Source organism: Danio rerio, chromosome 9 (assembly GCF_052040795.2).
Source record: "Danio rerio strain M-AB ecotype USA chromosome 9, GRCz13ab, whole genome shotgun sequence".
Classification (NCBI taxonomy): Eukaryota; Metazoa; Chordata; class Actinopteri; order Cypriniformes; family Danionidae; genus Danio; species Danio rerio.
Window position 1 is genome coordinate 25,020,016 of NC_141029.1, and position 121,896 is coordinate 25,141,911.

The 121,896-nt window shown below is 35.0% G+C and overlaps 3 protein-coding genes and 3 long non-coding RNA genes across 25 annotated transcripts in view; 2 read left to right on the top strand and 4 right to left on the bottom strand.

The window, feature by feature from the left end:
* lypd6 (LY6/PLAUR domain containing 6) overlaps positions 1 to 12,524 on the bottom strand; it is a 49,185-nt gene extending 36,661 nt beyond the window's left edge. For 3 of the 5 annotated variants that reach the window (XR_015498815.1, XR_015498814.1, XR_015498816.1), the window contains exon 1: positions 12,371 to 12,502. The gene's annotated coding sequence lies outside the window, so the exon portion shown is untranslated. 5 annotated transcript variants of the gene reach the window in all.
* A 12,945-nt stretch (positions 12,525 to 25,469) lies between these two features.
* LOC147842354 (uncharacterized) lies at positions 25,470 to 27,260 on the top strand. Its single transcript, XR_015499388.1, has 2 exons — positions 25,470 to 25,904; positions 25,949 to 27,260. It is a non-coding gene; the product is annotated as an uncharacterized LOC147842354 (long non-coding RNA).
* Positions 27,261 to 27,987: 727 nt separating this feature from the next.
* Positions 27,988 to 31,076, top strand: LOC147842355 (uncharacterized). Its single transcript, XR_015499387.1, has 2 exons — positions 27,988 to 30,576; positions 30,841 to 31,076. It is a non-coding gene; the product is annotated as an uncharacterized LOC147842355 (long non-coding RNA).
* A 705-nt stretch (positions 31,077 to 31,781) lies between these two features.
* On the bottom strand, positions 31,782 to 80,195 carry lypd6b (LY6/PLAUR domain containing 6B). Of its 12 annotated transcripts, XR_015498878.1 has the most exons (9): positions 80,087 to 80,195; positions 75,365 to 75,533; positions 52,405 to 52,486; positions 52,004 to 52,185; positions 47,760 to 47,882; positions 46,023 to 46,121; positions 45,768 to 45,895; positions 33,430 to 34,681; positions 31,782 to 33,302 (listed from the first exon to the last, which is right to left on the bottom strand). XR_015498878.1 is itself a non-coding variant. In XM_087266539.1 (8 exons), exons 5-8 carry the CDS (start codon positions 47,857 to 47,859, stop codon positions 34,511 to 34,513), a joined length of 498 nt encoding a protein of 165 aa, XP_087122665.1. In that variant the 5' UTR covers positions 47,860 to 47,882; positions 52,004 to 52,185; positions 52,405 to 52,486; positions 75,365 to 75,533; positions 80,087 to 80,195; the 3' UTR covers positions 31,782 to 34,510.
* Positions 80,196 to 80,750: 555 nt separating this feature from the next.
* Positions 80,751 to 116,660, bottom strand: kif5c (kinesin family member 5C). Of its 2 annotated transcripts, XM_087266818.1 has the most exons (26): positions 116,072 to 116,660; positions 105,309 to 105,396; positions 105,137 to 105,210; positions 103,681 to 103,785; positions 102,987 to 103,035; positions 102,813 to 102,868; positions 102,645 to 102,732; positions 102,411 to 102,535; positions 101,844 to 101,948; positions 101,550 to 101,698; positions 101,289 to 101,437; positions 97,279 to 97,445; positions 97,113 to 97,181; positions 93,850 to 94,056; positions 93,622 to 93,765; positions 89,211 to 89,399; positions 88,721 to 88,838; positions 88,167 to 88,243; positions 87,494 to 87,603; positions 87,247 to 87,348; positions 86,806 to 86,866; positions 86,603 to 86,674; positions 85,746 to 85,850; positions 85,381 to 85,597; positions 84,949 to 85,166; positions 80,751 to 83,030 (listed from the first exon to the last, which is right to left on the bottom strand). In XM_087266818.1, exons 1-25 carry the CDS (start codon positions 116,195 to 116,197, stop codon positions 84,961 to 84,963), a joined length of 2,958 nt encoding a protein of 985 aa, XP_087122944.1. In that variant the 5' UTR covers positions 116,198 to 116,660; the 3' UTR covers positions 80,751 to 83,030; positions 84,949 to 84,960.
* A 451-nt stretch (positions 116,661 to 117,111) lies between these two features.
* LOC147842356 (uncharacterized) lies at positions 117,112 to 120,614 on the bottom strand. 4 transcript variants are annotated; one of them, XR_015499384.1, is made up of 6 exons: positions 120,571 to 120,614; positions 119,336 to 119,424; positions 119,179 to 119,244; positions 118,628 to 118,882; positions 118,055 to 118,393; positions 117,112 to 117,218 (listed from the first exon to the last, which is right to left on the bottom strand). It is a non-coding gene; the product is annotated as an uncharacterized LOC147842356 (long non-coding RNA). The 4 variants fall into 4 exon arrangements; XR_015499383.1 differs by lacking the exon at positions 117,112 to 117,218 and having other exon boundaries at positions 117,819 to 118,393; positions 118,628 to 118,813; XR_015499382.1 differs by lacking the exon at positions 117,112 to 117,218 and having other exon boundaries at positions 117,819 to 118,393.
* Between the last annotated feature and the right edge of the window lie 1,282 nt (positions 120,615 to 121,896).

A 121,896-nucleotide genomic window follows, 5' to 3' on the forward strand; every position in this document is an offset into this window, starting at 1 on the left:
TTTTCTTGATTTTTCCTCTTTTTTAAATTTGTATTTAATATTTTTCTATAACATATATATTTGGGTGTACTAGTTTTTGGAGCGTTATTGTAAGTTATTTTGCTAGATAAGCTCCAGATTAGGCTTCAGTACTGACTAATTTAATGTATATGCACAAATATAATATTGTACAGCTTCCTTTTAAAAATATGAATATAAAAGAGGGATTTGTGAGGGGTGTACTTAAATATGGGCACTTAACATATAATGACACCATAACCATACCTGCATTAATACAGATATGCAAGGAAAATAATATGTAAAGTGGTAACTTTTTTTCTCTGAGCTGATAGCTGCAAAAGAGCTCAGAGGGTTTGCATAATCAGGCACAGAAGGAGAGCAGTGTGCAGTCTTTCTTATTTTTTCAAATGGCAAATTTTAATGGCTGTCTAGCTAGTGTGCTTCGATTACATTACCCATAATATTTCAAATTCAGGTCAGTAGGTGGAGAGTAGGTGTAAAGAAGTCCTTTAATGACTGTTTGAATGCATTTGATCACATGAAAGGGTATACTATGAAAGAAATCCAGTTAAATGCGTTCTTCCAAAATGGCCTTTGAAATATTTCAGAGCATCACACACGTGCACACACAGACACACACACACACAAACACACACACAATCTCAAGAAAAAAAAAAAGAGCAGGTTAAAGGCACAGGATACACTTGCAGGATGTGCTCTGTGCATTATCCAGAAGAATCCAGTCAGGAATTCTCATGGAGTAAAAGGAAAAAAAAACTTCAAAGGAAATGAAAAAGCTCTGGAGGCCTGCTGAGATACAGAATCTGCTGCTGATGCTAAGGAGAGACACACATAAAGCGCAGGACAACACTAAGATTGACTGCAAACATATGCGGTTCAAAGCAGAATGGCTAAAATAGCAGTCCAGACACGTGAATTTAATGGCTTTACCTTTTTTTTTAAATCTTCTAATCTAGAATATGGCAATCATTTTAACACATGAAGGGAAAAACAAAGCACTCTCTCAGAAATACCTTATGGAAAATACAATGTTTTTATTGTAAAATAATTTCTTTCTATGTGAAGTTCAATTTTTTTATTTTCTGGTTGTAGTCTAAAAGATTACATTTGCTTGAAATAAACTAAATATCATTATGAAGCCCTTAGTAATATAAAAAGAAACAGAAAGCCTTTAAACTAGGCATGGGCCGGTATAAGATTCTGATGGTATGATTGTCTTGGATAAAAGTATCACGGTTTTACGATTTCATGGTGTTGTGATTACTACTTTAAAATAGGGTTTTCCCCATTGAACACACTATATTTTAGTTTAGGAAACATTTAAAATATTTTGCCATTTGTTATTTTAAACATAACAATCTAAACAATTGAAATCAATCACTGACTATCTTCATTAGTCAAAAACACAGATTTATTAACAACTTGAAAAGGAGTCTTTAGGTATCTTTTTTTATTTTTTTTATTTGGATATAAAGTAAAGCCACTGCACTCGTCAGGTCTATAGCATGCTTGTATATGTTGGTGCATAAGTGACTTGTTTTACAAACAATGTCTGAAATTGTGGGCAGACCAGTAGCATTTGATTTGGAGGGTCATTTTACTGTAGGCAAGGCAAGGCAAATTTTATTTATTTATATAGAGCATATATATAGAGCACAATTTTAGATAATAAAAATATATTTTTATTAAATATATAGAGCAAAATTTTACACAACCGTAGTTGATCCAAAGTGCTTTACAATAAAATAGACCATAAAACAAAAACAAAACTGGTATTAAAAATACAAAGAAATATATTAAAAAGTAATACTAAAATACAAATAATAAAAAAAAAATAGATAGATATTGTTGCCCTAAATACCTAATGAAATGGTCATAAAACACATTAAAAAACAAAACAACTTACAAATACCTTAGGAATGTAAATTATATAATGTTCCTAAGGTACATATACTTAAACGTAAAACATAAACGTAAAAAAAATGTTTGTGGTTTTAAAACCTTGACTTTTCCAAACCGTGGTAAACCTTGAAACTGATTACTGTCCCATGCCCTTAAATCCAAAAAAGAAAGTTAAATGCTTAAAATAATAAAGAAAATTCTAATATTATCCAGATTTTTTCAAATATAACATTCACATTTTTAAATATGTTTTATGGTTAATGAAATAACCCTCACCAAGGCTACACTAACTAGATTAAACATTAAACTATAGAACCTTATATACATAAAAAGCTCTAAATAAATACTAAAAATAATATGTGAAAATAACACTTTGTTTAGTGGGTTTCATCACAAAAAATATTAGCTAACATGAACTAACAATGGAAAATACAGGGTTTATTAATTAAATAAAAAAGTAATACTTTACTAGACTCCAGAGATATATTATTAACATTAGTTAATTCACTGTGATCAAACCCAAAATCATTTTTACTAACATTAACAAAATAAATAAATTTATCAGCAAACATATATTGCACATTGTTCATTCATTCATTTTCGGCTTGGTCCCTTTATTAATCCGGGGTCACCACATCAAAATGAACCACCAACCTATCCAGCATATGTTTTATGCAGCGGATGCCCTTCCAGCTGTAACCCAGTACTGGAAAACACCTATACACACCCATTCACTCACATACACTACGGACAATTTAGTTTCCCCAATACCCCTAGAGTGCAGTTCTTTGGACTTGTGGGGGAAACCAGAGCACCTGGAGGAAACCCACACAAACATGGGGGAAACATGCAAACTCCACACAGAAATGCCAACTGACCCAGCTGAGGCTTAAACCAGTGACCTTCTCGCTGTGAGGCGATCTTGCTACTCACAGCGCCACCATAACGCCTTATTGCATATTGTTAATTAACAAAATTTAAACAACAGAACTTTATTGTGAAGTATTATCAATAGCTATTTTAATGTTAAAATCATTATTAAAGTTTTTTAATCAGGATTTATCATCTTCAATAACACAAAGTCCTTCAGAGATCTTCTTGATGTAAACAGCATCATTAACTCATCATTATTCAAAATGGTCACTTTTGATCAATTTAATGTGTCTGTGCAGAGAAATCAATAAATAAATGAAATGTTGGCATATCTCATAACCAGATAATGAACTACATAGTGACCAAAGTGAATAAACCTCATTCAAATCCTCTGCAACAATGCATATGAACACACGACATATAAATCTTCATACACCAACAAAAGACGGCAGCAGCTTCACTACAGGGTGCAAAAGGGCCCCAGTAAGACAAATCGGATACATCTGTTCAGCAAAGCATTCAAATGTGGAGCAAAAGTAGCTAATTAGCATCAAAATCTCCCAAAAGCTTCTTAACCCCAAACAGTTTTACAGGCCAATCCGATCAAAAGCTTCTCTACAACAACTCACGAATAAACAAAAATAAATATGCTATACAGCTACAAGACCTCCAACTGAAAGAATAATCTAATGGAGTTAATATGCAAAAATAAGAGAAGCGTTAACAGCGCTGGAAGCCTCAGGCGGACCAGCATTAACCCAGTGACAGTGATCTTTGCCTGGTCACTCATGCGCTTAACGCTAAACAAACTTTGCTAAATAATTCAAAAAGAGCATAAGTAATGCACAGCGTTGAGGGATTCCCTCGTACGCTCTGCTGCGCAGAGTTTGTTCCGTGCTCAGGCCAGAGAGAAGTGTCATTATCTGAAGACCATCAGCCTTTGTCGAGTTCCTGGTCCTGCTGTGGGGAAACAAAGGGGTGAGATGAAGCCATCGCTTCGTCTTCTGCCTCAGCGTCTCCATTGAGCGGCACACTGGGTAATGTAGAGTCTGATCAGCACATGGAGCGCTGAACCCCCTCCCCCATCACCATCAGCAGACCCAGAACGGTCACGCAAGCCTAGAACCATGAGGCTGTTTATTATACACGTTTATTATACGCAAACCATTATCAGCATTGGGGATATTTCAATAAAAAGGATCCTAACTCCAGAACGACTGTAAGCAAATAATATTAGCAAATGTGCAATAGAGTGATTTTTTTATCCAATTAATTGCAAGATATCAGTTTATTAATAACAAATTAATCCCTTTTGACACAAATTTGGTTGAGAAATTTCACCATCCTCCCCCAAAAATGCATAGAGGTTAAAAAATTGGCTTTAGGAAAAAGAAACAACAGCCATTCTACCTTTAAACTTTATTTGTCTTTATTTCTTTTTCTGTCATTTCTCTTGTCAGATAAAAACGTATGTGGTCCACATCACTATATCACTTTATAATATATTTTCTATTCTACCTTTGGTATATTAAAAAGTAGGGCTGCACAATTATCGTTTCAGCATCGATATCGCAATGTGATCATGCACAATAGTCACATTGTGAGTACATGCTATGTTAAGTTTGTATTATAATTTATAATTTGCAAGTGTTTTTGAAGCCTGTGATTGTATAATGATTTTAAAAGCATTCAGGTATAAGAACTTGTACTATTTGTGACCTTAGGTTAACTATGATTAGTTTTATTGAATTATTTATATTTATTTCATTCAGTTTCTATACTTGAATACTCTTAGACTCTGGAAATGACGAAGCACTTTATTTCAACTGTATCTTTTTTTTTTATTGTATTTATAGAATATGGATGAAAAAATGTACAAAAGCACGCACATCACTTTTAACTCGGCGCTCAGACAAACAGCAAATGTGCAAAATCAATATTCAAAAAGGCGGCAACACCAAAGCACCAAAAATGCCAATTTTTTTAATTAAAAGGGCTAATACAAGGCGTGTAATGTTTCAAGCTCACTGACTGATGAAGAGCCGTGTGCTCGAAACGTTACATGCCTTGTATAGGTTACAGCCTTTTTAATGTAATAAATTGCCATTTTTGAAGCTTTGGTGTTTGCCGCCTTTTTGAATATATAGATTGTTATGTATGGAAATACTCACAACATGTGAAAATGCAGAAATGCACTGCAAATAGCACAGATCCTAATTAAAATGTGTCGGAGGACCCCAAATATTTTATAGATTGTTTATTAGATTTTATTGAGATGCACTCTCACTACAGAATCATCCCAATCAAACATTAGAAACTCTTTCCAAATAAAGATATTAATTCATCTGGTGAAATTGTATTTATATCGCAATATATATCGCAAAATAAAAAATATCGAAATGTTAGTTTTTTTTTTCAAAATCGTGCAGCCCTTAATTAAAAATAACACTTTATAATTGCCATCGCTTTCAAATGTTTTTTTTTTTTACATAAAAATAACTTCTGTTCTATTTTCTCATGTTTTATTTCCCTTTTTTCTTAAAAACCCCTAACTATAAAATCTATATATTTACACTAACTAGGATTGTCGTATTGTTTCATATGCTTATTCTATCGTTGCTTTGCTTATTTCTGTTGTTCATTTGTAAGTCGCTGTGGATAAAATCATCAGGCAAATAATTATGAATTATTATTATTATGAAATCCATTATAAATTTGGATGCATTATTATTAGTTAAGGCAATATGTTCACAGCCCAAATATTTAAACCTCCTCCAAATGACCAAGATGTACAGTTGAAGTCAGAATTATTTTTTTTATATTTCCCAAATGATATTTAACAAAGCAAGGAAATTTTCACAGTATGTCTGATAATATCTTTTCTTCTGGAGAATTGTTTATTTGAATTGCTTATTTGTTTTTATTTTGGCTAGAATAAAACTGTTTAAAAAAAAGTTTCTATTTATTTATTTATTTTTAAACATTTTAAGATCAAAATTATTGGCCCCTTTAAGCAATTTTTTTTACGATAGTCGACTGCACAAACCACCGTAATACAATAACTTGCCTGATTACCCAGACTTGTTAACCTAATTAACCTAGTTAAGCCTTTAAATGACACTTTAAGCTGTATAGAAGTGTCTTGAAAAATATCTAGTCAAATATTATTTACTGTCATCATGGCAAAGATAAAATAAATCAGTTATTAGAAATCAGGTTTTACAACTATTATGTTCAGAAATGTGTTGAAAAAATCTCTCCGTTAAACAGAAATTGGGGGAACAAATAATCCGGAGGCTAATAATTCAGGGGCGCTAATAATTCTGACCTCAACTGTACATGAAACCATGAATCCATATAACACCAGTACAAGTAGCGTAATCCATCAATATAAACGAAAACACATCAGATAAAACTCTTCCAGTCTGCATTCCAGCGTCCGAAAACAACCCTCATACGTCAGTAATAGCGGCCCATATAAGTCTAATGCTTCCATGCCCCTGTCATTAAAAGATCTCAAATAACACCTTTCAGTTTCTTGTCTGGCCCATCTGGAGAAACACCTGTCCCGGCTCTAACATGTCATCCCAGAGGTGTTCAACTGCCTTTCGGGGTCAGAGGATCTGTAAATATGTGGGTTTTCCTGTTACATGTTTCTATAAGGGAAAGTCTTCTTCACTCAAGCAAAGAGGAATCCACAAATCAGGTCAAGCTAATCCATCAAGTGCTAATAGGACGTCAGATTCCTCTATCAGTCATCAAAGAACAGGTATTAGCAGAGCCCAACAGTGAAGATGGATCAATTTGACAATGAGAGACACGGATTAGACAATTAGTAAGGATAATGGTCGACCAAAAACATGCGAGGACTTCACATGCAAGTTTCAATATATATATATATTTTTTTTACAAAAACCTTAGCAGTTTTGCAATGCACGTTTAATAATCACACGGCTTTGTGTTGCAAAGTTGGAAGATGTATTTCTTTGAAAGTTGTTTTGAAATTAAAAAGTGCCATACACATGAATGTAAATTGAATATTAAAAGAAAATATATTATATTACTGAACAATTTTAGCATCATAATCAATCAAACAATGTTTAAATAAGAAAATCATTGTTTATAATCACATATTTATCTACATATATGTTAAAATTTATTCATATATGAATTTCAACTTTTTCAATTAAAATTATTTTATATTATATTATATTATATTATATTATATTATATTATATTATATTATATTATATTATATTATTTATTCATTCATTCATTTTCCTTTGACTTAGTCCCTTTATTCATCAGCAGTCAGCACAGCGGAATAAACCCCCAACTTATCAAGCATAAGTTTTACACAGCGCATGCCCTTTTAGCTGCAACCCATTACTGGGAAACACCCATACACTCTCAATTGCACACACATACAATACTACCAATTTAGTTCATCCAATTCATCTATAGCGCATGTCTTTGGACTATGGGGGAAACCCAAGCAAAATCTCCCCGAACATGCAAACTCCTTTGAAGAATTGCCAAGTGCCCCTACCGGGACTCGAACCAGCGACCAGGCGACAGCGCTAACCTGATTTATATTATATTATTTCAAACGGATTTCAAGCTCTCAAAATACACAGCTAAAATGCATAAAACATTAGTTGAGACTGATGTCGTGTAAACATACCTAAAAATAATACCAAAAAATTATTAATATAACAATTCAAATTCAATTCTATCCTAAAAAATATCAACTTTAAATATCTGCTTTAATATGCAAACTGCATCTACAATCTTTATATTTATCTCTTACTTTAACTAAGCTTTATTGCTTTGTATTATAAAAAACAATCAATAATACAAATCTCTCCAGTTTATAAGTACAGAAAATAACATATAAGCCCTAAAGTTGCTCTGCCTTCACCCAGATAAAGTGAACCCAGGAGAAGTAATGGACAGTAAATCTTATGCGTGGGCTCCGGGATTTGAAAAAACGAAGACAAATGCATTTTTCACGCTGGCAAAGACCTTTTCATCTCTTCAACATTTTTTTCCTCCAATTCATTGTTCTGACTGTGTCCCTTCAACCAAGACTGCAGAATCAGACCGTCTACAGATGGGCTTTAGACACACATCACTGTATAATGCCATTCTTCACATGCATGTTTGCAGGAGACAATGCATTTCCTTTGCCACTGACTAGACCAGACCACAGGCTTTAGTTTATTCGACATTGCCTTATAAATGTGTTACGCATTTGAACCAGAATTGACAACACTTTACAATAATGTTATATGTATGTTGAAATAATGCAGTTGTTACATGAACTAAGAAGGAGTTATATTTCACATAATATTATGTATATTACATACATAATTAATTAATCTTTTTTATGGTTAATGTTTACAGTTGAAGTCAGAACTATTAGCCTCCCTGAATTATTAGCCTCCTTGTTTATTTTCCCCCAATTTCTGTTTAACGGAGAGATTTTCTCAACACATTTCTAAACATAATAGTTTTAAGAAATCAATTCTACTAACTGATTTATTTTATCTTTACCATGATGACAGTAAATAATATTTTACTACATATTTTTCAAGACACTTCTACAGCTTAAAGTGGCATTAAAAGGCTTAACTAGGCAGGACAGGGTAATTAGGCAAGTTATTGTATAACAATGGTTTGTTCTGTAATAGACAATCAAAAATATATATAGACTAAAGGGGCTAATAATTTTGACCTTAAAATGGTTTTAAAAAAAGTACAAACTGCTTTTATTCAAGCCGAAATAAAACAAATGTAATGCATATTCAACTGTATATGGGTCAAAGAAATGTGTGTCTGTGTCAAATTAAATGAACAAAGAAAGCATATTAAATGCAAGTACAGCGTTCATATAACATTTGTAAAAATTATACAAAATATGGGTAAAATTATGTTCTATGGTCATTCAGACATATTTATTTAAAATAAAACAACAAACTAATTCTGACCTGTGTTTATTAATCACAACAAAACAGTCTATTTTTAAAACAATTAAAACATTTTATCTAACAAATGGGTAAAAGTTTGAGGTTTTAAGGATGTGCAAAGTATATGGATTAAATAAAAAACTGTTGTGGCTGCACATTTATCCTTCTTTTAATATATCATCAAACGGTTCTTGCTCTGAATAATATACCTGACAAAAGATTGCTAAACTGAATAACATTTTATTGGATGTCTTCTGTAAATCAACGTCAAAAAGTGTAAAAAAAAGAAACAGGACATATTCTAAAGATTGAAAAATGAACTGACTGCACTTTTAATGTTTTTTTGACCCACATACATATTTAATATTCATATTATATATATTACTTTAAGCTTTATGCATTATCATCTAATAATGAATATTAGTAAATCTAGTGTTGCATGATATTGGAAAAAACGGACACTGCAATATTTTGTTTTTGCAATATATACTGCATTGTGAATACTACTGATAAAAAATATTTATTTATTTATTTATTTATTTATTTATTTATTTATTTACTTACTTACTTACTTACTTACTTACTTACTTACTTACTTACTTACTTACTTACTTACTTACTTACTTACTTACTTACTTACTTACTTACTTATTTATACAGGTACAATGTACAACATGCAATCTATAGTCCCTGGGCAGGAAGTTGTAACAAATTTAGCAATAAAAAATAATACATTATACACTTACAATACAATAAATGCAATACATCATTATCAATAAAATGAAATTAAATCAGTGGCTGCATATTTGATTTTGTTTAAGCCAAATTTTAAGAACTGTTTTAAAATGAGTATCAGTATATAATTTTACATTGAATGGGATGAATTTGTAGCGGAGTGCACCTGCATAAAACATACAAAATATTATAAAGAAATTAAGGCACAGATGAAAACAACAGAACAAAGATAAAAATGAAATAAACAATGCTTAATGGTTTTTGATGGAGTTTAACAGTAATCAAGTACAGAGATTCAATAATTAAATGTAAAATAACAGTCTTTATCGTATAAATAATTACAAAATTAATCTTTAATTAATTTTGATGTCGCAAACTTGATCATTTCTAGTGCACAAATGGTTTAAATTCAGTTTAATCACTTACAGTTAAAGACCTGTTAGTTAAGAGTTTATCATTGCAATGACTCCACAAATCACATCTGAACCACGTTTTTTTGTTAACTATAATTCTAATTTTTATTTTTTTATCAGATACTGCGATGTGACTATTGCAGATTTGCACATTGCGATATCGATGCTAAAATGATATATCGTACAACTTTAAGAAGATCTATTCACTTTGCACTGTGTGCAATAGGACCATCAATTGCTGCGTTGTCATTTGGGCTTTCCGGCTCAGTGGAAATGTTTTCTCCTGTCTGATATCAAAAGAAGCTCATTTCCCAAGAAAGAACTTCCTCTCGCTGCATGTTAAGTAAGTGTGAATATTTCGCACTGTTCCTTCTCCTTACGTCCTTGGCTGCCTGTGTTGAGTCTGTACTCACACAACCCCTACACAGAATACAGATAAAACGCACTACAGACATTTTGCACTGAAAACAACAATGAAAAAATGCACACTGTGAAAATGAGCTGGTCATTTGTCATCTCCACCACACTCCAGGTGCATTACAGCTAAATGATATTAAGCATCGCCTGTAAAAAAAAAAAAATAAGGGAAAAAACATAAAAATAAATAAGAAGGAGAGACTCACATTCAACATTATCGATTGTGAGCCCCCAAAAACATTAAATGTTCTATTTTAATAAACAAGGATCGGTGACCTACATATTGCATATCCAATAAAATGCAGACAACAACTGAAAGGAACCAATGTATATGTGCAGACTGAATTAACCACTCCTACTGTACAAGCATGGTGAACACAAAGCAGCATGCAGACGCAAACAGCATCTAATCATATCAAATTCAAAAAGAATGCCCTGTTTCTGAAAAGAAAGTGCGTCTGCTGCTGGATATTTTAATATCGAATATTGCAGATCCATTATCCATTGTTGTGCAGGCATGCATACAAATGGATGTATAACTGCTTTAGTTTGCTGATTAGTTTCATATAATGCAACACAAATGTGACAACATTCCTTGCACAGAATCAGTTTGGGCAGCCAGGGAGGGTCACTCCTGACCTTTTATGAATGCAATGAATGACAGGTTGCAACTACTTTTTGACAGAATGTCAAAATACACCCATTTACCCAGCATGGAAGATAACATTTGTCCAGGACTGTTGAAAACATGCACCAATTTGTTTTTGCAGAAAGATGCATTTCAATGCCTTTGTATGTTTGATTTGCATCTATTAAAGTAAAACATCAGCAGTTATTTGAAAAGAAGATCTTTGAAAATTGCATCTATCATTTGCACACCTTACTAATTTAGCCTTGTTATAATAGCATATGTACATTGTTTGCGATACAGCAAATTACACTGCAATGGGTTTGATGAAAAACTAAAATTTTAGATGTGATATATTTCAATATGCCGCGGAAGCCTGAACTCAACTGTAAAAATAATTAAACAAATGAAAAATGAATAAAATACAGTCATGCATTCAATATTTGGGCAATTGTAATACGCTGATTATGTTTTTTATACTACACTGTAATTATACATATATATATATATATATATATATATATATATATATATATATATATATATATATAAGTTGCTGTATAATACAATACAAGTATACAAACTTTTGTCACTGTGAAAGGTACCAATAATAACACAGAAGGATAATAATACTACACAAGGCCACATAATAATTTACAGCTCAAGAAAATGTCTCTTCAGCATCAGTAATAATACATATATGTAGCCTACAGTGTCTCCCAGAATAATAAGACACAGGGGTATTATAAAATAATGCAAACAAACAAGAAACACAAAAGCTTTCATGTATAATTATTACACAAATAGGAAGACACTAGCATAAATGAAATATAAACAAAGATAAAATAAAATTATTGTCAAGCTAAAAAATTTGTAATTTCATACATTCTATGTATAATCATATAAAACAATATTACTTTCTCAGATTGCATAGGCTTCATTTTACTAATAATAGTTTACAATACAAATATTTTAAATAAAATACAATATTTTGGTGGTAATTTTTATATCAGATTTTAGTATTGTAGGGGGATTTACAGTTTAACTGTTTTTTAAATAGAATTTTCCAGTCTCTTCTGTTTAAAGTTCTAAAATGTAAGAATGCTTTATGGATATATAGCATCGGGTAGTTCGTGTGCTCGTCCCAGTCTAATTAATTATAATGTAAGCGTACTAGATTTAACGCAACGCTGTCAAACAATCTGCCGCTGTTGTTTACTCATGTTTACCATCATTCTACTCTGAGCTGTATAGGATGGATGCAGTTGAATAAAACACCTTTGCCACAGAAACAATTAAATGCACTCTTCTAGAGATGAAAACAAGAGATTTGTAGAGATTTTGCAGGGTGTGCTCTTGTCATGCATTAATCCAACCGCAGCAGGTCAAATAAAAGGGTTGCAGCTACTTACCGAAAATGATTCAAACGCCTGTAGTCAAACTTTTATCACGGCAAATTTATCCTTGAGAGGAAAGACAGAAAGAGAGTCGTGTATATCAGTAGTGTCCTTTCAGTTGTCTGTACTCCTGACACGTCCGAGCTCAATCTCTGTGAACTCAAAGGTTCCTAAAAGGCGGATGAGACGCTCGGCTGCGCCTATCAGAGGTCGAGAGGAGGCGCGTCCCGGTGGATACACACATACACACACACCCGCGAGCGCACACACACACTGTACTTTTATGTGTTTTATTCACAAACCTGTAGCCTTAGCCTAGATAACAGGTTCTGCAGATCTATTATAAACTCACTATGTCACGAATCTTTTTATACCTTTTCTACTTTAAGGGAAATCCACATTTAATCCGTGAGAAGTACTTTGAGTCAGCGGTTCGGTTTTAAAAAGGTGTTTTGTTCATAACAAGCGCAGGAATAAACTGAGGACACACGGTGAGTATAAACGTTTAACGCATTTATGACTGACAAAACCACAATCTTTTTCAAACCACAAAGGTTTCTGTTGGCCCTCTGCTGGTGAAGAAATCACCGTAAGTGTCTTTAAAATGTCAAATAAACACTTCCTCACATAGAACCGCAACTAAAAAGCTTAATTGTTGACAAAAAAAAAAAACAGACTCTAACATTCACACTTACTTTCGATTAATAACTACTAGACCTAATACAAAAGGCACTGCATCACAGTCTGAGTACAAATTACCCAAACAGCCTCAGACACAGTTCACCCAAAAATTTTATTTGCTGTTACTCATAGGTCATATTTTTTGTAGAAACAATGGATTTTAAGCTAAAACCATTAAAACAAACTTAATAAGCTCATCATGTTGCATGACGGATACATTTCTTTGGACAGACAAACTGCTTTGCTTGTTGGGAAAAAAAAGGTATTCATTTTGTTACACCTCTATGTTTTTTTTACTGCCACTGGTAGTCACTGGCTTCCATATATATAATTCTCCAAGCCAAGGGCTGCAAAGTATGCAGCGATTACACTTTTAAAGGAAATTTTGTAGTGGTCTAACAACAACAACAACAACAAAATTTGAATTCCTATGGTGATAGATAATTTGTGTGAAAATAAGAAAAAGAAGTGGGCGATGCAGTGACACAGTAGTGCTGTTGCCTCACAGCAAGAAGGTTGCTGGTTCGAGCCTCGGCTGGGTCAGTTGGCGTTTCTGTGTGGAGTTTGCATGTTCTCCCTGCATTTGTGTGGGTTTCCTGTGGGTGCTCCGGTTTCCCCCACAGTCCAAAGACATGCAGTACAGGTGAAATGGGTAGGCTAAATTGTCTGTAGTGTATGAGTGTAAATGAATGTGTATGGATGTTTCCCAGAGAAGGGTTGCAGCTGGAAGGGCATCTGCTGCGTAAAACATATGCTGGATAAGCTGGCGGTTTATTCCGCTGTGGTGACCCCAGATTAAAAAAAGGACTAAGCCAAAAAGAAAATGAATGAATGAATGAATTAATGAATGAGAAAGGAAATGCTAAAGTTTTAAAATGTGTGACACTTCTCAATGGCTATATACAGTTAAAGTCAGAATTATTAGCCCCCCTTTGAATTTTATTTCCCAAATGATGTTTAACAGAGCAAGGAAATTTTCACAGTATGTTCAATAATATTTTTTTCTTCTGGAGAAAGTCTTATTTGTTTTATTTCGGCTTAAGCAAAAGCAGTTTTTAATAATAATAAAACAAAAAATTATTTAATAATAATAAAAAAACATTTTAAGGTCAAAATTATTAGTTGCTTTAAATGTTTTTTCAAAAGACTACAGAACAAACCATCATTATACATAACTTGCCTAATTACCTTAACCTGCCAAGTTACCCTAATTAACCCAGTTAAGCTTTTAAATGTCACTTTAAGCTGTATAGAAGTGTCTTGAAAAATATCTAGTAAAATATTATTTACTGTCATCATGGCAAAGATAAAATAAATCAGTTATTAGAAATGAGTTATTAAAACTATTATGATTAGAAATGTGTTGAAACAATCTTCTCTCCGTTAAACAGAAATTGGAGGATAAATAAACAGGGAGCTAAAATTCTGACTTCAACTGTAAATCTGCAACATTTTTAAACCACTAAATATAAGATCAAATTCCATCAAAATCAACAAAATACACACAACGGTTTCCCGGATAAGCAGCACACCAAACAAGCCAGAAAATGCTTTGATGTTTTGTTGCTATTTGGTGTTTTGAGAGAAACAAAAATCAAGGCTGTTTACCCCTGAGGTGAAAGTACCCGAAATCTAGGAAGATAACAGATCTGTGAAACGATTTACATTTGCGTCAACAATTTATCAATGCTTCAAAGTAAAATGCAGATCAGACATACTTGCTTAACACTTTTAGTTAGCACTGACAAGATCAGATCTGAAGCACCTTAAGATGTTGTCTTTTTGTGCATCCAATTTGGTGTCTCCTGGGCAACGTAAAACTACAAGTTAACATTATTTGCGAGGACGAGTTAAAAGCTAAGCGGGGGGTGACCCATAAACCCAGGAGCACCAGAGACCCCCCTGTCACTGCTGTGCCTTTGAGCAAGACCCCAGCTATAGCTCCTGTCTCTGTAATTAATGCGCAGTGAATCACTCTGATTAAAAGCATCGACCTCACACATTACTATATCATGTATGCTCGCAATAAATATGCCAAGCTTAGCGTGTTATTAACTAATTGTGTGCTAAACCTCCAAGTAGTATACCCACTGATGTCATGAATGGGTTGTAAAATGCCCCATACCACAAAAATTCTAAATGTTTCTCCAAGGCAACTTAAAGTCAGAGAGCCTGACGAAATGTGACATGAGCAGGAGGAATGAACACGTGTGGCATGCAGAAGGTAATAAAAGAGTGAAATATGATGGTGACACTTTTAAATTCATTCATTCATTTTCTTTTTGGCTTAGTCCCTTTATTAATCAGGGATCGCCACAGTGGAATGAACCACCAACTTATCCAGCAAATGTTTTACGCAGCGGATGCCCTTACAGCCGTAACCCAACACTGGGAAACACTCATACACTGTTGTATTTATACATATACACTACGTCCAATTTTGCTTGTTCAATTCATCTGTACCACATTTCTTTAGATGTGGAGGAAACTGGAGCTCATAGAGGAAACCCAAGCAAATACGGAGAGAACATGCAAACTCCACACAGAAACGCCAGCTGACCCAGCTGAGACACGAACCAGCGACCTGCTTGCTGTGAAGCGATCGTGCTACCCACTGCACCACCGTGACGCACACACTTTTAAATGACAGTTTTAAAGCAAATTATTTACAAAATCTGAAAATCTAAATAAACATATGCAATGTATACAATATTTATTTTAATAATAATAAAAGTTTAAACCATTAAACAATGATAAACATGTTATACTGGAAGGAGGAAAATCAAAACCTGTGTCAGGTGGCCCTATTATGCATTATTGATTTACTGTGCTTTTGTTATAATGAATGAATCAATTTAAAAGCAGAAACACTTTACACTCTCCAAGCACATCAGTGCAATATCTTTAGAGGATTTCATTGTGCTGAAAGATATTTATGCAGCAGCTGTAATCCATTTATGGCTCTTTAACCACTTTTTGAGCACAGACCTGGAAATTAAATTTCCTGCTTTAGCAGCTGTAAATCTTGTTTTTCTTTTTTTGTTTTTTTAGGCACAGACTTATGTTTGGTCTCTTTCTAAAGAAGGAACAAGCCATAATAATTGACAAGGTACATTTTCAAAAATAAATAGAAGTTCTAACCTATTGTTATGAAAAAGAAAATGCAAAAATACAATTACATTTTTCCCAAAATCTTTTACCCAAGCCCTGTGAGAAAGCCAAAACCATGCATTGAAGATTTCACTTGACCTCACTTCACTTTACTTGACAAAAAAAAAAAAAAAAAAATCAATGCATGGGGGGGGGGGGGGGTATATATGTATAAATTTGTATATATCTCATTTGGTCTATGAACATGTAAAGCTTCGAGATCAGGTAATTCTCGAGAGCTCCCCTTGGTAAAGGAGGAAAAGGGGGAGATAGGGTGGATGGGGGGATTCTTCAAAAAAACGAAAACAAGGGAGTAATACTAGACAGTCTATTTATTGTGAGTTTGGAATAATCCCACTGGCTTATTAATAATTACAAATGAGAGCCCAGCCGAGATCAATCATATCACATGCTCCTCTTAAAATTAGTTTGTGAAACTTTCTGTTTGGTGTGTTCACACACAGATTTTAGTCAAGATGGGACAACCTGATCTCACAAGGAAATGTAAATACATTGTAAAAAAAATCCGGCTGGGGTCCCGAAAAAAAATAGTAAAACAACGTCCATTAAATTACAGAAATTTACCATAAAATAACAGACGTTAAAGGACAGAAATTTACTGAAAATTTAATTTAATGTCTGCTATTTTACGATAAATTTTTGTGACTTAACGGCCATTAAATGGTAAAATAACATATTTTTGGGAGGTGAATTTCTCAATTAAAAATAAAAAAATAAAAAAATTAATATATTAGCTACAACAACAATAATAAAAATGAAAATATAATTATGATAAGTAATGTTTTTGATAAGTTTTGGTGTACACTATACCTATATTTTTGCTGTACTTTTAAACCTTTTTGTTAAAGTTTTAAACTGTAAGTACCAAAACTTTTCCCAACTTTTTTTATCATGCTAATAAAGTAAAACATAAAGAAACATGGGTTTTTGCATGACAAAGAATAAAGCAAGAGGGTTAAAAAGAGGTAAATGCCTAAAATACCACTTTATGCCTTCCATTTAAAACACAGATATTTAAATATATACTTAAAGATCTGGCAACTTCCTCTGTAAAAGCTCTGAGCCCTAAAAACATTAACTTAAGTGTAAATAAATCCATCGTAGCTACTTAAAAGCCTGTGTCTAAAGATCAACTTCAAAGCAAGGAGCCTTTGCACAGGATGAGAGTTTGATTTGTGGTGAGTGGATTGAGGGAACCTCTGCCGTTTTAGGGAAGTGCAGAGAGATTGATGGCAGGAGCAGTTCATCAAGAGAGATCAGCCATGTAAATGCAGTGTTTTTTTTGTGCTTTACTTACTATACAGACCTCATCTCGTTTTAACCAAAGTGTTCAACAATATATCTATATAGATATTAATAAACAGACAGCTAAATTTAGGACAGATAGCTTAGATACTCAGATATTCAGAGATTGTTTTTTTCTCTTCCCTCAGACTTCAACAAAAGTATAAAATGCACATGTATTCACTGTCTGACAGGCTGAGATAGTGTCCACTCAGCATGCCAGATATCATTCGAAGAGCCTGACGGGATGAAGAAAAGAGCATCAGCACCATGTACAAATTTTGTGCATGACTAGATTCCACTTGAAGTTTAAATCTAAAATCAGCCGTTCAGCCATAATTACAACCTCCTCCTGCGGGCTCAGATTTCATGTAATGGAGGTGCAGAGTCTCGTTGGTATGCAGAGCCACGAGATAAGGATAATTTTACTACAGGTTGAAATGAACAGTGAATAGCAGAGAAAGACGAGTTCACAAAGACACACTGGAGAAAACAAGTGAATGTAAAATTGTATATAGTTCAGGCTCAATTATTTAAATGCTTTTAGCATAATAAAGTTTTGGGGAAAAAATATTTTTTTAAAAGTTATACAAAAGTGGTGCTCAGATGGTACATTTGCACAATATTGTTTTTTAATGAGTTTAAATAAAGCAGGCTAATGTGAATGCACTCAGATGTTTGTCGAAGCTGAATATTCATTCCAATTTCTTTTTTTCGGCTTAGTCCCATTATTAATTGTGGGTCGCCATATCATAATGAATTGCCAACTTATACAGCACATGTTTCACGCAGTGGATGCCCTTTCTGCTGCGACCCATCACTGGGAAACATCCATACACACTTATTCACTTGCATACACTACGAACAATTTAGCTTACCCAATTCACCTGTATTGCATGTCTTTGGACTTTGTGGGAAACCAGAGCACCCGAAGGAAACCCATGCACGCGAACACGGGGAGAACGTGCAAACTCCCCACAGAAATTCCAAGTGACCCAGCCGAGGCTCAAACCAGCAACCTTCTTGCTGTAAGGCGATCTTGCCCCCCACTGTGCCACTACTGTGACGCCCTAAGCTGTATATTAAAGGTATTAATGTTTTTCACAGACTGATTGTTTTGCCTCCTGATGGACACGACAAGGCAGGGTAGATTCCTTGGATTTACTAATATTTTTTTATGTTACCTGTAGGTGGTTGTAAACAATGTATTTAGGCTGAATTTAAACAAAAAAATAAGTTGAACATTACTAAATTTAATTTGTTTAAAATTAGCCCAGGTGAAGCGGTGGCGCAGTAGGTAGCACATTCGCTTTACAGCAAGAAGGTCGCTGGTTCAAGCCTCGGCTGGGTCAGTTGGCATTTCTGGGTCAGTTTCTTATTTCATTGCATTTTCTCCTCGTGTTGGCGTGGGTTTCCTCCGGGTGCTCTGGTTTCTCCCACAAGTCCAAAGACATGTGGTATAGGTGAATTGGGCATGCTAAAATTGACCGTAATGTATGAGTGTCTGTGAGTGAGTATAGATGTTTCCCAGTGATGGGTTGTGGCTGAAAGGGCACTGTTTAAAACATATGCTAAATAAGTTGGTGATTCATTCCTCTGTGGTGGCCCCAGATTAATAAAGGGACTAAGCCAAAAAGAAAATGAATGAATGAAATTCAGCCCATATAAATTGTTTGCAACGATTTTGCAGAAATATTTTTTATTCAGTTTATCGCTAAGCAATTGGCAGTCTAGTTTATTTGGTGTTCCAAATGTCGCTTTTCATTGGGTTTAAATCAGGGGGAGTCTGCCTGATTCAGCATGTAGAAAAGGTGTCAGCTGTCAGTGAAAAAGGGCCTTTTGATTGGCTCTTCAGCTACAAAACTGAGAACAAAAACTCAAGGGAAGAAGCTAAGCAAACGATGCAAATCATGAGAAGTGACAAAGAACAGGCAGTGATTTTAATCAGTCTTTTATCTAACATATTTGAACAAGCGAAAATTACTGTGGAAAGATTCAAAAACACTACTTTAAAGCACCAGTTCTAGTTTCCCTTTGTAGAATGAGAGTACAGATACTGTCACCGGTAGAAATCGAAAGATAAATCCTCTCACGCAGGCTCAGTATGTACATTCTAGTTGCAGTCAACTGTTTCAAAAGTTTGCACTTAGATATTGTTTGATAATATTAGCAGGTTTGGCATGCTGTTCAGGGAGAGAACCCTGAGCTCGGAGATAATCAAGTCCAGGGCTCCCATCTGGTCTAACATGTAGAGGGCTTCGAGATCAGGTAGTTCTGGAGAGCTCCCCCTGGTAAAGGAGGAAAAGGGGGAGATAGGGTGGATGGGGGGATTCTTCAAAAAACGAAGATAAGGGAGTAATACTAGAAAGGCTATTTATTGTGAGTTTGGAATAATCCCATTGGCTTACTAATAATTACAGATGAGAGACCAGCCGAGATCACATGCTCCTCTCCAAATTAGTTTGTGAAACTTTCTGTTTGGTGTGTTCACACATAGATTTTTAGTCTAGATGGGACAACCTGATCTCACAAAGAAATTTAAATACATTGTTAAAAAAATGTGTCTAGGGTGCCAAAAAAAAAAACTGTAAAATATCGGCTGTTAAATTACAAACATTTGCCGTAAAATAACAGACGATAAATTACAGAAAATTTACCTGAAACTTAAATTTAAGGAAATTTCTGTAATTTAACATCCGTTATTTTAAGGTAAAATGTCTGTAATTTAATGGCCGTTATTTAACTGTGTATTTTACATTTTGTCAGTTCAGTGGCTTATTCATAAAAATTTGTACGAGTTCAGTGGTACAAAAATGTACAATTTTAAACCCTACCCCACCCCCTAAACCCAGCCATCCCCAACCCACCCCACTCAAATGCATATGAATTAGCCACTAAATCAAAAAGTTACAAATTGCCCCCTGAGATTGTGTTGGATGGGACCAGACACACCAACAGGAGGCAACAACAAAGTTCATTATCACTGTTAATTCTTTCATTCCATTGATATTTCAAACGTAAGGCCTCAATCCGGATTTATAGGCATTCATTTTGCTGTATATGTATTTTTGACTCTCAAAGTGCCAAAGTAGCCATTGACCTGCATTACATAAATCACCAAGGAGGAACACAGTTTCAGCTAAAAATATTCCTTTAAAGAAAAAGGTATCGTCTTGAATGCCCCAAGGGTAAATACATTTTCATTTTTTAGGTTTTACTATCCCTTTAATGTGAGGCTCTGCTCTAGGGGAAAGATTTTGAGACTGTATTATGTTAATACTTTCTTTATAAGACCACATAAATAGGTCTAGGTTTTCTGCGTTCCTGAAGCCTGTCTGAAAATAGAGCTGCTGTAAACACAGAGTTAAAGTGAACAAACAGATCAGACTGTCATTGTCATTTCTGCCTCAGGCTGTACAGCTGCAAACCCACACCAGCACTCAGTACAGCCTGGCACACTCACGCATGTTTTTAAGAAAACACTGAAATCAGTTGTTGAGATGATTTGTGTTGAGGTTTCTCAAATGATCCCGATTCAGGATTTATTCTGTCTGCAAACCTACTTCCTGCTATCAAGGACTAAATCCCTCAACATTTTCTCTTGTGCCAAGTCAAAACTGTGTTGATGAGTTGACAGTCATTACTATTACTCATCACAGCCATGTTATGCTCTCCACTTCCAGAGGGAATAACACACCTGTTATGTCCTCTTACCTGTCACCAGGCATCTAGTTGAGTTGGTTGGCATGCGAGAGACTCATAATCATCTCAGACTGAGTGAACTGGTTCGCTTTGAGGATGTTTTCTACAGGGACGGTGGTGAATGCAGGACTGCCTCTGGCGTGATTCAATCATTCACGCTGGTCTCTTCAAGGAGCTCCGACCTTTTCCTCTACATGTCAATCATTTCCACATAATGCCCATCTGCAAAAGAGGATTTACAGATGAAATGCTGGTAGCAATTCTGCATTCCTGCTACTAACATCTTACGCCAGCTCTTTTCCCCTCTGCTTTCATCTACAGTCATGTCTTAGACATTTGCTTTAGGTGTTTTTTGCTGTACTGTACTCATATATACTAGTACATTACATTGAACTTTCATTTAGAGGGATAGTTCATGCAAACAATGGCAGTTCATTTACTCATCGTCTTGTCCATCCAAAAGTCTTTCGTATATATTTCGTACAAAAAATGAAGTCAGTTTTAAAATTCTACCACTTTTGTCTAATCTGTAATCAATGCTTTCAAGCTCTACAAAATGCTGAGTTGTTTTAACCCAATGTTGTGTCATGGATAAACCCAACCATTGGGTTGAAGAGTGTTATTTAAATTTAAATAAAAAAACAAACCCAATATTGGGTTTATGCAAAAAAGTACAGTATTAAGACATAAAAAAGTAATCTAATTTAATTTAAGCCATTCAAAAGACATGGCTGCCTTCTTCACATATACAATGTCAAACTTATACAACTTACAATGTCAAACAGAAACTCAATCCTGTGTGAATATGGTTTCACTTTGCAATTTTGTGTGAACTAACCCTTTGAAATATATCAATGAGGATTTATGACTATGAAAAGTGTATAAATCACCTATCAAAGCATATGCATTTCAGGTGCTTATCCATAGTATTGCTTAGTGTCCACAATACACAATCTGAATCCAAACTCTATTCTTGGTTCCTAAACGTTTGCCGAGAACAGGTCAACAGGGGCCAAGTATGTACTTTCCATCAGCCTCAAGTTATTTCTTCTTCATGTTGAAAGGTTTGCTGGCAACGCAGGGGGTGTAAGATCTCAGCAAGTCTTCAAACTTCACAGAAACTGCTTTTCACATGTGCTTAAAGATCACAGAGCGAGATCCACCTGTCCTCTCCCGTCAGCTGCACGTCAGCTTTATGCCAGAGCTTTGAGTCTCTACTTTAAGACCAGTCAAACGTTTTTGCACAATCAATTCTTTTTTTTTCTTTACTTTACATAATGCACAAAGTGAATTGAATCTACTTGAGTAAGTGAATACCAACATTGTCGACGTTAGCCTGGGCCATATTTACTTATGTTTGGAATGAAAATAAAGGATAAAGTACAATGCATTTAATGGATTGTAGTATTGTTAAACAACATGTTTTCTGTTGAGCTAAGCTGTCTTTCTGACAGAAAAAAATATACAGCATGTTGCATTATAATTACCTACAGTTTATCAAACCCTCAGCCTCATTTACAGCAGCATTGAATACTCAACCCCTGAACTGAATTTAAAAAATGACACTATATAAAATATATTTAACAGCAGCAGATATCCTAGAAGTGATAAATGCTTCACGTGTTAAGCCCTGTTTTTAAGCTGTTAAGCCAATTTGTTTTAAAATAATTTTTATTTATTAACTGAAAGTCTATAATCAACATAATCACTTTAAAAATAGTGGACTGTTTTAACGCAATGTTGTGTAAAATATGGACAAATCTAACCTTTGGTTTAAAGAGTGTAATTTTATTTTAACTGAGAAAAAAAGAACAACATTTTAGGTAAAAACAAAACCTGAACACATTCAATTGGAAGTAAAATTTGTTTCTGGGCGCATTATAAGTGCAGAGAAAGCCTGCATAAAAGCAATGAATTATATTAAATACAAGCAAATTAACAATGCACCTTAATTGACCTCAGTGCTAAATGTGTCTATTATACAATACTTAAGACTATGGAGATTTCTGGGACTGTGCTCAACATGGTTCAAATTTTACCATAAGTTGAAGTCAACATCCATTTCACATGGAGTCCCACAAGACTCTATTCATGGATCACTGTTGATTAATCTGTAATATGCTTCCCCGAGCCAAATAATCATAAAGAGGCAAATCAGCTTATTATGATCTCAAAAATATCTGATCTCGAAAATATATTCTGATGTCAAGACTTGGAGACACTTGTTCATGCCTTGCTTTTCACTGTAATGGACTCACTGGTCTTCCCAGCTGTAACCTATACAGCATGCCCTGCCAGAATTCTGACCAGAAAATCAGAGCACATCACAATTGTCATCAGATGGTTGCAATGGCATCCTGCAGCTGTTAGAATACTCTTTACAGTTTCATAAGTTTCCCCCATAGTTCAAAGTCATGCGCTACAGGTGAATCGAATAAGCTAATTGGCCATAGTGTATGTGTGTGAGTGAGAGTGTATGGGTTATTACCCAGTGATGGGTTGTGGCTGGGAGGGCTGCGTGAAACATAGGCTGGAGAAGTTGGTGGTAGCTTCCGCTGTGGCAACCCTTGATTGATAAATGAATTAATAAAATGAATGAATGAATAAACATGAGACTGGTTTTGTGGTCCAGGGTCACATGTGCACTACATAGATGACATGCAGGTCATTAAATTCAGTTCAGTCTGAATTAGCAAGTGAGTTCCCTCAAAACAAAGTGGGTTTCCTTTTACCTACTGCCACCCGCAGCTGGAATAGACCATAAATGAATAAACATCTGTGCGGATTCACTGTTCTCTCAGTAGCCATTTAACATCATTTTACTGAGATGATGTCTTGCATTCACAAACAATAAAGGCCACTGCTCTACAATCCATCAGAATTATTTTCCCACCATTGTATTTTTATGCCCTGTTGACTAAGTGCCATCAAGAGCACAGAGCTCCGAGGTCTGGTTCATTCAGGTTTGAGAGGTCAGATCCTTACGGAGAAGAAAATCTCTCTGGAAACACTGCCGTCTGCCAATTAGTGCAGTGACTCTAGCCCTGCCGAGGAATGTTAAGCCTCGCTGGATGTCACTGAGCACATACACAAGCCCACAAAACAGCCGAGACCTATTCACATTACAGGACAGGACAGATCCAGAGATCAAATGCGGACAGAGTTGTGATGTTGGGATTATCACAAGAGCTACGTCCCAAATAGAGCATTTGTGGTGCAGTATAGAGGGATTTTACATCATATTGTTCACTTTTCTCATAATTTTTATAGCAGTGTGTAACATGTGATTGGCAAAATTAGCTTAAAAAACAGACTTCAAACAGATTTCAAGAAGACATTCATCAGTTATCAGTAACAGCCATCAACACACTTTCCCAGTTAATTGATTAGTTTAAGAATGGCATGACTTTGTTTGCATTTCAGGTTTTCTAAAATGTTGTTTAAAGATAAAAATGAGGATTTTTAAAATAAAAATGTACTAATTTGCAGATATTTTAACTTTTTTTGGCTTAAAAAAAAAAAAAAACAGAGCATTTTTATTGCAAAAGTTCTGTGCTATTGATAGCTTTCGTTTCTTTTGCCGAAGATCATGACCAGCGCATCCAATCACGAGTCACTTCCTTTACAAGCAGAACACAGTTATTGAAGACGCCTGTGAGGAGACACCATCCATCACCAGACTTCAATGAAGCACAAATTGACAAGGCGCCACCATTAAAAACAAGAGCAGGAATGAAGGTTGTCCATTGTTTGAGAGTAGTAAATGCCACTCGGGAAATGAAGGTTGTTTTTGTGCTACTCCTATAACTTAAAAGTCACTCTTTTGACCCAATGCATCAATAGATAATCCAATAATTGATTAATTTAATCATGTCAATTTTCTTTTAAATTAATAGGCACAATGGGGGCTTTCCAGTAAGGCCTAAATGACTTCTCTTCAAATTTACAGTGAGTCAGTGACATTATACTAAAGGGAATATACAGGGTAAAACATTGAAATCCATTGTTTCACTTTTATTAAAATGCTACAGCAGTGCTATTTATTATATAGTACAGAAGCCACTGTAGATTTTATTAGATAAAATTAATTCAAATTTGTATTTTATTTTTGGAAAATGTGCAATTATGACAAATTAATTAATAACTCTAGACATACAGCTAAATTCAGAATTATTATTTTTCGTTTTTAAATATTTCCCAAATGATGTTTAACAGAGCAAGGAAATTTTCACAGTATGTTCAATAATATTTTTTTCTTCTTATTTGTTTTTTTTTCAGCTAGGATAAAAGCAGTTTTTAATTTTTTAAACACAATTTAAAGGACAAATTTATTTGCTCCTTTAAGCATTTTTTTCAATAGTTTACAGAACAAACCATCATTATACAAAAACTGCCTAATGACCCTTACCTGCCTATAACCTAATTAACCTAGTTAGGCCTTTAAATGTCACTTTAAGCTGTATAGAAGTGTCTTGAAAAATATCTAGTAAAAAATTATTTACTGTAATCATGGAAAATATAAATCAGTTATTGGAAATAAGTTATTAAAATTATTATGATTAAAAATGTGTTGAAAAAATCTCTCCGTTAAACAAAATTGGGGGAAAAATGAACGGGGGCTAAAAATTCAGGGGGCTTAATTATTCTTACTTCAACTATGTTAATAAGATGCAAAGCAATGTGTGCTCATGTTTCACTTGAAGGAAATCATGTTATTTTTCATAAATCTCGCTTTGATTATACACAGCTACTCAGCTAACATGAAAACGACTGATATATTTCCTAGTTCCTCTGAAAGGCCCGCCCTCAAGTGACTCTGATTGATCATCATCATGTGCTGCAAATCGGCTCCACGTCACGCCCATACAAGCAAGCGCGTTTTGTGTAAACAGTCAACAAGTGTCTGCAACGAGTGAAAATGGGATGCGGCTCCTTTAAGAGAGTGTTTGTGTGCCGTTGTGTGTGTGTGTGTTTATACTATGAACTATCTGTAACACGAGAAGCGCATGTGCGTGAGACCGATGTTTATTTTTATTTTTCTCTCATGCTCGGATTAAGTTATTTTCTGTGGTGACGCAGGTGACAGAATAAAGCACAATATGTGGGATGAGACCTGTGTGAGCATTGATTGATTCTTTTTTTTTTGCTGCTACACTCCAGATAGGAGAGCATTGCTGTATTTTTTTTTTAACTCAATGCTTTACAGGACATTTTTCACACATATCCGGAATATGCCTGTGTAAGTAACATGAATCGTTCACATATCTTTTGTGACTTCATTGTCTGAGATGTAAAACGCATGGAAAAGCTGCCGATAGAAAAACTGCCATCACACACAGAGAGACGCACGTGCTGTGCGTGTATGTGTGTTTACAAAAGTTTGACTGATAAATATGGATTTGTAGCTAAATCGTTGGCGGTGACGAACATCATTTCCTGTTGTTTACATCTTTGTTACAACATACCGTTAAGGCTAGACACTGGACAATTTATGATCAATTTTTTTTAATAATTAAAAACACTTACAGGTCGTGGCTCAGAGTTCACAGCGTATCCTTGCTCCATCTTTGAGGAGATTTTAGCCGAATCCAGCACTGAACTGGGAGAGATTCTGGAAGCTGCGTTTTGTCAAATCATGCTTGCTGTGTATTTTATAGTTCTCTGGAACATAATTAATATTGAACTGTAAGCACTTCCGTGTTTGGGTCGTGTCATTTAGAAGCCCAAATACAGAAACAGAGAAGCTCTGTGGAAATAGCAGGATGGCATTTCTCCCTCTGCTGTGACGTTACAGCGCCTCTGGCCACGGGCCTTAGCTGCGCAGTGTGGCTGCACAGTAAACGAACCTTTGTGATTTCACAGGGGGCGGAAGTTTTTTTTGTGGTTCCCGAAATTCGTTCATTGTAGACTTTGCTAACCTAACTCTGTAAAAATCAAGGTCTCCCTTTGCATTGAACTTTGAGTGTCTTACATTCAGAGATGCTGTTTATGTTTACACAGCTACATTACACATAAACTACAGTTTAAATTATGAAATCGTAGTGGACCACCCCTTTAACAACAAAAAGCAATATATCAAATGTGAGGATAGATACATGATTAAACTGGACGTAGCAATAACATTTTCTACAGCTTATATAAAAAGTAAAAAATGAGAAAGGGAGAGAGATATAGAAATAATAATAAAAAAATGAATGATTGATGTACAATAGTATTAATGATACTAATCATATACATTAATATCATTTGAAAAATGTGCTGAGTTTCCTGTTTTATGTGTATGTGTACTTATTTTTTCAATAACATCTTATATTTTAAGTAATTAAACTCTTATTTATTTTTTATTTAATGCCATAAAAAATTTATTTGAGTAAATCCTAAAAATAATTCAGAAACTACTGAATTTTGTAATTTACACGTTTTTTTGTTTTGTTACTAACAACAATAAATGTCATAATCTATCAAATTCATAAAACCTGATGATATGTTACTCAGTTTGGTTTGGAAAGTTATAATATGGCACCTGCGGGGGAAACTGAAAAAATATGTAAAGGTGTGCTGCGCATATGCCTAATGTTATGTTGTTATTGCTTAATGATTTGACATATTTAACATTAATTATTAACAATTTAAATAATGTTTTTTCTAGCTATAAAATTTCAAAGTTTAGTATGATTCAACTGGAAATTTTGAAGAGATTTATAATACTAATCGTTGCATTCTATTCTACCGTATTATAACTTGCTTTTTACCCATTCGTGAGGTCTTCAGGTCTGCTAGCCTGCCCACTGTATTGCACGTGGATGAGCTTTGCACAGACTGGGCTCTGAATACTAAAGACACAGGCGGTGCGGATGAGCACAGTGCCGCTGATACTGTTTTCCTCAATGGGAGACAAATGACTCTTCAAAGCCTGAAAGTGACAGACTCCAACTCCACGCCTAATAAAACCAGAACAAAGACAGCCAGCAGCCAGAGCAAACTGCACACACGACGCTCACACATGCACAGGATGGTTTTCGTGTTTTATGGGGACTTCGCATAGACGAGAGGATTTTTTTTTTTAGTTTCTGGTCAGGCTGAATATTGTGCCTATTTACTCAAGAGGACCACAAAATGTCCCCACAAGGTCAAAAATTAATGGTATTAATTTTGTGAATATAAAATTAGGCTAGTGAATATGAGGATTAGGCACCACATGCCCGCACTCACTCACTCACACACATACACACACAGGACAGACTGACACACACACTTTAACTTCATGAGTAACAGAACCCAAATCTCATTTCCTCTGCAGTGGTTTTGGAGGAAGAGCCATATGTCATGTTTGGTCTGGAAAAGAAAAAGCCTCATTATTCCAGACAGCAGTGATTATTAATGGTCCTCAGCTTTGTGTCCTACACCGAGATCCTCTTGGGAATGTTTTTATTGTTCTCGCAGCTCCGCCAGGGGGGAGCTGCTCTTTTGTACTGCTAGAGGTTCAGCTTCCTGCTCCAAACTCTCAACCTGAGCATCTCGTGTGAAAAGACAGAGCTGTTCTCAGATCAGCAGGGAAGGAATTTTAAAAACACAGCCCCGCTGCTTGTATACAAAAAGCACAGCGGTGTGCTATGGAGTAAAGAGATGAGGAACCGTTTACGCACTTAATCAAGCCGATGAAAGTAAACAAGACGATTTATCATAACTCACTTCATCATGAGAAGCAGCACTGCCTCACTGTATGGTTTGAAGATAAATGATTGGTGTCCAGCTCTTCCATTTCATTAGTTGCGGTGACTTCTACAGTAATAATAATATCCTGTTTCTTTTTATTTTAAAGGCACAGTATAATTTTCGCCACTAGAGGGCACGTATTCACAACAAACAAAGGCATAGTTATAATGCGGTGACTGATGGTGGAATCATAAGAATTGTGGTCTTCATTACATCCTATATGGGACTCCTGCAGCAATCATTTTTCTGGATAAGCTTAAGGGTGCTTTCACATCTGTAGTTTGCTTTATTTGGTCCGGACCAGGGGTAATAAATGATACATTGTTGCATTTTCTGTCGTCTTTGGGTCGTTTTTACACCACAATAATTGCTTTGGTCCGAACCAGTTGAAAAGAACCAAAGTGCACTCATCTGACAAAATCCACATCTCTCAATGGCCAGATGTTGTTGAACATAGTTCCTAAACTGCTTATTGATTAGTCAGAATTCACATGCGGGAAAATGCCAACGATCCATCAGGTAATGTTTCTCTGTCTCTCTCTCTCTCTGTTGATAAAGCGCTGTCAACAAATGATTTTCTGTCATATCCCATAATGTACATCGCATCAGTCTACAGCAGCTGGATTAGTCCAAAAGGCGCAGTACTTTTTGCGGTTGGGTCTGTTTTAGTTCGGATCATATTCTCAACACAAACAAACCACTCCAGGGTTCGTTTGAAAGCGTACCGAGTCCACTCTTCAAGCAGGTCTCGGTAGGCTTTTTTGGTCCGCTTTTGGTGCACACTCGAGTACGATTGCTGTATTCACACCTGCCCAAACGAACCACACCAAGAGGGAAAACGAACTCTAGTACAATTCAACCGAACTAAATAAGGCAGGTGTGAAAGCACCCTAAGTATTCACTACTTCTTATCATGGTAATATGAAGTAGAGTACGGCCGAAAGCTGTCGAAGCAAACTCTTGAAGAATTACTGAGACGAGCTGAGACTGAGACTATCACTGAGACTAGCATAAAAACAGCCTGCAAGCAGCAGAGCTTTAATTATACCACAGTCCACAACTTCAAGTTCTTCTGGTCATGATCAGATGAAGAAGAAGCTGACCTGTTTTATCATGCTAAATATATTTTAGGTTTCTTTTATAATGCTGCTGCTCTGTGCATTACTGTAAGCGTCTATGATATTTGCCTGTTTTCTACAAAACCAAACTGTAAATAGAGTGTGTGTAACTTCAATAGTATTACTACACAGTCCATGTAGATCCATAAAACTTTTTATTTCACATCTCTTTGAAACAGTTGTGATAATGCAACATACTGTTAGTCAGCAACATATATCCATTAACACTGTTCTAGTATTTTTGTTTTATTAAAAAAATAACTTATTGTGGCTTTAATATACACTGATTTTAGAGTCATTTAAATTTTTTCGTAAACAAATAAAATTTGCAATTTTAAGGACAAAATATAATTGTGATTTTCTTTACATTTTACAAGTGGCTAAAACAGTGGCTTATTTTTTTCTTTCATATTGAGGTCTAAATCTGAGTGAATCTCATGATAATAATATTAAAATATAATGTAACGTTAATGTTTTACCGGCAGCTCTCTGCAACTCACACAAGGGTTGCGGTCGCCCACTGAAGCTAAACAGGGCTGATCCCAGTCAGTATCTGAAAATCCAACACAATCTCACGGCAATTCGTAACTTTTTCATTTAGTGGCTAATTCGTATGAATTCGTACGATCTAATTCGTACAATTTAGAACGATTTGCTTTTCCCCCAATGACGGTTGGGGTTAGGGGTGGGGTTAGGTGCCACGCCTCCTTTTTAAAATCGTATCATTTCGTACGACTGAAATCGTACGAATTCGTACGAATTAGCCACTAAACTGGCAAAACGTAAAATAGTTACGTTTTCTCGTGAGATCAGGCTGGAAAATCTAGGTTGCTCCTGGAAGTAGTGTTAGTGAGATCAACAGGGGGCGTTCAACCTGCAGTCTGTGTATGAGTCCTAAAGCCCCAGTATTGATGGGGACTCTATACTGCTTAGTGAGTGCCACCTTTCACAAGAGAGGTTACACCGAGGTCCTGCTGACTCTGTGGTCATTAAAAATCCCAGAATATCCTTTGGGGAAAAAAAAAAAAAAAAAAAAAAAAAAAAAAGAGTAGGGGTTTAACTCCTGGCCAAATTTGCCCACTGGCCTCTTTCCATCATGGCCTCTTAACTATCCCCATATTATAATTGGTTTCATATTACTTCAATATGGCTGTCGTTGCGTCATCCAGGTGGATGCTGCACACTAGTGGTGGATGAGGAGATTCCCCCTTAAAAGGTGTAAAGGAGTGTCCAGCAAACAATAATTAAAGAAATTATGTTCGATTGATGTTGATTTGCCAAATATGATCTTGCTGTTAATGGTAAAACAATGCTGGGATTTAAGCAAACTAAATGACTGAAGAAATATGCCATTTGTCACCAGAGCGTCTGTCATTTCACCTAGGGGATACTTACACAACAAATTCAAAAACTAAAGAGCTTTTACCCTCCAGTTACATGAAAATGGCATTTTGGGGGCCTAAAAAGTGTTTTCCGCAAGTTAAAGATGATTTAGATATCAATATCATCTTTGCGTAAGTGACAGAAATGCAGTTTTGTGGAAAACATGGGATAATGCATGTATGTATTAAATGTTCAGTCTCTAGGCATGACAACAAAACAGCAGTGGCAAGATTATTGTGGATTGTGTCTTCAGATGAGCCTATTATTGCAGTAAGATCAATAACATGCTTTTAGAAAAAACACAGGGTCCATTTTCATTTCATGCTTGCTTGACTTTGAAGAAGAAATAATAGTAATAGGACACGTTACAGTTTAAGTAATTTTTCAAATTTATTAAATAACACTGCTTTATTTTTTTCTTATAAAAAAGTGTTTGCAGAAGTCAAAACAAAATAACCTCAAAATATGCTTAATTTATTAATTAGTGCTTTGCGTGAGGCAGATTCATGTTCTCAAAGCACTGACATTTATGCAGCAATCCAGACTTCTTTCAAAGACATTCACACTGTTTAGCCAACTAGAACAACCTATCCCGCGTCCTCTCATTGATGCGCTTGGCCTGTGTGACAGAATCTGGGAGCAAAGCCACAGGACGTCCCACACAGACACTTCCAATGCTCAGCGTAAGCCTCAATTTGCTCAATACAAATCCACTGAGGCAGCACAAGTGAAATCCACTGCTTCTGCTGCTAAATGCTATGACTGTTTTTCTGTCCTATTTAGCTCCACATTAGTAAGCAGTAAGCTGTGGCAGATTTCCATTGACAGACCTTTGTGACACGGCTTACTCCCGTAAAAGCAGTTTCTCCACCACTGGAGTTACAGTTTTGCTGGTTAGGACAATACACTGCAAAAAAAGATGAATGACACACCTCCACTTTCTTTCACTGTCGAAAATGAAAGGTAAAATATCCCAATTTGGCCACTGTCATCTTTTGAATTTGGATCCAGAGTCTGCATATAAAATATTTGAATAGTTTTGATTATATACCCGAGTCCAACTGTTTTTGGAGGATTTTAAAAAGTGTAAAATTGGACTGAAGCGCAAGGTATACTCCATTTGTTGTTTTTTTTTACTTGACACATGAGCACTAAAATATTCAAACTAGTACATTTGCCCCTTTCACACAGTGATACCGGTAAATATCCGGAAAATTTCCGGAAAGACTTTACCGGTATATTCAAAAAAGCGCTGTTCACACAGACGAGGACGTTACGGAATTTTCAGGAAAAGAGCATTCACACATCCATTCCAAAATACCGGTAAATTTTGACATCATTCACCACAAATGAGCTTTAAACGGCTGCGCTTGTGTTTGTAAACATTTGACTAAATTACAAACTCTGTGGATGATCAATATTGTGAACAACTTTCGCAGGATCACTTTCGCATGTCGAGATGTTCATAATATGTGCGTGTGCAGGCGCTCACAGGCTGTTTCACAGGCACACGCAAAGCTTGAAGGTAAACAAACAACGGCTTATTATAAGCATCTCATCGATGATTATTTACACAGTTGGCATTAAGAAGAACATATAAACGTGACCTGACTAACTTCTAGCAGCTAAATGTGTCTGGAAAAATATTCAAAGGCTTTTATTCTCACAAACCGCGCGGACGTAAATGCGTCTGACTGTTGTGATTGGCTAAAGCAGACGTCTCACGTCAGCACGTTCTAGACGTGCACGCGCTTATTATGGCAATCTTCCATCTGAATTCACACAGCGCAGCATTCCGGCAAATTGCCGGTAATGTTACAACTTCTCTTTCCGGAAAATTGCCAGAACGAATTTAGCGGTATTTTCAAAAAGGACCTGTTCACACATACAACCTTTGCCGGCAATTTTCCGGAAAGGTTGTATGTGTGAAAGGGGCTATTGTCTGTGCTTTTTCTGGCAAAAAGAGCAATTAAAAGTGTCTCTGAGCCTGATTCAGCATCAATATATAATATAACATACAAAATAAGTAGGGCAAAAACAATTCCAAGGGCACGTCTGAGCTAAGGGCGACATGGTGGCTAAAGCCTAGTTTATACTTCTGCGTCGAGTGATCGGCATCACCCACGGAGCATGCCTTGCGAGCAGTCGTGCATTCATACTTCCGCGTGCTGTTTGTGTTGCTCTGCAATAACACTTCTGAAACACTAGCTGGCAGTAGGTTTTTATGTGTTGAGTTTCTTTGCTGGTGTTTTGTTTTTTTCTAAATGCTACCTTAAAGTACAAGTGGCTCATTTTGAGGCAGGAACTGGTGGATGTGCAACAACTTTAATCCTAAGGTAAACACAAAACAAAACTTTCCACCTGGAGCTCCTTCACGGGACTCGACACTTGTAAACACTCGCTCCAATGTGTTCGCGCGGCTCTCGTCCCACCAACACTTGTCATCGCTACCAAGCCGACCAATCTATGCTTCGCAGTGACGTGTAGTTACATTTTTGAGAGGTGCGCTTCAGCCACGGCGAGGGCTATGCGATCACACGTAGGAGCATACGTGTGTGCGCTCGACACAGATGTATAAATCAGCCTTTTGTGGCTATCACGACTGCCTCACAGCAAGTAGAATCAGTCTCTGCTTGTACATTGATATTTTTGTGACACTAAATTTTGATGGTGAAACCGAAGCATAAAAAAGTATACTTTGAATTAGGATAAATCAGCCTGGGCGGACTCAAAATACTGTCAAACTCACTGTTCACTACTTTATAAACAGTAAACACGATTGTTTTGGCCATCATATTACAGATCCAGATCCACTAGAGATGACCTTCTTCTAATGGCGCCATATGGAGCCACTGCCTTGATGTGATTTCCCTGCAACTCCATTTGATTAGTAACTGTTCAGTCATCGTTGAGCCCATAATTAAGGCGGTGGATTTCAAATAACATTCTGACCCCACATTCGGTCCTGCAGCATCCTGCTGATGGATAGCATTCTCCAGCACGATATTGCTGTGGCCTTGAAGAATCATCCATCTGTAACAATATTCCAGTGTGGATGACATCCCCTTTGTCTGTTTATCAGCAGCGAGCAGTTTCAGGATCAGAGTGGCATGAGTCCAGAGAGAGCGGGAATCAGCAGGATCACTGAATGCCAGCTCCTGAAAGTGGCTGATGCAGAACTGTGGGCTCGTCTCTGAGCAAACACTGCATTGCTTTGATTGGTTGGCAGCTCTACATTACAAACCATTCCCTCGCAGCAAGATACACACTCCTGCAAGACAAAATCACATTTTATTTAGCTTTTTTCCTCTGTTAAGGTTAAGTTGGTTAGATGTGTTTTGAAGAATGGCTGCTGGTATAAGATGGTTTTTAGCTTGTCATGAGTTGGCTTAATCTGGTATTTAGCTGGTTCTAATGGCAAGTCTACATGATGATTTAAAAAATATCTGCGATCGCCACGGTTTTCACACTGCAAGTGTCTTGGGGTAGTAATCAGTTGCTGCAGTGCTCACGTTGTGTGATAGGTCAGCCTCAGAATGATACACACTGTCATGGGCGTAAATCTGATTTAACAGTAGGGGGGACAATAAATATAAAATTTCTTTCGAGCATTTTTTTGAAGGGAACACAAATAATACAGCCAAATATTACTAATAAAGATATGTCCCCGCAGTTAAAAATGGTTTCATTAGGCTGGCTTGTCAAAGCCAGACTACTGTTATCCTTTCTAAACTTATTAGGCTGGCTTGTGTAGCAAGCCAGACTACTGTTATCCTATTAAACTTATTATTATTTTTATTATTAATATTATTATTCTTCTTCTGAGACTAAAAATTAAACTCTATCTCCACCTAGACCTTTCAAGCTATGACCATCAAACTCGGGTCAGACCTCCGAACTATTCTGACTCGAGTTGCTATATCCTTTCCAACTGATCCGACTTTCGGTTTCCCGAAAAACGTCCCGGGACCGTCGGAAAAATCCCATAGACGTAACATTGGATCAAACTTTGTGACCTCATAACTCCGCATCAGAATGTCACACAGACTTCTAACTGGGCTCATTTAACTCAGACTATCAAACTGCCAATGACTGATCACCTTTAAACTTTCTGGCCACGCCCTAGCAACCACTTTTGGACCCTAGAAACCGTCCCATAGACTTCCATTGCAAAAGACTCTCATTGACTTTACATGGGATCAAACTTTGTGAGCTCATAACTCTGCATCAGACTGTCCTACAGACTAATGATTGAGCTCATTTAACTCAGTCTAGCCAGCAGCCAATCACTGATGCCCTTTTAACCTTCCAGCCACACCCTAACAACCAGATACTGCACCGTAGCAACTGTCCCATAGACTGCCATTAAAGAGGTTCAGACTGATATTGCCATGCTGCAGTGTGATAGAGACATGGGGGTTGTTTTTAACTGTTCATACTGGCAAGAAGCTTTGATACATCATCAGTCTAAGCTGTCAATCAACTCCATAGCAACAAAACAGACTAACCTAGCAACGATATAACAGCAGCTATATCTCAGCATCAGAACATCGTAGAGAGGCGGGGGTTGGCTTGTTTGACTCATGCTCGCACTCTATCTATCTATCTATCTATCTATCTATCTATCTATCTATCTATCTATCTATCTATCTATCTATCTCTAACTATCTATCTATCTATCTATCTATCTACCTCTATCTATCTATCTATATATATATATATATCTATCTCTAACTATCTATCTATCTATCTATCTATCTATCTATCTATCTATCTATCTATCTATCTATCTATCTATCTATCTATCTATCTATCTATCTATCTCTACCTATCTATCTATCTCTATCTATCTATCTATCTATCTATCTATCTATCTATCTATCTATCTATCTATCTATCTATCTATCTATCTATCTATCTATCTATCTATCTATCATGCTAAGAACATGCTAATTCATGCTAGAATCATGCTAGTTACATGCTAATTCATGCTAGAATCATGCTAGTCACATGCTAATTTATGCTAGAATCATGCTAGTCACATGCTAATTCATACTAGAATCATGCTAACAACATGCTAATTCATGCTAGAATCATGCTAGTCACATGCTAATTCATACTAGAATCATGCTAACAACATGCTAATTTATGCTAGAATCATGCTAGTCACATGCTAATTCATGCTAGAATGATGCTAACAACATGCTAATTCATGCTAGATTCATGCTAGTAACATGCTAATTCATGTTAGAATCATGCTAACAACATGCTAATTCTTGCTAGTAACATGCTAATTCATGCTAGACCCATGCTAACAACATGCTAATTCATGCTAGAATCATGCTAACAACATGCTAATTCATGCTAGAATCATGCTAACAACATGCTAATTCATGCTAGAATCATGCTAGTAACATGCTAATTCTTGTTAGAATCATGCTAACAACATGCTAATTCATGCTAGAATCATGCTAGTAACATGCTAATTCATGCTAGAAGCATGCTAACAACATGCTAATTCATGCTAGAATCATGCTAACAACTTGCTAAATCATGCTAGAATCATGCTAGTAACATGCTAATTCATGCTGGAAGCATGCTAACAACATGCTAATTCATGCTAGAATCATGCTAACAACATGCTATTTCACGCTAGAATCATGCTAATAACATGCTAATCTATCTTTCTATCTATCTATCTATCTATCTATCTATCTATCTATCTATCTATCTATCTATCTATCTATCTTTTCATACTTTTTAAAACTGTTTAAACTAAATAAACTATTACCGTCAGGCTTTCACAAGCCAGCCTCAAAGTTTGTTCTCAAACTTTAAGAATCTAGTTAGGCTGGCTTGTCAAAGCCAACCTACTGTTATCCTATTTAAACTTATTATTATTATTTTTATTTATTCTTCTTCTGAGACTAAAATTCAAAATCTATCTGCTCCTTGAACTTTCAAACTATTACCACCAAACTCACACCAGACCTCCAAACTGGTCTGACTCTTTATGCTATATCTTTTCCGACTGATCCGACTTTCGGTTTTCCGAAAAACGTCCCGGGACTGTCGGAAAAATCCCATAGACTTAACATTGGATCAAACTTTGTGACCTCATAACTCTGCGTCAGACTGTTGCACAGACTTCTAACTGGGCTCATTTAACTCAGACTATCAAACTGCCAATGACTGATCACCTTTAAACTTTCTAGCCACGCCCTAGCAACCACTTTTGGACCCTAGTAACTGTCCCATAGACTTCCATTCAATAGACTCTCATTGACTTAACATGGGATCAAACTTTGTGAGCTCATAACTCTGCATCAGACTGTCCTACAGACTAATGGCTGAGCTTATTTAACTCCGACTACCAAACTACCAATAACTGATGAGCTTTTAACTTTCTAGCCACACCCCTAACTACCACATACTGCACCCTAGCAACTGTCCCATAGACTTCCATTCAAAAGACTCTCATTGACTTAACATGGGATCAAGCTTTGTAAGTTCATAACTCTCCGTCAGACTGTCCTACAGACTAATGGCTGAGCTCATTTAACTCAGTCTAGCCAGCAGCCAATAACTGATGGCCTTTTAACTTTCTAGCCACACCCCTAACTACCACATACTGCACCCTAGCAACTGTCCCATAGACTGTAATTAGCTGTGCAATAAAATACTAATAATTCTAACATGCTAATGACATGTCAATCATGCTAGCAACATGCTACTCATATGCTAATCATGCTAATGACATGCTAACTCATACTGGAAACATGCTAATGACATGCTAATTTGTACTAGAATCATGCTAAGAACATGCTAACTAATGCTAGAATCATGCTAGTAACATGCTAATTCATGCTAGAATCATGCTAGTAACATGCTAACTCATACTAGAATTATGCTAATAACATGCTAACTCACGCTAATTTTACTACAATCATGCTAATAACACTACTTCATGCTACAATCTGGCTAGTAACATGCTAATTAGTGCTAGAATCATGCTAATTCATGCTAATAACATGTTAATCCATGCTAGAATCATACTAATAACATGCTAATTCATGCTAGTAACATGCTAATCCATGCTAGAATCATGCCAGTAACATGCTAATTCATACTAGAATCATGCTAATGACATGCTAATTCATACTAGACTCATGCTAATAACATGCTAATTCATACTAAAATCATGCTAGTACCATGCTAATTCATACTGGAATCATGCTAGTAACATGCTAATTCATGTTAGAATCATGCTAATAACATGCTAATTCATACTGGAATCATGCTAGTAACATGCTAATTCATGCTAGAATCATGCTAATAACATGCTAATTCATACTAGAATCATGCTAGTTCATCCTAGAATCATGCTAGTAACATGCTAATTTATGCTAGAATCATGCTAGTAACATGCTGATTCATGCTAGAATCATGCTAATAACATGCTAACTCATACTAGAATCATGCTAATAACATGCTAATTCATACTAGAATCATGCTAATTCATACTAGAATCATGCTAGTATCATGCTAAATCATGCTAGATTCATGCTAGTAACATGCTAATTCATGCTAGAATCATGCTAATAACATGCTAATTCATGCTAGAATCATGCTAATAACATGCTAATTTATACTAGAATCATGGTAGTAACATGCTAATTCATGCTAGAATCATGCTAGTGACATGCTAATTCATACAAGAATCTTGCTAATAACATGCTAATTCATGCTAGAATCATGCTAATAACATTGTTATTCATGCTAGAATCATGCTAGTAACATGCTAATTCATGCTAGAAACATGCTAACAACATGCTAATTCACGCTGATTTTACTACAATCATGCTAATAACACACTAATTCATGCTAGAATTATGCTAGTAACATGCTAAATCGTGCTAGAATCATGCTAATTCATGCTAATCCATGCTAGAATCGTACTAATAAGATGCTAATTCATGCTAATAACATGCTAATATATGCTAGAATCATGCTAATAACATGCTACTTATACTTTTTTAAACTGTTTTTGAACTAAATAAACTATTACCAACAGGCTTTGTCAAGCCAGCCTCAAAGTTTGTCACGACGAACTTTACTGTCTAGTTATTATTATTCTTCTTCTGACTCTAAAAATCAAAATCTATCTCCTCCTTGAACTTTCGAACTATTACCACCAAACTCACACCAGACCTCCAAACTATTCTGACTCGGTATGCTATATCTCCTCAGACTGATTGGACTTTCGGTTTTCCGAAAAACGTCCCGGGACTGTCGGAAAAATCCCATAGACTTAACATTGGACCAAACTTTGTGACCTCGTAACTCTGCGTCAGACTGTCGCACAGAACTCTAACTGGGCTCATTTAACTCAGACTATCAAACTGCCAATGACTGATCACCTTTAAACTTTCTAGCCACGCCCTAGCAACCACTTTTGGACCCTAGAAACTGTCCCATAGACTTCCATTCAAAAGACTCTCATTGACTTAACATGGGATCAAACTTTGTGAGCTCATAACTCTGGATCAGACTGTCCTACAGACTAATGGCTGAGCTCATTTAACTACGACTACCAAACTGCCAATAACTGATGAGCTTTTAACTTTCTAGCCACACCCCTAACTACCACATACTGCACCCTAGCAACTGTCCCGTAGACTTCCATTACAAAAGACTCTCATTGACTTTCCATGGGATCAAACTTTGAGAGCTCATAACTCTGCATCAGACTGTCATAGAGACTAATGGCTAAGCTCATTTAACTCAGTCTAGCCAGCAGCCAATCACTGATGGCCTTTTAACTTTCTAGCCACACCCCTAACTACCACATACTGCACCCTAGCAACTGTCCTATAGACTGTAATTAGGTGTGCTTTCAAATGCTTATAATTCTAACATGCTAATGACATGCCAATCATGCTAGCAACATGCTACTCATATGCTAATCATGCTAATGACATGCTAACTCATACTGGAAACATGCTAATGACATGCTAATTTGTACAAGAATCATGCTAGTAACATGCTAATTCATACTAGACTCATGTTAATAACTGGCCTACATGCATATCTTTGCTTAGCAGTGTCCTATTGACTTGGGGGATGGCTCATCTGACTCAGACAACCAATGAGCATCTCAATATGATAATGAAGCTCACAAGCCACGCCCCCAAATTGATTCCATAGACTTCCATTAAAATAGGCCAAGATGCATATCTTTGCATAGCAGTGTCATAGAGACATGGGGGTTGGTTCATTTGACTTAGACAGCAAACCACAATCAAGTGCACTCTGTAACCTCGCCCATAGCAACAAAACAGAGTACCCTAGCAACCATTCATCAACAGCTATATCTCAGCATCAGAACATCGTAGAGACTTGGAGATTGGCTCGTTTGCTCATGCTAGCAAACGGAACTTCCTAAATGCTACACATGCTAGCAGTGATTAGCTACATGCTAATATTGACTAGCCAAGTACTGTAACTTGCTAGAAATGCTTACTAAGTATAAATGTTTTATCAGGCATGTATGTGAGGCTTGCCTAGTAACCAACCAGGGTACCCTAGCAACTGCCTAGCAACCATCCAAATTACCCTAGCAATCGCCTAGCAACCACCTAGCAACGGCCTAGTAATGCCTTAATAAGGGCCTAGTGACCATTCAGGACACCCTAGCAACCGCCTAGCAACGCCTTAGCAACCACTCAGAATACCTTAGCAACCACCTAGCAACACCTTAGCAACCACCAAGCAACCACTTGGGACACCTTAGCAACCGCCTAGCAACATCTTAGCAACCACCTAGCAACCAGTCAGAACACCCTAGCAACCGCCTAGCAACGCCTTAGCAACCACCAAGCAACCACTCAGGACACCCTAGCAACCACTTAGCAACACCTTAGCAACCACCTAGCAACCACTCAGGACACCCTAGCAACCGCCTAGCAACGCCTTAGCAACCACTCAGAATACCCTAGCAACCACCTAGCAACACCTTAGCAACCGCTTAGCAACCACTTAGGACTCCTTAGCAACCACCTAGCAACACCTTAGCAACCACCTAGCAACCACTCAGAACACCCTAGCAACCACCTAGCAACACCTTAGCAACAACCTAGCAACCACTTAGAACACCCTAGCAACCACCTAGCAACACCTTAGCAACCACTCAGAACACCCTAGCAACCACCTAGCAACATCTTAGCAACCACTCAGAACACCCTAGCAACCGCCTAGCAATGCCTTAGCAACCACTCAGAACACCATAGCAACCACCTAGCAACAGCCTAGCAACCGCTTAGCAACCACTTAGGACTCCTTAGCAACCACCTAGCAACACCTTAGCAACCACCTAGCAACCACTCAGAACACCTTAGCAACCACCTAGCAACATCTTAGCAACCACCTAGCAACCACTCAGGACACCCTAGCAACTGCCTAGCAACGACTTAGCAACCACTCAGAATACCCTAGCAACCACCTAAGCATGCTATGTGACATGCTTATTCATACTAGAATCATGCTAGTAACATGCTAATTCATACTAGAATCATGCTAATAACATGCTAATTCATACTAGAATCATGCTAGTAACATGCTAATGCATGCCAGAATCATGCTAATAACATGCTTATTCACGCTAGAATCATGCTAGTAACATGCTAATTCATACTATAATCATGCTAATAACATGCTAATTCATGCTAGAATCATGCGAGTAACATGCTAATTCATGCTAGAATCATTCTAGTAACATGCTAATTCATACTAGAATCATGCTAATTCATGCTAAAATCATGCTAATAACCTGCTAATTCATACTAGAATCATGCTAGCAGTATGCTAATTCATACTAGAATCATGCTAGTGACATGCTAATTTATTCTAGAATCATGCTAGTAACATGCTAATTCATGCTAGAAGCATGCTAATAACATGCTAATTTATACTAGAATCATGCTAATAAAATGTTAACTTATACTACACTCATGCTAATAACATGCTAATCCATGCTAGAATCATGCTAATGCATGCTAGAATCATGCTAATAACATGCTACTTATACTTTTTCAAACTTTGAAAAAACTTTTTCAAACATGCTAATTTATACTAGAATCATGCTAATAAAATGCTAATTTGTACTACACTCATGCTAATAACATGCTAATCCATGCTAATCCATGCTAGAAACATGCTAATGCATGCTAGAATCATGCTAATAACATGCTACTTATACTTTTTCAAACTGTTTTTAAACTAAACAAACTATTACCAACAGGCTTTGTCAAGCCAGCCTCAAAGTTTGTCTCGACGAACTTTACTGTCTAGTTATAAATATTAGTATAGCATGGAGACTTCATCATTATGATTATTCTCAAAGTTTTTCACAGGTTTTCACAGGTTTTTATTGCATTGATTGTTGTGTTGTTTACAGTCAACAGTCTGACTCCTGAAGCAGAATAAATGCAGGAAAAGACATTTTCCATACTCATAATAACTAACTTTAAAACGTTAAAATAACCAATCATATTGTAAATCAGTGAGCCTGTGAAATCTGCTAAACAGCCACAACTCAGAAAACATAAAAAAAATTGTTCATCCCCCAAAAGAATTATCATTATCCCTTCTATAAAGCACAACACCCTTACCTGACACTGTACATCTGACTGACCCTGCCCTGCCTTTTCCTCAGTCATCTCCTTTGACTGTGATTAATATTGTGACATTAGTATTTTAATAAGCACTGAAGCACTGAAAGCCAAATGGCTTAATATGTGAAGTTTTTGTACTTGGCGTTTAGCTGCTCTGAAAAATTACGTCCATTTTCTCAGTCATTTTATCCAATACATGACACTGCCAGGCAAGTTTATTAATGCTGCAGCACATTTTATACACAATGGCAATTCAAAGTGCTTTACATAAAGAATGCAAAACTATCATAAAAATAAACACAACAACAAAAACAAAGAATTAAAAAGATTAACATTTTAATTTCTAATTAATTGAGTCACTTAAAACAGAATAGAAACTGATTATACAAAAAATACAGTGGGGTTAGCACAGTGTAGCAGTGCTCATTTAGCAAATACACAACTAATAATATGCAAATTGTGGTCGTTAATGTTAAGTTAACATTATGCCAAGTCGTCACAAATGAAACAATGCATGGGAAACGGCTTTAGCAACAAGCTAATGTTAACTAGATAAGTAATTTTAATCGCTAATACAGCAGATTCATGGACAATTATATCCTTAATCAGCATTTTTTGCCACAACTAATTTGTGAAAGAGTCTGTATTAACTACATTGAGGAGAATTGCTTTAAGGTGGGTTAAAACCCCCCTACTTACACCAGTAACTCAGCCGCAGCCACACACCCGACGTGTGTGCGTGTATGTGAGTAGGTGAGATGAGTGAAAGCATGGAGTGGACCGAACCAATCAAAGGAAGGGGAGGGGGAACTCAACTGTTTCTAAATGCATTTTAAATGATAAATGCGGTGTTCTGTCTACTTATACTATTATTTAAGCTATATATACATATATTTTTCACAATTGAGAGTTTTTATTTTTAATAAAAAAAAATCTTTTGGGGAGGGGGGGAGGGGGGGGGGGCAACCCTCGGATGGGAGGGGACATGTCCCCCTGTCCCCCCCAGGATTTACGCCCATGCACACGATATGACTTTACATTAGGAAAGATCGCAAGTGCATGCAAGCAGTGATAAGTAAATAATGTAAGGAGTTCTTGCACAAGACTGGGTAGGATTGAATAGGTACCTAGTTGTGGTAGAGCTCAAACAAAACATCAAAAAGACAAACTTTTCTCCATTTCTTGGGTGCAAAAAGAACAGTTAATAAGACTTTCTTAGAAACTGAACCTATGTTTCTTGATCTTGTTTCTTGATCACTCCTCACTCAGAACTCTTTTCACTTAGCAGGATTTTGAACTGCCAAAAGTTCCTCATATTTAGCATATCAAATATTTCTTGGGCGTCAGTGACAGGTTGGTGATTCTCGCTGAACATGTCTTAAACAATTGCTGAATAGTTTACCAATTTTAAGCATTTGTCAGACAGCGTGAACTCCTAGTTGATAGTTGAGGACTAGCACATGTCCAGCTTAAACCAGTTAAGAACCACTTTAAACCCGCTCAAGATTAGCATAAAAACAGACCTAACCTGCATATGGTGGTTTATTAAACATGGTTTACTAAGACCCTGTTTTACACACTGGTGTTAAGATGTGTTTTTGATTATTTGTTTATAAGTGGACAATGCTAAAAACACATGTGTAGATGGAAATTAACTTTTACTTTTGACCACTTTTGAAATCTGATCAAGTTACTTTCATAGTATAAACTGTTATGTGGTCAAATGCATTCCAATAGATGCAAAAAAATAAAAAATAAATAAATAAAATTAAATAACAACAACATCTAGACTCATATCCTCATTCGTCACCATATCACGACATGAAAATAACCTCACAGCTTTTGGTGTAATTTTCCAAATACCTAAGCAGAAACAAAACTTGCTGCTTGCTAGGGCTGTGTGATTTGGGGAAAATATCTAATTGCAATTTTTTAACAGATATTGTGATTTCAATTTGATTTGAGATTTAATTTTGTAGTCAATTTAGGTGCTGGTTGTTGTATTTCCTAATGCTGGCAACAATCCTGCGACAGCTCTTTCAAATGACCTGTTTTTGTTCGATGTCTGTGACTTTGAAACCAAAATATTCCCATATTACTGATATGCAGTTTTTCTTTGATATAAATTAGTCTATTAATGCTTCTGAACGAGTCTATTAATGCTTCTTTTTTTGTTTGTTTGTTTTTTATTTTAATGTGGGCGTTCCGCATTGTTCAGTCGTGCAATTCTGATTGGGCAGAACGTAAGTGTGCTTACTCATGTGGCTTGTAAGACTGTCATACACAGACGTCAGTCGTGCATTTGCTCTGAAAGGGGAAAATTAAATAACACATATATATTTCATATCGCAGCCTCTTGCGATTAGCTAATCGCAACGTTTCAAATTGCGAATGCATTTCAATTTCAATTTCAATTTCTCTACTTGCTTGCAGTTTTCTTTTGTTTCCTATTGAGTTCATATGTAAATTGCGTCAGCTAATTTTACAATATTAGACAAAAGAACAGGTTAAAGCACATACATTCACAATTTATAGATCCAACACCACAAAGAAATTAGCAAAAGTGGACACAATAGACATTAAAACAGGTGTAAGCGATCCCATATCTACTTGTGATTCAATTGAGCAAGATACATCTTAATGGCAAGTGTAACAAGGCCTAAAAGTAGAGCAGTGGATACTCACATGGTGTGTATTTTTGTGATGTCTACAGCCTGCTAATCTGCATTCATCACGAACAGCACATCTTTTGGTAACAAACTTTGTTTTCCCGTGATGGTTGAAGTGATGTATAGTCATACAGTACTGGGTATCTATAAACAAAGGACAGGAAATGTATTACTTCACAAAGTGCCTGAACAATTCAGCTCAAAAATATGATAAATTAACAAGAGATAACTGAAGGTCTGAGAGTGGCAGGTTTGTGTTTTGGAAACTCACTCTGAGGACACCACACATCTTCTGCCCAGCGGTTACAGCTGTAGTTGTCTGAGGCCTGTTCACATGTGAAGCACTTGAAACTTTTAGGGTATGGAGTGGCTGTACAGACATAAACAATGCATTAGAGTTATAAAGTCACTGCAAAATTATAATAACATTAATAATAATGTTATAAAATAATAGATCACTGGTTAATTGACACTAACCATTCAAATATTTTAACGGTCTTATTTCCATTTAGAAATCTATACCTTTACTCACACTACACCCTACTTTCAAAAGACCTTTCAGTTGCCAAAAGGATCATTTTAAGAATGTGGAAAACTGAGTGTGTACCCAAATTTGGTATGTGGGGTAGAGATCTTGTAAACATGCTTGCTTTGGAGAGGTTGAGATATATCAATAATGACAAATTGAAGATATTTGATAAAACCTGGTGACAGATATTAGAACACCTTAATGCATTGGAGGAAATGCAAGCATAACCAATGACCCTTGTCAATAACATGGTAATTAAGGATAGAGTGTAATTGATTTTCACCATTCATAATCTATAATGTTTTTAATAATGTGCCCAAACTATTATTTGACAATAAAACTATAGTCAGGATAATGCATTTTTTTCTGGTAATATAAGAACAATGTTACTTTAGAATTAGCTTTATTTAAGCATTACCTGACCGGGTAAATTATATTTTGCTTCTATGTGCATTTGTCCCACTGTGTTCTGTCATAGGTTAGTGCTTTTAGGTATTGTATTTTATATGTATTATTGTTGTATTGTATATTTTTTTTATTCTTTATTTTGTTGTAGTTTTATAAAATGCAAAAAGCACATAAATAAATGTAAAAAAAGAAAGACCTTCCATATAAAGGTGTCGAACGGCACAGGTTAGAAGAAGGCTGGATTTCAAAGGCTGGAAAAGTTGTTTGGGATGTGATTTGATTTCAGGCTTTATGACAAATATTATTATAGAAATAAGTTTATTATTAAAAAATGATTTTATATATGTATTTTTGTTATATATATATATATATATATATATATATATATATATATATATATGTGTGTGTGTGTGTGTGTGTGTGTGTGTGTGTGTGTGTGTGTGTGTGTGTGTGTTTGAAGTCAGAATTATTAGCCCTCCTTTGAACTTATTTTGCTTTTTAAATATTTCCCAAATGATGTTTAACAGAGCAAGGAAATTTTCACAGTATGTCGGATAATATTTTTTTCTTATTCATATATATATATATATATATATATATATATATATATATATATATATATATATATATATATATATATACAAATATATGAATCAAATTTCCACATGAGTTTTTTTAAAGGGTGCCTATTGCTTACCAAGACCATATTGATTTGATCAGAAATAGAGTGAAAACATAAATAGTATTACAACAGTAAAAAAAACTGACATCAGTTTTGTATTGGAATACATTTTAAATGCTTTTTATTCAAAGCCTTTTTCAGCATCATTAATTATTACAGCATAATTTCAGTGTCACATAATCCTTTAGAAATCAGATTAACTTGCTGATTTGGTGCTCACTTATTAATGTTGAAAAAATATTTCTGGAAATTATGACAATTTATCAGGCATTTATATGGAACTATTTGAAATGCCTTTTCATTTAAAGCATCTCCACTGACCCCAAATTTGTGATTAATAGTGTACATTCAAATAAAATGACTCATTTGACTGAAATAAACACACCCACCTTCTATAGCTGGCCTGAGATTGTAGAAATCAATGTTCTCACTTGTTACCAAATTAACAAGAAGCAGGACAAGAACAGAGACGAAGTTTGAGACTGCCATGTTTGAGACGCTGTTAGTGACACCTAAAATAAAAAAGATCAAAGACATGTTAAAGCTTCAGAAAATGTGTGTACATATTGACATGCACTCAGTGAGTGACTGCCACAAGCAGGCACAGGACTAATCGCTGAAATAAAAACATTTTATAAACAGTCTTTGGTTTCATAAGACCTCAATGTATTGTCAGAGGTATTAATGTTTTTTCTTTCTCGAAGTGTTGATGATAGTCATTGATTTACATTTCACACATCACCAAGGAACGCAGTTTTAGCTAAAAATCCTCTCAAATGTTCAACCTATTTAGGATGACTTTGTAATTAAAATATCTTTGGGGTCAACTGTTATTTTATTAGATTAATAACAAATGCCTCAATAATACAACATAGCTGTATGTAATGGGCAATTTGTAAAGGCTCATAATCTATAGTAGAGTAAGCACTACAATCTATGAATTTGAATCTAAACTGCATTCATGTCATGCATTATTATTTACTGATTGCACTATTTGCATAAAGCCCTCTGGAACTCAAGTTAAAAGCATCTAATTTTTGCATAAAGTCATATAACTGATGACAAGGGACTAAAGCCTTCATATACGCCTTCCCGATGTCCACAAATCGGAAAGGTCTACACCTGCCTGTGGCATTTTAAGAAGCAGTAAGGCACGCTGACCTCAAGGTTAATCATTAAGGCTGAACACATTAACATGCTCTAGTGCTTGTTTCTATCAGTGTTCAGTTACGCAGCATTGACAATCTCAGTGTGTGTAGAAACATTAGACTGGTGTTCACAAGTCATTTATTTGCTGAGTTCGACAGGTACTGCTTACATGTAGATGATCATTCATTTGTTTGTTCGAATTTAAATGTAGAAAGCACATGAACAAATAGGTCAGCTCATTCTTCTTAAGAAAATTGCTGCATCAAAAAATTTACTTTTTTTTGAAACTGTGCGACGCAGTGGTGCAGTAGGTAATGCTGTCGCCTCACAGCAAGAAGGTCGCTGGTTTGAGCCTCGGCTGGGTCAGTTGCCGTTTCTGTGTGGAGTTTGCATGTTCTCCCTGCATGCACATGGGTTTCATCCAGGTGCTCCGGGTTCCTCCACAGTCCAAAGACGTGTGGTTCAGATGAATTGGTTAAGCTAAATTGTCTGTAGTGTATGAGTGTGAATGAGTGTGTATGGATGTTTCCCAGAGATGGGTTGCAGCTGGAAGGGCATCTGCTGTGTAGAACATGTGCTGGAAAAGTTGGCGGTTTATTCCGCTGTGGCGACCCCTGATTAATAAAGGGACTAAGCCGAAAAGACAATGAATGAATGAATGTTTGAAACAGTTGAAATTAAACAACAGTCAATATAGTATGAATGTGTGTAGTCAGTATAAAATTCTAATAGAGGTATTTGTTAAGGTAGAAAAAGTGGCACTGACCTAAAAAAAAAGTTTTAGTGAGGAACTTAACATTTAATAATCTCAGTCATCAAACATTTGTTTTGGATTTACCTATTTTAGACATTACTTTAAAATGCGGTTTGTAAGAGACGACACTCATATATTTCGATGGCTTCCACGAACAGTGATTCACTGCCACAGAGAATCAACGATGTCAAGGGTGTAATTTGACTGGTTATCAAGGAACACATGAAACAAGTTGGCATAACACTTTAGCTGTGCCTCATTTCAGAGGCTGCATCCTCCGATGGATTTCGACTGCCAAGCTGAGTCCTTAGAAGTCAACACAGGCTGAACCGAGCTTTTTAAAATAAGACAATATAGCCTGGGCAGCACGGTGGTGCAGTGGATAGTGCTGTCACCTCACAGCAAGTAGGTCGCTAATTCGAGCCTCGGTTATTTTATCACACTCCTACTTTTTTTAAAGAACATCCTGGAATTTTTAGTGACCATAGAGGTTTAATATCAGGTAGCAGATAGGTTTAGGTATTGGGTAGGATTGGGGATGTAGAATAAGATCATGCAGAATGTGTACTTCAAAAGTACAAATAAACAACCAATAACATAAGGTATTAAGCCACTAGTTCACTCAAAAATGAACACTTTGTAACCCACCCTCATGCTGTTCCAATCGCCTAAAACCTTTTTTCATCTTCAGAATGCAAATGAAGATATTTCGGATGAAATCCGTGAGCTCTCTCATCCACATACAGCAACAGTCTAAAGACATTTGAAGTCTAGAAAAGCAACCAAAAACATTGTAAAAAATAATGTGATCTCAGCAGTTTAACTGTAATCATATAAAGCTCCAACACTTATGCCTAGTTCAGACTGCGTGATTTTAGCCCCGATTTTGGCTCGCCGACAGGTTTTGAGAAATCGCCGACAAATGCCTGAAATCACAGGCAAATCGCTGCTCGTGCACGTGAGTGACAATCACACAGTATGAACGATCAAGGATGCGATCTGAGAGAATCGCAGATGAGTCGCCGATGCATGTGAGATATTTGGCATGATAAATATCTGGAGCTGTCGGCGATTCAAATCATGCCGTGTGAATTGAGTTTTGACTGAAAATAACATCAGCGATCGCCTACAGCCAATGAGAGAGCAGCTTTCACTTGTGTGTGCGTGTGTGTACCTGCTGCAGGCCAGCGGGAGGCTGGGGGAGAAGTTAAAAGCGCTCTTTTTCGGTTTATTTGGACCCACGAAATGGAGGAAAAACTAGTGGAGGTTTGACAGGACTCAGGAGCAACCGTGTCTGTTTGACGTTTCATACAGAAAGAAATTAGTTTATTATCAACGTTGAGGAGAAATGGCTAATTCCCTTTAAACCCAGATGAGCAAACATGTACATGTTCTACCCCATTAAAGGCTTCTTTCTCATTATGTAGTTAATAACAAAAGATATACTACATGTTATTGGCTGTGAGACGTAGTTTGGACGAAGTTGTCGGCGATTCTCCCATTAGTAAAGTCATGCAATGTGAATGTCCATGTCGCCGAACCATCTTGCAGTGTAAACAAAGCTGCGACGAAACGCTAGCCCAGATAGTCATGCAGTGTGAAAACATCTGTGACACGACTAGTTTGAAAATCATGCAGTCTGAACTCGGCATTATTTGTGCCCCAAATATTGTTTACCAACAGTATAGTTTGTGCATCCAATTAGAGTGTGCATTTTACTCCAGACATTAAGACGATTGCTGTGTTCTAGGAGCTTCAAATGATTGCAGTTGAACACTGAAGTCACATTGAAGGTCTCAACAATGTTTTTTTTCCTTTTCAAGACTGAACGTCTCTAGACCATTGCTGTCTATAGAGGATGAGGGAGCTCTCAGATTTAATCTAAAACATCTTCATTTACATTCTAAAAATGAACAAAGATCTTGGGGGATTTTAACAACATGAGGTTGAGTAATCAAAAATTGTTTTTTAAATTAAATGCAAATGCAATATAATTACAGCCAATCTCTGGCTGAGTCGCTTCACTTTAATGAGGCCTCACTGTTTATCTGGGAGCCCTTTTTACTTACATCTGAGTACTTTTTGTAGGCTGTTTTATGAGTATTATAAATTTAGATTTAATACTCGGTTCATATATTATGTTTTGAGTAGTTTATTGCATACTTTTTAAAACGGAAGTAGGAATAGTCAGATGCAAGGCTATCTTAGAATAGCAGCTGTTTGCATTCCACTGCTCCCTGAATAAACATGATCCTGGATTCTGAATCAGTAAAACTAATTTTAAACAGAATCACAAGTTTGGAACATAAATAAGTTTCCGTTTCATTTTTTACTTTATCAAGCTCTCAAGATCGGAAATCCACAGGCTCTACTACATCTCAAGACAGCATATGTTTTTAAAGCAAACAGATGAGTGTCATTAATCTTGTGGCCGTGACATTTACTCCTGAGGGTCTCTAACTGAGTAAAGAGAGATCACACATATATAATGACTGACAGCACAACAGCAATCAGCTTCACTGACCCAAAGGTTAAAACACATACTGGGGCCTGCAGTCAGAAGCCTTACAGCTCCTAACATACGTGATCCGAGGTCACAGACCAGCCAGCGGACACAGAGAGCCTTAAAAGCAGTTCATTAAAAGTGAAGAGCGTAAAATGCTCATTTGCATGCATATTTCAAGTTGTCACATTTATGCTGAACATCAACCCAAATTAATACACACTCACTCTTGCATATTCTGAAAGCAGCTGGTCTTCAAGATCAAAACCAGCCTAGTCTGACGTTTAAATGCATTGTTAAATGCAGTACATGTCTTTGGGTGGAATTAATGTGATGTAAATAAGCTGAAGAGGCCAGTGCTGTTTGACTGGTCTGAGAACTTCAGAGGCCTGTTGACTGCTTCAGTGATCTGCAAAAAGCAAGACTTTTTACACAACTATTCCTAAAAGAACATCTGTGAAAGTCAAACAGCTACTTATCTGAGCCCTAAAAGTCATTCAGTTATCTAATTCACTTGAATAAGGATCTAAAACGTTAAATCTAAAACAATATGAAGTAAAAACCATACACAAACAGTTAGACAAAACATGAATGAACTTAAAAGTCAGTGTATACTAAAATAACTTACCTTTTTATGTAAAAGCTAGAAGGTTTAACACAGCAGACAAATTCCCTGAGAAAATATGCAATGATTCCTGTCTTGACTTGGACTATCAAAGGAAAGAGAAAACACAAAGTCACTTCCATTTCAGCTCTCTCTCTCTCTCTCATTACAGAAAAAGAAATCAGCGACCCCAACCTCCTGACAACCCCCGCTTCTGATTGGACAGCAGGTGCATTGTGCGGGTGGAGCTTCTATCTATTGTGTGAAGCCAACAGTGTGGTGTCAAGCCAGTCTAGCCCATGTAATTAGCATTCACACAAACGCACTTAGCACACACAGCCACAGAGCCTCAACAAAGAGCGTGACACTCTGCTAGATTGTCTTCAGCCCTCTGCATGATTGAATGCTGCATTGATTTTTGCTAAAGCTGTAGGGATCAATATCAGAAGCCTACTAATGATATGAAGAGCTTGATGGTCTTTGGAAGTGGAACAGTCAATTGCCTTATTGTTTATTCATGAAAATCTTCCATGGTTGGCAAACTGAACATAAAGCATATTATTTATTTTATAAAATTAAAACTATATACTCAAAATATGCTATATGCATATCATATGCTACTATTCAGAAGATTTGGCTTTGTAAAATACATTTGTGCTGTTAAAGAACTCTCTAATGTTCACTAAGGGTCTGTTTACTTTCAATTTTAAATAAGAGTTTTCTATTTTTAATGTATTTTAAACTCCTGATTTCTTCTGTCATGGCAAAGTAAGTTTTTTTGCATCACAATCCTTTAAAATTTTTTCCTTTAAGAAACATTTCATATTCTTATTATCAATCTGTATCAATATTATACACTCATTGGCCACTTTATTAGGTACATTATCCAGCTGCTTGTTAACGCAATTTTCTAATCAGCAACACGTAGAACCTTGAGGCGGATGGGCTACAGGAGCACACTGGGTGCCACTCCTGTTAGCTAAGAACAGGAACTGAGGCTACAATTGGCACAGGCTCACAAAAATTGGACAATAGAAGATTGGAGAAACGTGGCCTGGTCTGATAAGTCGATTTCTGCTGCGACATTTAAATGGTGGGGTCAGAATTTGGCCTCAACAACATGAAAGCATGGATCCATCCTTCCTTGTATCAACGGTTCAGGCTGGTGTGGTGGTGTAATGGTGTGGGGGATATTGTCTTGGCACATTTTGGTTCCATTAGTACCAATTAAGCAACGTGTCAATGTCACAACCTTCCTGAGTATTGTTGCTGGCCATGTCCATCCCTTCATGACCACAGTGTACCCATCTTCCGATGACAACTTCCAGCAGGAAAACACATCATGTCATAAAGTGCGAATCATCTCAGACTGGTTTCTTGAACATGAGAATGAGTTCACTGTACTCAAATGACCTCCACATTCACCAGATCTCAATCCATTAGAGCACCTATGGGATGTGGTCGAATGGGAGATTCGCATCAAGGATGTGCAGCCGACAAACCTGTAGCAACTGTGTGATGCTATCATGTCTATATGGACTCAAATCTCTTGAGGAATATTTGCAGTACCTAGTTCAATCAATGCCATGAAGGATTAAGGCAGTTCTGAAGACAAAAAAGGGGTCCAACCCAGTACTTGTAATGTGTACCTAATAAAGTGGCCAGTGAGTGTATATATCAATATATTTAGTGGAAACTGATACTTTCTACACTGTTCTTTAAAATAACATTAATGTAAAAAAAAAAACAGCTTTTATTTAAAAATATAGCTTTTTTGACACAATGTTTTACTATTTTTATTCGTATAAGTTTTTATCCGTTAAAAACATTTGAACAGTACTGTATTATAAACCACTGACTCAATAATTAATACGCAAAATAATTTAGGCAGTATTTACAGGCAGTATTTTATTTGCCATGTACTTATAAAAAGAAGCAAATAAACATTTTTCCAAACCATTGAACCTTTATGACATTTTTTTATGGCAGGACATTTGGATCTTTATACTCAGAATGAAAAACAAATTGAATTTATCCTTTATGTAATTTAGTTAGAGTGATTTAATTAGAAACATTTTTAACACAAGCGAATCTCCAATGTGACCTATAACTGTTAGCAGAAGCAAAAGTACACTGCATGTGGTATTTATCAATGGAGAGCTGCCATTGAGAGGTGAGATAAACAACCAGTGAAGTGAAGAAAAACCTGCTGACAGACAAATCACATTTAAATCACAGTAACAGCAGATACAGGAGGCACAACTCATTCTCTAATGCTCAACGAGCAACAAAAGAAAATGCTACGGCTAATGTATTCATACACTCTTCTTTACTTTGTATTAAATATAATATGGCTTTCCGCCAGGCCTCATAAAACGCACATGGGATATCAGTGAAATATGATACAGTATTGCTCATGCGATATCTTGAGTTCTAGCTGTCCCTCACGGCTGTCACCATAAATATACAGCTGTGAAATCTTCAAGTCTTGTGTAAATATCGCACCGTTTTAGTTTTAGTGCATCCTTTGAGCTTTTATACAAGCCTGATGTGCTGACAGGGCTAGAATTACAGGAATGTTCCCAGACTAACCAGAGCTTTTAACAATCCCTCAAATTAATGTTGGATCATCCCTTTGAATATCCAAATAAAATCTCAAATACATTCCTGAATGTTTCATGACTGCCTTTTGGCAATTATTAGAGTTTGCTATTTCTTTCAAAGGAAGGTTTTACTCTTTATATATCTATTTATTTCATGTGGTTAGAAAAATAAAGAGAAAAAGTACTTTAAACACATTTTGGTGGAGAATGCAAACTAGCCAGTGTGTCGCCTCCAGGGAAACTGTCTTCCACAGCTACTATTTCAAAACAATGAGGCTCAACAGGATTTGAAAGGAACGAATCAGGTACAAATTGTCATGACTTCAGGGTTCAATTAGTTTTCAAACTAGTTAATGCATTCATTTTCAAAATACATTAAAAGTGCATTGCCCATTTTTTAATAGACAATTTGCTTTGAAAAGGGATGCATATTGTATTCATTTGCTGAATAAAACTCAATATACACTATAAAAAGTAAAATTACTAGTGTCTGATGATAATTCATTTTCACAAAGAAACAGAATTCATAGCCAGAAAAAAAATAAAAAATCTGTTTATGATCTATTTTAATGGCAGTAAATAGCGTCCAGATACAAGTAAAAATACAAGTGGTTGATCGATCGATGATGGATTTTGCTGATACTAATAGTTAGGTTGGAAACTGAGGAAAAAATAAACATAAAAATGTGCTAAATTAAGATTAATTAAACCCTGCAGGCACAGGATGTTAACATGACGTCATATTGACATTGTACTTCAACGTATTCCAACATCGTGGGGACATTGGAATTTATTTGGAAATGAAAATCGGGTGGACATTAGAACCACACGTCTAACCTAAAAATCAACTAAATATCAACGTCTAATCATTTTACACCTTGAAGTTGTGTAGACCTTACCACTATGATATCTATCAGACCTTGGATTTTTGTCACTTTCCAACAAAACCTAAAATCAACCAAATATTAATGTATTTTGAAGTCGTTATCGGATGTCAAAGTAACATTGTCCTTAGACTTTGGCTAGACATTGAATTTTGGTCACCTGATGTCATGAACTAAATCTAACCTAATATTGTTTTATGATGTTGAGTGCCAGCTGGGAAGGCTTGCATTGATAAGAAATGCAAACATGGAGAAGAAATGCCAATAGAAATAGAAATGCTAATTTATTTAGAATAAAATGATTCTAAATAAAAAACCTAGTTGTCACGCAAAAAAATAAATGTAGAAATAAAATACAATGAAACAGCACTATTTCGATAAATAAAATGATCAAAATATAATTAATCGTATCAAATTAATAGTGTCAAGGAATTATCAATTTATTTTTTAGGTAAATATATCCAGTTGTTAATGTCAGTTAATTTCAGTAATGTTGATTAATTAAATCTGAAAAAATGCCACATAGTTTCAACAGCGCAGAGTTATGCACAAAGACTAATTCTCAATGTGAGGATTTAACTTTTTTTTTTTTCATTTTAATGATTAGAGATGACTTTTTCTAGTGGAAGTACTCTTTTTTTATTCTCCAGAAAAAGTGCTAAAAAAGTGGCTTATAGTAACGTAATTATGTTTCATACTTTGCTTTTAAGGTCAATGTAAAAGGCAGACTGAGATCATAATCAAAATGTGCAGTTTTACTTAATTTTTACTTCAATACCAAAAAAAACCCTCAACATTCAGGAATAGGGTACTGCTCAGTCAGCCCTTTTTTACTGGAAGAATTTGTTGACAGATTTACAACTTTGTTTTGAAACCAGAAGATCATCTTTTGACAGAAAAACAGAAAATGCGATGTGCTTTTCTACAAGTGATGACGGTCCGCCCTTTCTAAGAGCCGCAGGGCTTTTCTGATGGCCTGAGGGCCAGGAGATCCATTCCATTATATTATACAGCCATCTATTTTACTTCATTGAGGTTACAGTTGAAAAAAGAGGAATGCAAAGAAATTTGCCCTTGGGGAGAAAAAGAGGCCGAAAGTACACATGATGTCAGATGAAATCTAATCTGAAAGACCAATCTTTAGATGTACTGTACCAACTCAGAAATCATTTAGTAGCTTTTTTGTCCTATGAACGGCATGATTTAATGCTCTCCTCGTGAATGGGATACTAAGTCTAGCAATTTAAAATCAATTTGTCGTAACATGAAGGGTAAAAAGAAAACATTCCCACATTTGGGAGCACCTGTAAGACCCAGATCCTCACCGTCCAAGTGAAAAACACTTAAACCCACATGTCATGCCTATTGAAATATGTCACCAGTAAGAGCTTAGAATGAGTTCCAAAATAAATACACTTTAAAGACCTGACCGCCTTCCTTCCAGGACACTTTCATCAAATGAAAGCTTTCAGGAATCAAATTTCTCTTGCTATATGGGTAGCCATATTTATCAGAACTTACACAATAACGCTGGCAGACTTTCAAATGCGCCACACTCGAGTGTGTGCATATTTACCAAGCTCATGAATCACCACAGCTTAGCAACACTGATCCAACAATACAAACAATCAAATGTTCCAGTTACCTGAGATTTCCTCTTGAGGTCCCGAAGAGGGTAAAACACTTCCTCTCTTAACCAGTTTTCTTCTTGATAAAAAGGAAAACAGTGCTGAGTATCCACATAAATAAAGCCCATCCAAACTGCTTACTGAGCAAGCATCTTCATTTCCTCTCTGAACAGAAGGACTGCTGGAATTTTCCTGCTCAGTCTCACCACATTTATCTGTCCTTTGTCTTGCATTTTTCACTGACTAGATAGGTATGTGAGCCCACCTTCACAGGAAGACAGGCCGCCATAAAAGCACCAGGTCAAGGATATAAACTCAGGGGGGCTTTGTGTGACTGCTTTTATTGCTCATTTATGATTGGTGGCTTTCCCGCTCATTTATCAATGTTGACCAAGTCAGCACACAGTAATGTAGGTTGTAAAACACAAGGACCCTGAGGACAATACACTGTATCTAAAAAAAGGAGCTTGCAGATAAAACTACTTTTGATAAAACTTTAAAGTAATGAAATATTTCAATGTAAAAACTTTGAATTGTAAAAATGTTATTATAATTGGTGGTTCATTCCGCTGTGTGAAGCCCTATAAAGCAAGAAATAAAGTACAATGATTTAAAATATTTAAAGGTAAAAATAGCTTCAGCTGTTTAGCACCATAAAAAAACAAACCAAAGCACCCAAAAAGTCAAAGTAAAAAAAACAAACAGCAAAATCTATTAAAAGCAAAATAAAAAACAACAAAAAACTTAAACAGACAAACAAAAACAAATCAGTAAGTAGTCAACAAATCAAACTACACCATTTAAAAAGACAAAAAAGCAAACAACAAAATCAAACTAAAGCACAAAGAAAATTAAACTAAGTCAGAGTAAAAAACAAGCAGCAAATATCTAAAATAAAGAAACAAAATAAAGAAACAAAACAAAACAAACCAAACAACAACAACAAAACTTAGACAAACAAACACAAATCAATAAATAGCCAACAAATCAAACCACACCATTAAAACAAAACAAGCAAACAACAAAATCAATCCAAAGCAAACAAAACAAAACAAAAAAAGCTCATAACTAACAAATATTGAACTAGACAATCACACACATTAGGGCTGCACAACATTGGTAAAATCTGATATTGTGATATTTTAATTTTCTCCAATAAATATTGTGATAAGGGATGGTTTTATAAGATGGTTTGAATATCACTATTTTGTTTTCTATGGAGTCTATAACAGTATTCAGGTACAGAAATTAAACAATCACAATGCAAAAAAACAAAAACAAAATGCTTTTCTTACTTCGCTTTGTCTCGTTTTTAGTCCAAATATCAAAAAATTCTTAGATAATAATAATAATAATAATAATAATGATAATAATAATAATAATACATTTTATTTAAAGGCGCCTGTCTATCAACTCAAGGACACCGTACAATCAACAAGAGCAATAAAACAACGAGAGAAATAATAAAATATACACAACAATAGTGCAGATAAAATTAAGTATTAAAAGCCATCTTAAATAAGTGGGTTTTGAGTTTGAGTTGAGTTTGAGTTTAGATCAAGTAAAAATATTGTCTTCTTTTCAATTTTTCTTTAATCTTTTCCTTAAAACAAACAAAACTTTGTCAGTGGGCCAAGTAAAATAATCTTGTTTTTGCTTTGAAAGGTAGATATTTGAGCTAAAAACAAGACAAGTTTTTTTGTTGTCGTTGCATAAATCATACAAATTCAGCAAAATTCTTCTGGTCAACTATAATTCAGACTCAACATAGCATATCTAGACTATTGTGGATGCACACATTGCGATATTAATGCTGAAATGATATATTGTGCAGCCCTAACACACATACAAGGATAAATTATCAAATAAATAAAGAAACTACTAAACTGAGAAGAGAAGAAAGAAATTGAGATCTTGAAAATGCAGTTTTTTTTAAGGCGTCTCTTTGAAAACCTTTGCCAAACTCTATGCAGTTACAAATTTATTGCAGGCCTGTTTATTCACAGAAAAAACTGTTCCAACTCTGTTTTCCAGACTGTTTATATGCTTGGGATTCATGCAAAGCACATAACTGTTTTCCATATCCTTCCACAATAGTATGCTGCATCATTTGAGATCTATACTGAATGAATGTTGATAGAAGAATATGTTAGACTGTGTCTTGTTCCGTGTTTAGTTTTATTTGTTGCACGGGCGTGCAGTAACTAAACAAGGAGACGGACAGTGAGTACCAACAACTTCCAGCTTTAATCCACAACGTGTTGCCGTATTACAGGTTAACCATCACTAGTAAACTCCTCTAGTCGTAAATTAGTGTCGCAAATATTCAATGCTTATGTGAATATTACAGACTGTATAACTGTTTTTAAGGTATATCGCAGTTTGGAAAAGTTTTAAAATCGGCTAAATGTTCTGCTATACCATTCCTAAGGTATAGGTAAGATTATTTTATTTAAGTTTTTTTTTTTAAACAGTATTTCTAGTAGAAAAGATATCAAAAGATGCCATTTTAAATTGTAAAGAAATCTGTGTTTTTAAAACAAATGAAGACAGCAGAAGTCAATGATTCATTTGGATTATTTAGCCTGACATGTTTACTCGTTTACTCAGGTTATCTGCAAGGTCTTAAAATGTCTTAAATTTTAAAAACTAAATTTTAGCCCTTAAAGTCTTAAATCCACTGAAATATTGTGTTCTTGAATCACTTTAAACGGGTCTTAATTTTCCATGTAAAGCTATACCCAATTGGGTCAACACCCATCCAATCACCAACATATTTCAATAAAAGTTAAAAAACATTTATTTATTAACTCCGTTTACTTATTAATACAGTATAATTATCTTCCTTACAATAACATTTGGTTTTTAATGTTTTTTAAAGGTTTTAACTTGGCCATTAAAAAATCTTTAAGGTTTAGCCTCGTGTTAGTCAGAAATTTCATTCATTATGGTCTTAAAAAGTCTTAAATTTGACTTAAGGAAACCTGTAGAAACACTGTTACAGCAGTAATCATGATACTGTGAAACTGATATTTTTATGCAAGGTCATCGTACCGTCAGAATCTTCTACCCATGCCTAATTAATGTATACAATTAACTGCCTGAAAATAAATAAGGTGCATGAATAAATAATTCCCCAGTGTCGAATTCGCATATCATTCATTGCTGTAAATAAGTGAAATTTAAAAAAAAGCAGGGACGTGCTTCACGACAGAATGAGTTTTCAGGGAAGGATGCACGCTTTTTAAAAGGTTAAATATGTTCCGTCTGCAAATCTATTACTGCCTCGCATAATCTTTTCCATCCACAGATAAACATCAGACTGGCATTTGTTCATTGTTATATAAAACTGCCATGTAAAGATTCCATTATATCCTTCAGGCTATGTCATGTGGATAACGGAGGTGACGTACAGTAATAAATTCAGTATAATGCCTTTCTGTTACTCGATCAGGTCTAGTCGTGCCTAAGTGAGATTTGTGTGGAAAATCCCTTAGGTGTGTATTTTGTGTAGGTTCATGGTGAGTTAGGATAGAAAAAGCAGCTGACAGTGGATCATTTTCATCTAATCTGAGAACAGTACGGAAGCCCTAGATAGCAGTCACACATTTGGCGAATATTTGCCATGGTTTTAGGTTTCATTTTTAAGGTTAGCTTCTGTTCATGCATATGTCTTGAAATTGAACATTTGACTTAAGGCATAAAATGAATGAATGAATGAATGAATGAATATACAGTTAAGTCAGTTGTTCAGTGAGGCTATCAAAGTTGTTTAATCTGACTTTTAACAACCTGTTACATGTTTTCAGCTAAATTTAAAGCAGAAAATGTAGACAAAAAAATGCCAAAATACTGTTTTAGACAATCACTGAATTAAAAATTTCCAGCTTTTTAATCAGAAAGGCAAATTTATTTATTCAGCACACTTCATGTACAGTGGTTATTAAAATGCAAAAATTATAAACATTTACAGAAAACAGAATACGTAAAAGCAATGAGCCATTATTAAAAGTTTGCTTAAATATACAGTATAGAAACTACAATAAAGCAACAAGAAGTGAATATTATAGAACTCACTTTTAAGAAGTGAATATAATAACCTAACCAAAAGTATGATACATTGACAACATTATAATTTGACACCTAGTTCAGACCAACTGTTCAGTTTCCTTAAGAAATAATCAAATCATTGTGATAAACAAATCTATAAATATTACATTACATTTGTAGATGAAATATAAATATTATTTACAAGTAATAATATAAATATGATTTTATTTAATCATTTATTTAATATTTTCATTTATTATTTTTATTTGTATGCCTTTTTAACCGGCCACTTTATTAGGTACACCTTACTAGTACTTGGTTGAACCTTCCTTTTGCCTTAATTCTTCGTGGCAAAGAATTAACAAGGTACTGGAATTTTTTTTTTTAGAGATTTTGGTCCATATAGACATGATATTATCAGCAGTTGCTGCAGATTTGTCAGCTGCACATCCATGATACGAATCTCCCGTTCCACCACTTCCCAATGGTGCTCTATTGGATTGAGTCTGGTGACTGTGGAGGCCATTTGAGTACAGTGAACTCATTGTCATGTTCAAGAAACCAGTCTGAGATTATTCCCTCTTTTTGACATTGCGTTATCCTGCTGGAAGTAGCCATCAGAAGATGGGTACACTGTGGTCATAAAGGGATGGACATGGTCAGCAACAATACTCAGGTAGGCTGTGGCCTTCACACGATGCTCAATTGGTACTAATGGGCCCAAAGTGTGCCAAGAAAATATCCATTACACCATTACAAAACTACCACCAGCCTGAACGACAGATACAAGGCAGGATGGATCCATGTTTTCATGTTATTAACGACAAATTCTGACCCCACCATCCGAATGTTGCAGCAGAAATCGAGGTTCATCAGACCAGGCAACATTTTTCCAAGCTTCTATTGTTCAATTTAGGTGGGACTTTGCGAATTGTAGCCTCAGTTTCCTGTTCTTAGTTTACAAAAGTGGCACCCCGTGTGGTTTTCTGCTGTTGTAGCCCATCCACCTCAAGGTTCAATGTGTTCAGAGATGCTCTTCTGCATACCCTGGTTGTAACGAGTGGCTATTTGACTTACTGCTGCCTTTCTATTAGCTGGAACCAGTCTGGCTTTCTCCTCCGACCTCTTGCATCAATAAGGCATTTCACCCACAGAACTGCTGCTCACTGGATATTTTCTCTTTGTCGTACCATTCTCTGTAAAACCTAGAGATGGTTTTGCATGAAAATCTCAGTACATCAGCTGTTTCTGAAATGCTCAGATCAGCTTTGCCATGTTCAAAGTCACTTAAATCACTTTTCTTCTCCATTCTGATGCTCGGTTTGAACAGCAGCAGATTGTCTTGGCCCTGTTTACATCCCTAAATGCATTAAGTTGCTTTCATGTGGTTATCCGATTAGAAATTAGCGTTAACAAGCAGTTGGACAGGTGTACCTTATAAAGTGGCCGGTGAGTATATTTTACCTTATATTTTTTGTATTTTTTATACTATTACGCTGATTTTGTTGTGTATTTCTGTACAGCACGCTGGCTCACTTCTGTGTAATTTTAAGTGCTCTATAATTAAATTATGTCTTGACTATTAAAAATTACAGGTAAATAATACTAATATGTTAATGTATACATAAAACTCTATATGACCCAGATAGCTTTTGAAGTAGAAAATTTACTTTAACTAAGCAAATTTTATTGAAATGTATTATAGTCTGACTCTGAAATAATTTGTTTTCTTGGTTGGTCGTGTAAATTACTGTAGTAAGTCATTTAGTAGAAGAAATTAATGATCTTCCGGTACTTTTTGGGGGGTATTTAATGGATTTATTTCTTAGTCTGTTGGATTTAGCATCACATGATCTCTTAGAAGCCATTATTATCTGCTGAAAATATCATTTATTAATATTACCTATGCTGAAAAAACTTAACATTTTTGTAGAAATTGAAGCCACAGAGTTTGCCAACAGCACTGAATAGCAAAAAGAGTTTCAGAGAGGGAACCCACATATCTCTTCAACAGCAACTTTAAGGGCTCAAAAACACCCTGGTAAAATTACACATCTCATCTTTCACTTCAGATTTCTTTGTGGATCCTTTCCCATGTATTGATTACTTTTTGGCACTCGATACCTAAAAGCAGCTTAGGTAGACTTTAGAAAATTCCATGAACCTTTATTTGGTGTCTTGAATTGTTCTAGTTGACCTAGTCCATCCAACTAGTTAAAATGACTTCTGTGGAGGTGGGTCTTTCTGAAAGCTCATTCTCAAACGCCCATCCTGAGCAGACACATAAATTGATCTTCAGTCCCAAAGGGTTTTTAGCTTTACTTCCACAATTAGCACACTTACTTAACCTAATCCTCTTTGTCCCATATGAGACATAATAATAATTAGCAAAAAAACACAATTTTAATCGTCACTCTGAGATCATTTTAATACAATGTCATTATGAGTGGTGCATAACAAGCATGTATGTAGCTTATCTGTGCATGCTAACAGACGCAGTATCCCTTCCCAAGGTTCATATGTTGAGAAAGGAGCCCTTGAGTGTCAGCCTCTCTCATTACATGGGGGTGAGAGACCAGGGTCTGTTTAATTGGCCAACTGATTACAGCGCATACGCTCCTTGCCTCCCCCCGTCCTGCCGCAGACTCTCTGAAGCCTTCCTGTTCTCTGGCTTGCAGGTTCACAGAGATCAGAGCCCCGCAACAACGGCTGCCTTTGTGTGCTTCACTGGTCTGGGAAATGGAGATGAGTTTGTCCATTTGCCTCTGAGGCCACAGCGAGGGCTGCTTGAGGCCCGGGGAGAAACCTGGGCTCAGATATCACTAACGGCAGGTGAAGCATATGGCTCTAAACGGATATCCAACAGGACCAGATCTGGAAAAATCCAGCTTTCGCATCATGGCCATAGATCTGTGATGTTTAGCAAATGATCTGACGACAATGAAGCCAAGAGCATTCTTAAAGTTGATAAACTAATTTAACTCACAATTGACTTGAACCACCTGGTATTAAAACACCGACAGCTGTGATGCACTACTGTTTCCATCTGGTGAAATGCTTTTAAATGTATCTAGTGAATACTTGGGTTTGGTTTTTGTCTGTAAATGCCTTTGCATTTAAGGATTACTCAGTGTGATAGGAGTAATTTAAACCCATGTTACAAGGGAACAGGAAATCAAGTGAATGAAAAAAATGTAGATGACAACTTTAAATATGATAGGGGTTTAAGTGCAATGTAGCGAAGTATAAACAGTTTGTTTTAGTGTCTTTTGTCACAACATGTAATAACATGTTATGTTGGGTCAGGAGGCAGAGACTAAGTGTGTATACTTATATGCTTTTTCAACACATTAAACCACATGAGCGTTTATAGCAGGGATCTGAAGATGCTGGAGAAACTAATTATTGCAAAACTTGATTTCGCTGCACACGTCGTCCATACATTAATCAACTATTTAAAAATGTTGTGCCTTTTCTCTTAAAAATACATTAATAACAAGTGTAAACTGGCAAAAACGCCAAGAGTTTTTATGACCAAAGCACAGAGGTAGGTCAAAAGTGACATGATGTAAAAATACAGAACAGTCAAATTTGACAAACGACATGTCTGTATGCCGTCAGCTGCCTAAACGTGTTTCATAGTGGCGGACACACAAACAGAACAGTTTTGTGCTCAATTGGAGCAAAATGAATGCATAGTTTTCCATCTAATCATCTTTGAAAACTCAAAATGTTTATTTTTTTTATTTATGAATTTTATGGCAAATTACAGTAAAAAAAACTTTTAAAAGTACAGATAGCATTAACTCTTTAAGGTGCACTCCTTGAAAATAAATATTGTATTGAATAATATACTGACAAAAATCTGATAAATAGTAATAAGCAATTAAAATAATAATGATAACCTATGGGTTAAAGGTCAACTAGGTGGTTATGATGCCTGTTAAAAGGTTAAGCACATACAATGAAAAAAAAACATACAAAATAAAAAGGTAAATAATAATGTGAATGTGAGGCAGTAATAGATTTGCAGACTGAACATATTTAACCTTTTAAAACTGCAATGGTACTATCTGTATCACACAAAACGAAAACGAAATCAACCAATTTGCTGGAAAAAGGACTTGGTCTGTAACTTACAATAAAGCGTCTTCTTGGATATATTCCTAAATTGGGTACCAAATTTTCTTAAACTGGTAAGATGAATCTCTAGAAAGTCTAACTTTAGGAAGAAGAGGATATTACGGATCCATTGTGTTGGAGTTGGAAATTTCTGATCCTTCCACCAAAGCAATATTAGTAGTCTAGCCAGGAACACAATAAACGCTATGCAAGCAGATTTTATCTTTGTAAGATTATATGACATGGGAAAAATCCCAAAAATGCCAATTAGTGGGCAACAGGAGATAGATATACCCCCCAAAAAGATTTAGTTTTTAAAATAGTGTCCGAAAAGCAGTTAAGCTTTATATAAGACCAAAACTTATGAGCATGAGTGGCTGGGGTGGAATTACAGCGATTACAAGCAGGATCTATTTGAAAGTGCTTTGAGAGCTTTAGGTTTGTCAAATGAACAAGATGTACAAATTTGCACTGCGATAGTTCATGTCTTGCACTTCTCAAATCTAACTGATTCCCAATCCTCATCTGAAACTGTAATTCCCAGATCTTCTTCCCACACAGCTGTGATTTGGGAAAGGAATGTATCAATTGGGGGCGTCATGGTGGTGCAGTGGGTAGCACAATCGCCTCACAGCAAAGTTCGCTGGTTTAAACCCCTGCTAGGTCAGTTAGCAGTTCTGTGTGGTGATTGCATGTTCTCCCCGTGTTCGCGTGGGTTTCTTCTGGGTGCTCCAGTTTCCCCCAGTCCAAAGAAATGCGCTATAAGGCGAATTGAATAAGCTAAATTGGCCATTTAGTGTATGTGTGTGAATGCAAAAGTGTATGTGAGTTTTCTAGTTTTGGGTTGTGGCTGGAAGGGCATCCGCTGCGTAAAGCATTTGCTGGTTAAGTGGTTCATTCTGCTGTGCCAACCCCGGATTAATAAAGGGACTATGCCGAAAAGAAAATGAACGAAAGTCAATTGGTGACAACATTTTATTGTAATAGATGATTTAATTCCTTTCATGGGTATTAACTTTTTTCATCCTCATTTTTTCTGGAAATATACCCATCCAATTGCTCACCACAGTGAATAGTGTTACTTGATTATGCCAATGCTGATTACAGATTACATGATAGTGAACAATATCACACATAAAAACCTTTCCGCAGTCCAGACATTAAGAATCCTGGTTTACAGTATGAAACCAGTCAGGAAGACAAGCTGAAAACATTTAGAGCGTGTTTACAACTGTATTTAGCATTGTACACATGTGATCTGACTGATACCTAAAGATCATCATATTAAGTATATACAGGGCATAATATTGCAGTTATGACAGACACTAAAAAGTAAAAGAGCTTTATAAACTAGCAATCTCTTGTCACAATAGGCACCATGAGACCCAGTGACTAGTGCTCATGCCCAGTATAGAGCTCTCTGATACAAACCACAAATGTCTTGGTGATTTAAACTACTTTTAGCCAGATGAAGAAACACTGACATTCTCAACAATCCTGATGCAGAAAACAGAACAATTACAGAGACAACAAAAACACTGAAATAAACTGACACAAGAAACAATTTAGTAACTTTTCACCATGGGAAAGGGGTTATGCATGCTTTTGCCTGTGGTTTTATGAATGGTTCATTTTAATCCTAAATCAACCTGTCGCAATATTTCAATTTTACCATTTAACAGATGTTACTCTTTTTTTTTTTGGTATTTCTAAAAGATAAAAAATATCAAGTTAATGGAGTATATGCACAGACTTTTAATTTTCAGCCAGCCAGCCTCAGGGCTTCCAGTGAACTGTTTTTCCATCACAAAATCGCCACGTTTAAGGTCTGATTTCTTTAAAAATCAGTGATCTTCACTGCCTGACTGATATATACGATATGAAAGGGGGTCTCAGACCGAATAAGAAGCACTGAATTAAATTCCAATTATCCTCGCCACGTCTTTAAAATATGACAGTTTATTTTATCCCAGAATTTTCAATGGAGTTTCTGCACTTTCGTGCTGGTACTGAAAGCGCTAGTGCTTGCACACCCTTTCATCACATTTTACACTTGAACAACTAAATGAATCCTTAAGTCTATTTAACTGAATGTATTTTATGATATTACAACGTCGATAAAAGGAACCTTATTGTTAAGTGTGGTGTTCACTCCTGCCCGTAATTTTTACTTTCAATTGATCTTGTTTGTCTTTTTCCTATACTTTAATTTTGATATTTATTTGGAGTGGAGAGTCCCAACCTGCTTTAGGTTTGTTTGGTTCTTATTTATAACTTTGTTGGGCTCTCTATCTCTTGTTATTTTGGATTGTTTGCTGATTATGATATGTTAATAAATAAATTAGTTGGTGCACTTTGGCCCTTATTTATTTATGTTACGATGTCATAAGATCTTAAGTCGTATTTAAGTAAGGGCTGTACCATATTGAAAAAAGCAACATTAAGCTTTCAATAGAAGTTTATCATTCACTGTAATGCAGGGTTCCACACAATTCATTTATGTTGTCCCAACACAAATCGATTAAGTTAACTTAACACTTTTAACAAATTTATGTGGATTGAATATAAAAAAAATTAAGGGTCCCACTTTATATTACGTGTCCTTAACTAATATGTACTTACACAGAAATTAATAATTTGTTACAATGTATTTATTGTGTAAAAACATGTTACTGTGTACTTATGCTTGATTAAATACCTGTATGTAATTACATCTGTAATTAACTTCTGTAATTGCAATAGTGAACACACTGCTGACCATACCTTACACCTCAACACACCCTTAAACCTACCCATACCACCAAACCTGTCCCTAACCCAACCTCTATGCCACCTCAAAAGCACCACAAGTGTTCTCAAATACATTATGAACACAGTAAGTACGATGTATTTATTTTTTGATGCAAGTTCATAGTAGTTAAGGACACTTAATATAAAGTGGGACCAAATTAAGTTGTAACAATGAAATCTCAAGAATTATGTTGTTTCAGCTCAGTTTAGTTAAGTAGGTTGAATGAGTAAAACATTTTTTTGAGTGTTGGCTGAAAAACTCTAGATGTGCATATACCCCATTTGTAGGCTAAACTTGGGCTTTTGTTTGCTAAATTGTAATAGCTTCTTCTTTTAATAGTTTGATGATTAAACCATAATTAACTGTCAGGTTTCTGAGCAAAAAAAATCCACCTTTAAGCTTCCAAAAAATGGCCAAAAACATAGACCAATGTGAAGCTACTGAAATTGCGACAACACCACCTGACCACAGAGAAGATGGCATCCACTGACAGCCTAAAAAAGAAAACCAAAGTAAGCTAGTCTGCTTGCTTCACAATGTGATGGGCTCCTTATCTACACAAATCCCAACAAAAGAAGTGATACACACAGCGGGAAACGCAGTAAGCCAAGCCTTCACACAACAGTAGGTTTGAAACTCACAAAGAGAATAGACTGTAAACAAACCTTGCCAGCAAAAGGGTGTAACATGTATAGCCTTAGTGTCTTTCAAAATACATAGTTGCAGAGTTGCAGGTACATGCATCTGATTATCATGAATGGATAATTGTTAGCAGTGAATGGCAGAAACAGTATGTGCCAAAATAACTTTGGGAATTTGCAGAGAAACAGATAAGCCCCAAAGGGCGTAACACTTTACTTTCCTAAAATGCTTTTGTAATCACTAAGATATGAATTAATGTATGTCTTTATGCATAAAGACTACTCTACCCTTTCTGCAAACACAGTGCCTTTTTTTCTCTCTTCATAAGTCTTCACAGAAGCATTAATTGGATGTAGATGAGTAATTCACTGGTCTGAATAATTTGAGTTTGTCAAAAGCTACTCATTACTCTTCCAGAAGGTCTCTATTCATGTTTAATTAACTGGTCAGAGACACACTGCGATCAGAAGCGAAGGCCTAAGCGCCGATTACTCTGGTCGCTGCTTTCGATGCAGCGGATTTGTGGGTGTGCAGATCTAATCTCCTGAGATGATGAGAGATTGGCTTCTTTTCCAAAGTGCTCTCGTCAGGTTAAGATTAAAAAGAGCCTTTAGCTGTCTCACCTGGGACTGTGGCCAAGGTAAGTGAATAGAGATGCCTGGACATTTATTCTGTGTGAGAGAGTCTCCCTGCAGTCTCCGGATCAGATGCGGATTACAGTGCTCTTATTGAAGAAAGCAATGAGATGGAATGCGGTCTCTGCTAAGTGCTATAATACTGCAGAGGTCATGCGCAGTTTAGGAGAAGAATGAGAAAGAGTTGGAAATCAAGCAGCTGAATGTGAGCTGCAGATCCAGACTGTTTGTTTAACCAGATCCTGTTATGAATGGGATTCTGTGCTACAAAGTACAGCATTCCTCACTTAGTCACTTGAGTCAGTAAATCTGTAATTATTTTTAGATGGATTTAAATGAAAATATGGGAAAATTATTGTAGAGGCTTCGTGAAAAAACAATAATTAAAAAAAATATTACAGAACACAACTTACGTGTTACTTATGCATCCAGATAGACCAGCATAAATCCTGTAAAACTGTTATAGAATGTGATAGTAATGAATTGGTTTTTGAAAATACATTTTATAATCCAAAATCAAACAAATTATACTCAGGGATAGCTTAAGTAATATGTTGGTGCTCTTTAGGGTCAGAATTAACAAAAAAAATCAGTTCAAGGTACTCAAATTGAACAGATTTTTGCCGTTTACATTTTATAATGGTATTAAAATCATAATTTATGCTTTTTAAACTGTCATTGCAGCTACAATATTCCTAAAATATTTTTTTTTTACCTGTATTACATTACATTACACTGTAAAAAGCTATTAGTTAATTCAGGTTCAAGAAAAGCACATTATAAATAAAATGCATAAAGATGGGAATAGACATAGATGGCAAACCCATTGCCATAAGTGCGACAAGCTAACTTTGCAACTTGGAACTGTTAAGTTGACTTTAGGTTATTTCTTAATTATCCACATTGTTTATTCGTTTAAAGTGAAGTCTACTCATGGCTTTAAAATCGTCACGTAAGATAAAATATAAAAAATTTAAATGATAAATAAAAATATTGGTAACACTTTATTTCGATGGTCCATTTAAATGTTAGTAGACTGTCTGCTTAATATCTTTTGATACCGACATTTAACAATACTTCAACAAACATTCAACTAACTATAAGAAATATGTCAACTTACACTAACCCCAACCTAACAGTCTACTAATGAGCATTAGTTGGCATGTAAATGCAACGTAACTTAAATTCAACAAACGGGCCATCAAAATAAAGTGTGACCAATATATATATATATATATATATATATATATATATATATATATATATATATATATATATATATATATATATATATTATTATTATTATTATTTTTGTGTTATTTAGGGTTTCTGCAGGTTTTACCAAGTTACATTTAAGACTTTTTAAGACCATTATGAATGAAATTTCAGACTCATACAGAGCTAAATGCTAAAGGGTTTCAAATGGACTAGATAAAAAAAAAATTTATTTGCTCTTTCAAAAAACACTATAATTTTAATAGCTTTTCTGTCATTATTAGCTAGGCTGTGTATTTTGTTGCAGTGGAAGTCTCCTCAACCCCATATCATAAAAAAGTCAATGGATTAAAGTTGCCTTATTTTTTTATTAAATTAGAAAAAATTAAATATAGTCTTTGAGGTTCTAATATTTGGTTGCCATTCTTGGAGCATGCCAAATCTCTGAAGCAGTTACTGTTGAATCAATGGTTGCCCATCTTTCACTTTTAGTTTGTACCTTCCAGATGATTACTAGTGCTGATATAGCACTAGCATACAACTCTTCTTGACATAAAACCACAAGTTTGAAGAACGTGCCACCCCCCAGCCAATTCAGCTTACTATATTTTCCCTTTTCTCTCTCTTTTAATTTTTCTTTTCTTTTTTCTTTTCTTATCACTATTTATTTTAACTAATACACCATGCTGTCAACCTCAACTTTCGGTACTGATCTGTTTATATGCTTTATTTGTAAACTGAATGGACATCATATATTGTTTATGCACATCATATTCTGTTTGTTGCACTATATGAGGATTATAATGTGGTTTATTCTTATTTCTTTAATCAATTTTGTACTGTTATATATATTTTTTTCTATTTTTCTATTTTCTCAGTTACTTTTGTTTGTTAACTGTCATAAAAATCTGAAAAATAAATCTTAATAAAAATAGGTGAATCATTAATAAAAACACTATAATTTAATAAATTTAGTAAAACAATAAGAATTTAATAATAATACATATATTTTAGATATTTTCTAGCAAAATATTTAAAATATTGTGTCAAAACAAGCAAGCTCTAGTTGTAAGCATACACTTTTTTTCATCATTAAATTAAAAATGTTTTAAAAACAATAATAAACTAAATGTATGCACAACAGTCTGTCCAGGTCAGTGTCCTCAGCAGTAAATACATGTTGAACTTTTAAACAAATGCTATTGTAAGAAAAATAGCTACATTTTTAAATTAAAAGTTTAAAAGATGGATTGTTGGTGATTGGATGGGTGTCGGCCAGATTGGGCAGCATCATGAACAAGGAAAATGAAGACCTTTAAAAAAAAAAAGATTTAAGACCTACAACACAATATTTCAGTAAATGTAAGACAATTTAAGACGTTTTAACACCCATCAGATACCCTGGTTATATGAAAAAAAAAAAAAAAAATTATTTCTACTCGGTTTAAAAATAATTCCCCCACAATCTGAGGATGTATACCTGCCCTAGGGGATACCTGATCCTTTTCTTTATTACAAAGACGCTAATATATTTTTTGAAAAACCAAAGTAAATAATGAACAAATGCTCCTCAAAAGGAGGACCTATTCTTCACCTATATAAAGAAGAATTCTAGAAACTCTAATGCTTCCTCTCATGTTTTAGGACATAAAAGAGCATGTGTCTCTCATCGATGACCCTGGAGACCTATATTGTCTTCATGATCTTGAGGGCAGCAGGTGACCCTCCCCTGTCATTCTACTTGGTGACACTGTGATAGTTTTGAAACACAGAGCCTCGGGTCAGGCTTATCTCCATGCTTGACCATCAGCACTGGGGCTGTGGGGCCATTCATCGAATTTAGGATTTAAATAAATATTTGGGCTTTAAGTGATTAATATTCTATTTCTAACCCCCAGCAAACAATTTTGTGTTTAATAGACGTCTAAAAGACATCTAAACGTAGACAGCTTGGCTAAAACATGGCTAAACTTGGACTGTCAGTGAAAATCTAATAGACGTTCAAGAATAGGCCAAAACTTGACTAGTCGTCAAATAGACAGATTAGACAGACGCTATATGTGTACTCATTTATTTCTGTTTATTTGATGATTATTTTTCATAGGCGTCTATTAAATTTTCACTGACAGCCCAAATTTAACCTTGTTTAAGCAAAAACGACTATGTTTAGACGTCTATTAGACATCTATTAGACATATTTTAAAAACAAACAATGCTTGCTGGGACCTTAAAGAGATGTACACTTGCTTCTCCTTAAATCCCCACAGTTCTGTGTCCATCAAAGAATTCTGACACAGCTACAAACGAATTCATAATGCAATTTTCATGTGCATAAAAAAAAGCAGGTTCTAGTAAAAGTCTAGCACATGCTTTTAGATGAAGCAGAATTTACAACACAGAATAATAGTAAGCAAACAGGCGATGGAAGATCATGTTTTATATAGAAATCATTTTAATCAGCCGATAAGGAAATCAAGATAACCGTTGTGTGATAATGACAGCTGTTTGCGTTGCTTCTCTGTGAGCTCACTTCATAACTTCGGTTCAGTGTTTAAAATAAATCCTAAATATAAAAAGTAGAAATAGAGTATTTTGCAGGGTGTCTTCATGTTTGGAGTTTCAGCATTAGACCACCCTTTGCCTTCGGATAACATTTACCACTGAACACAAACTGAGGTTCAATGACAAGATCTCTGTATGATAAACCTCATTTGCAATTTCAATTAAATTAATTGCCTGATCCTAGTTTATATACCTTTAAAGAGGTTTGTGGTACTGACTAAGATATATATTTAATATATACAGTTGTGGGGTGTTACGGTGACGCAGTGGGTAGCACGATCACCTCACAGCAAGAAGGTCGCTGGTTCGAGCCTCAGCTGGGTCAGTTGGCATTTCTGTGTGGAGTTTGCATGTTCTCCCTGTGTTCGCATGAGTTTCCTCCTGCTCTGGTTTCACCTACAGTCCAAAGACATGCGCTGTAGGTGTACTGGGTAAGCTAAATTGTCCATAGTGTATAAGTGTAAATGAGTGTATGGGTGTTTCCCAGTGATGGGTTGCGGCTGAAAGGGCATCCGCTACATAAAACAAATACTGGATAAGTCAGCAGTTCATTCCACTGTGGCGACCCCTGATTAATAAAGGGACTAAGCCAAATAGAAAATGAATGAATGAATATACAGATGTGCTGATTTTATGCTGGTAAAATATTTTCATGGGCAAATAAATATTTAGTCAATTGCCAGAAGGTGGCACATCTATTATTAGATCCAAAAAAGCACACTTTTCTACTATATAGTATGTGAAAACACTAAAACACTGACACAAGAGAAGAAGCTGTTGAGTTGAGTCATTATTTTTGTTTTATGTGTGCACAAAAGTATGCTCAAAGCTTAATATTATTTTATATACTGTATTTTTTAAATATTTTTGTTTGTACTTTGAATAGGTCGGGACTGTTTTTGTCTACGGAGGATCAAAAAGTTCTCAGAACAACATGAGGGCAAGTAATTAATAACATCATTTTTATTTTTTGGGTGAAAGAATCTTTTAACATACACCGAAGGCATTTTGTTAAACAAACATGGATTAAAATAACAAACGCTGGTCTGGCAGAAGTTCAAGTGAAATTTGATCGCAGTGGTAATTATTTAACACTTTGAACATGTGAAATTTACAATTAAATACAACCAATTTTGGATGAGTTTCAGACCAATCATTCAGGATTTGCTAAATCTGTCTCTGAGTGCCAAATCCCATCTAAAAATCAAACAGTGTGAACCTGGCTAAAGTTCAGCATTTTTAAAAAAATTGTTTTCAGTCAAAGCAAGTGGCTAAAAAAACGTCTGGTTGGACAAACAGAACTAGTATGGATGTAATCACAGAGCAGAAGAGAAAGAATCTACTTCGACCAAATGGCTTTTTTACACCTGAATTTCTTGGTCTAAACATGCCCACAGTGAGCCTGTCAGGGTAGTCGTTAAAAGAAAATCTGGGGCAAAAATACAAGTCAGAACCTTTCTATGAACTGAAACAGCATTTTTACATCATTTCCCGAGTTCAACATGACATAACTAGAGTCGTGAGATATAAGCCAAGAGCGTGCACGTTAAAGTTTGATGAAGGCCCAATTGTGAGCTCTGAGCTCCCTCTCAAGTCAACTGAGCTGATACTTGTGACTCACACTAATGATAGACTGCAGGGAAATAGCTGAGCTCTTAGCTATGGCAAGCACCACTTCAGGGAGTAAAATAACCCTGTGTTTAAAGGACATCCAAACAACTATTAAGCACAAAGATCTCCACACGTCACCCTTAATGCAACAAACCCACTCGAAATGTGAAATAAACATGTGCATCCACAACCAAGTGATAAATCCTTCTTTGATCATGAAGGGTTAGCAAGTTGAAGTTACCTTTGGTATGCAAGCTTGAAAAGAACACATTGAGAACAATGCTGGTTAGGTCAGTCGACAACAGCTGCCATCATGAAGTCCTCGTGCCATCTGTCTCATTTCATCCGTCCACAGCAACAACAACGCTCCTTCTGAATCAAACAGGGCCAACAAACAGGCCTCTTACTCTCTGTGCAAGCGATAAAAACATAATTGGTGAATTATGCAGTCACTCTTAAAATTCCACAGTAATTGCACAGGTTTGAATCAGGACCAAAACAGCCGAGTCATGCGGCTTTGATCTAAACAGTTTTATGCAAAACATCCTGGCCGAAGTACTTCTGCCTATCAATTAGAGACAATGACCAGCCTGTGTTATTTCTGCAAGGAGATGGCTTGGCTTCTTTTACAATTACTTAGAAACAGCCTCTGTGAATTATAATTAGGCTTAGTGACATCATGAATTAAAATGGTCATTTATTAACTTTAATAAACTCAAAAAATGCAGTTCATACACTGATGCACAAAACTGTTGTTGTTATTTTATGTTAAATGTGAGAACCTATTTTAAATTTGCATATTAAAGTAGTTTTTGGGGGATGAAACTAAATGTTAGTATCATCATCATTATCATCATCATCATCATAATTATTATTAGTGTTAATGAGTGCTATCAAATGATTAGTCTTGATTAATCGTGTCCAAAATGTAAGTTCATATTTACAAAACATATTTGCACCAAGGATATTTTTGTGTTCATAAATATGTGTTAAAATATTTCTATTTCTTTGTATTTTATGTACAGTATGTGCGCTCACACATATATTATTTAAATACAAAACTTTTATCTTGGATGTGATTAATTGTTTGACAGCATTTGTAATAATGATAATGAAATTGAAAATAAACCTTGAGAATATTTTGACTATTTTATATTATTAAATAGAATTAGTTAGAACGAGGCATTTGATCATGTAAATTTAATCAACACCTACACTGTAAGAAACCCCCCGTAATTTTACGTTAAAAAAAACATAAAATAACAGCCGTTAAATTAGAAAATTAGAAATTTAGTAAAATAAGAATATTAAATTACAGAAAGTTTCTTAAATTTAGATTTCTGGTAAATTTCTGTAATTTAATATTTATTATTTTACGGTATATTTCTGAAATTTAACAGCTGTTATTTTCCTTTTTTTTCCAACACCCCAGCCGCCGGAAATAAACTACAATTACGGATTTTTTTTTTACAGTGTAGGAAAAAAAACACATCTCACAAAAACAGTGCAACTCAAAAACAAAATATCTGTAAGCTAACAATATCTTTTTATTTGAAACAAAAATTAAAGATACGAAAACGATAAGTATTAAGTTGAACTGACATCTATTCCAGTACAGTTATTGGTAGGGCCAGACGGAATCTGCTGAGGTTTTTTGCTATTTCTGTGGAGAATTTTGGTAAAAAAATCTGTGGATTTCTGCTGAACTATTTTGGGGTATCATAACTAAAACCTTAATATGTGAAATAAAAAATTATATAATCTTAACTTTTATTTATGTTTAAAATGCAAATGCAATTAGATTCACTTTATTTGGTAAACAAGGCAAGTCTCTCATAGAATATCTCTAGACATTCCTCATTACATTTTCACATCAGTCAATAATATTACTGTAATTAATTTAAAAACTGAATAAATATAGATAGACACACATTTACTTAAGTAAATATAAAGAATTAATGATGGGCTAAAAATCTAAGTGCCATCTTAGATTCCGTGTGGGCCTAGTTTATTGGTAACTAAAACTATTAAAAATACATTGCATAGGACTGCACGGTATTGGAAAAATCTTATATTGAGATATTTTTATTTTTCTACAATAATTATTGTGATATGAATACAGTTTCTCGAGATAGTTTGAATAGCACTATTTTATGTGGATCTAACAGTGTTCAGGTACAGAAATTGATTAACTACAATGCAAAAAAAAAGAGCTTTTCTTACTTTGTCTCATTGCTAGTCAAAATATGTAAAATTTTTTGATCAAGAAAAATACCATTTGGTTTCACCTTCAGAGGAAATGTCATAATTTAGGGTTTTTCCTTAAAACAAGCTAAATTATCTGCCAATGCAGTAATCAAAATTATCTTATTTTCACTTTGAAATGTTGATATTTGTGCTAGAAACAAGACAAAAATGTAAGACAAATCTTTTTTTTTTTCATTTATTAATTATTTGCATTAACCATATAGAAATAATCTAATACCAATTAATCTTTGTTATACCCCCAATCACCCCAGTTTTTTGTGCCCAAATGTTCAAAACTCTATTGTAATGCCCAATCAAAGGCCGTCAAAACATGCAAATGATTAACCTTCACTCTATTATGGTTAAACTTAGTAGTGACTCTCCTGATCAATTATATTGCTTTTTAGCACTTCTTTTCTGTTTATTACACACACACGCACACACACCATATTACACGCAGTGTGTAAGACTAATCAAGGCATGTCATATGTTGACTGTTCTGATGCAAGTCATTCTGGATAAAGGCATCTGCCAAATGCTAAACAATTAAATGTAAAATTTGTTTTCCTACATACAAAAAGTAAGCCTTAAACATTCTGCAAATACCATAATCCAAATTACATGCAGAGTTTCTACGAAGCATAATTAACATGAATCCTTCAGTCTTCGTGTTCAGTGAAGCGCACTGCACACACCAAGTTTTGAATGACAGGCCGTGACCAGCTCATCTCTATCTCATGGACTCTGCAACACACTGATAATGAGTGTCTGCCTCTCGATTGCACAGATACATGGCAGCTGACAGCCGAATCTGATCCTCGGGTTCGACAGAGCTTTCACTGACAGACTAATGGAAGCTTAATGGTAGCCAGAGGAGGAGCTTGGGTGATATCTGGAGGAGCTGAGGGCCACATCAAAGAGAACAATCCTGACTGTGATCTGCCAGTGTCCTCCAGTTCTACATGAGAGCAGAGATGAGTGACGGCTGAGGGGCTCTGAGTCTACTTCATTGCGCAGCCAATGAAATTACACATGGAGGAAGATATGCAGAGGACAACATGTGGAAAGACTAAAGGCCACCACAGCTTCTGATCAACACAGTGTTATGCAGGGATATAACCAGCAGGTGCACTGTAAGATTACTTAAAACATTTCCAAAAAACTTATTGGCTCAAAACACAGCCGAGTAAACTAACTTTTAATAATTGGTTGAACATTTTTTGTTTTGCTACTACAGGTGTCACGTATTCAAGGGATAGTTTACTCAAAAATAAAAATTCTGTCATAATTTACTCACCCTTCACTTGTTCTAAACTGGTTTGAGTTTTTTCTTCTGTTGAACAGAATAGAAGAAATTTTTTAAGAAAAAAAAATTATGTAAACCATTAGCCATTGAGTATTCCCTACTATGGGTGTCAATTGTTTTCGCTTTGCAGCATTCTTTAAAATATCTTCTTTAAAGTTCAACAGAAGCAAGAAACTCAATGATTTAAATCTACTTCAATGTGAGTAAATAATAAGTAAATTTCTGGGTGTATCCTTTTAACATTCAATTTTCACAGATCTAGTCCCCGCTCTCTTCGTGACACTGTTAATAATAATTAAATTAAAACACTTAGTTTGCTTACTGTACATTCTGATGCAAAGCATGAACTAGAAATCTGCTTCTACTCTAAGTTCAACATTACACCATAAAACTTTGAGTTTACACAACTTGTTTCTATTACACCAGGGACGATTTTTTGGGCCCTAAGCAATTTCAGCCATGGGGCCCAAAAGTTCTAAAATCCACCTTTTATACTATATATTTTATTATTATTATTTAGCTGTTTTTTCATGCCATTTGATCTTTTCTACGTTTTTCTATTTTTTATCTTAATGGAAAATAATAACATGTAAAGCGCCTTGTAAAATTTTGAACGATTTGTTTTCTTAAGACGAATTCACGACTGAAATAATAAATTAATAATTTAATTTTTAAAATAAATCTTTACTGATTTGACTGCTGGACTGGTCCATGATTAAAGGTGGGGGACCCTCACCATACAAAATATGATAGAAAACAATGTTATATATAATTTATAGGTATCATTTGTACTACTAAGTATTTATTTGGGGGTCCTCAGATTTCCTGAGGCCCAAGTGGCCACATGCCTTGCTTATTGGTCAAATCCGCCCCTTAATAAGTACAATGAAAAATAATTCACTTCATTTATATGTCCGTGCACTTTTGCAGCTGTTATTTTTTGGAGTCACATTAAATCACATCAAGACATTTGCTCTATATTAAATATATTACAGATATTTTTAACTGAGGCTGTTGTATGAATGACTGCACAGCAGCTGTGTAACCATTACAATTATACACCAACTGCTTGCAAAACAGGTGCTTCTTTACCATCTTTAAAAGTCAGACACGAGAGAAAACAGCGTTTGCTACATATGTGGTAAAATTAAATGGAGCATAAAAAAATATATAAGACAAAATATATAAATACAAAATGACACACACTAGCAACTATGTAGGATAAATGACAGGTAACCTACTGAACCTTTTTTCACGGCGATGACAGCAACACAAGTTGTTCATTAGTGATCATAAGATCTCATTCAATAACATCCCAGATCCTGGTCTATAATTGGTCGTCGTGAGTTTTGTTCACGGATTTATTCTGACATCTTGAGCATTTGTCAAACAGAAACATTGGCTACTTACCACCATACAAAACTTCATCAAATGAAGACCATGCACGGCTTTTTGCAAAAAAAGTCACTCCCAACCATCATCCACCGGAACCTCTTTACTGTCCGCACATGAGCGTAATGTTTTCCTCTCACCGCGGTCACAAACAATACGTCGACTGGGAACCGACGTCAGAATTCCAGCTCTTCTTTTGAGTCAAATCTGTCAAATGAATCGATTGAACTGGTTCACCAAACTGACTGGCTAACTGATCAATCTTTTCTCAAGTCTGACTCTCTCGGAATGACTTTTAAAGTGAAAGCTCAACTGAAAGATATTTACTCATCATTTACTCACCCTCCTCAAACCTTTATGGGTTTCTTCAGATATTTTGAAGTGTTGGAAACCAAACCCTTACAGTACATTGGGATCGAACTGTTCAAAAGATTCGATTCTTCCCCAATGAGTCAAACAAATCTTCTTGGTCATAAAAGTACAATAAATTCTTCAGCTTACCTCCCACCGTACACGAAGCATGTTCCACACTTTAGACCATCGTTTGTAAGACAATTACTGCATGTGATTGCTATCAATTATTAATATACAACGTTTTATAATATAATTGTTTAGGCCTTTATGCCTATTTTAAAGTAAAAAGTTTGTTTGCCAAGAAGAAAATAACAAATTTCAAGCAAGATGCATTTAGTAAACTTTTATTTATTCCACATCAATATCTGATGAATGAGCATCACACTCTGTAGCTGAAAACCTGTTCTTGTACATGTGTGCTTTAAACATGTCGTCTGGGAACAAACATTAAACCTTTTCATAACTATGTTGTGGCACGTCTTTCACCTGATGCAACTGAATAATTTGAAGTTCTCTGATATCTCATTTATAGATGCTTCATACACGGCTGAGGTAAAGTTCAAAGCACATTTCAGAAACACTTATGAACAAGAACCTGAAGACACACATGATTTAAAGAGGTCTCTGTGCAGAACAGTATCTCACCATCAATGAGCTGTACACGGAAAATAAACATACAAGGACAGATACAAACAGTTTTGTGGTTTGAGCACTTCACATAAAAAAGCTTTTAAAGAGTAGAAACAGGACAATTCATTTGACAGAGAAAATTGTCTAATGAAGATGGATTTCTGTGAATATTCATGTTTGATTCATCAGTTCACAACACCTACTGATTTATGGAGTTGGTCAGTTTTCATCATATTAACATGTTCATAGTGTGATGATGTTACAAGTAAAGTTTAGCAGAGACAATCAACACTACAGTTAGAAGGCAAGAATTTTACACAATTAGTAAAAGATTGTAAATAGCTATGGCATGATAGCATGACTTACCTGATGAAACAATCAATTACATCTTTTCCCCTTAAAAAACTTGAAATACAAAACATAAATAATGTTAAAAGTCTACAAAAATAAGGAAATAATAATAATTATGCAATATCATTCAGCATATTTCGCAAATAAATAATCAGCTGTACACTGCAAAAAATTATTTACTCACTTAGATTTTTTTGTCCTGTTTATAGTCTAAACATCTAAACCTTCTTAAATCAAGAATATTTTTTTAGACAAGCTAAACATATTGTCTTGTTTTAAAAAATAATATGCCAATTTTAAGTGAGTTTTTCATTAAAACAAGCTAAAAAATCTGCATATGGGGTAAGCAAAATAGAATATTTAGCTTGTTTTAAGGAAAAACTCACTTAATATTGTCATATTATTTCTAAAAAACATGACAATATGTTTGCTTGCATAGAAAATGCTTTTTGATTTAAGAACTTTTAGATATTTGGATTAGAAAGAAGACAAAAAATCTAAGTAAGAAAAGCATTATTTGCAGTGTGGAATCTCTCCCATTTTCTTTCATAAATGTTTCTGATCTTATCTTATGGTAAGCTGCATTGATTCTGACTTTGGCTTTCTTTAAATGATTGCATTTCATGTCCTTTAAAAAGAAGTCAATTAAGCAACAAGAATACAAAATGACAACAAAAATCATCTTCAAATGATTCCTGATTTTACCACTTGTGTGACATGACAACTGATATTTTACAGTTGTTGTTTGCTTCAGAGCACCTTAAGGTATAAATTACGGTAAATAATATTTGAAAAGCACCCATATCTGTATAAAAATTGCATACACATGATGACCTGGCTCTAATGTGAAAAAGAAAATATATATGACAAAAAACAATAACTCAACTTCAATCCTTCACAAAGAATAAATAAATAAATAAATAAATAAATACATACATAAATAAATAACATAAAACTTGACATTCAGTAATTTAATTATTAGTTTCTATAAATCGTGATGAATTAAGCTTGAAGCAATGTGTGTGTTTTTAAATGACATTCCAGTCATGTCACTGCATGTTCTCAGTGGCCATTACGACTGAAAGAATTAGTGCCAATTAAAAGAACCACAGAAAATCCTAATGTTACTCCTGAGGGTGGAACAACTTCCAGGACTGCTTTCTGAAGGTTCTGGAAACTAACATGGCATCAGCGATGAAAGATGAGCTGAATTACTGTAATCATGATGTAAACACAGAAGAGATTTTCCAAATACAAAAGTAACTCGGGGCATAAAGAAGCCAAGAAGAGGAAGAAGAAGAGAGGGTAAAGTTGCAAAAGACAATGTCCTCTAGTCTTGATTCTGAGTCTGGGTTTGTTTTTTAATCGTTGATGAGTTCACAGATTTCACATCTCCATTCAGGACTGATGAATAAACCAAGGGAACAAGGGACTTCACTTAAACAGGCTGAATGGAGTGGAGGTCAACCTAAGGACAGGAAGTGAACTTGAAAAGTCTGTAAAAGATGATCGTAGTTTTTTTCCCTTTCTCGTTAAATAGAAAAGACTGCATTGGAAAAAAATGTTTTCTTGTTGCCACACAGAGCTGGAATGGAAGGAATGTGCAGACGGGAATCATTTATGTCCCCTGTTGGAAATAGGAAAAGTTAGACATGCCATGTTAGGAGTTAAACTCTGAACTACAGACAAACCGCTTTTCTTGTCACCCAGAACATGGAGAAAGTTGTCAACAAAAGTGACCTGCCCTGAAATAGATCCATAAACTTTGACAACATTTCAGCAAATGCCAGATGGCAAAAGACACTGTTCACAGTTCCCAAGCATTCGGGCACAGGTCTATTGTAGCTATTATAACAGTATCACTTCATCTTTGTCAAACAGTTGGCACAGTAATGCTACACCACAACTTCTCAACTAAAGTCACTTGTGCTTCCCAGATGCATCACTTGCTGCTGAAACCTAATTAACAGCATTTTTAGTACTCATTTCAACAGAATCACACCAGTTTGTTCCAACATCAAATTAAGAAGAAAAAATATGCATCTAAAGGATCAATGTTATTTTCATTTATTTTTTATTTGATTTTAAGATGGTTACACTATTGGGTTTAAAGGTGCCAGGAAGAACCAAAGTTAAGTACCAGTTTTTTTTGCCACAGAAGAACCTTAATTTTTTTTCTTCAATATTGTGTATAGTAGTTTCATAATCTAAAAACAGTTTTTTCACTATAAAGAACCTTTTGTGAAATGAAAAGGTGCCATGGATATAAAAATGCAATGTCCTTGATCCATTCATGGCAAAAAGAAACTTTATTTTGTACTGTTGTTTAGAAGAGTGGAGGTCTAATTTTTTAAAATAATTTTAATTTAAACCCATAAGATTTCAATCCTCTTAAAAACACAATGGTGCTATTTTAATCAATTTTGAGAGATCCCTATATTTGTGATAAAAATCACCCAAACTCAGATTATATAACTCTTACTAAATCAATATGAATTAAGGAGTTAAATCCAATCAACTGAGGACTGATTGTTTGATTGATTGATTTATTTACTAACATTGTAAACATTGTATTCTGTAAAAGGGTGATGTATGTATTGAATGTATTAATATAGTGATATAGAAAATAGAAATATTTCAGTTTTGGTTGAAAGTTCTGTATTTTTGTTCCAAAGACAAACTGGCATTTTAAGGTTAAAAAAAAAAAGAATAAGATTTTTTTTTAAATTTACACCTTTTTTGTGTAATATTTTATGTATGAATGATTTATCTTTGCACATCTTTAGAATTATAAGGTTCTATCTGACATTTTTGTCAAAATTGAGTTATTGACATATTCCTATTAAGTGACAACTTATTTACATTATGGAATGTTTTTTATAAGTTGTTTACATTTTAAGACTTTTTATAAAAAAAAACAAAAACAAATGTCACACAAATACTGTTTGCTATGGAATGAAAAAACTTTGAAGCTCAATATCTCAAAATCATTCAAACGCAAATAGAACCTTATAATTCCAAGGTGACGCTTTGTTCTATTTTCCTATAATGGACAATATGGGAAATTTTGTATTTCTTTGTTTGTGAAAGCTGTATTTTTTTTCGCATTGTTGCCTTTACTTCGACAGGACAGTATGTAATGAAGTTGGTGAGAGTGTGGATGGCAGTGATCCTGTCAGATTGTGTCTTTGATAGTTCACACTGTGATTGTTACTGACGTGAACGAGCACCTGATTGCCTGTGATTTCAGGGATTTGTCTGAGATTTCTAAAAACCGGGGCTAATATCATGCAGTCTGAACTCGGCATAAGAGTGCACGATTAAAAATTAGTCTAGAGCACCATCTGCTGTGAAAAACTAAGCTCAAGAGTATATAGTGGTGCAAATCAATAGTCAAAGAATCAATCAACAAATCACAAAAAATCGATTTATCATCCCAGAAAGATAAATAAAGAAGAAAAGATCTCAACCCCACAATTCATAGCATTTCAAATACATTTTGTTTCTGCAGAACAAAATATGTGGATGTGCTGAAATGATCTTACGTGGTGTGTTTTTCACTTGCTCCTGTGATGGTACTGCAGCTGCTGCGGTTGGTGGTGTGGTTGGTGTTGGTGATGAGGGTGGTGTGGTTGGGGTGGTTGTTGGTGGTGATGTGGTTGGTGTTGGTGGTGTCGTCTGGGGCTTGGCGTGCCTCCTCTCACACTGTGACCCGGAGAAGCAGAAGCCACTGGGTGATGATGACCAGCACGAATAGGCTTAGCTATAAGAAACAAAGCACAGATATATAAACAAAACATATTTTTAAACTGAACTAAATACATTTTTTAAAACACTGAATATTATGCACTAAATTCAGGCACTGCAATGCATGAGAGTATTCTATCATTGGATAACAGGAGACAAGATGGTTTAGTATGTAGCGCCCTCTACTGGATAAAAAGCGTATTGAAATCTGGAGAGGGAGCAGCTCTGACCGATCTGTGCAGTGTGGTTCCTCCTGGACTGATTCTTGGCTCTGATGACCTCTTTGATGCGATCCACCTCCTGCTGGTACTTCTTGCGGTCTCTCATGGCACTTTCTTTGGCTTCTCTTAAAGCAGACTCCAGGATCTTCACACGCTCAACCGTCGCACGCAGGCGCTTCTCCAGTTTGGGCAGCTCACATCTTAGGTCTGCATTGTCATGTACCAGCTATGGATGAATGTATATTATATTATATTATATTATATTATATTATATTATATTATATTATATTATATTATATTATATTATATTATATTATATTATATCAATGTATCAATAATTCGTTAGTGAAAAGTATAAAAAAAAACTCAGAAACCTGCTTGTGGACTTTTGTGAGTTGTTCCAGGTTGTTTTCCAGGAAAATTATTTTCTGTTTTTGTGCCAGACTTCCACCTGATTCATCTGTGTCCAATTCAACACTCTACAAAACAGAAAAAAAACTTTAAACTTCAAAGTTTAAAAACAGATTAAACTTCAAACTTTTCCACCATAAGTTAAACTGTATGTAGTTGAACTATTTTAAGGCAAGACACTAGAGTAAAAATACAACATAATTATTATAATTAGTAAAACAATAAAAGAATAGTCAAATAATAATTTCATATTTTAGCAATAAAATATTTTGTAAATCAGGAATATTTAACAAGTTATTCATTTTATATAAAAGAAACATCATGATATAGACAAAATTGAAATGAAAAAAAAACTGAAGTATGTTAATACAATTTTCTTTTCATTAGAAAAAAATAATTTAATAAAACAGCCTTTAATTATATTAAAATTTAAATTGATAGAAATGTAGTAGATAAAATGTAATAATATGCATATTCAGGATATTGTCTAATTTTAAAGATAGCATTAAAACAATAATTAAGCATTGAAGAGATAGAAAGGATGAAAACCTGTAACCACTTACATCCACAGTAGGAAAAACTACTATGGAAATCAGTAGTTACAGGTTTCCAGCATTCTTCAAGACATCATCATCTTTTGTGTTCAACAGAATAAAGAAAATCAAACAGGTTTGTAACAAGTAAAGGGTGGGTAAACAATGACTTCTCTTTAAGGAAGCAAAATGGCCAAAATGGTGCTGGTTTTAAAATGCCAAAAAAAAAAAAAAATATCAAAAAAGTACATATAAAAAATAGAACAGCCGCTGTTTTGGATACTCACTCGGCCAATGCGATTATTGATATCTTGGATGAACAGTTTACGCAGGTCATGGAGAGTCTGGAGCTCTTTGGCCTTGTAGAAGAGAGAACTGAATGATCAGTTATCTAAAACTGACTTTCAATAAGAACAACATCTATTCATAGCTATGAGATAAACTCTAGGTAAAGTAAAAATCCTGTGCTGTGTAAAGTAATCTTGCTCACCACAGTCTCCTCCAGACCCTTCAGATCTTCTTTAGCTTGCTCCTTCTTCTCATTCAAAAAGCTGATTAAAACAACAATAATTATGCGATTAGAAATGTTTTTAGGAGTTGCACATACTGTAGCTGCTTAAATTTAAAATCTATCTGAAAAGGGACAGCTCGCCCACCCTCAGATGCTTCCAAACCTTCCTCTTTTTCCTGCTGAACACAAAATGTTGGAAACCAGTAACTATTTACATAGTAGAATAAACAATTACTATGGAAGTCATTGGCTACTGGTTTACAACATTTTTCAAAACATCTTCTTTTGTGTTCAACAAAAGAAAGAAATTCTCAAGGTTTGAGGTGAAGGGTGAATAAATATCCATTTTTTGAATGAACTATACCTTTAATCTTCATTAGCAGATGATTTAGATAATGTTTTAATGAGCAGTGAACTCACAGAAGCTTCTGTAGCCTTTCGTCCTTCTTCTGGTCCTCCTGTTGGAGCTTCTCGTAGTCAGACATGAGCTTCTTCTGTTCAAGTTCAAGAGCCTGGTTCACACTGTCATCACATGGCAAAAAATACTGAATGCATCAAACTGTTTTAATGGGTCTTGGTTTATTTTGATTAAGGCCAGGCATGAGCAGATTTTCCCAAAAGTGAATGTTCAAAATTAATATTGTGTTTTAAACTAAAAAGCACTTACTCCTTTAGCTCATCTAGTATCCTCTGTTTCTCCTCGATCTCATCCCGCAGACGTGAAAGCTGCTTCTGATGAGTCTCTCTGTGGCTTTCCATCTGCTGCTCCAGGGCTTTCTATATGCAGACACACAGATTTATATATACTATTATTTATTTGAACATTTATCATGTATGTTATTACATTTAAAGTGTACATATGATGGTTTAAAGATCAAATTGCACAATAAATTGAGTTATTGATTCTGAATTGCCTGAAATGATTTGTCAATCCCCTGCATAGGTTTGTAACACATTAGTAAAATGCCAACTCTTCCAGCAAACAACATCTACTTTGACCCTTAAAGAATGTAGCTGCAAATGAGGGCCAGAAGAGTGTTTGTGTTGTCAAAATGTTGTGTAAAAAATTCAGATATGATAATGGCATGTACTTGCCCTGAAAGCATTTTTTGTGTTCAAAATAAGTCTTATAGATGTATAAATGTTAACTTAGTGGTTAAAAAAAAAGGTGAATATTGAGCTGTCGGTAAAAATCGCTTTGGGCTACTCTAAGGCATCTGTTATATTTTTACAGAGAGCCCAAATTTAGCCTTGTTTTAGCCAAGATGTGTATGTTTAGATGTCTATTTCTTATGGACATAGTAGCTTGAGGTTTGAGAGGCAGTGTTTGTGTTTTTCACCTTCATTTCTTCAGCATCCTGCATTCTGCTCATGTGTTCCTTCTCCTTATCCAGGACTGAAACCTCATGCATCCTTTCTGTAACAACCAAAATGATGGCAAAGATTTCTGAATATTTTTAAATCTACAGACATGGAAAAATTATATAACCAATTAAAAATGTTCAGTTCCTCTGGATTTAATGGATTTATTTGGTATGGGGTTGAGTAAAATATCTTTCTAATTTCAAATGATGGTATTGTCGATTAAAGCAATCTTTTAAAAAAATGTTTTTATTTGTTGTGATTGAAAATGAGGTTTATTCCTCCAAATATTGATTTCTTAACTCTTTTAAAGCTAAAACATTGGTATTTTGTTGTGTAAAAATGAATATAAAATGTCTGTAAACTTTTATGAAAGGCATTTTTGTTGCTATAAATGTAGATTATTTTCAATTGGTCTCCTAAGTTTATCCATAGCTGTGTTCAAACTTACTTTTAAGTGTGCTTGTTTTTCATTTTCACATTACCACATTTTTTTTGTGACAGATTTAGCAAGATTTTAAACCACAAAGACCTTCTGCATGGAGTTTAGCGAGTTCCTCTGTCAGTGAATCATGGCTTTCCTCCAGCTGTCTCTTCTTCTGTTCCATGTTCTGCATGTAGTCTGTGAGGGATTTGATCTTTGCTTGATGCTGGACACAGGAAGAAAAAACATAAAACACAAAAAACAATGTTTAGATTATTGTGCTTAAGAACTTATATTAATGGAATAGAACATTAAAAAACCTTTTTGTAAATGTAACAATCTTTAATCAGTTAATATAGGGGCAAAAATAAAAAGTGTATACAGGAAAACTAAAACAGATAATCTGCAAAAAAAATCTATATATCACTATTCTTAAAATGAGAAAAAAAGCTGTGAAAAAATGAAACTTACAAACCATTTAAAATAGAGCCGTTACATTTTTTCTTTCTTTTTAAAATCATCAGGAGATCAAAGAGAAGAATCGCCCATGTGTCTGGATACTGATCACTAGGGGGCGCAGTTGACTGCTTGTGTGTACCTGAGAAATCAGCATCTGACAGGACGCCAGCTCTTTCTCGTTGGCCTGCATTTTACGCATGGTGTCGCTCTGCGTGCTCTCTAGCTGTTTACTGCGGTTGACCAGAGACTTTACTTCTGACTTCATCTTACTGATGAAGAGCCGTGCCATAGTGAATTCCTCCTCCATTCCTCCATTCAGCTCTGACAACTGAATAAAGACAGAGAAACAGCAGGAACTCAGGTAAAAAACCACTTCAATACATTTTAAATTACATCATTTAACTGAGCTCATGTAGGTTACAGTTTAAAAGTATGCTGTGAGAAATGAATCATTTAAATCAATAGTGCTAGTAATCAGGTGGGATGATGTTAAATTTATCAATGGTGAAAGTAAATGCATATACGCATTACAAAATTTATCAGTTTGAAACAAATGCTGTCATCTAACTTTCTATACATAAAATAATTCTTATTTATTATCTCTTATATCTCATTAACATCACTTTTTTTTTTTTTTTTTTTTACCACAAAAGCCGTTCCACCATCTCAAATTATATAATGATAATCTAAGTACAGCACATGTATTATTATACCTGCTATATATTATTATATGCTTATATATCAGCAAATTAACATTATTTCTGAAGGATCATATGGCACAGAGGATTGGAGTAACATTTTGAAATATTTTTTAACGATTATTAAATGTTTTAACAATTATTTAATAATTCAGTTTATATATATATATATATATATATATATATATATACACACACAGTTAAAGTCAGAATTATTAGCACCCCTTTGAATTTTTTTCTCTTTTTAAATATTTTGCAAATGATGTTTAACAGAAAAAGGAAATTTTCACAGTATGTCTGGTAATATTTTTTCTTCTGGAGAAAGTCTTATTTGTTGTATTTCAACTAGAATAAAAGCTGTTATAAATTTTTAAAACACCATTTAAGAGACAAAATTATTACCCCTTTTAAGCTATATATTTTTTTAATAGTCTACAGAACAAACCATCGTTATACAATAATTTGCCTAATTACCCTATCCTGCCTAGTCAACCTAATTAACCTAGTTAAGCCTTTAAATGACACTTTAAGCTGTATAGAAGTGTCTTGAAAAAGATCTAGTCAAATATTATTTACTGTCATCATGGCAAAGATAAAATAATTCAGTTATTTAAAATGAGTAATTAAAACTATTATGTTTAAAAATGTGTTGAAAAAATCTTCTATCTGTTAAACAGAAATTGGTTATTAATTAATAATTCAGGGGAGCTAATAATTCTGACTTTAACTGTATATACAACAGTTCTGTCTGGTTCTTGAATCTGATTGACTGATAGCTGTGAGATATTTAAGTAATATCAGCACCCGTACAGCCTCTTTACCCTTTGTGTATTACTCCGCCCACATCCAGTCAGCAACAAGCAGAAAATTATATTTTACATTACTTTTCTACATTGATGGACAACTGATCGCACAGGCATTCAGGACAAAAAGCTTATGTTTGTGTGTATGGAAATGTACTATCTACCCTTCCTGAAACACACCTCCTCTACTGCTTTCACTTCTCATACTGACGGGGGGAGCTATTCGTTTGTGAATGAATCTCTGTTATAATAACTTCTTCACTAGCCGACAATAATACAAGTTTTTGGCAGCGCAGCATCTCGTTGTCATATTTCTTTTGCATTGTTTGCTGATTTTGTTCAACAAAACTAGCATAAGCTGAGTATTTAGGGTGAGTTGATGCTACTTTGCCTTATGGTGAATTCAGTAAGTGACTGTATTATCATCAATAACGTTACCTGTGTAGCACAAAAGTTTATAACATACAAAAACGTAAAAAAACGTACCTATGTAATGTTCTGCCTCTGTGCTTTGTTTTCTTTGTTTGCTCGTTACTACACCCGTAAACATCGCTAAAGTCCAGCATTTTCACGTAGTAACACTGTCTTGGTTAGTGCGGTAGAATAACACTTGTAATTGAAGCACTTTACAAATATGGCGGCGCTATTGACACATACTCAGCGTCCCTATGCAACATCTAGTGTATATATCTATGGAACAACATAATATGCTTTTGAGGCTTTTTTTAGTCTAGAATGTACTTGTTTAGATTGCAACTATGCTGTTTATTTATAAGAATAGAGCCTATTTTAAAATATTTACAATTTCTGAGAGACAGCTCGTCGGCGGCCATAGTCTGACATACTGAGTAGTAGACTAAAGGCAGTTGACGTTTTCATTCACAAGATGGCGACAGGACCGCATAATAACATACTATAGAATACACCTTAAAAGAGACTTTGATAACAAACCCTTAGAAGACTAAGGGTGCTTTCACACATGTAGTTCGCTTCATTTGGTCCGGACCAAGGGTAATAAATTATACAAATGCCGTCTTTGGGTCGTTTTCACACCACACTGCTGGCTTTAGTCCGAACCAGTTGAAAAGAACTAAAATGCCCTCATCTGACAAAATCCACATCTCTCATTGGCCAGATGTTGTTGAACATATTTCCTAAACTGCTTATTGATTGGTCAGAATTCACGTGCAGAAAAATGCCAGTGAACTCCCGGAGGTAAACAAAACCTTTTACTCTGGAGGGACGACTGCGCTGGCTGATTGTATCCTTGGTTTAGACAAACTATACATTACGAGAATGAAGCGCGGCCGCGGCTGGAAAACAGTGTTTAATGCATCGCTTGTCACTTCAGGAAGAGACGTGAATTAATTTAGCTAAACTGCGACATGGTCATCTTGCGGAAATATTACCAACGATCCATCAGGTAATGTTTTCCCCTCTCTCCCTCTCTGTTGGTAAAGCGCTGTCAACAAATATTTTTCCTCCATATCCCATAATGCACAGCGCATAGGCCTACGGCAGCTGAATTGGTCCAAAATGCGCAGTACTTTTTGCGGTTGGACCTGTTTTAGTACGAATCATATTCTCACCACAAGCTAAACGCTCCAGGGTTCGTTTGAAAGCTTACCGAGACCACCTCTTCAAGCAGGTCTCGGTACGCTTATTTGGTCCGCTTTTGGTGCGCACTCGAGTACGATTGCTGTATTCACACCTGCCCAAACGAACCATACCAAAAGGGGAAACGAACTCTAGTGCGATTCAATCGAACTAAATAAGGCAGGTGTGAAAGCACCCTAAAACAGCGTAAATACAGCTGATCAAATCATTATTAAACTGGTAAATGATATTTCAAGTAGATCTCTCTCTTTTGTATGTTGTAGTGCTGTATCTATAACATTACCATAAGTAATTGTAGCGCATTGAGTGTGAGATATGATACGCAGATCAGGAATGTGTGTTGTGTTGGCAGAAAGAAAAATGAAATGCCCGCATCTGTTTAGCGTTTTTCCTTCCCGCAAACATAACAGCAGTCTGGTAGTTATTGCACTGGTTTTTCTGGGTTAATTATTGTGATATTGTAACGATCGCTTAATGTTTGATATGCATTGTAAATGCCATGTCCCCTTTAAGAGGACTTCTTCTGTGGTTGCTTTATCTTTTGAGATGTAAGCACGCATGCATGGGAGCTAAGTTAAGTTCAGCGAGCTCTGAAGAGAAGTGTGTGATGGTCGCTCTACCGCTGTATCATTCTTTTATTTCAATAATGTAATATTTTATTTTGCAACATATTTGTATGTAGTCGACAGCACTTGGGAGAAATGCATAAAGGCCAATAGGAAGAGCGAAATAGTTTGTCTCCTTTTTTTTCAATCCTAAAAGTCTCCGGGTAAACGCTGTAGGGAGATATCTCTGTAGACTGATGGCATTGTCACATTCAGCCTTATAATCCTAAAATGTGAGCAAAATCATCTGTTTCGTCATCACATTAGACATTACACTATAGACAGTATTTTAATACTACCTCTAAAGTGACGTTGGTGAATTAGTAACGTCAGCTGCAGATGTGAATGAATGGCGGAAGAAAGTAGTTCCTAATAAAAAAGGGTTTTTAGACTATCCATGTTTGATTATGTTTTTTTATTTATACACACAATTATGCCGTGGAACTGTTGTATAAACGCAATATCACACTCGTAGCAGTGCGATTTGGCTATAAATCAGCACTGGTGGGATGCTAAGGCACTTGGCCAGCGGCCTCGAACCAATGCACGCAATGAACCATATCGCACTGCTTCACATGTGATATTGCTTATATATATTATAAAAAAAATTATATTTTTAAAAATCTTTTAATTTGTTAATGTAAATAACGACATGTTCACATTGTATTGTATTTTATTTGTTTGTGATATGAATATACTTTATTGTCATTAACACTAAGGTGCCATTTACACTTCTAAACATAAGACAACAGGTTTAAAGTAATTTACATGAAAACAGGCCTGTTAGTAGAGTAGTTTCAGTTTTTAAATGAGGTGTGTGTTTTTACCTTGTGGTCATTCAGGGCAATGACACTGCCAATCTCACAGAGGTCCCGGAGCAACAGACTGAGTATCTCGGCTGACCTCCTCCTGTGATGTTCACTGAGCTCCTTCAAGGATGATAGATCCCGCTCCACACCAGCCAGAGTGCTCTAGGGGACAATAACAAAACTAAACACATGCATCCTTCATACATACAAGCTTTCCTCATATTTATATTCCCTCCATCTGCTTACACTCTTCTGCACAAGCTCATCTGAGAGCTGGTTGTTTGTCTTGCTTTTCTCCTCCACCTCATGGCTCTTCTGGTCATAATTGACTGCCAGCTCCTCTAAGGCCTGGAGCACTTCTTTCACCTCCTCCTTTGCTGTTTCATTCTCACGCTGCAGACGGTTCAGATCTTCCTGGATCTTCTCATAGTCACGTCGCGTGGATGCCAGCAGCTGTATGGATGCAAGATGGAGACGTTAGATAACATGTATAAATAGTTAGTGAGAAGATGATAAAGAACTTTACTTTCAGGAATGTTTGGCCCTAACATCATTTGGGGGTAAAAACTTTGACTTTGTTTACAGCTTTTGACAAAGCTCTGCACTATAGGTTACAAATAGTGTCTAGAATCTTGGACACAATGACTATTTTGCATCAAAAGTCACAGGTATTAGATTCTTTTGCCTGTTTGTGTTTTTTGAGTCTCAAAGTGTTATAAATCAGTTTTAATATTCTACTTGAGATAAAAATCACTAACATTTGGATGGCGTGTGGGTAAATAAATTCAAAGCAATTTATCATTTTTTGATTAACTTACCCTTTTAAAGCAGGACTACGAAAATGAATGATATCAGTGGAAGAATAACTTTTAGCAAGATGAATTCTGCTGCTGAAGCTACCAGATCTGCCTATTGTTGCCTATATCATGTTTACAATTTTGGGTGAGCAATCTGGTACACACAGTCCATCCCTGCCAGTGGAACCATGAACTAGTGATGGGAAGTTCGGATCATTTATACTGACTCGGATCTTTGAGTCTCATTCAGCGAGGTGAACGAATCTTTTTTTGAGTCATTTTGTTCGATTTGCTTAAAATGTTACGAGTTGCTTTCAAACTCATCTACAACTACACCAAACGTTGATCACATTACAAACAAGTCCTAACTAGAATGCTTTAAGAAAGAGAAAATAATCGTTTATTGTTTACCTTGTCTTTTGTTTATGATTATGTCAGCTTCAGGTCTTCAAATTTGAGTGGTTCGTTCACCTCACACAGACTGTCTCATATAAGCTTAACCAAATGGACACGGTCTGAGATGAAAGGAGCCATGATTAGTTCAGCTTTCAAGTCTTCTGGTTTTTGAGTCATTTGTTCATTATGTGACAGTATGTAAAGAGAGACGACTCAAACCTAGGACTCGAGAAATAAACAGATCAAATCTTTTCCCGGCTCTAAATGCATATGATTGTCTTCTGTCTTTCACGTGATGAACGAATGACTCAAACCCGATTGAAACCTGCACAAATGTGCACATGCGCAAATGAATGAATCTCTCCCTGAGAGGACTCATCACTCTTAAATCATACAAAAGATTTATTCAAAATGAACCAATCGTTGAAGAACAACCCATCACTACCATGAAAATATATAGAAATATGTTTTTATTATTCCCGAGGTTTCCATAATCCTGGACCAGGTCTTATCCTGAGCAGCTGCTGTGGTGGTCATGGAGGAGTGGAGAGCATGAGATTCCTGTAAGACCAAGACAAGTCCTTGCATTGATCCTGAAGGGCCAGCCTGTACACCAGCCAGTGACCTCTCCCATCTGCAGCTTCTCCACGATGGACGTCCAGGGTCCTCCAGCCTCCGGCGCCTAGATTGCAGCTCTGCACTAGATGTTTGTCCATAGGAGAAATGGTCGTGCCCAACTGAGCCTGGTTTCTCTCAAGGTTTTTTATTCTTCACTTTAGTCAATTGAAGTGTTTTCCTCGCTACAGTCGCCACTGGCTTGCATGGTTCAGGACTTGTGGAGGTGCACATTGATGGACTTTCAGCAGTGAAAATTAAACCACACTGAACTAAGCTAAACTGAACTTCAACACTAAAAACTAGACTGATACTGTTTCAATTTACTAGAATCTTCTATGTGAAGTTGTCTTGACAATCTACATTGTAAAAGCGTTATAGAAATAAAGATGAATTGAATTGAATAGAAATGCCTTAGCGGGACAATGTAGTGTGTTTTGTTAGAAAATTGTGCTTATCAACCATAATCACTAATTACAAAGCATCACAACTGTTTTCAATTTTGTTACTAATAAGAAATGTTTTTTAAACATCATATCAGCATATTATAATGAATTCTAAAAAATCATGTGAAACTAAAGACTGGAGTAATGATGCTTAAATTCTGCTTTGAAAAATCACAGAAATATGATAAATTCGTTAAATATATTAAATTACACAACAGCTCATTAAATGCAGCTTTAGTCAGGAAAAGCATGTCTTAACTTCTTTAAAAAAATCATTAAAATGATCAAAACCTTTCTCAGATGTAAGTAAAATCTGTCAGTTCATCAAAATGCTTTTAAAAAATGTAACTTCATCAAAATGAACAGCAAAAACTGATACCAGAAGCGTGAGTTCCTATGTAGACTACTATCCATGTGTCATAAAAGAAAAGAAAATTCAGCCAAAGATCTTAGAATCACCAAGAGGCAACATTCTAATGCGATTTGGGAAACAGCCACTAGATGGCGCGGCGGCCTTTTTGGAATGAATATTCCAATAGAACAAAAGCATAATATAAGTCTGTAAAACAAAATATTAAAAGTGCTGATGATTGTGATAGTAAGTGTTGTATTGTCAACTTTCAGGATGTATCTCAGCTTTAATGCGCTTTTTAAATAAACAAAAAACAAAGCAGCTGGTTGCCATCACGTCAGCAATAAGATCCAATGGACAGCCAATGGCTCTTACTCTAAAATGGTGGAATTTGGGGGTGTTGCTGAGCGCTGCTGTTGCAATGGAAAGTTCTATCAAGTGTCGCCTCTTGGTCATTCTAAGCTCTTTGATTCAGCTAAGATGCTGCAGCACTGTTTCCATGGGAACAATGTTTATATTTAAATTTCTCTTTCTTCCACTTGTGTAATTATGAGCAATTTTGCTTTGCTGTTGCTTGAGAGATACTCTTGTACCTGATGGGAATTATAAGTACAGGAAGAGAGCTGGCAGAGTTCAATATGAAACATCAATTACTTCCGACTGATAAGAGCTTATTTTAAAGAGTTTTGATAAACATTCCACTGCAACACAGAAAACAGTCAGGCAGTGACCAGCTAGCAGCCAGTCACAGTTTACATAGGTGAAGATGCTTGATTATAATTTCTCTGTTTCAAGGCTGCTGCTTCTAATTTCAGATGCATTGCGGGCAATGCATCATGGGACAACATGTGACATCATAAATGGTGATGGGTATGAGTGTTACTGCGTTTGAGCAGGACTCACCTCATCCTGATCCACCATCTGCTGCTTCAGGTCCTCTGCCAGCTGACTGTGCTGGTTGATCTCATCATCCTGCCAGGAAAGAGAAAATGGAGAAGAGAGGGGTTGAACAGTGAGGCTTGCACTTCCCCATGCACATTTCTAAAGGTTTGCAAGAGGTATTTCTCACCTTGTCATCAAGCTGCTGATACAGGTCATTGATCAGCTCCTCATACTGGGTTTTCTCTGCATCAGACAGAGGCTCAGGAGGCGGAGCCGAAGTGTCAATTACAGGAGCCGCTTCACAGTTCTTGGATTCTTTATTGCTGTGCTGCTCATTCACAGGTACAGTCTCACCTGAAAATGAACGTAAAACAAATACTGTATGTCAGTCAAATAGATAATATTATGTCTAATATGCCTTACTACAAGCCTCAACGGTCTCCAGACTGACGTTTTCATTCCTTACAATCCTTAAAATTTTTTTCAAGTGTACTATTAGCATAATTTCTTTAAACTAAAGCTTAAAATAAGAAATACTTTCAGTCTACCTTTCAAGTATTTCTCTAAAATGCACTTTACGTAGTTCTCAGAAAAATACATACAATTGCACTTAACTATACTTGAATAATACTGACAGAAAGTACAGTTGAAGTCAGAATTATTTATTTAATAATTAATCATTAATTAATTAATTAATTATTAATTAATTATCAGCCCCCCCCCCCACACTGACTTTTTAAAAAAAGTTTTCATATTTGTTTTATTTAGACAGTTTTATTTAGACTAGAATAAAAGCAGCTTTTAAGATTTTTTTTACATTTTAAGATCAAAATTATTGGCCCCTTTAAGCTATATTTTTTCGATAGTCTACAGAACAAACCATTATACAACGACTTGTCTAATTACCCTAACCTGCCTAGTTAACCTAATTAACCTAGTTATGTCACATTCGGTGAGGGGAAAAAGGAGCGAGGACTCAGGTGCAGCAAATAATGGGTGTTTATTAAGAATAAAATAAAAACAAAAAGGCAAAACAAACAACCCCGAGGGGGAAAACTCTAATAAAACAAATAAACGAACAAACAAACTTGACTAGACTGGCAGGACAAGACAGGGCTGGACACAAGACAGGAAACAATCGACGACGAACTGGCAAAGGACTGAAATCATGAGGGGGATTATAAAGCAAAAAGTAAATTGACACACAGGTGAACACAATTAACTAATGATGGGTTAACAAGGAGGGTGGGACTAGACAATAGACAGGAGAGCGCATGACACAGAGAGACAATATAAGCCATGCGCTCACATAACACAACACTGAAGCACACAACAAAAACACGTGACCACAATGTAAACACAGAGCCACGTGCTTTGACAAAAGACGCAAGACACGAGCACACGATGAATGAAAGCACTCACCGTGCGCTCACACACGCAGCGTGCATGCCTCATCCCAGCGCTGACCAAAACCGAAACCAACAAGACTGAGACGCTGGGAATGAAACACCACGCTGCTGACAGACGAAAACACAAACACGAGTACAAGAGCGCACGCGTCTGAGTGACGCAGAGCGCGCGCGCGGCCGCATCAAGCAGGAGCGCTCACACTCTGCGTACACCCACGACGGCGCGCACACACACAAGAGACAGAAACAGGACCAGACATGGGTAGTGTCCGAGTTCTGCCACCAAAACAAGAATTTACAAGACCTGAGTGGCAGAACCCTGACAAGTTAAGTCTTTAAATGTCACTTTAAGCTGTATAGATGTGTCTTGAAAAATATCTAGTCAATAAAATAAATCCGTGAGATGAGTTATTAAAACTAGTACTTAAAAAAAAATAAACAGGGGGCTAATAATTCTGACTTCAACTGTATGTATATATATATATATATATATATATATATATATATATATATATATATATATATATATATATATACTTCAACCCTACTGATTTATACTTCATAAAATGAAGAAAGGTATATTTCTTTTCATAAGGGAAATCATTATACATGTTAAAAATGGCCCTTTTATAGGTGCAGACAAAAATATGCTGCTTGTGTGTGTTACTTAAAATCCAAATTCCTTATATAATAGCTCAAATTAAGACATTGGTTCCGTGATCAACTACAGTCCTGCAGACCTGGTGATGAAGACAGAGATGAGAAAGCTGATTAGATGTACAGGAAAGAACAGCTGCACAAAGAGTTTTTCTCTGGGCTTTGTTGTGCTGAGATGGATGAGAAAGGTTGAACTGAGCATCTGTGTGTGTTTTGTGTGCTGCAGAGGTGGAGCGAGCTGATAACACCGACACAGAAAAACAACTCTATTCATGGGGATGCAGGAGAAAGTGATAATGAGGAACAAGAACATTTACAGGATTCACAGAAGAAGAAACAGGAAAAGCTCGAGGTTGGAAATGAAAACATAAATATTAAAAGAATGGGATTACATTCAGCCATATACAGTAGTGCTAATGACCATTAGTGCTTTGCAGCTAACATGCATTGACTTAATGACAGGCCAGTCTGTTTAAAGTCATTACGTATTTACTATTTTACAATCTGTGTTATTAGTGCTAATTGGTATTTATCTTTGTCAATTATAGTGGATTTTTGTCATCAGTACACATATGGTTTATATGTAAGCCAATTAGTGTCAGGTTCTCATCATATTTACAAGTACTATTAAATAACTTCATTTCCGCTTTGAAAACATCATTATTTTACTCAAAAACACAAATCAGCTCTGGCCTTAATAAGTCTTAAATTGAGGGAGAAGAAATAACTGCCTCCCCTCCTTATGGCATCCATTTCAGGACTCAAATCTTAAAAGGAAAGCATTTGTTAAAACGATTACATCAAAAACTGACTGACCTCTGTAAATGTGACCCCAGCAAACAAAATGATATATGCATCATCTCAAAACTTCCTCAGTGCTTCAATAAACAAAAACAAATATTTACTAGTTCTTTTTTTTAAATGTCCTATTTTGTAGGAAATGTATGTATATATATATATATATATATATATATATATATATATATATATATATATATATATATATATATATATATATATATATATATAATTAATTATTTACTTTTTATTTACATATATATATATATATATATATATATATATATATATATATATATATATATATATATATATATATATATATATATATATATATATATTATTTTCTTTTTTCTTTATCTCCTACAAAATAAGACATTTACAAAATATTGTATATTTTTGTTTTTGTTGATTAAAGTACTGAAAAAAGTTTGAGTTGAGGTCATGCATATATCATTTTGTTTCTGGGGTCACATTTACAGAGGTCAGACAGTTTTTGATGTAATCGTTTTCAACCCAATTCTAAACACAATAGTTTTAATAATTAATTTATAATAACTGATTTATTTTATCTTTGCCATGATGACAGTAAATAACATTTGACTAGATATTTTTCAAGACACTTCTATACAGCTTAAATTTACATTTAAAGACTTAACAGGGGTTATTAGGTTAGGGTAATTAGACAAGTTATTGTATAACGATGGTCTGTTCTGTAGACTATCGCAAAAATAAATAGCTTAAAGGGGCTAATAACTTTGACCTTAAATGTTTTTTTTTATTAAAAACTGCTTTTTTCTAGCTGAAATAATACAAATAAGACTTTTTTCAAGAAGAAAAAGTATTAACAGACATACTGTGAAAATTTCCTTGCTCTGTTAAATATCATTTGAGAATTATTTTAAACAAAAAAAAGAGGGGCTAATGATTCTGACTTGTGTTTAAAATAAAACAACATTCACATTCTGGGTTTTAAAATACATCAAATAACTCAATCAGTGATGATACTAACTTTAATTATATTTTAAATTATACAAGCATCTTGCTGTTCACATACTATATAAAAAGTTTGTTTAATAGGTTATAAACAAAATAGTTTTTTTTTATATATAAAAATAGCTCTTATGTCCAGTGTTGTGTTTGTATTTATGATTAATGTAAATGTAAATGTAAATGTAGCACCATTGTCCTACGAGACACATCATTTTGTTCAACATTTTGTATGTCCATACATGAAGTGGTATGACAATAAAGCTTGACTTAACCTGATTCACTAAATGATTTTTTTTGCGTCTTCTGTAAATCATGGCACAGAATGTGTGGTTTTTGTTACCTTTTCTCCATCGTTTGAGCTCATTTTCTAGGCGCTGGATGATGATCTTCAGATTTCTGGTTTTCTCTTTCTCCTTCTCATATTTCTTCTTCCATTCCTCAGCTGTGAGCTCCATGTTAACAGAAACTGTGTTTTTGATGGTTTTGGCTCTGTGTGAAGACAAAGCAATATATACAATTATTTATATACACACATATTAGTTGCCACACACCTAACTAATGTTAACTACAGTCTTTATAAAAAGAAATCAAATGTGAGGACCTCTGGCCGAACATGAGGGTGGACTTTGTCTCAGCCTCATTATATACAGAAGGAGAGCAGCAGATGACGATAGTTGTTCTGCAATTTCCACCCAAAGAGTCCTGCAGGATCCTGGTCATTTTACTGTCTCTGTACGGCACATGGGTTTTCTGTCATGACAAAGAGAAGCCAATACATAATTTACAATGAAAACATATTGCTTTGCTCTGTTTGAGATGGATAAACGTGGCCTAGATTGTATACACATGATGAGTAGTATTTCAGTGAGGAAGAAAAAAATGGTTGAGCACTTACGGTTCCTTCAGCCAGGGCTGAGATGACGTTCCCCAGAGCAGAGAGAGACTTATTGATATTTTTAGCCTCGTCCAGCACAGATCCCTCAGCTCCAGTTTTACTGACCTGTGAAAGAGAGAAAGTCAGAGGATGAGAGAAAAATAGGAGGGATATTATATCACTCTGCAGTTTATTGTGTAGTTTTATTAAGTCAGGGAGTTTAAACTTTAAATCCACAAACCACAATTACTGATAATATACAGTAGAGAAGGACAAAAAAAGATTTGATCATACTCAAATAATTCTAATTTCAGACTTGGATATGAAGTTTTAAGATGTTGAGGAAAATTATCTGCATTATTTACAAATTTATGCAAATATGGTCACTCAAATTTGTAGGTTTATAGTATAACATATAAAACAATTGAAGATTTCAAATACAAAAACTGAAATGTTCTCCTAAAATTAGCATTTTTCTCAGGCTCCAGTGTAGGTTTAGTAATTTCACTTTAATGGCAATGACTAGGTGCCTATCATTGCCTTTAAAGTGAATTAACTGAACATAAACAGAAAGCTGAGGAAACATGCCTTTTCACTTCCAGCCAGATCCACCAGGTAGAGTTTTCCACTCAGTTTCTTCTCTGTCTCCACATTTTCCTGCTTAATATTAATGAGGAAAATGCTGTGACTGCGGGAGCTGTGCTCATTCATGTCTGTAACACAATGTAACATCAGAGAACAAGTCAAGATGACAGCACTGTATGTTAGCTATGTCTGATTCTGGATAGATGTACAGTATTTTATCAGGGAATGGTCACTCACTTGTGACAGCCACATGGCGATTGGCTTTACCCTCGTCAATCACATCCATGACATCCTCTGGACTGGACACAAAGCGCTCTGTGCAACCCTGCAAACAGAAGAGCATTAAAACACAATGTCTGCATAACGTCTGTAATTGGAAAACTATGTGCTGTGCATCTGTCCTACCTTGACAAAGGGCACCCTGTTCTTATCCTCGTGTACAGCCAGGTTGGTTTTTGAAACTTTAGAATTGGGAAACAAAAAGAAATTTGGTGCATGAAAACAGATTTATAGAATTTTTAACAGAATCTTAACATTCATGAGAAAAGTGATAGTTTTTTTGTTTGTTTTTTATCTCACCATCAAGCAAGTCTCTGATTTTGTCCAGGTATATTTCAAAATAAGAGACCTGTAGTGAGGGATGTGATTTTTTGTTAATTAAAATGAAGTATTATTTGAAATAATGATAATAAATTAAAAAGTGACTTTATACTTAAAAATAACTCATTTAAGTTCGTCTCAAACAACATCTCACAGTCACACAGCAAACCAGCATTCATTATATTGCAATAAAATGATTACATTCTGTAACATTTATTTATTATTTTTCAGGCTGCTATAAACTTAAGAATTTTTATACTTGGTAATGTAGGCGCATTATTAAAAACAATATGAAGTTTAATTATTTCAAAAGTGTAATTGTACAGCTGCCTAATGGACACTTTTCATATTTGGGTCATTTTCAAAAATCATCACATTTGGCAAACTTCTATAGTGAAAATTGTAATTTCTGGATTTATTTGAACCAACTCATTGAGTATTGAGTATTGAGAATAGAGAAAAGTCAAAATTATGGTCACTCCATCAGCCATTGTGTTATAAACACTCACACGGAAGTGCTTACAATTTTTCTGTAATGTTGCATAGTATGATCTTATGTACTGTAAACATAATTTCGAAAAAAATATTTTCGAAAAAAAAAAAACTCAAAAAAAGAAAAAAACAATGCATTACATTGTTTGAAGAAGTGCATCTGTGAAGAAGTGGTCTGTACCTTGATATGGAACTCTAGGTTTTCATCCATAGAGTAGATGTGTTCAAAGATGTCCTGGGCGATGCGAGGGATGATGCCCATCAGCTGTGCATTATGAAGCTGCCCCTAAAGGTAACAGGTTTGTATTGTTGTTATTTTTAGTGTAGGCAGATTCAATAATTATAACTGCAGTTTTTGGAAACATTGTTACTAAAATACTATACAGAGAAAAAAACTCTAATAATTCAAGAACTGTTTATAGTTTGGTTTACCCATGTAGCCACTATGTGGCATGCATTCCTCAAACACAAAACATGCTATATGTATTTTGTTCAAGTTTCATACATGTTTTGAACATAGGAGAGGTTTATATGAGAGTAATTTATAGGTGTATGTGCTCGTGTTGATAAGCGAAATTTGATTTAAATCGTACATGGCGCCTCTTAGCCATTTCTGTTTGCCTTCTCTTCATTGCCTTCTCTTCTAACATCGCTGGTTTCAGTGTCGGGGAGGTGGATGGTGGTGATGGTGAGGCGACAGGTTGATTTAAACTTTTATGATGCCTCATCTTCTGACTCTCAGTATGTTCTATCGGGTGGAACAGATTTTATGTGTTCCTGCTGCTAGTCAGCACCACTCTCCCGCACATTTTTGCAGAGCACCAAAACTATAAGATTATCTGAACTTAAAAAGCCAAACCACTTCCACACTATGTCTTTCCTCTCTCATCAACTAATTCGTCTGCATTCTTACTTGTGGAAGCTTGTTTATTCACATCTGTATTCAGGGCAGTCATTTTATAGTTAAAACTTTCTGTGACGGAGCTTAACCAACTGCTAAGGTGCTGGCAGCGTCTGTGATGTACGTCATCATGCAAGTGACATCACGCTCTTTCTGACGGCTAAGTACTGAAAGTCATTCAGTGACAAATGATACAATGTATAAGATCTTATAAATATATAATAAAATACATATATGCAAGTTTATATTGAAATACCGAAAATGGGTTTAAAAATCATATCATCGTTATTGAAAAAAAATCTATCGCGATATACATTGATATCGGATTATTGTCCCCTCTTAATTGAAAAGCTGATTTCTGGCCTGTGTTTTTTTTGCTGAAAAATTAAAATACTGATCATTTGCATGATAATTTGCATGTTTCAATCATTGCAAAAAGCAATTCGTTTTCACAAACAATTTACAAGCGACTGAATTTATTGACTTTATATTCAAAGCATTCGTGAAAGCTCGGGCTGTTTCCAGGGAAACGCCAGCAGTCCAGTGGCATTTTGCAGCTGTTTGGCATTTCAGTCATTTCATAAAAGATGCTGAGAGACATTCATCCACCTCAAGCATTTTATGACACTTTCTCACAGTAGCTGTATATGCTGAACGTTATTGTTTTATTTAACTATAGAAGAGCATGAACTTGAAACCAAATGTGATATGATATAATGGCATAATAGGTCCTTACCTCCATAGTGTGAGTCTTCCCTGATGAGGTTTGGCCATAAGCAAAGATGGTCCCATTATAGCCATCCAGCACATCTGAAAGGGCAAGATTCATGTTTCAAATATCCATACATTTCCTTAAAAACATTATACTATAATATAATTTGAATTATTTCTGCAAATCTGTAATATACCTTTAACGATCTGTTTGGCACAGGTATCATATACTTGTTCTTGTGTTGTGTTTGGAGGAAGGACTCGGTCGAAGATATACGGCTTGCCCTAAAAAGACAAGCAAAGTAGTCAAGATACTATAATAAATGGGTATTAACAGGTAAAGTAGTCTATCTCTAAAACTACATGTGACAAATATTTAATTTTAAGCTATAAAACTAAAAACTAATAGATTTAATGTACAGTTCTCAGCATATATAAGTACACCCCACACAGATCTTTCTTTTAAATCGATATTTTTCTATAGGATGCTTTACAATACTATAATTGTGCATATGCATTAGATTAGTCAGCACACTCTCAGAAATATTTTCAAAAGGTACAAATTTGTACCTAAAAGGTCCTTATTAATACCTCAAGGGTACACATTAGTATCTAAAAAGAACAAAAGTGTTCCTCTTATTTTTTTAAGTACTAATATATAGTTTTGAGGTACCAATATGGACCCTTTAAGTACAAATGTGTACCTTTTGAAAAGGTACCACCCCAGTGACAGCTCGCATACCTTTATCTTACCTTTATTTCTGACAGTGTACTAAACCTTAAACTGGTACTAAACAACTTAAGATCACAGTCCAAAAATAAGTAAACCCAAGTGAACATGTTAGAAGGAAATATAAAATCCAATTTTGATAAACAGAACAGAAAAAAGCAAGAGAAACATAAAAGTTAGTATTTTTTTTTCTTTTTTGCAATAATTAATTTGAATTCCCGATATCTTTCTATTCCTAAAAATGTTAGGTAAACAAAGTCTTGTTCTAATGGATATAATAGTTTAATAACAATTTTTTGTTTTAATGCGCCAGCATTTATTTGCTATATTTACTGAGAAATAGTTTCTATGTAAGGTTTCTATGTCATGTTATTTAACTTGATAATGGATAAACAAGTGTGTTTTCAATATAGTGTAAGTCATATTTTTGACCTGTGCTTCACATTTGATTTATGGATTGAATCTGATCACTCTTATAAACCGTCCCAGTGCATCTTTCTTTTGCTGACACTGCTAAAATTCAGCAAATGGCTGTTTATAAAGTTCCCCAGAGGACTTCAGTGGAATACATTGGCTTTCAGAACAAATACGAGGGACCTTCTGATTAAAACAGCCCTTCCCCCAACTGCCAGTCAATCTTATTGAGCCCCAACAAATCCCTTTCTTTTGTTTTGATTGTCTGAGCCTGAGCCTGCTGGTGAGCTCTATTCTAAAGACTCTGAAACTGATCAGCGATAAAAACTACTCTTCAAAAAAGAGAGAAGTAAGTGAACTGAAATGTTACAAAAATAATGTAAAGCTTTAGTTAATAATTAATTTTTGAACTAGAAACATGTTGGAACTTCTAGTAACAGGATTACACGTATGATAATGTGGTGCATATGTGTGAATTATACTTTTAGCAGTACACAAGTAACACATATGGAGGGCAATCAAGATCAAAAGTCGTTACACTAAAATATGTGAAATTTGAGTATGGCTGTGTCAATGTGTCATATTTTGACCATGTCAATTGAATGTTTTGCAATGGTTGTCACATATGTATACAAACATCAGACGGAAAGATTATCCATGAAGGACAGAGTAGGCTAATGGGACATATATAAATTTCAAACTTTCTCTGTTTTGCATGTCAGCAGCTGGGTTTCCATGACCCTGTGTTAATGCACAATTGAAAGTATTCCATGAGAATTGAGTGATGGAAATGATAAATTTCAATGAAAAAAAAAATTCATGAAATAATTCATGAAAAAAAAAAATGTGTTTACTTAAGGGTGGTTTTGGACTTATGTGAAAATAGGGTTAATGCAATTAATGGGAAATGTAGAAGCACTGAATGTACTCAGATATAACTGACATTACACATACATGATTAATCAGCTGTCTCCATAATTCTTGACTTGTTTACTGTTGATTACTAGGTAACCAATACTATAGTCAGCCACTCCTAAGTGGATCACACACTGGATGCGCTGCTCAGTGCTGCGCATATGACTGTTGGAAGTAATGCATACATTTAGAAATATGAACAGTGTCCTGAGCTTTAGCTGGGCGACGCAGACAGCCGCCGACTTGCAGCGCTGTTGTGCATACCCTCATAGAAATCTACACTCAAAAAAAATTCTTTTAAATTGTTCAAACTACTTAATTAAAATGAGCTGAAACAACACAATTCTTAAGATTTCATTGGGACAACTTAATTTTTTTTATGTTCAATCCACATAAGTTTGTTAAAAGTGTTAAGTTAACTTAATCAATTTCTGTTGGGACAACATGAATGAATTGTGTGGAACCCTGCATTTTTTACAGTGTATGTTTAGAATTCTTAAATGCATGACGCTGTGTGGTGCGGTGTCGATCGGTGCATCTAGTGTGTGACCCCCTTAACAACTTGACCCAATTTGCATTTGATTTTTTTTCTTTTTTTTTTTGGAGAATTTTTAAAAGATTCACGTTAGGATAGAAATCCAGCTTGTGTTATTGAAAATGTCAGCTTGATTAGGATTTACATTAGTTTAAAACACCGATAAATTTCTTATAAAAGGTCTAGCGTGAATTTGAGAACTACAGGACCTGGTACTCACAGCATAGTTTCTTGTCATTGAGATATATATATTATGCACTCCTCTACAGAATCATCCTAATCAATCTAGAATCATTAAGCTATCTTGAGAAAAATTGCAATATAAATTGCAAAAAAACTTAAATATCGCAACATCCATTTTCCCAATATCGTGCAGCTCTGTTGTCAGTGCTTTTGCTCTAAGCTCACACTGTGCTCTCTTTTCTTTTTGGCTGACCTGATAAATAGTCAGTGTGGCTGACATTTCAAACAAGCAGCTCTGGGAAAACACTCTTTACCTAATTTAAACATATATCCCTTTTTTGAGCTTGATCTTTTTTTTTTTTTACGGAACGAGTTGATGGGAGGGAGAATAGGGTGTTAAATGTTTGCTGTGTCAACATGATTATTATTCTGTAACTGCAATCGTCATTCAGTGTTTATAAAGGTTGCAGTTTAATGTCGGTAGTGTAAACTATAAGGAAATTTATCAAAACTATATTTGAATTTGATCGTGAAAAGTATAAAAATATAACTATAATTATTATTGGTGAAAATATGATGCTGAAATAGTTTCAGATACAGTTGAATCAGAATTATTAGCCCCCTTTGGATTTCCCAAATTATGTTTAACAGAGCAAGGAAATTTTCACAGTATGTCTGAGTATATTTTCATCTGGAGAAAGTCTTATTTGTTTTATCACGGCTAAAATAAAAGCAGTTTTTATTTTTAAACACCATTTTAAGATCAATATTATTAGTCCCTTTAAGCTATTTATTTTTTTGATTTTCTACAAAACAAACCATCGTTATACAATAACTTGTCTAATTACCCTGACCTGCCTAGTTAACCTAATTAACCTAGTTAAGCCTTTAAATGTCACTTTAAGCTGTATAGAAGTGTCCTGAAAAATATCTAGTCAAATATTATTTACTGTCATCATGGCAAAGATAAAATAAATCAGTAATTAGAAATCAGTTATAAAAACTATTATGATTAGAAATGTGTTGAAAAAAATATCTTCTCTTTGTTAAAGAGAAATTAAGGGGAAAAAATAAGCAGGGGGGCTAATAATTCTGACTTCAACTGTATTTCGAGATATGTCTGATTAACATATAAAGAAATTCAAAAAAATTATTACCAAAGAGTTTTTTTAATACAATCTACAATGTTACCTAAATACATATGCGTAATAAATAAAAAAATAAACAAATGAATAAAAAGGCAAGTTTGTTAGTTCTTTTACACTGCAAAATCAGCTAACCAAAGTACAAGATGATCAATGCTCTGTTTACATGTGCAGACCGAGATCAAGGGGAGCACATGTAGTTTTGTCAGCAGTTTTTCTTCATCCTCCATATGCACACAAACATGCTCTCCCATATGGAGAGATCATCACAGATCCAGCTCTATCCTAAACCTTATTTTACATCTGTGAGCGTAACTAAGAGATGAAACGATCCCGTATATGCATCTGCCCTGTTGATTATCCGTGTATGAGGGCTGACAGTGTTCACTCAGACACATGATTCCTCTGTATGTGTGCTTGATTTGGCAGGTAGGGGTCAAGCGTCCCCGCTGAGACACAAATGAAGGCTGTTGCTCAAACCCAGACCATCACCACGGAAACTACATCTCAGCTCGAAAGACATGCACCGATTGGCTGATAGTCAGCACCTGTCTACTGGCCAATGGGGGAGGAGAACAATGTGTTTGCTAGGAAGAACTGATGACAATTCACCGCTCATTTTCTTTCAGCAGATCTTTTGTGCGATAAATGAAATCAATTCTGCAGATTAGATTGAATGATGTAATACATAACAATGAACATTGACTAGAAAACGACTGTCAACAGGCAGATTTTTATCTCAAAGAATTATATATATATTGTTAAAGTCAGAATTATTAGACCCTTTTATTATTTTTTCATTTTAAATATTTCCCAAATGATGTTTAACAGAGCAAGGAACTTTGCACAGTATGTCTGATAAAAAATCTTCAGGAGAAAGTTGTATTTGTTTTATTTTGGCTGAAATAAAAGCAGTTTTTAAAACCATCATTATACAATAACTTGCCTAATTACCCTAACCTGACTAGTCAACCTAATTAACCAAGTTAAGCCTTTAAATGTCAATTTAAGCTGTATGGATGTCTTGAAAAATATCTAGTCAAATATTATTTACTGTCATCATGGCAAAGATAAAATAAACCGGTTATTAGAAATGATTTATTAAAACTGTTATGTTTAGAAATGTGTTGAAACAATATTCCCTCTGTTAAACAGAAATTGGGGGATAAAATAAACGGGGGGGTGGGGGGGGGGTTAATAACTCAGAGGGGCTAATAAATCTGACTTCAACTGTATATATTAATAGACAGACATTTCCAATCTTGCATAGACTTTTAGGTGTACTGTACATTCATAGACTTTTATCCATGATCTGCATTCTGATTACTTTCTATTGTAAAGACAAACAAAAGCTGAATATAAAAGCAGTACACATTTCTTTAAGTCAATAATTTATGCTATTATCTGGGGACCAGCAAGGCTTTTCCAAGTGCTCAGTAATTTTCCACCTTCAATCAAAAATCTATAGCGCCTACTTACTCAACAAATACTGCAATGAATAATGGATTTTTTCCTTTCTATCTCACATGGTTTGCAGAGCAAAAATAGCAGACTTCTAGTTAATAGAAATAATTTAAAAAACAGTGTCATCTATAATTATTGGCTTCCTTGAGAAAAAAAAAATTGTTAATAAATACAAACTAAAAAAATACAAACTTTTCATTAAGAACAAGCAATGCAACCACAACTTTTCTACTGGCACTTTACAGATAGATCAAATAATGCACTAAATATAAAGGTTCCAGGTGGTGTGTGTGTTAGGCGATGTCAAAATAAACAAGAAAAAATAAATTAAGGCAGCTAGAAGGGGGTTTACACAGGCAGCAAGCATGCGCGTGTCCCACAACAATTGTCCCAATCCTCTGTGGACGTGCTTAAATATTCCAGTAAATCAGCCAAACCGTTCACTGCCAGTCATGGCCTCTTCAATGGCACCTCTGTCACTACGGCAACATAAATTACAGGCAGGAGCCCCGGGCCTCTTTGTGGCCTTGCACAGATAATAAGACTTTAGCATCCATATTAAACACTGCTGACCAGACCAACGCTAATAAAACCCCAGATCCTGACACATATTGACAGGCTGCAAATGACTAGTGATTTCCCACAGTCTCAAATGCTTTTTTGTGGGGTTTTACAAACTCAAACTGTTTAATCTCTTCACTACTTTTTAGTTAATTAATTTTCCCATCCGAATTTTTGCTAAGTTGCTAAATAATTAGATAAATTGATGGTAATTATACGTAAATATATCTAAAAATTACTACTACTACCATTAATAATATAATATCATCATCTAATAAACTATAACATTCATTTACATGTTAGAATTAATGCTATATTCTACACCTTTTTATTAATTTCGCATTCACAATTTATTCAAGGTTATATGAATGGACAAACTGTGTAATATCTTCACCCATTCAATCATTTATTCATTCATTTTCTTTTCGGCTTCTTTCCTTTATTAATCCCTGGTCGCTACAGCGGAATGAACCGCAAACTTATCCAGCACATGTTTTATGCAGCGGATCCCCTTCCAGCTGCAACCCATCTCTGGGAAACATCCATACACACTCATACACTACGGACAATTTAGCCTACCTAATTCACCTGTACCTCATGTCTCTGGACTGTGGGGGAAACCGGAGCACCCGGAGGAAACCAATGCGAACGCAGAGAGAACATGCAAACTTCACACAGAAACGCCAACAGACCCAGCTGAGGCTCAAACCAGAGACCTTCTTGCCGTGAGGCAACAGCACTACCTACTGCGCCACTGCGTCACCCATCTTCACCCCTGCTGCCTGTTTTTAATAATAAATAAACAGTCATTTGCAAATATATAATTTATGCTGCAGAATATGCTGCCCATATGAGTCACTAAATGATTACATACGTAACTTAGAACAGTTTCATTTTAGGAATTATTACTCACTTAACATTAAAAAGGATGTTACATGCAAAAGTCTATTTAAATAATTATCAAATAGCCATGTAAATATATTTACTCTTACTTTAAAATTGTTGATGTTTTTTTCACAAAAAGTTTCCCCAAATTATTCCACAAAATTAATTGACTAAATCTGAATTCTTTTACTAGATTATTGTGTAAAAATAGCTTACTTTTAACTTTAAAATAATAATAATAATAATAATGATAATAGGAATGTTACTATTATTTTTAAAAACAAAAATATGTAATAATAAATAATTGAAATCAAGTATTAAACACATTAATACTTTAAAGTTGATCTTTATTACATTATGTAAATATGTAATCAATATAACTTATTTCTAAGACAACAACAAACTCTGTACCTCATCGGATTTCATTCCCTCACTGTAAATGCTAGCGCTCCCGTTTTTTTTTCTGACACCTCCCTGCGCACGCATCCTGAATGTTTACTAACATGGTAATTTGTCTATTGCTCTCATACAACTCTTTGCTGTTTTATAACATTATCTTTTGTCCTCATTTCATTACTTAAGTCATTACATACAAAAACGGTGAACTAGTTGTTAAAACCTGTCAAGCTAATTTTATACAAATTTTTTAATCTTTTATTTCCTGAAAATGTCTTCTAAATTAAACAATTTCATGAATGATTTACAGACCTGTGTATGTTGTAGGTTCAGTTTCAATATGTACTGCAATATTGTTTACAGTTGTGCACAGCTCTGTGCAGTTTATGTTTGTTGTAAACAAGGGTGTTTTTATTCTTTTGTACAATGCTGTGAATAAATTAGAATTGCAAAGAGCAAATGCAGTAAAAACGTGAAACATACATATTCAGTGTCTTGTACTCAGATAACTCACTAAAGGCAGTGATGTCTAACTTTACTTTGGTTTTCAAATGGCTGTGCAAATAGTGCTGTCTTGAGCATTTTTAAGGAAGTGTCACCAAAGTCAGACTTTTTTGCATTGAAAAAATGTAAAGTGTCATAATGAAAACATGACAAAGCCATTTGACTATCTTTTTTATAAACAATGATATCTTGACTTTTCATCTACAGTTGAAGTCAGAATTATTAGCCCCCTTTTGATTTTTTTTTTCCTCTTCAAAATATTTCCCAAATGATTTTTAACAGAGCAAGGAAGTTTTCATAGTATGTCTGATGATAATATTTTTTTTTCTGAAATAGAAGTCTTATTTGTTTTATTTCGGCTAAAATAAAAGCAGTTTTAAATTTTTTAAATCCCATTTTTGGGACAAAATTATTAGCCCCTTTAAGCTAATTTTTTCCTCAATAATCTTCAGAACAAACCATCGTTATACAATAATTTGCCTAATTACCCTAACCTGCCTAGTTCACCTTTTTAACCTAGTTAAGCTTTTAAATGTCACTTTAAGCTGTATAGAAGTGTCCTGAAAAATATCAAGTAAAATATTATTTACTGTCATCATGACAAAGAGAAAATAAATCAGTTATTTGAAATGAGTAATTAAAACTATTATGCTTAGAAATGTGCTGAAACAATCTTCCCTCCGTTAAACAGAAATTGGGGAAAAAATAAACAGGGGCGCTAATAATTCAGGGGGCTAATAATTCTGACTTCAACTGTAGATGACACTGACACTTTCATTGACACGAATACTTGCTTTTGAGGAATGAGCGTTCCATTTTGAGCAAGTGACACGCTTTTGCAGGTTATCAACTAGGTTTTGCAGTTTGTAATAATTGTTTTGAGAAATGCATTAACTGTTGTGCAAATGTAGTGTTGTGAGAAATGCACCAAAGCAACTGAGAAAAACTGTAAATAACAAAAAAATACCATGTAAATATAATAATAGCTTTAAAATGGATGCTTTTTTCATATACATTTTTTCACAAATTGTTCTACAAATTGATTGACTAACTCTGAATTATTTTACTAAATTAGTGTGCAAAAATTATTTATACTTATCTTTGAAATATTATTAGTAACGCTAGCATTATTTTGTAACAACAAAAATATGTAATAATAAATACTTGAAATTAAGTAATAACATTTAATAATTTAAATCATTCTTCGTATCTTACATTCCATTTCCAGCACATTTACATTTTCATCAATAATTCTGAAGCTATAGATAGATAGATAGATAGATAGATAGATAGATAGATAGATAGATAGATAGATAGATAGATAGATAGATAGATAGATAGATAGATAGATAGATAGATAGATAGATAGATAGGCAGGCAGGCAGACAGACAGATAGATAGATGGACAAATAGAGAGATAGACACAGATAGATAGATTTGGAGTAGCTATAGGGGGATGAGGTGTGAAGTCTCCCTTCCCCCGCAATAGAATGATTTTATACACCGTTTACAATCTGTTGAGTTAAAAGTATAAGATTAGACTTTTTGTGACACCACACACAAAACACAAAATATTAAACAGCGGATACTAATGAGATGCAGGTATTTAAATACTGATAGTTAATAAATGCACATATATTACCCAGATCATTTACAATCCCACTTGTATCCTAAAGCCAAACGTCTGGCATTCGGATCATCAGGCTGAGCGGAGACTGCAGGGCACCATTACACACAACTGACATTAGAAACACAAGTCTAATACCTGCTACGCTTCATTTTATGAGCAGATTAGACATGGTAATGTCGATTAGCATTTCAATGGATGGGATGACACGGGCTATTGTGTTTACACAAGGGATTTCTGGAGGTTTACTGTAAAACATAAAAACCATCAGTATCTTACTGTGTAGACACTTCGGCTTATTTATAGCAAGTCACACACACCCACATACACACAGAGACTCACATTCCAGATATCAAATGCTTTTAAATTTGATCCCACTAATAAAATATAAACCAAATTAAATGATAAATGAAGGCTATGACCTATAATCAGCTTGTATGTTCCAGAATAGCCACAATAAATCTAATAAAATTAGAGCCTTATGCTTGGATGACAAGCACACAATGTCATGCATGCACCATGGTTCAAAACAAAGCAGAAGGTGATAATTGATTATATAGCAGGATTTTCTTTCAGGGTAATAATTGTTCCAGAATTAAACAACGTTATATGAACAAGTGACAAAATACCTTATTGTTCAAAAATAAAGGTTACAGAAAAAGGGGGTTTAGTAATGCCATATTGTTTTTTTTTTTTTTGCCCAAAGCATGATGCAGTTCTTAACAGAATAAATTATTACTTGAAGTAATGAAGATTTGAATAATTATGGAATCCTTTCCAGCTTTTGTGGTGTTGGAACTGTACCATGGATGAAAGCTCTTGATGAAACCATTAAAAACCATTAAAGAATGTTTATTTTTAAAACGGATGCCATTTTAATTTACTATTGGGAAAACTGGCAGCCAGGAGCAATTTGGAAGATAATTTGAAGATCCTGACAACACTAAATTTCACAAAGGAATATTTTTAGTGATTGATGTCCTCTAAACTCAAATTAAGTTTATTCATACAAATTCATTTAACTGATAAAATATTTTGGTAACACTTTAAAATAAAGTGCTTCGTGTTGTTATTATTAACTAAATTAAAATAATCAAAATGAGAAATGCAATTAAATTAAAAAATTCCAACAAATGTAAATGATATCAACAATTAGTCAATATAATGTAATCAAATTGAGTCAACATGAAATAATCAATCTGAATATCATGAATACCATGACATGATTAATAAAAATTAATAATAACAAAAAATAATAAATACTGTAACAAATATATTGCTTGTTGATAGATAATGTTTGGCAAAGTATTAAAGTAAAGGTAAAGGTAAAGAGCTACCATGTAAAAAAAAAAATAGAATTGTCCCTTTTTCTCTTTAAAGTCAGGTTTTTGGAAGACTGTTTTATATGATGTTGATTAATATCTAATTTATTTTGCCTATCTATTAGCCTACTTGCCATGCTTGTGCTTTGACACATTATAATTTTGTTTTAGTAATAGGCTTGTCTGCCGTTAGATAATTCCAGCACAGCACAAGTTAAGAAAAGAAGACTTTGAGGAAAAGCTGTAGTGACAGCAACATCTCTAGAAAAGACAGCTTACCGCTATGACTACGGTGTCTTCTCCTTTGAATTTCGGTATGTATTTGTCACCTCTGTTGATTTCCGACTCGTTAAGTGGCCTGAATCGGCACATCACCTTAACACAACATTCAGCCGCGTCCACCATCGTGTGTGATCCTGGTTTGATCCGAATAAAGTTCCTCTTGGGTCAGCAGATGTGGTCTGCAGAGGAATGCATCAATCAAACAATCAAAATGTCTGGATGCTGCCAGCCGTTCAGCCCGTGCGCTCCATTCCCATTGGCTGTGCGTATAAAGGTATGAAACTGAAATCAAAATTAAAAATACAACTCCCGGACACTGTTTCAAATAGCACGAAACCTAGACAATGGCTTGTAAATGCGTGTAATATTTGTGTCGTTGACTTAGGAGCTTTAGCCAAGCGCACATTGATCTTCCGAAGAGCATCAGCACCGGTCAGTTCCTCCTCCTGCGGCTCCACGCGCTCTCCTCTGACTGAGGACCTGCGGTGAGGAAGGGAAGGAGGATGATGATGGTTATGATGATGGTGATGACGGGCCGCTCCTTCCCAATAGTATGATCCTGCACAACTGGAGTAGCTGCACTCTCAGGACCGCATGTTTAGGACCGCATTTTTAGGACTCTAGTTTTTTTTGCGGAAGCGCCACCTACCAGATTGGATGACATAGTGAAACTGCATTTCTAGGACCCGTTTTGTAACTGCGCTACCTACCGAATTGGATTATATAGCGGAAACTTTCAGGCACTTTTATTACAGAGGTTAAAGTGTAAAACTCCTGCTTTAAGTAACAATTTTAAAATGAAACAAATGAATTTACACCTAAAATATAAATGAATAAATAGAGTTGAGTGCCTTAAAAGTCTTAAATTCCTTGAAAAATACTGTATTTTGATGAACCCCATTACATTGAACTAATTAGCTCAGTATTAAGGAAAATAAATTGAAATCAAATGGGATCAGCATTTGCAGTTACTAATTTAAAACCAGGTTGTAAAGGTTTTAGAGAGACAAGACGCAAGGATGATTCAAGAATGTACATTTATATAAATATCCACACTTTTATTTTTATTAATGCAATTCAACCACAAAAATGACCCCACAGTTTATTCAGTTGCTGCATTCAGACTGGCTGTAGACTTTAGCTCCTGTGAATGAGAGTGAAGAAGAAAGTTCAAGTATATATATATACACACATATACATACATATATACATACATATAAATACACACACACGCACACACACACACACACACACACACATATATATATATATATATATATATATATATATATATATATATATATATATATATACATATATATATATATATATATATACATATATATATATATATATATATACATATATATATATATATATATATATATATATATATATATATATATATATATATATATATACATACACACACACACACACACACACACACACATATATATATATATATATATATATATATATATATATATATATATATATATATATATATATATACATACACACTGGGGTAAATAAGTATTCAACAAGTTCCCATTTTTCTCAGAAAACATATTTCTAAAGGTGCTATTGACCTGAAAACCAAAGAAAAAAATATATATGAATAGAAAACAAATCTAATTACTTTACAAATTGTTATCAACATCTGGTGAAAATTTCAAGTCAACAGCACCTTTATAAATATGTTTTCTGAGAAAAATGGAAACGTGTTGAATATTTAATTCAATTTCAATTAATTTCATCTTTATTTCTAAAGCACTTTTACAATGTAGATTGTGTCAAAGCAGCTTAACATTTATTAAATTCAGTTCAGTTCAGTGTGGTTTAGTTTTCACTGCTGAAAGTCCAAACACAGAAAAGCAAATCCATCGATGCACAGTTCCACAAGTCTTAAACCAAGCAAGCCAATGGCAACAGTGGAGGAACAAAACTTTACAAATTGATGAAAGTGAAGGAATAAACCTTGAGAGAAACTAGGCTCAGTTGGGCACAACCATTTCTCTTCTGGCCACACTTCACGTGCAGAGCTGCAGTCTAGGCGCTTGAGGCAAACATTGGGCGTCCATCGTGGAGAAGCTGCAGGTGTGAGTAGGTCACCAGCTGGTTTTCAGGCTGGACCACAGGGTCAATGTGGGCACTCATCTGTCACTGGGGTCTTTCATTAATCAGTCTCATGCTCTCCACTTCTCCATGACCACCACAGCATCTGCTCATGATACGGTCTGTTTCAGGATTATGGATACATCTAGAAGTCCTCTATGGTGGCATCATCTCTTCACAGGTTACGATCTCTAGAGGCCTCTGGATGAATATCCCCAGGTGGAAATAGGGAACGAGGAAAATAATTAGCGCAGCTGCTGTTCATAGTGTATTTAAACAAGAGATATTAAATATCAAGACAAAAATGAAGTGCTAAGAGATAAAATAGCAGTTATATGAATAAACATGAAACGCACATGGTTATTTATAACAAAATGTCTGGTGCATTAAGACAGCAAGAATGTGTCCTCCAAGTGGTTTGTCAATCCCACTCACCCGCATAGAGCACATAGGGCAGCACAGTGGTTAGCACCGTCGCCTCACAGCAAGAAGGTTGCTGGTTCAAGCCCCGGCTGGGCCAGTGGTCATTTCTGTGTGGAGTTTGCATGTTCTCCCCATGTTCAAGTGTATGAGTGTAAATGGGTGTTTCCCAGTACTGGGTTGCAGCTGGAAGGGCATCCGCTATGTAAAACATATGCTGGATAAGTTGGCGGTTCATTCTGCTGTGGCAACCCCTGATAAATAAAGGGACTAAGCCGAAAAAGAAAATGAATGAATATATATATATTCTTGAATATGTAAAACAATGTATATGAACTCAAAAGGTTAATCAATTGTTATGAAATTAAATTTAGATTAATATTTAATATATATATATATATATATATATATATATATATATATATATATATATATATATATATATATATATATATATATATATATATATATATATATTTCTGGCTTAAGCGTATGCACTGTTGGGAGAACCAAACAGGAAACTACTCCCAACTCCATATTTTTAAGTATATAAGAGCAATACCCACCTATTGAATGGTCTCCCTTCTTTCGTCAGTTGTTTGTAAATCTGTCTGTTAAATTCTTTTACTTCACTGAAATAGAGAACAATCACTGTTGAGTTAACATATATACCAGTACCAAAAAGGCTCTTTGAGCATTGTGCAAAATTAACCATATTCTGACCTGTAATGATAATCTTTACCAGAAAGAAAGACCTGCTCAGCATCATCCAAAGACCAGCTCCTCAAGACACCCAGAGGATGTACGATGGCCTATGAAAAAAAAAATCATTTAAATATGAACTAAAATACCACCACAGAACAGCAAATCATTTTACATGGATTTATAAATGAGTAGCACCCAGCGTGCAGTTTATATACTTATTTGGCCAGACATTCCTCTGGAAAATGAACACCACAGATAAGCTGCACTTCATCATAGATATGCTATAAACTCAAGAACACAGATAGCATTTGTAACTGTATTTATAAACTGCTTATCAATGTCTATTAAATGTAGAGTTAATGCTAAACAAATAAAATATTAATAAATTAACTAGTTATTAAATGCTTAATAATTATTTATATATTTAATATATATAATATTTTTATATATATAATATTTATTTATATAGTATGCAGATGTTATAAAGTGTTACTCAACAGTTTGAGATAACCTCAATGAAAATATTCCTGTAGTTTGTTTTCTTTTCCTCCTACAATGAGCCTAAGCAATCCAATCATATCGGCCATCACTTCTTATTCGCCAGGTAAAACATACCTGATGAAATAAATTAAAGATATGAGACTCTATATGGTTAAGACCTGCAGAATAAGCCTAACTTTCAGAATCTCATTCATCACTGTAAAACGATGACAAAACATCAGGCTAATAACACATACAGTATTGTGGGGTAAACAGGCAGCCAGCACAATTTTTAATGTGCTAATGTAATACAACGAATAACACGAATTCAGTAAAATATAGATAAATCTGAAACTCTTACATCAAACGTGCTTTTACCATCTTAGTTTAATGCATGAGTCACTAAGCACATTAGCCGTTAAGTCAACAAGCCATTAAATCAACAATGTTTCATTAAACCATGGTCACGAGTTACGAACGTCGTATAATCAAACTAGAAAACGAACTCTAGAAAATTATTAACAGTTAACGTTATAGCAGCTCTCACTCTGGCTGTGTAAAATTATCCATATTTATTATTATAATATTTTATTCTTCTTCTGGAAAAAAAATCGTCACGTAACGTTTTTGTCCCAGACCCTTAAAAGTGGGGTAAATCATGCAGGCTAATCTGGCATTTCTGCATAAACTCACAGTATAAAACAGCAGCATTACAAAATAAACACATACTTTAACAGTTTAAAATAAAACTTAATAGAAAAATCGGTACTTACACTTTCCTTGTCATCCGTGTCGTCCATTAGCGCATCCATGATCCAATCCGACAGGTGACGCTGTCACAAAAAACTAGGGTCCTAAAGATGCGGTCCTAAAAATGCGGTCCTGAGAGTGCAGCCACTCCAGTTGTGCAGAATTACCCTTCTCCTCCTTCCACACGCGTTTCTGCTGCCCAACAGCGCCTCTCAGCAGAGCTGCTCAAGACTGCAACAGTAGGTCAATAAAGATCTCAGTAAAAAAAAAAAAAAAAAACCTGTTAATCCATTTCTATGAATATTTTAAATAGTATTCTCACAAAGGTGACATGGAGCTTTACAGAGCATAAACATGCAGCAGTACATCTGACCAAAGCAAGCACCCATATATCAATAGTAAAAACATCATATCCAAAGTCCATAAAGGCTAATGCCTGGAAACAAATTATTAAAACATGCAATTTTTCTTTTATAAAAGTTTCTGTTTTTTCAAGTGCATGGCGAGTTATTCATTTTTGTTATCTATCTATCTATCTATCTATCTATCTATCTATCTATCTATCTATCTATCTATCTATCTATCTATCTATCTATCTATCTATCTATCTATCTATCTATCTATCTATCTATCTATCTATCTATCTATCTATCTATCTATCTATCTATCTATCTATACTCTGTAAAACCCTAAAAGTTAAGGTAACTATTACCGTTTGAGGAAACTGATTGCAACAAACCATTTAAGATCAAAAACTAATCCTAATGAATACTGTGAACTTACTCCATTTGAGTAAATGAAACAATTTAAGCACAGTAAAACATGATAAATAAAAGTAACTAAAAACAAATGAGTACTGTAAAACCCAGTAAGTTAAGGCTACTCGAACCATTTGAGGAAACCGATTGTAACAAACCATTTGAGTTAAAGAATTAATTTATATGAGTACAGTAAACTTACTTAATTTAAGTTAAAGTAATGAGGTATCTAATTAACTAATTACCTTCAACACGGAGTTCAAAACTCTTTTCAAATGAGTAGAATTAACTTTCAGTCAATTTTGAGTTAACTACACTCATTTAATTTGATAAAGTTGACTGTTGGGTTTTACAGTGAATCATACTATTTGAGGAATTAAATCAATGAATCAAAATCCAACTCCACTCACGAATTACATCAAAATAGCTAAAAAAATGTTTAATTGATTTATTTTATTATTAAACATTGATTTTTTTTATTAATACATAATCACATATTGAGCAATTAAATATGGGCAGTGCTGACATTTTGACACATTTCAAGTTAGCGGATATGAGTCGAATGTGGCATCTGAACATATATAGGGTATT

What these genes read in the sequence shown, in the direction of transcription:
- lypd6b (XM_087266544.1), bottom strand. Translation starts at nt 47,859, where the DNA reads ATGGCAGTCTCAAACTTCGTCTCTGTTCTTGTCCTGCTTCTTGTTAAT. An exon ending in AGATGTGTGGTGTCCTCAGA is followed by an intron (nt 45,896 to 46,022) that starts GTGAGTTTCCAA and finishes CTTTGTTTATAG; the next exon opens with ATACCCAGTACTGTATGACT. An exon ending in ATCACAAAAATACACACCAT is followed by an intron (nt 34,682 to 45,767) that starts GTGAGTATCCAC and finishes TTTGTCTTGCAG; the next exon opens with GAGTGTGTATCTTGCTGCGA.
- kif5c (XM_087266818.1), bottom strand. Translation starts at nt 116,197, where the DNA reads ATGGTGGACGCGGCTGAATGTTGTGTTAAGGTGATGTGCCGATTCAGG. An exon ending in GGAAGACTCACACTATGGAG is followed by an intron (nt 103,786 to 105,136) that starts GTAAGGACCTAT and finishes TGTTACCTTTAG; the next exon opens with GGGCAGCTTCATAATGCACA. An exon ending in ACCCTCATGTTCGGCCAGAG is followed by an intron (nt 101,438 to 101,549) that starts GTCCTCACATTT and finishes GTCTTCACACAG; the next exon opens with AGCCAAAACCATCAAAAACA.